At 51.4% G+C, this 142690-nt stretch overlaps 3 protein-coding genes and 1 long non-coding RNA gene across 5 annotated transcripts; 1 reads left to right on the top strand and 3 right to left on the bottom strand.

The window, feature by feature from the left end:
• Positions 1-6947: 6947 nt before the first annotated feature.
• On the bottom strand, positions 6948-20243 carry Tas1r2 (taste 1 receptor member 2). Its single transcript, XM_034503677.2, has 6 exons — positions 20053-20243; positions 17871-18171; positions 14592-15368; positions 13122-13331; positions 10024-10147; positions 6948-8031 (listed from the first exon to the last, which is right to left on the bottom strand). Exons 1-6 carry the CDS (start codon positions 20241-20243, stop codon positions 7103-7105), a joined length of 2532 nt encoding a protein of 843 aa, XP_034359568.1. The 3' UTR covers positions 6948-7102.
• Positions 20244-24435: 4192 nt separating this feature from the next.
• On the bottom strand, positions 24436-49755 carry Aldh4a1 (aldehyde dehydrogenase 4 family member A1). Its single transcript, XM_034502870.2, has 15 exons — positions 49603-49755; positions 38845-38938; positions 38661-38753; positions 37787-37834; positions 36951-37106; positions 35383-35532; positions 35232-35306; positions 33929-34116; positions 31904-31977; positions 30477-30673; positions 30204-30251; positions 29309-29461; positions 28634-28755; positions 27747-27865; positions 24436-25972 (listed from the first exon to the last, which is right to left on the bottom strand). The coding sequence occupies exons 1-15, from the start codon at positions 49659-49661 to the stop codon at positions 25860-25862; spliced, it is 1689 nt and encodes a 562-aa protein (XP_034358761.1). The 5' UTR covers positions 49662-49755; the 3' UTR covers positions 24436-25859.
• Positions 49756-52403: 2648 nt separating this feature from the next.
• On the bottom strand, positions 52404-97180 carry Iffo2 (intermediate filament family orphan 2). Of its 2 annotated transcripts, none has more exons than XM_034502769.2 (9): positions 96213-97180; positions 68879-68939; positions 67074-67169; positions 65685-65825; positions 64517-64656; positions 58698-58818; positions 58499-58591; positions 57583-57713; positions 52404-56493 (listed from the first exon to the last, which is right to left on the bottom strand). In XM_034502769.2, the coding sequence occupies exons 1-9, from the start codon at positions 96860-96862 to the stop codon at positions 56388-56390; spliced, it is 1539 nt and encodes a 512-aa protein (XP_034358660.1). In that variant the 5' UTR covers positions 96863-97180; the 3' UTR covers positions 52404-56387. The 2 variants fall into 2 exon arrangements, with proteins under 2 accessions (XP_034358660.1, XP_076789977.1); XM_076933862.1 differs by lacking the exon at positions 96213-97180 and adding an exon at positions 70415-70548.
• Positions 97181-97452: 272 nt separating this feature from the next.
• On the top strand, positions 97453-101098 carry LOC143442190 (uncharacterized). Its single transcript, XR_013110200.1, has 3 exons — positions 97453-97625; positions 98169-98326; positions 100873-101098. It is a non-coding gene; the product is annotated as an uncharacterized LOC143442190 (long non-coding RNA).
• The last annotated feature ends 41592 nt before the right edge of the window (positions 101099-142690 follow it).

Consider the following 142690-nt stretch of genomic DNA (forward strand, 5'->3'; position numbering starts at 1 on the left):
GGACTTGGCATGGACTTTTAAAACCTCAAAGCCCACCTCCAGTGACACAACTTCCTCCCAAAAGGCCCCAGCTCCTAATCCTTCTAATCCTTTCCAATGATTCCACTCCCAGGACACTAAGTATTCAAATATATAAAGCCTATGGGGGCCACTCCTATTCAAACCACCACCTTCCACTCCCTGCCCCTGATAGGCTTATAAGCCGTCTCATAATGTAAAATCCATTCAGCTCACCACATGGGGGCACTATGACTCTGTGAGGGGGACCCTAAGACTCAGTGAAGTGGACACTGTGAGTCTGAGAAAATAAAAACATTGTGACTATGTTTCTTGACATTGCGACTGGGGGAGGGCACTGTGACTTTGTGAGGGGACACTTTGACTCGATGAGGAGGATATTGTGACTCTCTGCGGGAAGGAACATTGTGACTCTGAGAGGAAACGCTGTAACTCTGTCGGAGGACATTGTTACTCTGTGACAGGATACTATGACTCTGTATGGGGCTACTGCGACTCTCCAGGGGGACACTGTGAATCTGTAATAGGAACCCTGTGACTTTGTGTTGGGAACACTGTGACAGGATACTATGACTCTGTATGGGGCCACTGTTACTCTGAAGGGACTCTGGGACTCTGTGAGATGGATGCTCTGACTCTGAAGAGACTATGTAACTCTGAGGGGATACTGTGACTCTGTTAAGGGATACCACAACTCTCTGCAAGACGCTATGACTCTGTGAGGGGGTAGTGTGACTAACTCTGTGAGAGGAACACTGACTGTCAAGAGTCAGTGTGACTCTGGGAGGGGGACACTGTGACTCTCTGTGGGAACAATATGACTCTGAGGGGAGACACTGTGGCTCTGTGAGTAGACACTGTTACTCTGTGAGGGGACACTGTGGCTCTGTGAGTAGACACTGTCACTCTGTGAGGGGATACTGTGGCTCTGTGAGTAGACACTGTCACTCTGTGAGGGGACACTGTCACTCTGTGAGTAGACACTGTCACTCTGTGAGGGGACACTGTCACTCTGTGAGGAGACACTGTCACTCTGTGAGGGGACACTGTCACTCTGTGAGGGGACACTGTGAATCTACAATTGGGACCCTATAATAATTTCTTGTTGGGGACACTGTGACTCTGTTATAGGATACTGTGACTGCCTGAGGGGGAGACTATGACTCTAAGGGGGAACACCATGTCTCTGGGAGGGGGACACTGTGACTCTGAGGGGACACTGTGACTCTATACTGAAGCTTCTGTGACAGTGACTTCAGAGGTAACTCCTGGCAGATAAGAACCATGCCCAGGCCCACTGTGTCTCAGACACAGAGGGACCTGAGACAATTTGTCCCCTCCAGTGTAGCAGGATTGTTTTCTGGTTTCCCAGACGATGAAGCTATGGCCACGTAGACAGAGCCCTATAAGTCACAGACACTCCAGGAACCAAGGTCCCTTTCTTTGCTTCTAATCTGTAGCAACGCCTTTCATGGTTCCATGGGGACAGGATCCAGGGGTTCCTTGGAGTCCTCAGCTGCCACTGGAGACTGTATCCTCTCTGAGAGCTCCCGTCGCCTCTGTGTTCAAGTCCACTGTTAAGTCTCAGTGACTCTCAGGCAGCAACGGCTGCATCTGCCTAGGCCCTTCAAAGTTGTTCACAGTCCTCTCACTTCTGCACCCAGGGCCTGGTTCGTATTAGCACCCGGCTCCTGTGGTGGTCGGATGGGGCTTGGAATGCATCCAAAAACTGTCAGTGTCCAGAGTATGCGTTAACAACTTATCTAACGTGGAACATCAGATCGTTTGATCTGCCAATTAGGCGCCTGGAGCTGCTAACTGGAAGCAGATGGCCCATACATCATCACTGGAAGGAGGATGGCCAGCCATTTCCCCAATCGCAGAAGCAGGTCTGCCTTTGCTTCGCCATCCTAGACATTCCACCTGGGTGCCCTCATCCTAGGATTGAAGACCTGAGGCAAGAGAGGCTCCAGCCCTATTGCTTATACCCCCAAGAACTAGGCAGCACAAGAGTTGGGTTGATCTTGGATGGCTGTTGGCCTGTGGGGTCCCAAGTTCTCTGTAGGATGCTGGCATCTGCTAGACCTCTCTATGTGGCATCGGTACACTGCATTGGAAGGCCAGCAGAAATTCTGGAGCCTCCAGCATCCTAGACTGGGTGTCAAGCATGCCTCAAGGCTTGGGATGGCCCAAACCGCACAAAAAACCATCCTAGATAGTCGGAAGCCAGGATCCCTTCCCTAGTTCACCACCCACCCCCCGGCAGCTCTCCGCTCCACAGAACTGATGTAGCCCCAACCCCATGATCATCACTGGTTCCATCAGACCTAGTAACCCACTCCTCAAGGGTCTTCTAGCCTCATTCAGCCCTTGAGCTCCACCCCCACACGTCTGCTCCTTTCTCTCAAAGCCCCCTAGGCCCTGTCTCAGGACAAAGTCTGAATCACACTTTGTCAGGGACTCCCTGGGGGTAGTTATGCTGCTGAAGACCTCAGCTGTCCTGTGGCATGCACAGTGATGTCACCCCACTGTCCACGTGGCTGCCCACCTCTGTCTTGCTTCTCCATGTTTTTCCCTCCTACCCGTTTTTCTCTCCTCTCCCCCCCACCCCCACACCTGTCTCATGTTTCTGTCTCTTCCCCCTTGCCTCTCCTCCCTCACCTCTGGCTCTCTCAGGTCCAGCTCCCTAACTTTCTGCTATCTGTATCACTAGGTCTTCCTACCACAGGGCCTTTGCTCAGGCTGGCTCTCTTCCTAGAACACGCCCCCCTTTGGCCACAGACCTGTTCATTCTTCTTTAGAAACACGTCTGTCTATCTTGCGTATGCATGTGTGTAGAGGGGGCACTCTTCTGCCACCAGGCTCAGAGCCACTGCTCATTCTTCTGCCCTCTGCCTGATACGAGCTGTCAACATATCAAGAGCCTTCCTTGGCTTGCAGAAGGGTCCTCTCTGGCTTCCATGACTCCCTGAATCCCCATCCCTCTCTGAATCCTAGAGCAAGGAAGAATGGCTGTGTGGGCTGTGTGCTATGTGCTGGGAGCAGGGATTGTCTTCTAAGGTGATAGTTGTTCTTGATGCTGTGCTGGGCCTGAATCTTGGGTAGTTCTCATTTGGCACTTGTTCACTGAATGAATGGATGAATTAATTAATTAATTAATTAATGCTTACAATCCCCTCTCATAGGTGATATACACATGTGTGTGTGTGTGTGTGTGTGTGTATATATATATATATATAAAGAGTACACTGTCACTGTCTTCAGACACATCAGAAGAGGACATCAGATCCCATTACAGATGGTTGTGAGCCACCATGTGGTTGCTGGGAATTGAACTCAGGACCTCTGGAAGAGCAGTCAGTGCTCTTACCACCGAACTGGTGAACTCTTCTTTCTGGCCATTTCTTCCAGACTTCCAGAGCAGCTATTGGGTTGACAGTACTTGATCCCACAGCCCAGTCCCACCTGTTGTCACTTCTGACAACACTCACAAGGATTTGTTCTGGCCAGGGTGCTCTCCTAGGTGCCTGACAGTCAGGAGACAAAAGTCAGAGCCCCCATGTGCATGTGTTTATTGTATCCTGGGCCAGGTGAACACAGCAAGGTAGTAAAATATTCATTCATCCTGTGATGGGTGAAGGACAGCTGCCAATCAGGAGGCAGAGAATAAACAAGGCACCAAGCCACAGGGCTACCAAAGAGGGGCATTCTGGGAGAAGAAAGCAGTCAGTGCCAAGGCCTCAAGATGGTGGCAGAATGGAAGCTTGAGAGGAGTCAGTGTGGCCATAGAGAGCAGTGGGAGGTGAGTCCACCGTGAGGACATAGGGAGAGCGGGAGTTTGGAAGTCTGACCCACCCAGAAAACTGCCCCAGCATTCCTGTGGCCTTTCTACTTTATGACTCTGTCCCAGCACAAATCCTGAGAGTCCCTCTGATTAGACCAACCCAGGTCATGTGCCCATCCCTGAACCAACAGCGAGACGAGGAAAATATCACCTTTCCCCCACCGACACCCCAGAATACAGTGCCACTCACAGAGCTCTGGCTCTGAGAGCAGGGGCTATTGGGTGTTTGAGGAGATAAAGGGGTGATGGGGAATCAGTGGAAGTCACAGAAGGTCCTAGAGTGGGCACATCTTCAAAGAAGAATCCATCTGCTATCACAGAGGAAGGGCCATCATGAGAAAGCTTATGCATGTCCCAAAGGACATAGCTAGTGGTCTAGCCTGGGGGGGGGGGGGGGAAGCAGCTGGTAACAGGGTTACCTTGCAAGCACAAGGACCTGAGCATGTGGGAAAAAAAAAAGACTCAAAAAGATTCACGTGTTATCCCAATGAGGAAGCAGAGACAGGAGGATCCCTAGAGTTTGTGGGCCAGCCTGGTCTACTGGGTGAGTTCCAGCCAATGAAAAGCCATGGCTCAAGAAAACACAATGGAAAAACATGGGGGGTGGTCCTCTGGCTTCCCCATGCTTGTGGACAAACATATATGTGTATGTACCTGCATACAGCATACATCCACACACCACACACCACACACCACACACCACACATACACACACTCCACACCATACACACCACACACACCTACACACATATACCACACACATGCTTACAAGCTACCACATACATCACACACACACACCACATATATATGCAACACACACAGACAATACACACACACACATACATATAATAGTTGTGTAAAAGTGGAGGGTGTCCTCAATAACCTCTGGAGGGGAAGAAAGGACTCCTCCATTGAGGCAGCTGTACAGGTGGGCAGTAGGTATCCTCTGAGCTCAGGGAGGTTCTGGGATTTTTCTCCACTAATGGTGGTCCTCCAACAGAACCCAGAAATGAGGCCATTAGCTCTTTAAAAAGAATATTAAGCCAAGGCATAGACAGATGTAAAGAGAAAGAATTAAGAGATTAAAACTCCCTGTGCTCCCAAAATCTGCTCCCTCAGGCAAGGAGGACAGACAGGACACAGCCATGGCCAGAACCAGGCCCTACAAAAGCTAAGGGCTCAGCCAGGCCTCCGTGTGTTGGCTCTGGACTCCCCTGGGAATTCTGGAGGGGATGGAGAAGGAGCATCCACAAAGACCTTCCTTCTAGAAAACCCCTCATCCTTAGTGGCTGCTGAAAGCTTCTGTTGGTCGGTCTGATTGCATCCTGTCACTTGGGAGGCAGAGGCAGGTGGGTCTCCGAGAGTTTGAGGTTCACCTGGTCTACAAAGTAAGTTCCAGGACAGCCAAGGATCCACAAAGAAACCCTGTCTCACAAAACCACAAAAAAGAAAAGAAGAGGGAGGGACGGAGGAAAGGAAGGAGGGAGGGAGGGAGGAAGGGAAGGAAGAAGGGAGAGAGGGAGGAAGGAAGGGAAGAAGAACCTCCTAGAAAGTTGGTAAAGCACAGCTCTGGGCGTTTCCTGAGATGATTGGCAGGCGGGCCAGCATACTGAACAGGAAGACCCTCCCAGTGGGCCTGGCAAGAATAAAGCATGGAAGAACGAAGCTAGCGTGCATTTAGCTATCCTTGAGTGAGTGCTTCTGTTACAACAGACATCCTCCAACTCTAATTCCCTTAGCCTTTGACCTTGGATGTGGGTGCCCTGGCCCTTGGCCTCAGACTGGGGCTGCAGCGCTGGTCCATCTTGGTCTGAGCAGCTTCAGGCCCTCAGCTCTCCTGTCTGTAGATCTCTGTAGTGGAGCTATTCAGCCTGTTGTTTTCCTCTGACTTTCACATGCATGCACACACATGTATAGGTATACCTGCACACGCACGCATGCGCACACACACATACACACAGAGCACAACTTTACATTGCCCTGATGGTTTCAGAGGCATGTGAATTTATAAGTGATTGACATTTATTGAGCACCCACTGTGTACAAATTTAACCTTATTGAGTTATATCATAGATTCTTGTTGTGTTATAGTCTCCTCTCTCTCTCTCTCTCTCTCTCTCTCTCTCTCTCTCTCTCTCTCTCTCTCTCTCTCTCTCTCAGGAATCAGACTCTCTCTGCCTTTCCACAGCTCACTCTGGACAGAGCTGGTCAGTAAACCTGCTATGACCTGGAAGACTCCCTCCTCCCTGCACACGTGAGCACAGCTCCCTGATACCCAGGCCTAAAACTTTTATTATAACTTCACTTTTGTCTCGTGCCTTTCTGATCTGGGACTCCTAGCGAGTAGCCAAGTTAACACAGTGGAGAGTGTATTTCCCCGGAGAGTGTATACACACACCCCAGAACAAGAAATGAAGACTAAGTCTCTTGCAGCCCCCTGCCAAGCTATCTATGGTGGCTTTTTCTCTTAAGGAAGCTCCTCTTAAGACCCACAAGCTCCCTCTCCCTGTCCAGAGCCTATAGCAGCCATACTGTGACTCTCCCCATATCTCTTCCAGAAGAGTGACTTATCCCAGCTTCCATTTCTTCAGCCTCCAAACGTCAACACCTGCAACTATGACTCCCATTTCAGAGATGGGAAAGTGTAGCATCAAAGACAAGTTGGCCCGAGGTCACCCAGACACAATGAATACCCAGACTGAGTCCATGCCCTTCCTCAGGAAACCTCTGAAGTCAAGAAGGGACATTGATTTCACCAGAGGGAAGTTTATTCATAAGCAACAATAAAGGGCCCATGATGTCCATCTGACCATTAGAACGCAGGAGCCCCAGTCTGTGCTTCCCAAGAACTGGACTAGAACATAGATACACAGACATCTGGGGGACATGGTGGACACCACGGTTGGCCTCAGCCACTAGCCATGAGCAGGTTGGAAGGCATGGGCCATGGCCCGCAGGTGCTCACTGTGACCACTAGATGGCAGTGGTAGGCCATCCTTGGAGCCCCATAGGTCACCTTGGTGGTTTCTTCCATAAGTGGGTGGTAGGTCCTGGCCAGTGAAACGGCTCGTGGGCGGGTGTGTGTGTGTGTGTGTGTGCGTGAGTGTGTGTGTGTGCGTGCGCGCGCGCATTATGGGTATTTTCAAGCGCTAGGTGGGTAAAAATAGCTACGCTGCAAAGAATGGCAGAGGAACACCGGTAGCGTGGCTGGGGGTCTGTTGCTGAGGCCAGTGGGCGGGGCTAGCTCTTCCTCATCGTGTAGCCCTGGATCATGCTATTGAAATAAGCTGAAGTGTTGCGCTCCGGGTAGAAGAGGATCATGTAACACTTGGGGCCAAAGTATCCCAAGCCGATGGCCAGAAAGTTGAGCACAGTGACCAGGAGGTCCATGATGGTGACCAGCACGCCATCGTGGACAGACATGAAGGTGCAGAGGGAGATGGAGGAGGTAAAGGAGAAGGTCATGCTGAGAGTGATGAACTTGGCTTCGTTGTAGTTGGTGGGCAGTTCCTTGCCCATGTAGGCGAAGCTGAAACCCAGCACGGACAGCAGCAAGTCCATGCTGGTGTTGAAAAGTAGCCCGGTGCGGTAGTTAGGGTGACAAGAGAGGATCATGATGTTGGGGTCATCGGGGTCGGTCCGGCCAATGGGGTTGATGGTGTTGGCCAGCATGTTGGCCGCCACCAGGGCCACCTTGATAGCCGTGATGAGGGCCACGAAGACATAGGGCCCGTGGTAACGCATCCATAAACCGTAAGCACTTGGCAGACGTCTGGCCATCTTGAAAACGCACACGATCTGGAAGGAGCGCACAGTGATGCAGGATAGGCAGATGGAGAAGCAGACCGTGAAGAAGGCCTGGCGGCAGAAACACGAGAAGACCGTGGGGGGCCCCACATACACAGGCACCATCCCAAACGCCAGCAGCAGCGGCACCAGCATCAGGAAGCACATGGGGCCACCGGCCGAGCGCACCATGGGTGTCTGGAAATGTCTCCAGAAGATGAACAGAATGGCCAAAGTACTGAGAAAGCCCAGGCCAGCCAGTATGGCCACCACGATGGTAGGCACTTCGTACCACTCCAGGAAGGCCAGCCGCCGCTTGAAGCAAGTCACGTCGTTCTTATAGGACCACATGGAACCCGGGCAGGACAGGCAGTTAAACTCATCTGTAAGAGCCCACGGCAAGGCTTGTCAGTGGGACCCCACATGCGAGCCCCCCTCCCCACTCCCACCCCCACCCCCGCCACCATGTTCTCTGGGCCTGAGGCAGAGAAAAGCTGAAGGAAGTCCTACTGCTGTGACTGAGCAAAGTTCCCTGCCACCTCATCTCACAGACAAACGGGGCCCAGCTACGTTAAGTCACTTTTTCAAAGTCACAAAGCCGGTAAGTTGCCAAATCAGGATTCAAACCCAGGTCTCCTTGCTCAGAACCCACCAACTTCAAGGCCTCTCTGCCAAGATATCATTCTCAAGGGAAAGAGACCTTGTGATGGTTTGTGTATGCTTGGCCCAGGGAGTGGCACTATTAGGAGGTGTGGCCTTGTTGGAGTAGGTGTGTCACTGTGGGTGTGGGTTTTAAAACCATCATCCTAGCTGCCTGGAAGCCAGTATTCCACTAGCAGCCTTCAGATGAAGATGTAGAACTCTCAGCTCCTCCTGCACCATGCCTGCCTGGATGCTGCCATGTTCCTGCCTTGATGATAATGGACTGAACCTCTGAGCCTGTAAGCCAGCCCCAACTAAATGTTGTCCTTATAAGAGTTGCCTTGGTCATGGTGCCTGTTCACAGCAGTAAAACCCTAATAAAGACAGACCTATAACCACATCTTCAGTGGGATGGGGGTTTGGTTTTGTTGTTGTTTGGTTGGTTGGGGGTTTTTTTTGTTTGTTTGTTTCTGTTTGTTTGTTTGTTTTCGAGACAGGGTTTCTCTGTGTAGCCCTTGCTGTCCTGGAACTCACTCTGTAGACCAGGCTGGCCTCGAACTCAGAAATCCGCCTGCCTCTGCCTCCCAAGTGCTGGGATTAAAGGCGTGCGCCACCACTGCCCGGCTGGGATGGGGGTTTGAATGTGTGTGTTTACATGTTGTGTGTGCACATGTGTGTGCATGTGTGTGTTTACATGTTGTGTGTGCACATGTGTGTGTACATAAGTGTACACCCCAGAGGACAATATCAATATTGTTCCTCAAATGCCTGCCTGCTATCTTTCCTTCCTTCCTTCCTTCCTTCCTTCCTTCCTTCCTTCCTTCCTTTTCCTTCCTTTCTTCCTTCCTTCCTTCCTTCCTTCCTTCCTTCCTTCCTTCCTTCTGGAGACTAGCTCTCTTGCTTGTCTGGAACTCATAAGTTAGCTAAACAGGCAGACCTGTGAGCCCCAGGGAGTCCCATGATTCAACCTCCCCAACGCTGGTCCCAAGTACATGCCACCATGCTTGGCTCTGTTTCACATGAATTCTGGGGTTCAATCCCATGTCCTCATGTTTGCAAGACAAGCTCTTCACCAACCGTGTCTCCCCAACCCCACAGAGAGCATGGAGAGTCAGATACTGTGGTCGGTACCAGAGATGAAGAGCCCCAGAGACCAGTAAAGGCCGGCCCTATCTTCAGGCCACTGACAGCTGCGACAGACAGGCCAGCAGAAGCCTTCCACACACTTGATCAGCACTTAGCTGGGGCCCTGCTTGCTGCTGGGCACACAGCAAGTGTTTTTACTCAGAGGTGAAATCACCAATTAATTTTTGATCAACAGGGTCATGCAAAAGCTTTTCACTCAACAATGAACTGTGTTACACACCAATGTGAGTTTAAACACTGGAGTCAGTGATCTAGAAAAAGTGTGGCTTTCAAAAGAATTCAGTCAATGGGGACCAGGGTGACGGCTCAGTGGATGACGTGCTGGGCACACAGCGTGGGGACTGATCCTGAAGTATCACAGAGAAACCTGCACTGAGGATTTCGCTTTATGAGAAGCCACAAGAGGGACCAGGCCTGGGCAAAGGCAAGTAGCCTTTGGATACTTGCATCCCCTGGGAAGACTGCCAGAGACCCTGGCGAAGTGAAGGGACCTCTGAAAACTCCAGGACGGGGTGGGGACATGGAGCCTTGAACAGAGGGCCTGGGGTCTGCTAATGAAGGGTGAGGTGGGGTGGTGGGAGGCATACCTACTGAGCGGTTGAGGTAGGTGCCTGGCGGACAGTCCAGGCACTCAAAGCAGCAGGGGTGGAGGCCCACAGGTTTTTTCATTTGCCCAGGCTGGCAGCTCTTGGAACACATGGATACAGGGACCTGGAGGGAGGAAGATGAGAGACTCTGAGCCCTCTCTTCCCGCCCTCTGGGAGGCCCCTGATCTCTCCCACACCCATCAGGACACTCGTAGGAGAGGATAGCCTGACCCTGTCTGAAATGCTGTTAAAACTGAATCTCTGCAAGACTCTCTCGGTTTTGCCTGTCTATGACCTAACCCAATCCACCATCCTCTGGTAAAGGCACCCAAGAGTGAAGACAGACACTTACTGAGGATGCTGACAAGATAAAGTGCAACCCTCAGGGTCCTGGCAGCCATCTTATCACAAAGAGGACATCTCGGTCAAAGAAAAACCTGATCTTGGTAGGGAAGGGTTGCTACCAAGAGAGCTATCAAGAGATCCTGGATCCACCCTTACCTGAACTGTCACCATGTTTCCCTATTATTACAGCTAAGACTTTCGGTTGGCATGTCCTTCTGAAGAGTGGAGGTCTCGGGTGAGCTAGAACCCAAAGGCAGTTCCTGAGCCTATGTCTCTATCCCAGAGGAGCCCAGCGCACAAAGGCCGCCAAGCATAGGATGAAAAGATGAGCTCTCTACGGAGGAGACATTAGGACTGAGGACGAGGAGGATGTAGCATCTGAGCCTGGTGAGGGAACCACGTGTGGGTAAGAGCATGGTAGAGACAGGAGACAGGGAAGGCCTCGGACAGCCACAGCTCTGGGCTGGGTGAGCAGATGCTAGATTCTGTGGACATCATTTTTGTGACCAAGGAGAATGGTCTCTTATAGGCACACATAAGGAGGGCTTAAGGCTCAGACCCCGGAGCCACAAAAGGCCCTCTCAGCGCCAGCGCCTAGCTCTTTTTGCCTCTCTCAAGTCATCAAGTCAGGTCTCTGCTTTCATGATCCTCTCTCCCTACACACACACACACACACACACACACACACACACACACACACACACACAGGTCTTTCTTGTACTTGGCCATCAGATGATATATGTAGATAGCTTGTCACCTCCCTAGCACTTCATGGAGAAACGTGAGTGACTCACACAAGTCAAAAGTAAACATCCATGGGCTAAGATATACCTCAGCTGGTAAAGGTGTCTGCAGCCAAGCCTGAGGACCTGGGTTCAATTCCCAGAGCCCATGTAAAGGTGGGAGGAGAGAAATGACTTCACAAAGTTGTTCTTTAACCTCTATGCGTGCCCCACGGCGTGCATGCTCACACTCACACATGCACACACACACACACACATCATCATCATCATCATCAATTTGAAATAATTAAACATCTAAACCACTACGGGCCTCCCTGTACCTTATGGGGACTTCTCTGTCAAGAATATGAGCATGCACTGTGTAGGTGCACGGCCCTCAGCACAGACACACATATGTCCTTTATCCAGAGCCATGGCCCACCACACATTGCCAGGTCTCTCCCCCCTGTGAACTCAAGATCTCTTACCAGCTCCTGAGTAACCAGATCAGGCCTGCCTTGCACCCCTAAGACCTCACAGTGGCTCTCATTCACTCATACATGGATGGTGGCTCTGGAGAAATAACGCCATTGGTAGTGTGTTTCACACAAAAGCTTGAGGCCCCAAGTTCCATCTCCAGAACTCATGTCAAAAGCCAGGATTGGTTCATGCTTGTTAATGCCAGTGCTGGGTCGTTGGAGACCAGAGGATTCATGAGGCCTGCTGTCCAGCCAGCCTTACCTCAGGCTCTGCATTTCAATGGGAACGAAGACCGAGTGAGACCTTGTGGCCTTTTGTTTAGTTTTTGTTTTTTCAAGACAGGGTTTCTCTGTGTAAGCCTGGCTATCTTGGAACTCACTCTGTAGACCAGGCTGGTCTCGAACTCAGAAATCCGCCTGCCTCTGCCTCCCAAGTGCTGGGATTAAAGGTGTGGGCCACCACCTTGCAGATCTTAATGCTTATGTCCTAAGTATACGACCTGACTCCATTGTAGGGCCACCGCATATATAACTAAAGAAAAGAATGGTCCCTCATCTGAGAGAACTGGTGTTCTTACACAGAAGGGATACAAGACCACAGAGAGACTATCAGATAACGAAGGCAAAGACCAGAGTGGAGCGTCCACAAGCCAAGGAGAGCCAGGGAGTGCCAGCAAGCTGCCAAACAGCAGGAGAGAGGCTAAGCAGTCTCCTGGCCTCTGCAGGGACCAGCCTCACCTCTCCCTCGGCTTCTGCCTCCAGAACCTGAGACAAAGAACATCTGTGGTCCGGGCTCAAGAAAACAGAGAGACATGAACCTGACTCACTCCACAGACTCAACTGTGGTGATTGGCGACAGCTGGAAGGCTGGGTAGAGAAAGCCTCTACCATAGGCAAGCTGTGTGGAGTTAAGGAGATTACGCAACCTCTCTGTGCCTTTGGTGTTCCGGCCTATACAATGGGGCAGTAGCCTTGGTCGCTGTGATGGATAATCCTATCAACTTGATGAAATTTAGGATCTGTGAAGATGCACCTCTGCGTATGTCTGAGAGGGTGTCTCTAGAAAATTTTAGCAGAGGGAAGATCCACCTTGGATGTGAGTGGCCTCATCCCATGGGCTGGGGCCCTGGCCTGAATAACAGGGAGGAAGGGAGCTGAGTGCCAGCATCTGTCTCTCTCTGCTTCCAGTCTGTGGATACGATGGGGTCAGCCACCATGACAGACTGTATCCTCAAACCCTGAGCGGAAATGCATCCTGCGTTCGTTAAGCTGCTTCTTGTCAGTTGTTTGGTGGTAGCATCAAGGAATGGGCCTAACCCATCACCTCAGGCTGAGAGGGGAGCCACATGCACTTCAGTGCAAGGCTGTGAGCCGAAGCCCCTGGTTCCCCATCTCCTGGAGCTAAAGCACCTTCAACTCTGTAGCTCTCAGTTGACAAAGAAGGACATGGCCCTAGACCCTACACCCCAAGTGGAGACCCTGCCGGCTATTTCTGATGCATCTCCGGATCCCCTTCTCAGCAAGCCCCCAAGGGGCTACCCTCCAAGCTGACCGTGTTGTTAGGGGTGTGCCAGGACACATTGCTAACGTAGGTCAACCTCTTCTTGGTGGGGGAGTAGGCGGCAATGCTTTGGAAGGGGTTCTGGCTCAGGTCCCACTGCCACTGGATGATGTCCAGGACCATCGGCATGTCCCCTTGCTGGTCGAAGAAGAGCTGGTTGCCAAGGAGTGTGAAGTTGACATGCCAGATCTTGTTGAGAAGCTGGAGGGGTCAGGAAGAAAGATTAGCAGTGTTGGGACCAGATGGGACCAGACATTTGAGAGTCTACCGCGCGCCCACCCCCCACACCAGCCTCAATGTGACCTGTCTAATGGGAGCGCTGGAGACATGGAACTGTCAGGTGGTGACTCTGGAACCTAGCCTGGAGCTAGGTCTCAGCCCTGCCACTTTAGCCCTGTGCAACTTTAGCCCTGTTGCTCAACCTCTCTGGACTTCCAGCTTCTTGACAGAAGAAACTTCCTGTTTTCTCTTCTGCAAAATGAAAGCAACAGGATTCTTCTGGGCTCTGGAGCCATATCAGAAACTTAGTACGGGAGTTGTAAAGATGGCTCAGCGGTTAAGAGCACTGGCTGCTCTTCCAGAGGTCCTGAGTTTGATTCCCAGCAATCCCAATTCCAGGAAATCCAATGCCTCTTCGGATCACGGGCACTGAACGCATGGCGCACAGACATAACACATGGGCAAACACTCATATAAATAAAACATTAAGAAAACAGGAAAAAGCTTAGAAGAGCAGATGAGAATAATGCTTTCTTCTCCTCCTTTCTCCTAGGAGTCACCTGGGGCATCCCTCCAGAGGCTGGACCTTCCCCCATTCCTGCTCCCCTAAATCGTAAGGTCAGCTCCCCACACTGGTGCTAACTAAAAACGTGCTCCTAACAGAGCAGCCTCCCTAAGTGTGCACAATCAACCGTGAGGATGCATCCTAGTGAGCACATGACAAGTGCCATAGCACCGCCCTGAGCAATGACACAGGCTACCAGCGTCTCAGCACTCAAGAGCTGGCACTCGGCTGGCAGCCAAGCGCCTTTCAAGGAACTGCACCTTTCAAAATGTAGGTACTTAGAACTGGGGGGGGGGGGGGGTGATACGTGACTGAAATAGATCAGAGTTAGGCTGGTGTGTGTGTGTGTGTGTGTGTGTGTGTGTGTGTAGAGTGTATGTACAGGGTGGGAGGGAGAACATCAAGTGTCCTCTCTCACTTCCCATCTGATTCCCTGGAGCTCCGCTGGCAGCCATCAATGCCAACAAATCTCCCATCTCTACCTGCCCCAGCACTGGGTTTATAGGCAAGTCCACAGCCAAGTCTAGCTTCTTACATGGCTGCTGAGGATTCGAACTCAGACCCTGTGCTTGCTGGGCATCTGGAGTTAGGGGATCCCCTGTGGCTTCCTGTACCCCTTTGCCCAGACCCTGAGCACAGCAATGGTGGAGTCAGTCCCTGCGTGTCTAGGCCCTCACCTGCCATGGGTAGACCCTTGTCTCGAGGCAGCGGACCTGGTTGCAGCGGAGCAGTCTGTGGAGGGCGTGGGCCACAGCGTAGACCGCCGAGTACACGCTATAGACCACGCGCTCCCCCGAAAGCATGAGGATGTTGTTGAAGGATTCGGTGATGTTTAAGCAGGCGTCACAGTCCTGGTTGCAGGTAGTTCGCAGGTTGGTCTTGTTAGGCATGGGATACCCCGGTTTGCCTTGGCGCACTCGGAACTGGCTGAAGCCAGGGATGGACACCCTCTGGATGGTGACACCCAGAAAAGTACCTGTGTGGCGCAGCTCTGTGAGATTGTGTAGAACCGGGTCGATAGCCCAGGACTCAGAGGCAATCCACACGTAGCCCGTGAAGTTCCAGCGCAGAACCTCGAGGAAGAAGTTGTGCAGGCTCAGCTCCGGCGAGAACACCACCACCACGCGCGCCGTGGTCCGCCGCAGCTTGTCCAGGATGTTGTCCAGTTGCCTCTGCTCCTGGGACGTCATGACCTGGCTGGGTTGGGGTAAGGGCAGAACCTCTTGGAAAGCAATGCAGATGTCGCTAGCGCTGGTCAGACGCTGGCTCAACAGGTGGCTGTTCTCCCGGCCGTAATCGTCATCACTCACCAACACCACGATCCAGTTCCACTGAAAGTGAGTCATTAGTTGCACCATAGCCTCGATGTGGTGCGTGGCGCTGGGCACTGTGCGTAGCATGCCAGGGAAGCGCCGCTTGTCCCGCAGCTTGTCGGAGATGGCGCTGTAAGTGACCTGCCGGAGGGAGGTGTTAGAAGACATCATTACCCTGACATCATTACCCTGGTGACACGTAGGGACACATACATGCCCAGGGCTGTGTCTATGCTGTCATCATCATGGCCACCTTAGTACACGTGAGGTCCTACTATGCGCTGTGCCCTGGCTGGGTGACCCACATCAGTCCCTTCTTCACCTAGTGCCCCCGACAGGGCACCTGTTACGTGTGACACCCTGGCTAGGTGGTAACTGTCTCTCCCCATGGGTTAGCAAGCCTGTCTCTTCCCACAGCTTAGCAACCTCCTCCTGAGCGGCTCTCGTCCTACCCCCAGCATCCCAGCCTCGTCGTCAGCCACGCACCCTCTGCTGTGACCTCATAGCCTCAGGGTACCCCCAAATGAGGCTCCCAGCCTTGTTTCTCTCCCACCACACCATCTTCCTTACAAGTCTCATGTAGCCTCTTGTACAAACATCATTGCCTGCACCCCCGTCATCCAACCCTGGCTCCATCATCCCTCCTGAACCTCAGGCTTGGATTTGGGACTATCCACCTCCCTTCTCAAACTTGATGTTTCCAACCCCACACTCCGGTTCTTCTCTGAGTCTACCCACCATCTTCCCACCTGTTTATAGGTGTTAGAGGCATAAAAGTCTTTTTGACCAAAGGTCAGTAGGGAAACCAGGAATGGTAATCATGCTGGGGTGTCTCCCCAGTGGGGAAGATAAAAATGAAATACCTGCCTTCCATCCAGAAAGCTGAGAGTGGATATTGTTAATGCCCTTGGTGATCTTTTTGGTACCTGCAGGGGCAGACCTCACTCACCTTTTGCTATAGAAGCAGACTTCACCCATATCCCCCCAGAATGTCTATCCCAGACTCTCTCTCCCTAACTTCAAGTTCATACAGCCCATCTTTGGTGGTTTGAATAGGTATGGCCCTCATAGACTCATGTATTTAAATGCTTGACCCATAGGGAATAGCACTATCAGGAAGTGTGGCCTTGTTAAAAGAAGTGTGTCTTCCCATAGAAGCAGGTTGCAAGGGTTTATGCTTAGTTCCCAGCACCTATAACCATCCCTGGCACACAGCAGGTGTTCAAGAAATATCTGTTACACGGATAAATGGACGAACTCAACCTGGACCAGACATTGCACGTCAAAATGCTGGCACACATTTACCACCTACTATGTGTCTGACTCCACTCTGGGTACTTCACAAGGCAAGAGCTGCAGCAGCAATTCCTATAGTTGTGCCGGCCTACTGTGTGGCAATCTGATTTATAATTAATATTCTACACCTGTGCTGGACTGGGTACTTTCACCCATGTGGCTGGGGACAGTTAGGCCGACAGCTGTCCCAGCCTCACAGGATGGCTGAGGAGGTACAGGCACTGCTGTCAAACCAGAAGATGAGCTCAGCCTTCCAAGATCCACTGGTGGAAGGAGAGGATCGAGTCCCACACACCAGAGAATGCTCTGACCTTCATACATGTGCCATGATGCACGCATGTACTCTCTCCCAATAAGTGGAAATGAAATCCAAAAATATTTAAAAGATACCAGGAGTGGTTGTCTATTCCTTTAATCCCAGCACTCAGGAGGCAGAGGCAGGAAGATCTCTGTGAGTTCAAAGTGTTAGCCTGATCTACAGAGTGAGTTCCAGGACAGCCAGGGCTATATAGAGAGACCCTGTCTCTTGCCCCATTCCCTTACCCCCCCCCCCCCAAATTTAAAAGATAATAGATAATCAGCACTTTTGGGATATGTGTGTATATGTACATATGTGTATATGTGTGCATGTGTGGGTATGCACACACACACACACACACGTGTGTACTTGTGAACATATGTGTATAGCTTCACATGTCTATACACACATGGAAGCCAGAAGTTGACATTAGGCATCTTACTCAATCACTCTCTGCCGTATTTCTGGAGATAAGGTTTGGGAAGTCACTAGTTTGGTAAGACTGGCTGACCCACAGGTCAGGGAATCCCCGTCTCCACACCCTCTCCCCCACTGCTGCTCCTGGTTTTTTTTATGTGGGTGCTGGAGATCCAAACTCAGGTCCCCATGCCTGCACACTTTACCATCTGAACCATCTCCCCAGACCCTAGTGGCACTCCTTAAAGGCCTACTATGAGTCAGAACCTGTGCTAGGCGACTAAGCAAGCTAATACTGCCTGCCTGTTCCTTAGTCCTCATTCTGGAGAAAGATGCATTTTGTGGTAATGATGGCATTGCAGACTACCTACTGTGTGCTGAAAACTCTTCTGGGTTGACTGCTTTCAGCCCACAGATAGTCCTGGGATGGAGTTTCATCAGCCCACTTTACAAATGGGGAAACTGAGGCTGAGAAGGGTGAAGAGATTTGTCACAGGCTTCCCAGTAAGTCTGAGCTGCTGTCTGCTCCTGCACATGTCCCCATCATGCCTGACAGGGAGGAAGAGTTTCCCTCCCTCAGGGCACGCGCCCCTCTGACTCTCCCGGGTTGGGTCGTATCTCCCAGGCATCACCTGTGGGATGAGGAAGTAGGAGAGAAGATTAGACACGGTGATGGCGGATTCAGAGTTGTCTGGGCCAATGATGGCCACCACGTGGGGCCTGTACTGGCTGTAGTCTTTGAGGATGGGCAGGAAGTCATCATCCTGTGCCAGGAAGTAGAGCGCAGGCTGGATGTTGTTGGAGAGGTAGCAGACATCCACCATCTCGTAGCCGAGCAGCACGCCGGGAAGCAGAGAGCTACAGTTGTTGATCTCCTCCACGGCGAAGCGCATGGCTTGCATGAGGTTGTAGCCCAACACCTTCATGCTGAACCTGTAGAGCCACACACGGTGAGGAGCGTGTCCACAGGGAGCAGGGGGAACGGGGGGCAGGGAATAGAATGAACCTCTGCTCTGTTCCTCACATGAGAAAATCTGACAAGGAACACCCTAGATGGTTCTGGCACTTAACAGCATTCCTGTCACCACTGTCCCTGTGACTGCACTGTCATCCCCGTGATCCCTACCATTGTCCTCTCACACCCACAGTGACCTCCTCCAACACTGCCATCCATCCCCACTGTTACCGTCATCTCCCGCTATCCCAGCGCTACCACCACCATCGCTGTTACCGTATGTTTGTGATCATCAGCGACAACAATGACATCACCACTGCCATCACCATCACCACCGACATCACCACTGCCATCACCATCACCGCCACCACCGACATCACCACTGCCATCACCATCACCACCATCATTGCTGCTCAAACTGCTATTGTCACTGATATTATCACCAGCACCACTACCATACCATCACAACTACCATCACCACCACCAAAACACCATTGTTATAACTATTAGCACGGTCACTATCACCATCACCATCAACATCAGTACCACCATCTTTAAAAATCATTAGAACGACTAACACAATAACATCATCATCACCACCATCACCATGACTACCGCCATCACTCCCAACCATCCTCATCACCACCGTCACCATCATCCCTACACCCATGTTAACCACCGCTGTTATTGCTGCAGTCAGCATTGCTAGTGACATCACCGCGTCTCTGCCACTGGCACTGTCAATCATTACAGACCCCATCATCATCATCACAGGCATCAGAGCACTTAGCACCAGCCTCCCCAGCCTCCCCAGCCTCATCATCATCATCACAGGCATCAGAGCACTTAGCACCAGCCTCCCCAGCCTCCCCAGCCTCATCATCATCATCACAGGCATCAGAGCACTTAGCACCAGCCTCCCCAGCCTCCCCAGCCTCATCATCATCATCACAGGCATCAGAGCACTTAGCACCAGCCTCCCCAGCCTCCCCAGCCTCCCCAGCCTCCCCAGCCTCCCCAGCCTCCCCAGCCTCCCCAGCCTCCCCAGCCTCCCCAGCCTCCCCAGCCTCCCCAGCCTCCCCAGCCTCCCCAGCCTCCCCAGCCTCAGGTCCACTTGGCATCATCCTCATTATCTAAGTGGTGAAATCCCATAGTCAACCCTTAGTTAGCCCTCTCTGTCTGTCTCTCTTTCTCTCTGTCTCTCTGTGTGTATCTCTGTCTCTCCATCTCGGTCTCTGTCTCTCTCTCTCTCCCTTCCTCCCTCCTTCTCCCTCTTCCCCATCACCCAGAATGTTCCTCCTCCTGAGCAAGACCAGAGTGACTCAGTCTCTAAGTGGAGCTGTCACCCCAGATGGCACACAGAAGGGAAAGAGGACTCCCCAAGCCCAGAAGCACTCCCTGTCTCCCCAGCCACAACCTTGGGAACTGCAACCCCCCCCCAGTGTCCAGTGTCAGAGCTCACTACTCAAACACCACTTCCTGCCTGACAAGGCAGAGCCTGATGTCTAGACTAGGCTTTGACATGGTCTTTTTGGGGGTGAGGGCTCCCCCATTTGCCAAAGTGACTGAGGACGTCTTTGATGGTGACCCCATGTATGAGTTTAAACACCCTGTCTTTCCAGGCTGTAACATCGGGACAAACCAGGTTTCTGGATTGCAAATAACCACCTAAAATCTCAACAGATTGTGCGGGGAGAGGGGCACTGGGGGCTAGCAGGCTGGATCTAGGATTGAGGGTTTGGCAGCGAATAAGGAGAAACATTCAGGGCCCTGGCCTGGCCTCCAAAGGGCTGCACTTTCCAGGGTCCTGACTCTGCTCCACCCCTCTACCACCCCTTGCCACTTCCCTGGAAACTCACTCATTGCACTTGGGCACCTGCAGGTAGCTGAGGTGGGAGATGCTCTTCACGTTGGCATGGAGGGAAAAGAGGCCACCCAGGAGGTAGTCCCCAGCCAGGTGGAAGTCAGAGTTCTCTATCAGCTTGACTGGCTTGGGCAGAACATGCAGCAGGAGAAACAGCAGGTGGAGTGTCCTTGCCTGGGGCCCCATGCCAGCGAAGTAACAGCCTTAGAAGATGCCTGGCCTCACTCTGGAGTTGGTCACCCCACACTGAGGCATTTGCACAAACATTTACATAGTGACAATCCTTCCCCGGGGACAAGCGGACATGCTTAAGGGCTTGGGACTGGAACAGAGACTGGAGCAGGATATATTCGTGGGGCCCAGTGGGGCCTTCATGGCATGGGAGAACACGGCGTCTTTATGACGTGTCTGCACCCAGCCTTCTGCCTGAGCTCATGCCTGTGTGGCCACGGGCTGTAAAGGTGACAGTGAGCCGTGGTGGGCATGCAAAACGCATAAGGAAAGCAGAGATCACCATGGGTACAGTGAGCCCAGCCTTGTCCATTGGTTTGGTGTCTCCCTTGGCATACAAGAACTAGGCATACGAGCTGGCATGCAGCCCAGAGCTGCCCCCACCCACCCAATGGGTAGAGGAGACTGGGGTATCCCAAGTTCCTTTCCCAACCATCTTCTTCACTGTGCCCTGGTGACCCCTATACTCTCATGTATCTCTTCAGTCTGGTCTTCTCGCCTACCCTCCTCCTGCACACACTGGGCTCTGTGCTGGTGTAGGATGCAGAGGGGTGTGACCTCCTCACAGCAGACTCTGTAAGCTAGTCTACTGTTGTTCAGACACAGTACTGGGGAGGTCCGCCCTGGTTCCTCACAGCTCAGTCTCCACTTCAGCCTCGTGGGATGTTAGGACATCCCAAGACTGGGTAGGTACAGTGATGTAGGGCTGGCATCCCAGCACGCAGGAGGTGGAGCCTTGGCTATCCAGGGTGCTGGTTAATTTTTGTCAACTTGACATAGTCATCTGGGAAGAGGGGCCTCAGATGTAGAACTGCCTCCGTCACACTGGCCTATGAGGAGATCTCTAGGACATTTTTCTTGATTGATACGGGAGGCCTTGGCTCACTGTAGGAGGTGCTGGCCCTGAGCAGATAGTTCTGGATGGTCAGAGCAAACTAAGCAAGCCGAGGACGGCAAGCCAATACGCAGCACTCCTCCAGAGCCTCCAGGTCGCTGCCCCAACTCCCCTCCAAGATGCACAATAACCTACAAGCTGGAAAAAAAAAAAAAATCATTACTGCTTTGGGTGCTAGAGAGATGGCTCAGTGGTTTAAGAGAACTGATTGCTCTTCCAGAGGTCCTGAGTTCAATTCCCAGCAACCACATGGTGACTCACAACCATCTGTAAAGGGATCTGATGCTCTCTTCTGGAGTGTCTGAAGACAGCTACAGTGTACTCATATGACAAGTTTTTTGTTTGTTTGTTTGTTTTGGTTTTTCGAGACAGGGTTTCTCTGTGTAGTCCTGGCTGTCCTGGAACTCACTCTGTAGACCAGGCTGGCCTCGAACTCAGAAATCCTCCTGCCTCTGCCTCCCAAGTGCTGGGATTAAAGGCGTGCACCACCACTGCCCGGCAATCAAATAAGTTTTTATTTAAAAAAAAAATCATTGCTTTTGGTCAGCGTTTTATCACAGCAACCAAAAAGAAGCTGGGGAAAGGGCCAGCCTGGGCTACCTGAGACCCTGTCTCAAAAAAAAAATAAAAGAAAAGAAAGGAAGGAAACAGAAAGAAAGAAAGAAAGAAAGAAAGGAAGGAAGGAAGGAAGGAAGGAAGGAAGAAAGAAAGAAAGAAAGAAAGAAAGAAAGAAAGAAAGAAAGAAAGATAGATAGATAGATAGATAGATAGATAGATCTAAGGAGGTAAGGAGCAGGCCATTAGGCTCCTGCGGACTTGAGGTGCTTTCTGGAGGAGAGGGTACTACTCCCCACTTATCAGCAAACTGCTGTGTCCCAAGAGCCTCGGTGTCTCTCATCTGTGAAAGGCAGATACGACAGCCCTGCTGCTATTACTGGCTGCCGAGGAACTGAGATCATACTGTGGCTGGGGGATCACGGGCCCACAAACAGGTCCCCATCCCCATGATGTGCAGCTTCCAAGAGTGATTTTTATTGAGGCTGGATGATTCTCAGTCACCAAGTGTTCCGCTCCGAGGCTCACACCCAAGAACTCAGCCACTTCATGTTTCATCTGGTCCCCAACCACTGAGAAGTGTCAGGCTTGAGGCTGGAGGCTCGGGGATCCAGACCCCACCACCGATCAGCCTGGACAAGACGCTGTAGTTGTGTCCCTTGGCTCAGCATCCAGGGATGTAAACTGAAGCTCAGGCTATCGTCTCCAGCTACACTGGTATCCTGGACCCACCTGTCCCTCAGAGTCCTCATCAGGGAAATGGGTGGATATACTTTACGAGCTGCTAGAAGGGTGAAATCAGATTTTACTACATTGATTGTGTGTGCACATACGCACTCGCATTTACGTGTGCCGGGGGAGTGGATGAAGGTCATAGCTTCAGGAGCGGCTTCTGGCCATCTACCATGTGTGTCCCAGGAATCAAACTCTGGTCACTAGGCTTGGTGGCAAACGCCTTTACCCTCTGGGTCATCTTGCCAACCAAGTTAATTCTCTAAAGCCTTTAGATCAGTGCTGGACACACAGCCTGTGCTCTAGGCCAGCCCGGCCTGGAAACTAAACATGCTGGGCTGATGCCTGAACTAAGGAGATGAAGACAGGGCTGAGTAGAAGCAGGTGTGTACCCTGCCACTTCCTCTGCCCCATCCTGCTGAGGCCCCCGGGTCGCCCCAGCCTCCAGGAGGCAGCAGATGGCCCCTCATTTCCTTAGCTCCTATGCTTGAGTGACAGTGTGCACAGCAGCGGCCGCGGGGACATCCGGCCACAGTCAAATGGTTCTGTTCAGGCTGAGGGCTGCGGCCGGGGCCCCTAGCCACAGCAGGGAAATGAGGGGGCTCTGTGGGTGACGCAGACACAGGGACTGACACTGGGACCATCCAAAGCAGCCTCGGGAACCCAACCAGGGAGCGTGTCCTTGAGAGCTGGCAGCCTCAAGCCCGAGGGAACAAGGTGGTGGCTTTGAGTCCCCTCCTCCCACAGTTAAAGAGGAGACCTCATGGGAGGATCCTATAGTGGCAGTGATATAGGACCCCAGAAGCCAGTGATCTTATGGAGCAGACTGCCAGGAATCCAGGCTACAAGGACCCAGACTTGGGTTCAAATCTGCCTCCCCCTATGCCCACCACCACCCCCAACCTCCACCTGGCCCTGCCGCAGAAACCAAACAATGCCCTGATATGATCAGCTATAGAGAGGAGCTTCCAGAGGGCTGGGGTGTGGCTCAGTGGTCCAGCACACCTGTCACGGGCAAGAGTTGAGGGTCCATCTTCAGTCCTGTAAAAGCTACTCGATATGCCTATGACTGATTGGTACCATCCATTCAAAAACAGAGCTATAAACGCCGACCTTCCCTTTTGTGAGACACAGCCAGGATACCTGTGTTACCACTGTCTAGAAGGGAGGTACTGTGGCCAATGAGTGTGAGCCCAGGGCTTTGTGGATGGACACGGCCCCTCACCGCCTCCTTCTGCAGGAATCCAAGAGCCATGTGAACGTCTCCCCGAGGTGGACACAGGAGTACAGCAGAGAGATCTGGGTTCGCATCCCAGCAACCCCACTCTCCTGGGAGGTGCCGTGTCAGCTCTGCCTCGGGTTCCTCATGTGTACAAGGGAGGGAGGCTGTACCTGCTAGTGGGTCTGAGAGTAAGGAGACACAGAGTCCTTGACGTGTGTATTAGCCAAGGTTCTCCAGGGGACATGGACTCCATGGAGGCGAGAAGGTGGGTTTGAAGAGAGGGACGGTGGGAAGATGAATGGGGCAGGCCAGAAAACCAGGAAGAACCATCTCCAGGGGGATGCCTGCTGGCAAATTCCCCACCTTCGTGAGCTCATCGCTGTTCTATTTAAACATTCAATAGATAAGGGCCCACTCACAGTACCAAGAAAAGTCTGCTGTGCTTCTTAAAGTCAGGCCTGGAGACACAGGCCGGTAAACCCAGCACTCTGATAGCTGAGGCACCGGATTCAAGGCTAGCCTGGGCTACCTAGCAAGACCATGTCTCCAATCAAGCTAGAAAGATGGCCCGTCAGATAGAGCACTCACTGCTCTATTCAGCAACTAGAATTTAGATGCAAGCTCACAAAGGCCTGTAACGCCAGCCCCAACTATTCTGGTCCACCCATTCTGGCCTCTGTGGGCACCTGTACAAACATGCACATACATGCAAAAAAAACCCAAAAAAACCCACACACAAAATGTAAGAGCCCACTGATTTAAGCTTTACTACATCCAAGTTGTCTTCATAGAAACTTCCACAATGGCTGACCAGGTCTCTGGGGACCATGGCCCAGCAAAGCTGACACATGAGGTCAGCCACCACAGCACATAGTGTTGGGGAACAAATGGGTGATATTTCTGATCGCTTGTCTGAAATCCACATGGGTTAGCTCATTGATTCTCCGTGTACATGAGGGAATCATCACCATTTTAGACATGGGAGGTTGGAGAATTTACGTGATTTTTTTGTGTGTGTGTGTGTGACCACCTTGCAGGGGCAGGGGGGTAAGACACAAAGCCATCTCTAAACCCAGCCACAGGCTCCGCACTGACTACTCCCTCCCGTGGCATCACACAGAACCACGTGACAAGACACTGGCAGTTCGTTAGATTAGGAATGAGAAGCCAGTCCGCCCCTCACCTCCCTCCCCCACGCTGCTTTGAGTAGGTATCTGGCATTTTCTCAGGTGGCAGTAAATGTGCCCTACGCCCTCACAGTATAGAACCAGCAGAACTGGGACATTTGCAGTCCAGTCCTGCCCCCTGGGAAGCAACATGGATCCTGAATGGAAGCAGAATAGAGCTGGCCTGGTACTGGGACCCGTCCCTGATGTGGCGGGGTAGCCCTTGGTGACAGCTATACCAGCTCCTTGTGGACCCCTGGCAAATGTCCTTGAAAGGGAACTCTGCATGCTTCTGAACCATTAGAAACATTTGATTATCCAGGACCCAAGATGGAGCTCACCCTGACTGCCACTGGGCTGGCTGCATTCCACAGGGTATGCAATGGAGGCCCACTTCGAGGTTTCCCTGTATGGGATGGCCACCACTGGTCACTCCCAGCAGGTGGCCAGGAGGGATGAAGGCTCAGGGACAGGCAGGCACCCTGGAGGAGGCACATGGGTCTAAGGCATATGGCTGGATACAAGTACCTGTAGGAGGAGCTAGCACAGACCACGGGGGAAGGCCAGCTGGTGCCCCTGCCGCATCTGGCTGAGGTCCTATCTCACTGGATATGTGAAAGGGACAAGGCCTAGGTCAGGAGTCTTTGAGTGGTGAGGCAACAAGACACCAGAGCTGTCTCCTTCCCCGACAGGGTCATGAGAATCTCTCTCTCTGTTCTGAGGGCCTCTGAGTCACCAGGCCCAGAATGAGGTGAGAAAAACAGACAGGTAGACAACCTGCCAGGTACCAAGGTGTTCTGCAGAGGATGAGACTTCTGAGTGGACTGGCTGATTCTCCCCAATATGACCTAAAGCCAAATCCTGGACACCCAATAGCCAGGACTGGGTCCAGCTCAGCTTTAGATAGTCCAGGATGAGCTGGTGGGGAGCAGGGGGTCAGTGCAGAGATATCAGTCATCTGGATGGACAGATGGGTTGACAACAGAGGTGATGGGCGGGGCTCACTGCATGTAGGAGTATCGCCAGTCCCCCAGGGGCTTATGAGTCTCCTTGATGACCTGGGGTGATGTCCAGCGTAAGATGTAGTGGGGGCCTCCTGGTTTGTCATTGGTTCCTGTGGGAAAGAGAGTACACAATGGTTCTTGGCAGAGGGGGTGGGGGGGAGAGAGAGAGAGAGAGAGAGAAAGAGAAAGAAAGAGAGAAAGAGAGGGGGGAGAGGCGACAAGTAGGGGAGATAGCATGGTAAATGGGGTAGCACAGGGCTAGCGGTTAGAGGGGTGAATGGTGGCTCTGTCCACAATGCACCCTTCACAGCCTTGGGGCTTGCTGAGCATGTCAGGGCAAAGTATACATGGCCAGAGGGCAGGTGAGAGGCTGAGGCTCCCAGTAGCAAAGTAATAAAAACACTAACCAGCCAAAACCAACACTGCCCAGCTAAGCTGTTCTTTAGAAATGAAGGAAAGACAGACAGTCCAAGAATTTGAGTGTATCACTTGACCACAGGAACTAGGTAAGAGAGGAAGAACTATATAGTAAAACTAAGAACTAAGCCTTAGCTAACAATAATCAGCATAAACATAAATGGGTTAAATTCTGCAATTAAAAGTCTAGTGAGTGAGTGCCGGGCGGTGGTGGCGCACGCCTTTAATCCCAGCACTTAGGAGGCAGAGGCAGGAGGATTTCTGAGTTTGAGGCCAGCCTGGTCTACAGAGTGAGTTCCAGGACAGCCAGGGCTACACAGAGAAACCCTGTCAAAAAAAAAAAAAAAGTCTAGTGAGTGAATGAATTTTAAAAAACAAAACCCAGGCTGGAGAGGCAGCTCTATAGTTAACAGCTCCTCCTGGTCTCCCAGAGGAGCAGAGTTTGGTTCCCAGCACCTACAGAAGGTAGCTTACAACCTTCAGCAGCTCCAGCTCCAGGGGATCTGACGCCATCTTCTGGATTCTTCATGTAACTACATACACATGGCCTGTCACTTATATACATACATATATATATACACATACATACATACATATATATATATATACTTTTTTAATTACCTAAAACCATGTGAATGCCTTTAATCCCATCACTTGGGAGACTGAGGCAAGTGGATCTCTGTGAGTTCAAGGCCAGACTGGTCTACAGAGCAGTTCCAGGCCAGCCAGGGCTATATAGTGAGACCCTGTCTCAAAAAACAAAACAAAACAAAACAAAAAACCAAGACCCTAGGCTGTTAAGACGATTTAACAGGTAAAGTCGCTCTCATCAAGACTGATGAGCTGAGTTTGGTCCCCATGACCCACACACTGGAAGGAGAGACCTAACTCTGACAACTTGATCCGTGGCTCCATATGTGGCACCGTGGCACACACATGCTCATTAACTAAATCAAAGGTTTTTTTTTGAGAAAGGGTCTGGCTATATGCAGCCTTGGCTGGCCTGAAACTCTCTGTGTAGACCAGGATGGCCTTGAATTCACAGAGACCTACCTGCTTCTGCCCTCCAAGAGCTGGCATTAAAGGCACGTGCCATCATACCCAATTCGCCCCAAAATACTTATTTTTAAGTGAATAAATAAACAAGACCCAATTATACGTTGTTTAATAGACACTCACTTTACCCCCTAAAGACCCAGGAAGAGATAGAAACAGAATCTCAAAGACACAAGAGTCTCACACAACAGATAAAATAGAGTCTAAACTAAAACTAACCTAACATCCACAGCCCTCCCCCGTGCCTCAGTTTTTTCCTCTGAACCACAGGAAAATGGCCTCCTGGCTTCTAAAGCTCCTGAAAAGACTGTGTTTGCACATTCATACACCCCACAGTGAGCTGTTCTGTTCCAACTCACACCCCCAAAGTAATGACCTATGGCCTCTGACCAGGACTCGCTTCCCACTCACCTGAGGCCCGGGCGCCCCCGAAGGGCTGCTGGCCCACCACGGACCCAGTAGACTTATCGTTGATATAGAAGTTACCAGCAGCGTTCCTCAGCATCCTCGTGGCTTCCTGGACAATCGCTCTAGGAGACAGGACAGTAATCACAGGGGCCGCCAGTCCCGTCTGGCCTCCAACCCCTGAGAACCCACACTAACTCCCACTAAGCAACCAGCCATGTTAGGAGCAGGATACTGGCCAGCTGCTAGGCTCAGCTTTTCCCCTGAGAAGGGGTTCAGCTCTCTAGCCTTCTGGAGCCACGGGGAGGCCTGGGTGGAGAGCACGGAGGGTGAGGCCACAACTGGCGGGATGGAGATGATGGGCGGGTCCCCAAGTCTAACTCATCCATTTCACTGAAGGAGAGCAAACACCCAGAGCCTATGCTTCCGCCTGGGCTCCCACTTCCACCTGAGGCAGACAGAGTAGCTACAGGGCCAAGGACGAAGGAAAAGATAAAAATTCAAGGACCCACATCAGATGTGTTAGATCCTGTTAGGATGGCAGGACCCACATCAGATCCGTCTCCACTGCAGCAAGTCTCTGCAGCACGGGACAGGGTGGTCACCTAGCTCAGTGGGGCCCCCAACAGGTCGATCATGAGCTCCCCAGGCCTGTCCCTGGAGATTCAGACACGGTGGTCACCAGGGGCTCCTGACAGCTCCATATCTAACAGGCCGGACTGCTGTATGCCCGTTTGAGGCCATCTGCCTTTAGGTCTAAGCTGAGAGGACTAAGGGGACGCTCTGAGGGAAAGCAGAAGAGGGATTAGCAGACGCTGCGTCCAGGAGGTGAAGTCTGCGCTGAACTGGCAAGGATGTACACCTGTTCTGCTCCCAGGGCTGAGGCCACTCACTTATCCTGGGCGAACACTGCCCCCGTGAGGCCATAGCTGGTAGTGCTGTCAACCAGCTGCAGCGTCTCTCTGTATTTATCATCTGGGTACACATACACTGTCAGGACAGGACCAAAGATCTCCTGGGAGAGGAGAGGAGAGGGGTTAGTTCCTACAATGTCCCCATCTGGCCACCCTCTTCACCATCCCAGGCCTCGACCCACACAATAGCCCAGACCAGGGACAAAGAGGGGCCAGTTCCTCCAGGTTCCCTCTGGCCTCTGTGTGCCCGGCTTTCTCTTTGGCAGAAGATCCAGAACCTTCTGGCTTCCCTGCCATATCCTCATGTAAAGCAGTCAGGCTCTGGGGGGTGCAGGAGGCTCACTCAACAGCAAGTGCTAAGGCATCCTCCCTCCTCGGGGCCACTCCCCCACTAAGGGTGTGCTTTCTCTGGTCCTGCACCCCCATTCCATCTCAGGCATCAGCCATGGCCCACAGCTGCCATATCATACAGGGGCTTCGGCAGCTATGGCAATAGCTTGCCAGCACCGACAGTAACAGGGACAGAGTCTTGGACAGGTCTGAGCTCACTCCAGCTGTGAGCCATTCCTGCCAGCTATCCCTGGTCAGCCATGAAACCAGACAGCATCAGGAAGTAGCATGATACCGTGCCCAAGGACAGCCCCTTGCAGTTACCTCTTTCATGATGGGCTCCTGTGGGTCCTTGCTCTCAATGATACATGGCTCCACGTAGTAACCCACCGACTCGTTACACTGGCCCCCGGCCAGGATGCTGAGGCTGGGCGAGGACCGCGCATGGTCCAGCCACTTCTTAATGCGGGCAAAGGCCTAGGGCAGTGAGTGGGAGCTTCAGAGAGAGCCCCACCCCACCTGATACTCACCCCAAAATACCTCTGCCTAAAGGTGAGGGGGACAGGGTTGGAGACACCGAAGGCCTGGCTAAACCATGGTAGGAACACCGAGAGGAATCCATATGAGTATGTGTATGTATGTATATAGTATGTGTCTTGATGCATGTGTGGCACGTGCCTGTGTCGATGTAGTATGTGTGTGGTATTCACACAAGTGCATGTATGCTATGTGTATGTAGGTGTATGTTGTGTATGTCTATGTGTATGTATGAGTGAGCATGCTGTGTTTTTGGAATTTGGATATATGTATGTAAGCATGTGTTATGTATGTAGAGTGTGGCATGCACATGGCAGGTCAAACCACAGTGGTCCTTACATACCCACATATTCTGAGATAAACACACAGAAAGGTGCACACACAGCTATGCGTTTACATCTAAGCACACAGTTAGCTATGATGACAGGCATGTGGCCACAGAGACGTGTTTTCAAGGCCCTCTAGCTACACAATGATCCCAGAGCGGGGCTCTCAAGTGCACATGTGTGGGCCTGCCGCTTTAGGGGCTTGCTGAGCCTGGTTTGAGGGTGTGCAGGCAAGAGCAACTTCCCTCCCGCCATGGGTGATCCGGCCCTCTTCCAAGTCAGGGAGGCATACGTCTAGTTACAAGCAGTGCTGACCAGCCTGTCACCCCCCTCCCCCAGAATGCACTGCACCTCACCTTGGCGTCAATCACTGCGGAGAAGAAGGTCCCAAAGTCCTCTGAAGGCTGAGGATGAGAGACAGACAGACAGACAGACAGACAGACAGAGATGAGACACTGTAGGGCACAGAAGAAGGGATCCCTTTCCCTACGTGTACCCCACCCCACATGCAGAGCCCCTAGGGAAGGACCCAGCCTCAGAGAGCCAGAGAGAGCCGCAGGGAGACACTCAAAGAGCTGGAGCCTCCAATCCCATCAGCCACCTGCTGTGTGAGCCGAGGCCCTACTCACATCCCCCACTTTGATCCTGCTGTGTTCCTCCAGCAGTCGCCCTTTGATCTGTGGCCACAGCGACTGTGGCACGTAGAGGCGCGAGCAGGCTGAACACTTCTGACCACCGTATTCGAAGGCCGAGCGCAGGGTCCCGCTCACCACGCTGTCCACGTCGGCCGAGCTGTGCACAAAATGGAAGTTCTTCCCGCCACACTCTGCAGAGCAGGGGGTGTGTGCGGACATGAGTGGGTGCAGCCCAGACCACCACCCACACCAAGCCACAGCCCCACATCAGAGAACATCCTGGGGAGCCAGAAGCCAGGCCTGCTCCACTCCCCAGAGGGTGTTGGTACCAACTCCCTGTCACAGAGAAAACCAAATGGTGACTGGAGGGGGCAAGCACAGCAAACCAAGTTCCCAAGGGCCCACCCATCCCTAAAGATGGACCAGGCTTTCCTGAAACCTCCCAGGGAAGCCCACCTGCTCCTTTACAGAAGACCTTCAGACAGGTCACGGCACTCCTCTGCCTCAGTTTACCTGCTCAGAAACAGCAGGTAACACCAGCCAGCCAAAAGCATACACCTCCTGACAGGGGCCTGCTCAGCACCTGAGCTGTCTCCTCAAATCTCAAGGACCACTTCCATTGCCCTGTCCCCATCTCAAAGATGAATAAACTGAGGCGCCTTGATGCAGCCACTGGCTCCAGGTTGGGCCATGGCCCTGGGAAGGAGAGGCTATCCCCTCTCCTGCAGGGTCCACGAGATGGGCTGGGAAGCTCAGTTGCTACGGGCAACCCAGGCACACATCAGAGGCCAGCTAACTCAGGAAGGGCCTTCTCATGGGCCCCACCTCACACTAAGGGTTAGACGGCTTGACGGCTTAACCATCAGTCCCGGCTTCTACTCTCAAGTGCATCCCAGGCAGAAGTTCTTTGAGGTCTCAGCAAAGTGTGTGCTACAACTTCTAGCCCATGGGGACTGTGCAAATTGGGGTTCTGTACAAAATAGGGTTCCATGGCCCAGGGAGTTTGGGAAACACTAACCTAGCCAGTTACGCTCTCTGAGTATATACATGGAATACTAAAAGCTCTAGGAAGCCTTGTAGGAGAAGACTCCGTGGCTTTGCCACACACAGCGTGGACCAACTTTATGTGATCAGAGAGAGAATGGTTTCTCAGGAGAGTTACCACTGTCAATGAGAGGTCACTCTGCTATCCTCTCAGCCAGCTGCCTTCTCTCCGGTCCCCCTCCACACCACACCCACAAACGGGCTGCCTCCTCCCCCAACTCAGACCGGTGCCATCCACATAGCAGCCCCCAGCCACGGGTGCTACCAACCCAAGTCTAAAGGACCCCAGCTTTCAGTCCCCGTCACAGGTGTGGTTAGGTGTTCTGTGCTCACACACGGCTCCTGGGTGGGGGGTTCAGGGTAGGAGCGGGGCTTACCTCCAGCCAGGCGTGGGAAGGTACGGAACCGGTCCAGGTTCTGGGCCACCTGCTTCCACAGGTGTTTGAAGGTGCTACAATCAAGGAGCAGAGTGTCAAAAAGCCTTGAGAGGAAGGGACTGAATGACCTGAGGAAATGCCTGAGAGGCTGGACAGGGGTCAAGGTAATGCCAGGAGGAGAGGTGACACCCAGAAGACCTAGATGTGAAAACAGATGATGCTGGTCCGAGGCTCTGACACAGGGCTGTGTGACCTCCGGTTCATGACTTAATGTCACCAAAGCCTTCAATTCTGCACCTCACCTACTAACATGAATGAGCTCCGCCTGCGGGGACTCCAGTGTGAGCCCGAACTTTGGCTCACAAGCAAGACACACCCCTGTGGCTATTGGGGGACATCCTGGCCCAGGACCTGGCCTGACAGACCTAACCAACAGCTCAGGCTGCCCCGACCTGCCGCCCCTGAGACACAGCCTCCTCTCCCAGGGCTTCACTGTGACCAACCTCAACACCACAAAACAATAAAAATGCTAATCACCCGGCCCAGTAGCTAACGGTAATTTATGACTTTGCTACCTTCGGTGTAGCAGCTTGCCAGAGCGTGGCAAACAGGGGGCCAGGCCCACTCTGCCTACTAACAGGCAGAGACCGGAGCACTGGCAGAGCAGGCCTCTGGGGAAAAGGCCCCGTCAGCACTCCGTAAGCTCCCACCCACACCGGCCATCCAGGCACGGAAGGTGCAGAGAAGCCACTGCGGGTGCCACACAGTAAGGGCTGCAGATGCTAAGTGGGACACCGGGCTGTCCCAGTCAACGCCACCCACATGCCCAGAAGGTTCCTCAGTCAATGACCTATACGACTCAACTGCCCCCAAGCCTGTACGCCCTGACAGTATCAATCCCCCCGAATAATAATTCTGGCCCTTTCTGCCAAGGCCAGAATGTCCTGGACCCAGACCCCCGCTGCAGACCGCCATTGGCTCACTATACTCTGCCCTAGGTTCTGAGATCGCTACAGGATTCATGGCTATTATCCCAATCCCTGGAGCTCACAACTTCCTGACCTTCTGGAGCATCTCCAGCCAGATCCTAGGACAGAGTACAGACAGGGGAGGAGGGCCAGCAGTGGGCAGACCTGGGATACACAGACCCAGGTATGGATAGGGACTGGGGGACCCACATAGTGTTGTTCACCTCCAGCTAATGGTACCATGAGACATGCAGGCCCAGGGGGACCGGAACATACACCACATAAGTTAGACATGTCCAGGCCATGGCTGTTAGGAATCCAAGAAAACTAAAGCCAGTCTTTCCTAGACCCAACGGGCAACCTCAGCCTGAAACAGAACAGTGCTTACACCGTTCCCTAGAACCTTCCATGTCTCCCACCTCCTTCAGGATGCTGCCCAGACACCTCTGCAGATTCAGAAGGCTCCTAGGAGCCACAGGGCTAAATCTGAAAGGTGGGACCAAGGGAAGCAGATTCAGGGATGGTGGACAAGACCTTGACCTCATGGCTTATTTCCTGCATTGACACAGAACCCTGTGCTTCAGGGGTTGGAAGACACGTGCTGAGTCCCTGGGCAAACTGTCCAACCCTCTGACTCCAGGCCCAGGGGACATGCTCTACAATACATCACAGGCTTAGCCTGCAGGCCCCTTAGTGTCCTCCTCCTTCCTATAACCCCGCTCCCACCTCCTCCCTTCTGCCTCGCCAACCTTGCACTGAGGTGCCTTCTGCAAGAAGCAGGCCCAGTATCTCCTGTTTCCAGCTCACTCGTTCAGGCCCTCTGTGATGGAAGGCTGCCCTCAGCCACGGGCTGTGTTTCCAGTCCATACAATATTCTCCTTCTCCATCCTTTCAAATATTCACCAAGAAAGGGACCCTCCACTCTCATTTGTCACCATGGCTCCCCCATGCTCACACAGAGGAAGGTCAACACACATGACCACTTGGGTTTACAGCCCGAAACACCAGCTCATATCCCTACATATCCCATGCCCTACCCCACCTCTCAGGGACTTACGGCACACTGCCTGTAAAGTTGATGCCACAGAGGTGCTCTGAGCTGGTGACCGTGTCCCCAAATGTTGGCCCATCGGCCGGCACAAACTGGATTATGTTGGGGGGCAAGCCAGCCTCCCGGAGGATGCGGTAGACGGCGTAGCTAGCCAGCATGGCAGTGTCACTGGGCTTCCACAGAACCACGTTGCCCTGTCATAAAGGATGTCGGACGTGATTCACAAGGCGGCGGGAGAGTAACCATGCCAAGCATGTTCCCCAATACACAGCATGATCACCCCATCGGAATCCACTTCAGGTTCCATCTAAGCTCACCGATACAATGTCTGAACTGTTTCCCAGAGACCTCTGCCATGGAGGACCCAGTCTTCAATTCCAGCCCTGGCCTGGGCACTCTTTTCCTGCAAGCCCAGGCCAAGTCTTGCCTTCACTCCAGGCTATGACTGTTCCCAGTGTCCTGAACCATTCCAGGGTGTGGCTGAGCAAGTACTCACAGACTATATGCACGTGTGCTGAGTCAGAGGACGTGTACTATGTCAGAGCACTGGCAGCATCACAGGCACCAGGAGGGCCCATTCCATGATGCACAAGGCTGTCCCTGTGCATGCACAGAGAACGCACACACCATGCCTAAGGTCCAGGCTGCTGGATCAACACCAGCTCTCTTCCTGGCTGATGTTAGATTCCCCCACATCAGCCTGGGAGCTCCCTCAGGTAGAGGGGCCCTCACTCGACAATGTGGCTTTCATTTCAGAGCTTCCAAGACATCCAGCCTCCAAATTCCTATCTGTTCCTCCACAAGTCCCTGCTGTGTATCTCAGGTGTCACCTGGCAAAGAGGCACAGGGGCAGCCACCTCTCTCATTGCTTTTTTAAATTAACAGACATCGTCAGCACACAGTGTCAATGGCTGCCACACCTGTGAGCCCTCTGGGTCACCAGCAGCAGCAGCCATCAGAGCCATGGCTCACTCTTGGCTGGACCTGCCTGGTATCTAGCACATCTCAATCTTTGCGAGCTGATGGCATGAGCGTGCGCGCACACATGTGTGCGCGCGCACACACACACACACACACACACCCTGCTCAACAGAGGAAGCAACTGTGCCTCTGAACTTGGGCTCTGCCCTGGTCTCCCACAAATGGACAAGGCTGTAAGATAAACCAAGAGTTGGAATCCAGAATGTATCCACAGTCCCAGCTGCTGCCCTCTGTACTTCTCCCGTGACTATGGGCAGACGCTCTGGGCTTGTTTGAGATCCGGGGCGTGACTAACTGGCCCTTGTCCCTCCCCAACCCCTCTCCTCACCATTAAGGCCGGTGCGCCTGCCAGGTTGCCTCCGATCGCGGTGAAGTTGAAGGGAGAGATGGCCGCCACAAAGCCCTGAGGAAGAGGAAGATGTGAGGTGGAGCTCAATGTTCCCAGGAGGCCCCGTGGCTCACTGCCTGCCCTGCAGTACCTCCAGCCCCCGGTACACCACGTGGTTGGTACTGGGTGGCACGCTGATGGGCTGTTCCCCCTCCAGTTCCACGGCGAACTTGGCATTGAACCTGAAGAAGTCGATGAGCTCGGCTGCAGCATCAATCTCTGCTTGGATCACGGTCTTGCCCTGTTAGGACAGTGGCCCAGCTTCAGTGACACCAGACAGGCTATATAGCCAGTCCCAAGAAAGGAACAAAAACCTCCAGTGGGATGACCATGCTTGGCCCCAGGACTGAGGAGGGAAAGGACCTGATTCTCAGGCATCCCAAACTCTCATCAGACAGACTGGACCAGAAAGCACCTACTGACCATCTTGCAGAGGTACACGGCTCATAATTCTTTGGCATATTGTTAGAGTGTGTAGCCTGGGAGGCTAAGACCTTCAGAGTGATTCCTAGGATCCCTTCAATCTCAAGCCAAATAAAAAGGGACCCCAGTGTGACAGCCCACACATCCAGCTTCCTGACACAAGCGCAATACTGAAAGGAAGGCGAGGAGCTGTCATCCCACCTCCACCCAGCAGAGGGCGCTCTCACCATGGAGCCGGGTGAGCAGGTGGGCAGCCTGGGGTTTTGGTGGCTGTTACTTATTAGGAACTCAGGTGAGCGGTTCCTTAAGCGGACTGAACCTCTCTCTCCGTGGCTCCTTCCTCAGTGCAGTGCACTGCTCACTCGACAAAACCGTTTCTCAAATCCCATTTCTCATTTGTCAATTTAAAGATGAAGATCAAGAAAGGCACCTCTCCCACAGGCAGTAAATGGACACTTAACAAGCCCGCTGCAGCCTGAGCTTTAACTGTAACCGACAGCAAACACAGGGCTCCAGACGGGAGCAGAATAGCCCTTCTGGGCATGGAATGCCAGGAAGCCCCTTAGAGAACAGAATAGAGCCAGGCCAGATGGCTAGAGTCCCTTCTAAGCAGGGGACACTGGGCAGAGCCAGAGGAGGCCTGAGCTCCCCACAGACTCCTGCTAAGTCCAAACTCACTCCATCATGGACAGAACAGCCTGGCCGAAAACAGAACCATGCTGGGAAGCATGACAGAGGAAGGCTAGAAGGGCCCAGGGTAATGGGGTGAGGCCCTTGGGAGAGGCCCTGGCGGCCCTGAGTCAGGAGCAACCCACTGAGGGCTGCAGAGGCCTGGCTGAGCTGAAGGCAGAGACTGGCACCAGTTCCAACCTACAGCATGTAAGCCCCATGTGTGCCAGGCTGGCTGTGCATGCAGCCCGACACCTTTGTAGACGGCAGTGCCATACCAGCGATGTCAGAAGGCTGGCCACTAGTAGGGACCGAAGTGACAAAGGCGTGGCCCAGAGTAGGACGGCAGGAATGAAGGGGAGGTGACATGACTGGCCATGGCAGGACACATGGGCTCACCATAACCAGCCGAGTCTGGTAACTAAGTTATATCCCGACTCCTCGGCCTTGTTCCTCGGGGGAGGCATCTCCAAGTCTCCAACAGCTCCTGGCACACAGACGCTGTGCAGCTAATGTCTGGTGACAGGAATGGAGTGTGACAGCCCGACTGGGCCTATCAATCCTCACCTGTCCCACCATGGTTTTGGCAAGGACTTCAGCCCTTCGGGGCCCACTCAGCATATCTGCCGCCCTCAGGAAGACCTGGGCCCGGTCTGCCACGGGCTTCAGGTCCCACTCTTTCCTGGCAGCCAAGGCAGCTTCGATGGCTTTGTTGAGCAAGGCCTGGACAGAGAAGTAAAGGGTTGCCTTCTGCTTTACACAGAAGAACACAGAGGGGGGACCAGAAGGACACTAGCTACTGACAGAACACCCCCCAGTCCTGTCCACACTGTTACAGACAGCCTGTCCTGTTGTCACTGTGAGGTCTGAGGCTCCTGTCAGGTTAGTCTCAAAACTAACTGATACAAAAGAAAGTTCCTGCCCCACTGTATCCCTAACTAAGAAGGTACCACACCCTCGGGATCTCTGACACTCCAACCTTGGGGTCAGAGCCACAGCTTGGCACACATACTAGCTACAGGTGACCCAGACCACACTGGTCCTCATGAGCATGTGGTACCAGCCCCTCCCTTGGGCTCCCCCTCCCTCACTCTTGGCCTGCCTTTCCATCTACCTATCTAACTGTTCTGACTGTCTTACAGACTCTACCCCACCCCTGAAAGGCCCGCTCCCCAGGTCAGCTCCAAGTAGTGGGTACTTTGATGACAATATTTGGTGCTATTGCCGCCCTGATCAATACGGCTAGGATTTGGCTCGGGTTAACCTGTACATGTCTGGTTCTGCTGCAGACTCAGCCCAAAGACTCCAGGGTCAGGGAGAGCGGTGACACCACCGCTCCACTCCCACATGGTCCACTCCCACCTGGTGGACCAGCCATCGTCATTGGGTACGCAGGGACTCACCTTGTCGGCGTAACAGAACTTGGCCACCTTGTGTCCATGGTTAAAAGGCTGGAAGAAGAGGGGAAGGGTGTCACAGTTCATAAGTAAGGCCGAGACCACAGAGCACTAGGCTCTGTTCATTCGTTATCAGCCTCTGTGGTCACTCGGACCTGCCTGAATCCCACCCAGCTCATCCACCTTCGGCACCAGGCCACGGCAGCTCTATCCTCCCCCTCCCTGGCTCTCCGTGCCTAGAAGCTGTGCACCCAGTCGCATTTAAAAATTCTTCCAACAGGCCGGTGAGACAGCTCAGTGGGTAAAGGCGCTTGCCACTCAAGCTTAGCGATGTGACTCCAATCTCCCAGAACCCCATAAAGGTGAACGGACAGAACCAACCCCACAAAGTTGTCCTCTGGCCTCCACAGATGCCCTGTGCTCAGAGTCACAAAGCTAGTGGGAACATGCAGAGAAAAATACGCTAGTTCTTCCAAGCTGGGTCCAGTACACAGTGCTCTTAGAGTTCTGTCTGAGCAGACTCTCTGGCACAAAGGCTAGCCCTTCACTCTCCCCGCCTCTGACTGTGAGACCCGTGAGCTCCCTGGTCTGCTGACAGCCATGATGCTTTCTAGAGGGCTGAACCCAGCTGGCAACTGACCTATGGGAAGAAGCCACCAGGGACACGCACACCCTTCCCAGGCTCCTTGCTGTGGACATGACTCAGGAATGGACCGGGCATGGCACCCTCTGATTCTAGAAGTTTTAGGCATCCACAGAATTCAAACTCTGGGAAGGGACAATGACCTTTACAGGCAGAGATCACAACTCCAAACCTGTGAGCTTCCAGGGAGAGGCCCAGGTACGAGGTGAGGATGAGCCCTGCCCTTGTCAGACCTACCGACAGCTGGTACTGCACATTGGATGTCCACACCTCTTCGTCCCCGACAATGCAGGGGATGGCTTCCGTCTGGCCCTTCAGGTCCTTCAGAGCCTACGGAACAGGACAGAAATGTGGACAGGAACTTCCTGCTTCTTTTTGTTCCATGTCCCTCACACCCTAGGACACCCCCCCTCCCTGTTACCTTCTGCAGTGCGTCCCGCTCGGGGCTGCCCTGAGTGAACGCTAAGACAGGTTCATTGGCCACCTTCAGAGAGGAGGCATGCCTCCACTGCAGCCTGGGAACGGAACAAGCACGGGGGGGGGGGGGGGGGGGAACAGACTGGTTAGCAGCCACTAAGTCAGTCCCTGCATCAACACGAGTGGTCCCCAGCTGGCCCAAAGCAAGTCCAGGGTTTGGGGAGACAACTGGCATTGGGTCTAAGACTTAGAAATCATAACTGTACCCCTGGGTGTCTTCAGGCACATAACTCACCTGCTCTGAGCCTGTTTCTACAGCCACTGAATGAGAAGAAGCCACCAACCCCCTGAAGTCATTTTATATGTGTTGGAGGCCACTGTCTCTTCTTTTCCTGAAATTCACTCCACAGAGTCAGGCTTTCTCTACACTGAACAGTTAGCCCGTGAGAGCCAGGGAGATGCCCTCAGCAGAGAGCTGGCATTCAAGTGGGCAAGGGCATCAAATATAGACCAGGAATTTGGGAGGACTGGCCTGGGTGCTGGCTGAAGCAACAGGCAAGGCTGGTTCGGAGAACCAACGTCCTGTTCCTGAGGCCTGGTTGGTGAGTGACCTCCATCTCCTTCCTTGGCTAGTACAAAGAGGGGAAGATACAAGGAACAGCACCAGCAGCCGGGTCCTGTTCATCATTCCAGAGCTAAAGCCCGCCCCTTCCGCTTCCAAGATGTGGCATGTTCCTGCAGGCCTCAGTTTGTTCTGTAAATGAGGACAGCTCAGAGGACATCTTAATGTTGGCAACAGTAAGTAACAGAGCATAGCCCCAGGGCAGGCCTCACCAGCTGTCCAGATAGCCAAGGAGTAAGTCAGCTGCTCATTTTATAATGAAAATGACTAGCTGGAGGCTGAAATGAAAAGAAACCTGAATTTGAGTCTAGACCCGCAGTTCTCAGCGTGTAGGTCATGACCACTTTGGGGGTCACATATCAGCTACCCTGCATATCAGCTATTTTACTATTTATAACAGTAGCAAAATTAGTTATGAAGTAGCAATAAAATTATGGTCGGGGGTCACCACAGCACAAGGAACCGTCGTATTAAAGGGTTAGGAAGGTTGCATTAGGAAGGTTGGGATCCACTGGTGTAGACAAAGCCAGGCACCATGTGTGAGATGCTGGGAAAGGTTACCACGTGCCCGGGACTCGGGCTGTGTGCTCTGAGGGGACACTCCAGAAAACCAGGAGTGCTCTCTCGGGACTGGGGTTTTGTGATGCTACTGTTGGGCAGAGAAGCGATTCCTCTCCAAGTGCCTGGACTGCACTTAGACAAAATGAAGAGATCTCTCAGAGAAAAACTGTAGGCTGGTCCTCCACCAGCGTAACCACGTTTCAGCGTAACCACGCTCACCAGGACAGAGCGGCCACGCTGAGGGAGAGGGACCATGCGTGTTTCTCCTTTCTCCATGAGAAGGAGTACAAAGGCCCTGTAGGTTTAGTCAGGGAGGCCTGGAGGGAGAAGAAAACAAACCCATGTGTGGTGGGTGTGGCCAGGGGGGCACACTCCAGGAGGAGGGCAGAACAGAGAGGTGTGGTAAAAGCCCAAAGAGGGTTATAGGGTTGAGGACAAGGAAGAGGGACATTTGCTGACAAAATCTATAAGAGGAGGGAAACTAAGCACCTACCTCGAGGTAGTGAGGGGAGGTGTCCATTCTCCCTCCACTGTCACATCCACAGGCCACGTCACATTCCTTGGCCCCACCCTTGTCTGGCCAAAGACCCAGTCCTCCCTCCCGGCAGCCTCATGCACCAGAACAGAATAGTGAGACCCATTAGGTTACTATGAAGACCAGACAGCTAAAAGAAGGCAAAGCTAGAGAAACCCACCATGTCCCTTCCTCCTATAATCCTGGAAACAGGGAGAGAGGCGTTTGAAGTTTCTAGGGGCTGACGGTGGGAAAGTAAAAATCTACCACATGGTCCAGCAGGCCTCTAGGCCTCCCCCTACCACCCACCATGTTGGACGCTGTCATTTCTGGAAGCAGATAAATCAAAGCCAACACTCCCAGCCAGTCAAGATCCCTCTCTACCAGTCTGACCAGCATGGCCCATCTACTCCTCTGGGAAGCCTGGAGCCTGCTTCCTCAGCCCAAGAACACCACAGGGTACCTTCAAAGGTCACCTCCAGTTGTGTGTGAACATGCCAGGCATTCCTCGCCCACTGGCCCCAAAGAGACTTACCAAGGCCCAGGAGTTTCCAAAGATACCCCCACCCCCACCCCCACCCCCACCCGCTTCTCCAACCAGGACTATATTCAGGACAGACCCAACTCTGGTGGGAAAAAGTCAGCACATACCCTACCCACACAGGGTCTCTTCCCTGATATCCCCCCCCGGCCCCCAACCCCCAAAGCAATACCAGAAACAGAAGTCCCACAGACCTCCCTCCACGTTTCCCAGGGCAGAGGTCCACTGTGACCTCAGGCTCACAGGGGCTTTTCCAGGGTCCTGGAAAATGTCCAGGCCCTGAAGAGGCTAATTCAAAAATCAAGTTGAACCTGAGTCAAGTAGTTCCAAAAATAACAAGCCTTTCTCCCAGCAGGCTTTTTTTCTTTTTTGGGTAGTGATCTGTCCTGATTTAACAGGCACCCCTCCCGTGGCTTGGACAAAGATGGAGGCAGATCATTCCACAAGACTTAAGGCTTCCAGGACAGTGAGTCTCAACCTTCCGAATGCTGTGATTCCTTAATACAGCTCCTCACGGTGTGGTGACCCCCCCCCACCAGAAAATCATTTTCGTTGTTACTTTTGTAACTATAATTTTGCTACTGCTGTGAATTGTAAGTGTATTTGGAGACAGGTCTGCCAAGGGGGTAGCGGACCTGCAGACTGAGAACCACTGCTCTAGGAGGATTCCCAAAGGCCTTTCTAGGCAGGATGGGCTTCCTCATTCATTCATTCATTCATTCATTCATACAATTAGCCCACAGCAACAACACAGATTTAATCCACGCACCAGGTGGTTTACGTTCCACACATTTCCGAGCTCGACCTGGACCTCAATCCTCCCGCTGTGGAGAGGAAACACAGGACAAGGTCTGTACCCAATGAATGTTTCCTGACATCCTGGGATAACCCCGTAAGGACCCTAGGGCCAGGGCCTGAGTCAGAAAGCTGTTCATTGTTCCCTGCAAGCTTCAAAGACCACATTCCCCTTCCCCACCTAGTGGCAGGAGATGTCCTGATTTCCAGGAAGAGTCGGAGCCAGCAAACTCAGCATTCATGGGAGGAGGTGGGTGGAAGAGGGCTTGGCTCCACCCTGTTCAAGGTTCAAAGTGCCATCAGCTCTCAGGAGAGTAACAGTCACTTCTCTCCACTGTCTCCAGGCTGCTTATGCCATAACCAAAGTGACACAATCATTCTGCCTCTCCAGTACCGGGACCAGCTCTGAGGGATACACACCTAAACAACTTAGTCATTATAAGTGCACCAGAGAACACCCACAGAGAAACCTCATGGATGCAAGCCGATCCAAGGGGACCTCTTTCAACCAGGAGATGCTGCAAAAGGGGAAGGCACGACACTGCCACACTAGGATATGATGCACCGTTTTGCAGGCAGCAAAGTTTCTTATTTTTGAGACGGTCTCAGGGCACATAGCCCAAACCAGCTCCAAAGTCACTCTGTAGAGGAAGATGACCTTGAACCTCCTCAAGTGCTGGCTGGGATTTCAGGTCTGCTTCTCCAGACCCAGTTTATACAACGATATGGATGGAACTCAGGGCTCCAGGCGTGTTAGTCATCGAATGAGCACATCCCCGGCGCTCTGTTACCACTGCACAGGACCACCACCGGATGAGTGGGGTTCATGATTGTCTATAGGGCAAGGTGGACTCTGACTGATTTACTTCTAATGTGTCACAGCGTACACATGAAGATCAAAACACAACTTGGAAGAGTTGGGTCTCTGCTTCTACCACATGGATCCTGAGAACCAGTCAGGTGGTCAGGCTTGGCAGCCAGCACCTTCACCTGGTGAACCAGCTTAAAGGCCCAAGACCTGGATGTTAGCATGAAAACCGGATCAAGGGAGACTCAACTTAAAACCACTTCAGGAGTCCTCAGGTGCATTCCCCATCACACATCCTCTGCAGAAGTGCAGCCGCCCCAGCCTTTCCTCAGACTTCTCACCACACTTGGATATCCCTCACAGGTGGCTCCCCCGACCCCTATGTCTGAGGGGGGCTCCTTTCCATCATCTCAAAGCCAAGCAGGAAAATTCGTGTTGGAGCCTGAGCATCTGATCCTGAAGCAATCGGCAAGGCAAGTTCCCGGAAGCAGCCCGTGACCCCTCCCCTCCCAGCTACCCAGCACATAAGGACCAGCTGAGAGAAAGCTTAGGAGGGAGCAGCAAACGCACATGGGGTGTGAGGGTGTGAGAGCCAGACAGCAGACCTCCAGGACTGAGCTGGTGGCACGGACCTCCTGCTAGCTAAGTACCAGGTCAACAAGAAAGTAGAGGCTATCTTGCTTTGTTTAGCCTCTGGTTTCCCCAGCTGTAATCTGGAGCCTGATAAGGCAAATCTCCCTTATCACTCAATTAGGTGTAATTAAGGTAGCAGTGGAGGCTCCTGGGGAGGGGAAACTGCAGGCCCAGGGCGGGGCAGCCTTACATGAACCACTTCACCTGGATGCCCTGGAAGACAGTGCAGATCATCCCCTGAGCTCTTAGGGTGCCGAGCACTGAGCGGAGTGAGGTACGGATACTGTCCTTGTGTTGTTTCTAATGCTGTGGTAAAATACTCAGACAAAAAGCAACTTGGGGACAGAAAGATTTCTGTTAGCTCACAATCCAGGTCTGTCACTGTGAGGAGCTCAGGGGCAGGAGCTCGAGACAGCTGGTCACAGCCACAGTCAAGAAGAGCAGAGAAAAGAGAACACATACATGTTCAAGTGCTTGTGCTTAGCTCAGAGGCTCCCGCCTAGGGAATGACGCCACCCACAGTGGGCTGGGTCTTTTCAGAATTAACTCAATTAAGACACCCCCCTACATCTGCCCATGACCAACCCAAAGTAGACAGTCTCTCACTGGGACTCTCTTCCCAGGTGTTAAAGCTAGTTAAAGCTGAGCATCTGGGGCACAGGCACTCTCCCAATGCACTAGGTTGCATTGTGATCCCATTTTATGGATAAGTAAACCGACGCTCAGAGATAGCATTGCAGCTCATGGTCACAGCTCATCTGTAATAGTGCAAACTTATAGAGTCAGGAGACATAGTCTGAAGTCAAAGGATATCTCAGAGATCTTGGGCCAGCCTGGATGATGGGATCAGTCAATCCCCTGACCACACACTGCAAGGGAACCACTCACTTCTCATGTGGAGGAGGAGAGCACCTCAGATGGACAGTCTGCAGCACTGCAGCTCAGCCTTCACTGTGCACTATGTAGACCAGGCTAGCCTCAAACTCAGAGATCTGCCTGCTTCTGCCTCCAAAGCGCTAGAATTAGAGGTATATGTCACCATACCCAACCTGGAGGACTTTCTTGCTATCCCAGCTACCCTTGGTATTTCTGTCAGAGCTGGCCATACCAGGCAGCCAACTGTAGGAGAGAGATGGGTCACCAGGTTACAGCAAGCCTCAGTTTTCTGGGTGCTGAGCATGTGTCAAACAACTTAGCATCCATGAACTCAGGCAAACCCCTAGATAAACAAGGTGTAGTGATGAAAGCTTGTAATTCCAGTTACTCCAGGCTGGGGCAGAGAGATTGCAAGAAGGGTGGGGGGGCGCTAGACATTCAGCCCCACAGTAAGTACCTGACTTACACACACAGGCTCCCAGCACTGCAAGAAAAAAATCCCGAAGTGACGACAACCGTGTGAGAGTTGCTACTGATACTTTCCACGTGACAACTTGAGGTTGCGTGCGTTGAGAAGCCAAGCCACCTGCACAGAGCCACAGAGCTGCTTGGAGGTGGAGCCACGATCCAAGCTGCACTCCGTTCTGGGCGGTTTTGACAGCAGCAACAGTTCAACACCTACTGTGTGCCGGGTGCAGAGTGTTTCCGGGTGCCATTGCCAGCTGATAAGCGTGGACTTGAACAGTGGTCAGAAACATTACGAGGACCTCAAGCTCCACCTGGTCCTTCACGGTATTCACAGAGTGCAGGGCAAGCACCACACCCTCGCATCTGACCCTTGTCACTGCCTGTGACACGGCTGCTAGGATTATCCCTATTATACAGATGACAACACCGAGGCAGGGTGCTGGGTGCGGTCGGGAACAGTCCACCTGCAGGACTCTGAGATTTCCCTAGACAATGGAAGGTCCAGAGCTTGGCAACACAGCCTGTGCCCATGCATGACAAAAACCAAACATGGGACTGAGCCAAGAATGCCCCGCAACCACGGCAGGGCATGGGGGGCGTCCTGGAAACAACCCCAAGATACACAGGAAGACTCACCAACGGGTCTGGAGCAAAGGTAAGTAAGGGACAGAAATGAGCATCCGTTGTAAGCCGACGACAGAGCTGGCGAGCTCTGCTGTTTACTGAGTTTTTGTGTAAGGGCAGGGAAGGCGGCTCAGTGGTACAATGCTCGCCCAGGATCCCAGCCCCATCTTCAGCACCGCATTGTGCGCCTGTGTTCACACCCACAAATGTAAGTTTGCATATAAATATGTACCATGCTTGTTTCAAAGGATCTAGTATTGCATCACTAAGGGCATGGATGAGGAAGTTAACACAGAAAATGGCAGAGGTCAAGGTGAAAACAAACCAGGCAGATGGGGGGGCCTGGTGATCAGCAGCTTGAAACCCTCAGCCAGTTTTCCTTCATTTCCACCGGCCTCAGTTGTTTAATCTGGGAAATGGGGAGAACAAACTTCTATATTGCAGGCTGCTGAGGGACTGAGGAAGGTAATCCATGTGAAAGGCAGGACAAGGTGGGGCCTGGGGAAGTGGCTCAGTTAGCAGAGTACCTGCCCAGCATGAAGGAGGCCCATAAAGCCCAGGGTTCCATCCTCAACACTGCATACCCTGACATAGCGCTACTGTACACTGGCAATCCTAGCATCTGAGATGTGAAGGCCTTCTGAAGATCAGAAGTTCAGTGTCACCCTAGGCAACATAGCAAGTTCAAAGCCAGCCTGGACTGCATAAGAGACCATCTCAAATAAAAGAAAAGATAAGTGGAGGCCATTGTGGCCAGTCCCTCCTCCAAGGCCAAATGGTAATTTTTTTTTTTCTTTTAAGATTTATTTAAAGTGTATGAGTACACTGTCACTGTCTTCAGACACACCAGAAGAAAGCATCAGATCCCATTACAGATGGTTGTGAGCCACCATGTGGTTGCTGGGAATTGAACTCAGGACCTCTGGAAGAGCAGTCAGTGCTCTTAACCACTGAGCCATCTCTCCAGCCCCCACTAAATGGTACTTCGATGATAAAATGTCTCCTAGCAAGGAAGGGCTTGCTGGCAAGTTCACACTCATTTACTCAGTTTGTACAGCGTTAGCAGGTGTCAGTCACAGCTCTGTGTCCTGGGGACATTCAGTAAGGTGTGACAGCCTATGAGAAGAAATTTAAGGCCAGGCAGTGGTGGTACATGCCTTTAATCCCAGCACTTGGGAGGCAGAGGCAGGTGGATTTCTGAGTTCGAGGCCAGCCTGGTCTACAGAGTGAGTTCCAGGACAGCCAGAACTACACAGAGAAACCCTGTCTCGAAAAACCAAAAAAAAAAAAAAAAAAAAGAAACTTAAGCTGTGAAGCTTTTTACCTACAAGCTTGAGACCTAAAAGCGTGGGTCTTTTTGGATTTCATATCTTTTCAGATTTTAAAATAGTTGCATTCACATAACCTTGGGCATGGCACCCCAGGCAAGAGAGAAAATGCAGGTATTATTTCATGTATAGTTTATATGAAGTCAGGTGTGGGTTGTTTTGATGCCAAACGCTCAACCACTGGGCTGTATTCTCAACGCACAATTTATTTATTTATTTATTTATTTATTTATTTATTTAGGGTTTTTTGAGATAGGGTCTTATTATGTAACAACGCTCAACCACTGGGCTGTATTCTCAACGCACTATTTATTTATTTATTTATTTAGGGTTTTTTGAGATAGGGTCTTATTATGTAACTCTGGGTGTCCTGGAACTCATTCTGTAGATCAGGCTGGCTTTGAACTCATGGAGATCCTCCCACTTCTGCCTTCTGAGTGCTGGGATTAAAGGCCTGTGCCACTTCTATCCAAAAAAAAATCAATTAAAAAAAAGTTTATTTTTAATTATGTGTGGTGTATGTGCATGTGTTTTTTGAGACAGAGTTTCTCTGTGTAAGCCTGGCTGTCCTGGAACTCACTCTGTAAACCAGGCTGGCCTCGAACTCAGAAATCTGCCTGCCTCTGCCTCCCAAGTGCTGGGATTCAAGGCATCCACGACAGCCAGGGCTACACAGGGAAACCCTGTGTAGAAAACAAACAAACAAACAAACAAACAAAACAGGGCCTGTGAAGATGGCGCATATCTTTAATCCCAGAGGCAGGGAGATGAGGGCAGGACAGCCTGAGCTGAATAGAGAAACCCTATCTCTAAAAATAAATAAATAAGTCTTCAAAAGAATGAGGGACCAAATGACTCCAGCAGCCCTAGGGTTGTGCCTCTCAGCCAGTGAGGAGAAGACATCTATCCAGAGACACTGTTCGAGTCGTGACTGAAGAAGCCACGGGGACCAGAGGCACAGGCTGGAAGCTTTCCTAAGCATCTTGCAGACCTGCCCCAAAGGTGAATGAAGCCGCTGATGTTGAGAAACCTCTCTGGGCACCCTGCCAGGTCAGCCGTACAAAAACCAGTTAGCCAGAGCCTGGAGAACTGGTTGCAAAATCCTCTTCTCACCAGTTTAGGGGGCCCGCACACTGAAGGGTGGGGATCTGGACCAGACCAACTGCAACTGCAGTTACATCTGCCTCAATAGGCAGAGGGTTCCCCAGAACAAGCTCCTAGTATCAGCATGGGGTACCTCATACTTGTTAGCTAGCTACAGGATACTGCTATTTGAAACTATTTCATAACTCAGACCGATTTCCAAAAGAGAAGACCGGGTGCTTGGGTCTATGCCTTTCTCCCCAGTTAAGTTGAAAACTCCCTGGAGTTCCACTCACGGATCATGCCCCACCCCTACCCAGATCCCCTTGACTGCAGTACACCTTGTACCACACTGACACCCAGAGAGGTAGGCACAAGGTAAACTTGAGAATCTATTAGAAGGCTCTGCCTATCTGAGCTCTCCATCCGGGGTCTGCAGTGGGTGGTCTCAGAGCAGGAAGAAACTGAAGAGCTGCAGGCTCAGTCTGCAAGAGGAGCACACACACACCCCCCACCCCAATCCTAATAGCTTCACACAACATTCGGAAGGGTTGAAACTCGCCCATGCCACCCCATGGGGGCAGGGAAAGGGTCACTGATTAACTCAAAAAGGTCATAACTCAGTGGAGGTAGACACGGTGGGTGGCAGGCCACAGAGCAGACAAATAGTAACCGAAGTAGGGGTGCAGGGGGCTGTGTAAACTGTACAAGGAAGGCAAACAGAAACGGGGAATAATACCCATGCCAAACAGGCTGTGCACCCCACTGGGGCAAGATATTGGAACACATCACTGAGGGGGCCAGGGTTCTGGCTGAACAGCAAGCAGCTCTCTGCCCTAAAGCTTGCCAGTCTCTTCATTACTTGTAAGGACTGTTATCTACACCTCAGTGAGATGTCTGAACCAAAGTGGCATTCCATACAGTGGAAACCAGACACTTCTTTGGAGACAGAGTCTCTCATGTAACCCTGGCCGGTCTTGAACCCACTACACAGAACAAGCTGGCCTGGCCTTGAACCCTCAGAACCCAGCCTGCCTCTTGCTTTCCAGGTGCTGCCACTTGTTTGTTTGTTTGTTTGTTTGTTTGTTTTTGAGACAAGGTTTCTTGGTGTATCCCTGACCCTCCTAGAACTTGCTCTGTAGACCAAGCTGGCTTTGAACTCAGTGATCTGCCTGCCTCTGCCTCTGGGGTGCTTTATTAAGGAATTTGTCTGAATGAACTTATGTAAATCTCAAAATAAGTCCCATGCCACCACGCAGAGCCGCATCACAAGTTATAAAAGTCATTATAGCACCCGCCGTAAAACAAAAGCCCAATATTGAACACAAAGAGAGTGGGAATAGAGAGGTCCCTGGGAGTGTCGGGAGGCTCCAGAATGAGAACACAGGAATGTCCAAGGACTGGGAGAGTCAGCAAATTTGGAATATCCAGCATTTGGAGGAAGAGAAGTGAAGGAAGGGGGCGTGGCCACAAGTCTGGGCGCCACACCCTACCCAGGGGGTCCTTGGCTAAGGAAAACTGACCATCTAGGACAGTGGTTCTCAACCTGTAGGTCGCCACCCCGAGCGACCCTTTCACAGGAGTCGCATATCAGTTATTCTGAATATTAAATATTTACATCACGATTCATAACAGTAGCAAAACACGGTTATGGAGTGGCATAATTTTACGGTTCGGAGGTCACCATACCATGAGGAACTGTGTTAAAGGGTCGCAACACTAGGAAGGTTGTGAATCACTGCTCTAGAGAGACGCGGTAAGGGGCAACAGGGTTTCCATGGGAAAGTGGCTCTTCAGGACGCGACTCCGCGCTTAGGGGAGCCATGGGGACGCTGGAAAGAGGGTGGTTGCAACAGAGTGGGATTTGCCCACGGCTCTCAGGGCTCCAGCAGCAGAGGGGTTCACTCACCCAGCGCCCCTCCAGGCGTGGGACAGCAAGGATCGGCGCAGGGACGGCAGCAGCAACATCGCGGAGAATCTAAGAGTCTTGCGCGGCTGTGGGAAGCTTGGAGTCAGCCCGGCAGGGCTGGACTAGGCAAGCCCGGAGCGCACCACCTATGCGGGAGGCGCAGCATCGTCCGGTCCACTTGCTTCGGGGTCCCTGTGCGGGTACCCCATCCTGTCAATAAATATCAGCTTTATTTAACATTAAAAAGGCCACCGTGGACTCCAGGTCAAAAGAGCGCAGCAGAAAAGCCCCGAAATGATGCTATTTTCTCTTTGCATCCTCTCCTTATGGTATGACCCAAGGAAAGAGGGCGTGAGCCTCACTGACCAATCAGAATCACGCATGAACGCCTCCGGGACAATCAGCTTGACCCGCAAGTTGCAGCCTTCTTAGGCAGGCTGGAGAGTTGCAGGAGCCAATGACAGATCCTGCACAGAGCACGTGCTCAGTGGTAGAAGGGGCCGGGGACCAGGTCGACGCGACAGGTGCTGCCAGGGTCCCCGGCCCTTGGCGGCTGGAAGGCTGACATCTGCGGGTCTCCATTCCCCCGGGTCCGCAGGGCCACACTAAGGCCAGCTCCCCGCGCCACCCCGGGGGCTGCCACCCTGGATGGAGCCTGATCTGCACTCTGCCTCCCAGCCTGGCTCAGGGCCGAGCCAAGCTGCCTGGGCCTGCTTCCTTCCAGATTGGAATCTGCGAGATAAACCCCTAGCGGACCTGAACTTAGCGTTCTCCGTTTTAATTTTCTTTCTTCCTTTTCTTAAAAGCCTCTGGCCACAAAAACCAGTTGTTCCTATCTCTGTCCCTCTGTCCTTCTGCCCCCAGATAAAATTTTCAGTTGTCTGCATGAGACGTTGTTTGATGAATACTCGAACCTATTAAAACAGCTTCTGAAGCCTGCTCTTAGGATGATACCTGAAGAAACCGCTGTAGTCAGTCCTAAGATGCTGGTGTGGGGTTTCTTACTTTATTCTTTTGAGTTTGTTTTTTTGTTGTATTTTTTTTTTTTTTTTTGTATTTTTGTATTTTTGGTTTTGGTTTTGTTTGTTGTTGTTTTGGTTTTTCGAGACAGGTTTCTCTGTGTAGCCCTGGCTGTCCTAGAACTCACTCTGTAGACCAGGCTGGCCTTGAACTCAGAAATCCGCCAGCCTCTACCAACCAAGTGCTGGGATTAAAGGCGTGCACCACCACTGCCCAGCTCTTTTGGGGTTTTATTATTAATATATATATATATATATATATATATATATATATATATATATATTTGGTTTGGTTTGGTTTTACTTTTCCAGAGGGATTTTCTCTGTGTAGCCTTGGCTGTCCTGGAATTCCCTCTATAGACCAGGCCCGTCTCGAATTTACAGAGATCTAACAGCCCATCTGCCTCCAGAGTACTGGAATTAAAGGCCTGTGCCACCACAGTCCCACTTCAATGTGTTTCTATGTCTCTGACAACGTAACCAGGGCATTCACTTTGGGGTCCCTTCTGTCCATTCTAGTTTGATAGCACACTGGGCAAATTTGCCTCAAAACACCATGACCAAAAAGCATGTGGGGAGCTAAGGGTTTACATGTGCAAATTCCCAGCTCATCATGGAGGTGGGAACCTGGAGGCAGGAGCTGATGCAGAAGCCATGGAGGGATGTTGCTTTACTGGCTTGCTCAGCCTTGCTGGTGGACTGCCAGTCCAGGGGTTGGACCACCTAGAATGGGCTGGGCCCTCACATCAATCACTAATTAAGAAAATGCCTAAGTAGCTAGGCAGTGGTGGTGCACGCCTTTACATCCAGTACTTGGGAGGTAGCTGCAGGCAGATCTCTGAGTTTGAGGCTAGCCTGGTCTACAGAGTAAGTTCCAGTCTATTCAGAGAAGCTTTGTTTCAAATAAACTAAAATAATGACAACAAGACTAAAAATAACAACACTAATAATAATAATAAATACAATAGAAAAAGGAAGAAAAGGAAAGGCCCTGCAGGCTTGCCCACAGCCTGATCCTTTGGAGGCATTTTCTCAATTTTTGGTTCCCTCCTTTCAGATGCCACTAGCTTATGTCAAGCTGACATAAAAACTATCTAGTCAGGCTCTATGGACCTCAGTTTCCTCTTCCGTGAAACAGGACGATAATGTCCACTTTGAACACCCGTCACCCTGGTCTTCTCCCTTTCCTGCCGATTATGCCATTTAACACACTCTGGGAGACCTGACTAGGAAAGAGGTGCTACGTAAATCTGACCAAGTGGCAGTTTCTCTCCAGCCTTGGAAAAGGCAGTTCACCGTGGAGGGATGGCACCTTTGAATGTGGCCCTTCGTTAAGAGTAACTGTAACAGTGGACAGTATCAAATCCAGAGGCCAGCAGGTGCTTCTTGTAGACATTCTGAAGAGGTCTGTGAAATGGGGGCTTTGGAGCTGGTGTGACCTCAACTTCAGACCAGGCAGTGCCAGTTAGCCTGGGGTCTCTCTGGGCCTCTTCTGTCTAATCCCCCTGCCTTATTTCCTTCTGGGAGGTTTTTTGTGCTTGTTTGTTGTTACTTGGTTTCTCAAGACAGGGTTTCTAGCTGTCCTGGGACTCACTTAGTAGACCAGGCTGTCCTTGAACTTACAGAGTTCTTACCTTCTGAGTGCTGGGATTAAAGATGTGAGCCACCTGGAAGATGCAAATCGGTAGGTTCCCTATCTTATCACTGATTGGTTAATACATTTGCTTTAGTCTTCTTGTCCCTCCCACAAGCACCAGGACACAAAGAAGCGTACAGCACGTGTTCGAAGATATTTTACTTTATTCCAAAGAAGCCAATATACAGGATATAAAGGGTACAGTATTTACAACAGTACAGTAAACAGGTTGGTTTTCTGGTAGGGTCAGTAGTCTTTGATGAGTACAAACCCCTCCCGGTGATTTTCAGACCCAGCTGACAGACACAGCAACGGTGGGTAGGGTGGGACTAAAAACCAGGTAGATGCTACAGTGTGTGGAAAGGGGTCATGTCATGGTGGGGAATTCACCACATCTCTTCGAGAGCTTGGGAAGGAACTGGAAAGGTGAGGAGTTTGCCTGAGACTCACACAGCCCACACTGAGCCTGGAAATCCCCTCCCAGAGAGAGTGGATGGCTTTGCCCAGACCCCTCCCCACTCCTCCCGCTAGGTCAGTCCCAGAGGGAGGACCCAGGTCTGAGGAAACTTTCCCTCCAGTGTCCTGGTCCTTCATCCAAAACCAAGCTCGACCTTGGCCTGGAGTAGCCACAGACAGGGCTGAGCCCTGAGCATCCTGGGTCCCTTCTGTGCCTGCTCCAGCTACCTGACCTCAGACATAATAAGTCCCTAAGCTCCTAAGAAGTCCTGTGTTCCCCAACCCCACAACTTCCCTCCTACTCTCCCCACAGCTGAATGGGAGCCAGTCTTGCCAGAGGGAGATGGAGTGACTGATGAGAACCGACTTCTGAAGCACCTCTCCCCTACCTCAGTTTTCTGTGGTCCACCCGCCCTCCGCACCCCACTTCCCTTCCAAGACTTCCAAGGAGCTGAGGGACGGGGAAGAGGAAACCACACTCCCACCCCAGCTATGTGCGGACGTTCAGTGATGCTAAAGGGTGAGCTGAGGAGAGAGATCACTGATGATTGTACACCGGAGTCAACGAGCATGGTGGTATCTCAGCCACAGCCAAACAAATGCTGGGCCACCATGACTGCCTACCCTAGATTAAAAACCTTTTCCTTTCATAAAAATACAGTCTCTTGGTTTATAAATAGAATACATTTAGCTTAAGTTACACCCTATCTTATCCCTTAACCCATCCCCTCTCCTCCCACCCTAAAGTCAAAGTGGTTCGACTCTCCATAGGACATCTGAGTTCTACCCCCAGAACAGAGTCCAAAGTGGATATGCCTTCCAGATATACTGCCACAGGGAGACAAAACCTCTTCCCTATCTTTCTCCTTTGGAGTCTTAGTAGAGTGTGTGTGTGCGTGTGTGTGTTTCATGACCAACCAGGGACCTGAACGGATGCTGTCTCCCTGCTCTGCCTCTGTATGTGACCCTCCCCAAACTAGGAGCATGACCAGGGGCAACACAGGGAGCCCATCTGAGAAGCCCTGAGCCACCAGTGTCAATATGACACTGGGCTCAGAAATAGAAAAGTCAAGAGGAAGTATACACATGTTTATTACAAGGACGGACAAGTTCGTCCAGACTGGGCAGGTGCTCCCCCAGTGAGCGGTGGGGTCTTTCTGGGCAAGCTGTGGGCTCACAATGAGGGCACAGAGAGGACCCACTGGCAACAAACTAAGAAACGAACAAACCAACCAAACAAACACAAAGAGGAGGCCAGGCCCAGAGCCCAGACCTAGCCAGGACACATGCCTACCACACCTTTGCTCCTCTCCACTCATCCTCCTGCCACAGAGCCTCACCCCCCAGGGGAAAGCAGACTTTGAAAGTCAGCAGGAGGGAGCCCACAGGAGCCTGCCTTTCTCATACACACCAGACAAACGGCCTATGTATACAGTTGGGAAAGTAAAATAACAACACAGAACAGCGACTTACACAGTAACACCCATCACCCCAAATGTTTATACTGTTGCTTACTGTCTTAACTCTAGAGATATGTGTCAGCCCACCACCACCTTGACGAACGACACAGGGCCGGCTTCTATTCTGCCTGCCCGACTCCGAGGCTCTAACGCTTTACCACTGGATGGACATCTTCCCCAGCCTCAGCTGAGGAAACCCATGAAGGCAACCATCTGTCTGCCCTCATAGAAACGGAAATCTTTACAGCAGCTAAGGTCCAGGCCCATCTGGCTCTGATACCCTTTGGTTAAAATAAAAAACAAAACAATATTATCAATAACACACAATAATAATATCCAGAAGCGTGTGAACCCTGTAACCTTTAAAAGAAGAGTTGGTGAGAAAGGGGAGGGGGTGGTGAGAACAGGGGCTGTGTCTCTTCACAAACCATTGTCCCTCCAAGTACCTGCCAGAAGGGACTATTTGCCCATCAAGAGATGATACATGAATTCTTGCAGACAGGGACAAACTGGTCCTCACGGGGACCAGTAGGAAACCCCTCCCCACACCATGGAAAACAGACTTGAGAAAGGCCACCAAATTCTGATAAATTAGTCACCAACAAACACATTCTCTCTCCTCTCTGTGCACACATAAGCCTACTATGTACACTGGTTCTAGATGCAAAACAGATGATAGGACCACTGAGAGAGAAGCAGAAGGATGCAGAGGAGGATCAGGTACCACTACCTGCTCCAGAGTCCTCTGCCCTTTACCACACAGGCCTCAGCAGGCCATGGGTTCTGAGCCCTGGGGACATGTTGTTCCTTTGACCTCCAGGGGGAGACGCTGGGTCAATAAAAACAACATAGGATATCAAAACCACTAGAGTGGACACAGAAATAAGGAAAGAAATAAAAACAAAACCTGATCGTTGCTAGGCGAGTCCCCAGCTGAGACTAGACGGATGCTCTATCTCATGGCCCCTTAACTCAGGCCCCGTGGAGCCTTGGGGAGTCACTGGCTCAGCGTCCAGCCAAATGGGTACGGAAAGCACGTAGGAATGAGGACGGACCTCACTTGAGGTTTCTCTCCGCCAGCCTGCCAGCAGCCTCGCCACCTGCCCCCCTTCCCTCACAAGGCTTTTCTTTCCCCAGCCAGAGGGACCAGAGGGACAAGAGGACCAAGACGGTGCCGTGGAGGACAGAGTAGGTACCAGGCCTGGCCCGTTCATACTTTCTCACAGAGAAATTACAACCGTGGAACCTGGCAGGTGACTGGAGGAGCGGGAAAGAACATCAAGTCATCAGGAGAATAAAAGACCACCACCCCTCCCACCCCACCCCACAGAGGTCCCCAAGAAAGCCAACAGTCCAGTGGGCCCACTTGCAGAATGCAGGCCAGCCTCACTAGCGATCTGACTGGGATCACCCCCAGATCCACCGCTCACCCTCAGAGGCTGTGAGGGTCTCTTGCTAACCTTGGCCTCCCTCCCGGTTCCCAGAAGTCTGAGAGAGGGCCTGCCTTCCCTAATGATATAAGGCAAGCTGCTTTTAGTTTTTGTTTTTTTGTTTTTTGCATAGTTTAAACACAGTGAGGCTCTTCCTTCCCCCACAGTGCCTTTCCCCGATACATCGCCACTAGATCCAAAAGAAAGGGGAAAAAATTGGTCTTCCCTCCCTCCGCTTCCATCCACCACTCTATTACTGGGTGAGAACGTATCGAGGACGACGCCTCACTCAGATCTGGAAGTAAAATAGTCTCCTTCCTCGGGAAGGCAGACCCCCGCAAGTCATCTTGGGACAGAGGGAGGGAGCAAAGCTCTTGTCCAATCAGAGGAGCAGGTGGGAGGGAGAAAACCAAAAGATACCACGCCCCAGGCCCCACCCTCACCTTAGAGTTTTGTATAAAAAACACCTGCTAGGAAGAATTCTTTGGAGCTCAAAGTGGCTCAGCTTAAGGGAGAAGGCACAGTTGCACTGCATCGACGCACAGAAGTCTGCGTTTGTGGTGTGTGTGTGGGACAATAGAAAAATCGACAGCACCATTCCGTGGGTGGGTGGTGGAGGAAGGAAGGAAGCAGCGGTCCCGCTGGGCCTCCGGAAAAGGGAGGACAGAAGTCTGTGTGTCGAGGACTGGAGCCCAAGTCGAGGAGCCCTCATGGCTCAGTGGGGAGAAGAGGCTGGGCCCTCATCACCAAGACCACCAGGAGCGTCGGGCCTCGGCCTCCGTCATCAGCTGACCATGGGCTCCACATCCGCCTCCCGCTCCAGGTCGTCCTGGATCTCGTCTGTACTTGCTGAGTCACTGCTGGCCACAGAACTGGGGGATGGTGAATTCCTGCATAGGGTGGAAGAAACCAGAGACTTTCAGAGAGCAGCCTGGGGGCCTTAACAGCCCAGGGCCTGGAGCTCTGGGCAGTCACACCTGTTAAAAACCTACCCTAAGGGTCTGGGGTGAGCAAAACATTTGTCTAAGTCTGCACAAGGAGCTGGGTCCCACTCTCAGCAACAACAAAGCAAGAACCTAGTAGAATCTACCCGGAGGAACTCCTGCCGTGAGATCCCGGCAAAGGGACCCTCTCCCCCAGTCCCTGTAGGTTCCATGAGCTGCCTACGGCTCTTGGTGTTCCTTGGGACCTTTGCCCTGGCCAAAGCTTACTGTAGCATATGGCTTATCAAAGAGAGAGAGAGAGAGAGAGAGAGAGAGAGAGAGAGAGAGAGAGAGAGAGAGAGAGAGAGAGAGAGAAAGGGGAAGGTTCATTCTGTAACCTTCCGTCATCCCTGGTCTGAACACAAAGCGGTACCCACTAAAAACCCCAGGTAACTGGGAAGAAGGAGCCTCAGTTAAGAAAACGCCTCCATCAGACTGGCCTGTAGTCTTAATGACTGCCGTGAGAGAGGGCTCAGTCCACTGCAGGTAACGCCACCCCTGGACGGGTGGTGCTGGACGGTCTACAAAAGCAGGTTGCGCAAGCCATGGAAAGTAAACTAGTAAACAGCAGCCCTCCGTGGCCTCGGCACTATTTCCTGGTTCCAGGTTCCTTCCCTGACTTCCCTCAACAACGGACTATGATGTGAACGCGTAAGCCAAGTAAACCCTTTCCTCCCCAACTTGGTTTCGGCCATAGTGTTCATCGCAGCAATAGAACACTAACTCAAACGGTCTTGCACACTGCCGGCTTTTGACAACTCTCTGTTGAACCGGTCAGTGGTGGTGGTATTGTCTGTTTGGTGTGGTTTCAGAAGCTCTGTGAGATTACCCACACTAGCCACCTAGCACATAGCAGGTATGCTCATGTTGGGGGCTTGGAGGGATGGGTGGACGGATGGGTGGGAGGACAGAGGGTCAGAAAAAAATGAAGCTGCACGAGGCAGCCCCGGAATGTCTGTGGAAGCCCCAGGCGTATGCGCATGCGCACAGCCGCACCTGTCTGCAGAGCCTTTGATGAGCCGGCGGCAGGTCTCCATCTGCACATCCAGGCCTCGCTTCATACTGCACATCTCCATATACTCATGAAGGTGTCGGTTCATGTCGCTCTTGGCTGTGGCCAGCTCCAGCTGGAAGGAGTCAATGACGAATAAAGGTGACGAGGGGGACCTTTCACCTCAGGTTACCGCCTGCAGCAACCGCCCTCCTCTATCCCTTGGTGGCGGCGCCATCCAGGCCCTGCCTTGTGGTATCAACCTTCCTTATTCTCTGCACACCAGTCAATATTCTTTAGACGTGCTTCTGGTCAAAGGGGGAGTGGTTGCTTAGCAACCCCAGAGAGGTCTGTCCAGCTAAGCCCTATCTGATTCCGGGGACTTCCAAGTACTCAGCATCTCTGGGGAGCTTGCTATGGACTGGAAAAGGAAACTGTTCATGTCTCTAAGCCTGTACTGTGACACCTGGAGGGAGGAGGGAGGACTCTGAACTTCTCCGACAGGAAGAGCACTAACTCTTGTATAGCTGTGGCCAAGCACACTGGCATGAATGACTGTGGGCAAGCGGCCTGTCCTCTTTGGACATGCTTTCCTTCTCTGTATGGGTACCTGGTCCTTATAGCAGAGGAGGAAGTAAGGATGACCACAGCTGACTTCCGAGGGATGCCAAAAGATGCTAGGCATCGGGTAAGCCTGTCATTGGCACTCTCCTGCCTCAGCCTCTTTAGGGGAGGCAGGAATCACTGCCTGACTTTACAAATTAGGAAAACAATACCCTAATAAAAACAGGTTTGGAAAGCCAGGCTTCTGACTCCTGGCCCTGACTTGCCCCATTTTGCAAGCCTGCGTTTCCATGAGCACCCGGGATCTACGCGGGCCCTGGGAGACTCCGCAGCAGGCTTCTTGTCTTGAGCGCTTACCTCGATCTGGCCAATCGTCTCCTGGTACTCCTTGTCTCTCGTCTTGAAGAAGGACTCGGTCTCATGGATCAAGTTGCCCAAGTTTTCTTCTTGCTGGGGAGACAGAAGGGATAGTTTAGCTGGGGGTCAGAGGCTGTGTGGGAAGGCATGAGGGATCCTGTGAGAGAGGCACCCCTGGGGAAGGCGGGCTAGGGCTCACCTCGCCCTGCAGGTCAATGGTTGGGTTACAGTTGGTAAAGTCCTCCCATAGCAGCAGTGTGTCTTCATTCTCTTCCCATGTCAGGCTGTCACAGTCGTCATCAAAGTCAAAGGTCTCCCGCCTATGGGTGACATCAGAGGGCATGACTGAACAGAAGCCAGGCCCCTGGGGTAAGAGGAGAGAAAGGGGCATCCTCCCCAGTGAGTGTGCAGCCATGGGAGATCTCAGAAAAGATGGGTGGTAGGCAAAGGGTCAGTGCTTTAGTCTTTCAGAACAAAGTGTCTAGTTTTAGATTAAGAGGGGTGTGGTGTATGGTTACAACCCCAGAATTCAGGGACATGAGACAGAAGGATCAAGTTCTAGGCCAGCCTGGGCTATATGGTGAGTTCCAATCAGCTTGAGCTATGGTATAAAACCTTGTCTCAAAATCTCCGGAGGGCTGGAGAGATGGCCATGAAGAACACTCACTGCTCTTGCAGAGAACTAGAGAACCGTTCCCAGCACCCACACAGCAGCTTAACACTGTTAACACTGGTTCCAGGGCCCCACAGCCTCCCCTGGACTCCACAGGCACTCCATGCACTCGTGCACAGACATATACACCCATTCGCATCAATAAAGTCTTTTTCTTCTAATCCCCTCAAAGGGGCTGGAGAGATGGCTTATTGGTTAAGAGCACTGACTGCTTTTCCAGAGGTCCCGAGTTCAATTCTCAGCAACCACATGGTGGCTCACAACCATCTGTAATGGAATCTGATGCCCTCTTCTGGCATGTCTGAAGACAGTGACAGTGTATTCATATATATAAAATAAATGAATAACTCTTAAAAACAACCTCAAAATCTCTCTCTCTTTCATGTGTGTGTGTTCGCTCGTGTACACGTGGGAGCGCTCGTGAGTGTGCATGTCCTTTAGACATGTTTCTAGTTAAAAAAAAAAGGTCTCCCCCCATGTTGAGCAAGGCAAATGCAGCCACACTCCTGACACCTTGCAGATGAGGAGAGCACAGCTCAGGAGGAAACATGCTTGCCCAAAGCCACCACTGCTGTGTAGCAGAGGCAGGACTGCGACCCAGACCTGCTGGCTCCCTACAGCTTTGGAAGCCACTTAGGACCAGCCTCCAACCTGGAGGGTAGTATGTTTACTAGTTTCTTTTCACGGGTCAGCAAACTGAAACTCGGGGAAGGCTGGGTGTCCTTCTGAATGGATATATGCTATCACTGGATTTAAATTAAAAATCTAAGTAACTTTGAGTCTTTTTCCTGTTGGCTAGAATGGGAGAAACGAGAGTAGTTATGTGATTTTTTTGCACACGACTGGTTGTCAAGATGCACAGATTACTCCAACTGGGGGCCTCTTAAAAACTATTCCATTTGCTGGATGTGGCAGTGCAGGCCTTGAATCCCAGCACTCAGGAAGCAGAGGCAGGTGGATCTCTGGAGAGTTCCAGGCCAGCCTGGCCTACATAGCAAGTTCTAGGCCAGCCAGGGCAATAAAGGAACCATGTCTCAAAACAAACAAAAACCACAACAAAAATCACACACAAAAAATCCTGGGATTACAGGCTTGTGCCACCATGCCAGGCTCTGAGAGTTCCTTTCTTTCTTTAATTTTTTTTTACGATTGACTTATTTTTATTTTATACGTATTAGTGTTCTGTCTACTTGTATTCTGTATGAGAGGGTATCAGATCCCCTGGAACTAGAGTTATAGACAGTTGTGACCAGCCATGTGTGTGCTATGAATTGAACCCAGGTCCTTTGGAAGAACAGCCAGTGCTCTTAACCACTCTTAACGGTTGAGCCATCTCTCCAGCCCTCGGGCTCTGAGTTGACATCAGTGGCACAGTACCGCAGATTTCCATTCAGGTATTCTCCCATTGTTTATGCCTCCCCATTCTACATTCTTTCCTGGCTCTTTTACAGCTCTGTTCTACCTCATTCAACAAAGGTATGAGTTGGGGGCCAAAAGACAGCGACACAGAGGGAACTTCTGATTTAAAAAAAAAAAAAAAAAAGGCTTCCTAGAGCGCCCCCTAGAGATAGGCCAGGCTTGTTCCCTTGCCTAATAGCAATTCTTGAAGTAGCCTATAGGTGGCGCCCGTGAGTCAGGAAATAAGCTTGGAGGGGTTTCTTGGAGAAGGAGGCAATTCTGAGCCTCTGGGGTCCATCCATCAGCACATCGCATAGTCCACTACTAACTGCACTTCCTTTCCAGCGTCTGAGATCTGAAGAAAAGCCCTACTGAGGGATGGCTAGCTAGAGCAGACAGGAAGATGGATGAGAGCAGAAACGGAAAGAGCTCCCACCCTCACCCGGGGACTTTGGAAGGAAGTCGAAAATCCTCCTCTCAGCCTGGGTTAGAAGCCCAAGCTACTGATTCGGATCAAAACCAAACAGAGTTCTGACACGGGTGTGTCATTCAAAGGCCTCACTAAAGCTGGCTGAGGGTGGGGGTGGGGTGGGGGTGGGAGTAACCGCCAGGCTGGGAATACCAGTTGGGAACTAAAAAAAAAAAATCACTGAAACAGTTACTAACACTTGCTAGAGCAACAGGATAGGGGTAGGGGATAATCAAAGACTTTCTTTCTTTCTTTCTTTCTTTCTTTCTTTCTTTCTTTCTTTCTCTCTTTCTTTCACTTAGGCAACTTTAAAGCCAGACAAATCTAATTAGACACTGAACCCTGTCAACGCTCCGGTGCCACCACATGAGGGATCACTTCTCCATTGCTCATAACTGAACGCTTTCTGCACACCCAAGAGGGAGCCCTCGCCAAAGGCGCCCCCGACTCAGCTCTCTGGATGGGTGCCTGTGCTCTGCGCCTCCTTTCTGACCAGATTAACGATTCCCTGGGGACTTCATGAACACACAGATAATTGATTTCTTCTGAGGAGCCCTTTTACTCAACAAAATGAAGGAGATTTGGGGTGTCTGCACATCAAAGAATGATTCAGACTCAGGAATTCCCAGTGCGACACTGGGAAGTCCTGGACCCGAGCCACATTTCTTTTTAAAAGCTGAGGGATGCAGCTCAGCTGAGAGTGCTTGCCTACCATGAATGGGGGGAGGGGCGGGGGTGGGAGGCTAGGTTTGATTCCCCAGCACTGCACAAACCAGGCATGGGCCCTAGTACTCAAGGGGTGGAGGCAGGCAGATCACAAGTTCAAGGTCGTTCTAGACTACATAGCAAGCTTGAGGCTAGCCTGGGCTATATGAGCCCCTCTCTCAAAAATAAAACCAAAAGAGGTGGGGGTTGGGAGGATGCCCTCTTGTCAGCAGAAATGAGAACATGAGACCTGGAGCTGAAAGATGAACCAAGAGACAAGGCACGTCCTTGGCATGATCGATAGCAAGTGTCCAGCCTGGTCTCCGGTCTGTCTGAAGGGAGGTCTGAGGGGAGGACCTCCCAAGTCCACCCTGCTTGTTCCTGAGCACCTAACTAAAGATAAGACCCAGCAGACAGGAGCAGTGAGTGGGGCAGCAGACAGAAGATGGACATCTCTTCCAAGCAGGAAGGTGGCTAATTTTTTTTTTTTTTTTTTGGTGGGCCTGGCTCTGCCCTTCTGTGGGCCCTTCTGTGTTTCCCTTGTCTAGAGCTCAAGGAGCTGGTGGTCTGATCATTAGATGCTGCCAGCGGTGACTGAGCTGAACTTTCAGAGTCCAGGTGCCTGAGAGTATAGGGCTCCCAGCCCTGCCCTTGACTCACCCAGTGTCCCCACCCCATCCCACCTTGGGGTACCGTATGTATTCAAGTTAAAAGTGGATCAGGGTTCAGAACAAAGCACCGAGCAGGCAAAGGCCACTGTGCCACCAGGGCGACAGACTCAATGGGTTTTGGTGCACCAGTTCTCTCTATGGTTCGCTAAGGTGTCCTGAAGGATGGCATATGTTGATTTCTTTCAATGACAAAGTCTAAGCTACCAATGTGACATCACTGAGCCTGCACACAGACAGCATACACACACACACACAGACACACACACACACAGACAACAAACATACACGGGCACACAGTACACGCTGGAGCACATACACATAGACACACAGATAGCACACACACACACACACACAACACAGCTGCCTCTGGCCATCACCTATACACTCAGGCCAGACTCTGCCCCTCAGCCAGAACCTCCTGGTGAGGGAGTGCTAGTGAGTGACAGGTTGTGGTCTGAGTCCCAACTGTCACATATGGCTGAACTTCCTCAGAACCTTCAAAAGGTTAACAACAACCCTGTCTGCTCGGCAAAGGTCTAGAGTCAGCCAAGTGTCATTTTGTGGAGGACACTTGGTGACGATCAAGAGTCTTCCCATAAGCCATGTGTGGGTCAGCTCACCAGCCCAAGAGAGACTGGAAGATGGGGGGGAGGGGTGCTGCACGGCTGGGAACAGCCCACCAAGGTGACACCATGCCACTGGTCCTTCCTGCACACATAAAGTCACCAGGCTGACTCTACATACAAAGAGGGGGGAGATAGCCCAGCCTTTTCATCTCTTGGGCAAGGAATAAAGAATCATGGGTACACGTCCAAATCCAGGAGGCACCAGATACCCAGCCATGGATGATGCCATGAAATCTCCGGTCTCGATCCTCCAAAGAGAGGTTTAAAACAGGAAGCTTCCCAAACTCTCTGTTTACAATGAATCCAGCCCTGTGGTGGGGACGGCAGCTGATAGTGCAGGCCTTTAATCCCAGCACTCAGGAGGCAGAGGCAGGCGTTTCTCTGAGTTTGAAATCAGCCTGGTCTACATAGTGAGTTCCAGGACAGCCAGAGCTACACAGAGAAAGCATGCTGGGGGTGGGGGGGGGAAACAAAAACAAAACTCCAGTGGCTGGAGAGATGACTCAGTGGTTAACAGCACTGGCTGCTCTCTCAGAGGAACCACGTTCGACTGGGAACATGCACGGTGGCTCCTAACTCTAACTGCAGTCCTTGGGGACCGAACGCCCTCTTCTACCTTCCATAGGCACCAGGAACACACATGGTCCACAGACATACATGCAGGCAAAACACCCACACACATAAAATTAAAAAAATAATAATAATAAAATAGGGGCTGGAGAGGTGGCTCAGCAGTTAAGAGCACTGGCTGCTCTTGCAGCAGACCTAGGTTTGAGTCCCAGCACCCACACAGTGGCTCATAGTCTTCTGTAACTCCTGTTTCAGGGGATCTGATGTCTTCTTTTGACCTCCACTGAAAGCAGAGACACACATGGCAAGTGGACATACATCCAGGCAAAACATTCATACAACAACAACAGAATACATATAAAATTTTAAAATAAGCAAATACATTAAAAAAAATAATAATAATCTAGGGGCTGGAAATACAGCTTAGTGAGCAAAACGCTTGCCTTGCAAGGATGAGGACCTGAGTTCAATCCCCAGCACACACACTAAAAAGCCAGGCATGGAGCCAGGCAGTGGTGGCACACACCTTTAATTCCAGCACTCGGGAGGCAGAGGCAGGTGGATCCGTGAGTTCAAGGACAGCCTAGTCTGATTACACTTGTAATCCCAGCACTGGGGAGGAATACAGGCAGAGCCCTGGGGCTGGATGGTCAGCCGACCTAACCTAACCAGCAAGCCCTAAGCCTGATATCCAAGAAACAAGGTGAATAGTGCCTGAGAAATGACATGCATGGCTGATCGCTGGTGCGCCCCCCCCCACACACACACAGACACACAGACACACACACACACAGACACACACAGACACACACACACACACACACACACACACATTCTTTCAGGACACATGACTCATGTCAGCCCAGCCACCGATGTGTCCCCGGGTTGGGCAAGCTGGGTACTCACAGCTGGTTAAACATGCGCTTCATCTCATCAGTGATGTTCATGGAGCCAACCTCCTCATCTGAGAACCGGTTCACCTCCCCGTCCTGCTCGGAGATGTCGTCATCCGAAGCCACCTTACGATCTTTCTTCTTAGGGACCACCTGGATGGGGAAGGAAGAGACCAAGGTAACAGGGGTGCTTGGCCAGGGTGAAGGGTGGGGGTCAGTCTGGGAGGGAACCACTGTCCTGAGGAGTGGATGGAGTATGGCTGGGACCAGCCACCACCGCAGGGAGTTGCATAGGTCCTCTACGAAGCAGGCAGCGTTAGCAGGAAGCGTGAGGTGTGAGGCATGCAGGGTGGAGAACACAGACACAGGGGCCAAGTCCAGTTTGGTGACTGGGCCAGCCCAGCTCTCCCATCACCAGAAAAGCAGCCCCATGATTTGAAACAAGTATAGGTCAGGTGTGGGCACCATCACCTGGAATGTCTCAAAGCCAGCCCGAGAGACCAAGAAACAAAGGTCACAAGAGCTGCATGCTTCCAGAACCTTCCTCTCACGTGCAGAGGCATAGAGGGGTTCACCAAGCTCTGCTCCAAGCAGAAAAGACCCGTGCAAATGAGGGCTGTGTAGCTCCCTCAACGGATCAGTCCCCAGCAGGAGAGCATGAGATGGGGAAAGCCCTGGGGAGGCCCCAACCTCCCCCAACTATGTCCAGAGTCACACACAGAAAGCAACAACACACTGCACTGCCCTGGGCTAAAGCACAAGCCAAACTATGACCCAAGACTTCTGAGATGACACGCACCCTCCGTTAACAGGACCACACCCCACCCCTCTCCAGAACTGCCCATTGGTGCCCAACTGTCAGGGCTCTCGCCATGGGAACGATGTGGAATCTCAGAGAAAGAGGCTGTATGAGAAGCAAGGGCTCAGAATGGGCCTGAGAACACGTCCTGGGGGGCCAGGAGATCTACCATGTTCTTCCTCGGCCTGTCCTCCCAGGCCTCAGTCTCCTCAGCTATAACTACAAATCCCCAAGTCATGTTTCCCTAGGGGAGGTCAGGTGACTCTCAGGTTCGGGGTGATGGACATGTGGAGGGAAAGGGGAGCTGACAGGGTGTGGTGGAGCTCAGGGTGCTCTAAGAGCGTTGGGGTGGAGACAGGTGAGCGGGGCCGGCCCTGGTCACCTGGAAGATCTTGGACACGTCTTCCGAGTTCCGCTGCTGCGCGACATCGCACAGCTTAGCCGTGATATCGATTCGGCGGCAGATGTCCATGTCCACCTTCATAGCCTTTTCTTGGATCTTTGTGTCCAGGTCTGTCATGGGCTGCAGGGAGGACAGCAGGGTTACATGAGCGAGGGGCGGAGCAAGCGTGAGGGGGCCATCAGGAGTAGGGAGAACCCTAGAAGACAGGTAGACCCTGGAGTTGGTTGGGGAGCGTGTTGAGCCTTTCCTGAGGGTTGGAAGGGGTTGGTGGACACTGCTCAGGGTGGGAAGGGACATGGGGACTTCAGGAGGGAAGAAGATGTGAGGCCATGTGTGCTGGTCCCACTCAGAGCTGCAGGGCACAGCAGTGTCGGTTTAGTTTTCTCGAAGGACAAGCAAGACTACTGTGACTGTTGAAATCCTTCCAAGGCTGTGGTGCCGCTCGTTAGGCAGAGGCCTTGAGTTTAGTTCCTTAGTGAGAGCTCGCACACGCACTCTCGCACACACACACACACACACACACACACACACACACACACACACACGACTCCCCTTCTCTTCCCATCTTCATGCCCCACTCTTCCTCATAGTGTCTCTCTTTCTCTCTCTCTCTCTCTCTCTCTCTCTCTCTCTCTCTCTCTCTCTCTCTCTCTGCCACGGATGACAGACAGCAGGGGTCACCACACAGAAAGAGCAAGGGCTCCCTCTGCATCCAAGTGTAGGGAAGCCAGGTGGCCTCCAACCACACTCAACTGGGTGTCCCAGAAAGCCGGGTGCTGAGCCAGGCTGAGTCACCAAGTTCAGGCTCCTTCTCCTTTCGGTGGGCTCTCCTGGCAGACAGCCCGCCACTTTAAGATAGCAAGAAACTCAGGTCTCTGAGTAGAGAAAGCCTACACTGCTAACAGACATTTCCACCCATGGTTGATCACTCAGAGGGGCCCCCAGATGGCCAAGAAGACGCAAGTACCAGCCCTTCCCGACTTAACAAGGACACCCTAAAGGCAGATGCCCTGAGCCTGAAGTCTCTTGGGTTGGCACAGCCAAGACCATTCGGTCACCTATGTTCTGCAGACACCAAGATCGCCACATGGCGAGCTAGGGAGAGTCGAGCAACACATACAGATGTCAGGGCCCCAAGGATGGCAATGGGTTAAGCAGCAGGTTAAAGCGACTCTATTCAGACACAGGGAAGCAATTTTGGGAGGGTGGGGAGGCTTCTGGTTCCCGATGCACCCCTCATCAGAACAAACCAGCCAGCCACGACTGTAACTATAAGCCGAGCTCGAGCCTCGGAGTGAATGAAGCGTTTGGCATGATGGGTAAAGAAAGGGAGGTCATGATGCCTAGGGTGACAGCCACACCACTTACGTCACTCATAAGCCCTTTGAACACCACCAGCTCGGCCTTGAGCCGTTCAATCTTCTCGTTCATCTCCTCCTGGATGGCCTCGGCTTCTTGCGCTGCCTGCGGATGGATGGAGATAGGCGGGCTTTAAAGGGACGAGAGGATGGACACCTGGGCTCAGAGCCATGGAAAGCAGATGCCGAACTAAAGCCAACAGTGTGCCTCAGCCGCCCTGGTGACACTTAAGGGGGCCGCTTATGACAAAGAAAAATGGGCAGCAGTATAAGCTTAAGGCCAGCCTTTAAATAAAAATACAAGGTCAACCCTAACCCACCAATGTCTGACCAGCCTTGTCCTTGACACTTTTTGTCAGTCAGTCTAACACAACATCTCAAGGTGTGCGTCAGGATGTGGGTGTGTCTGTGCAGAGAAGTCTGGGAAGTCACACATTAAACTGATACACCAGAAGGCAGAACTACAGATAATTTTGATCCTTTGTAATTTCAGGGGGTGGGGGGCAAGACCAAACTCCTTATGTAGCCGATCATGACTTTAAACTTCTTTTGCTGCTGCTGCTGCTGTTTGGTTTTCAAGAAAGGGTTTCTCTGTGTAGTCCTGGCTGTCCTGGAACTCACTCTGTAGACCAGGCTGGCCTCGAACTCAGAGATCTGCCTGCCTCTGCCTCCCAAGCACTGGGATTAAAGACCTGTACCACTATGCCTGGCTCAACCTTGAACTGACCTTCCTGTCTCCTCAAATGTCTTCCTGTATATCTCAAATGCTGGAGTTACTGGTGCGCACCAAATCCCATTTACTCTGGGAACCCAGGACTTTGTACGCTGGGAAAACATTCTACTGACTGAGCTTTGTCTCTCCCTTTCCTAGAAAATGAAAAATAAACTAATTTTATTTATTTACTTATTTATTTGTTTTTTCAAGACAGGGATTCTCTGTGTAGCCTTGACTGTCCTGGAACTTGCTCTGTAGAACAGGCTGGCCTCGAACTCAGAAAGATTCACCTGTCTCTGCCTCCCTAGATCTAGGACTACAGGCATGCATCACCACCGCCTAGCTAGTCATTTTAATTTTTAATTATTAATTCTAAAATGAATTAATTCTAATTTTTAAAATTTTTCTCAGTGCTAGAGATCAAACTTGGAGCTGCGCACAAGACAGGAAAAGTGCTCTGCCACCGAGACACACCTCCGGCAACTTTAAAAACAGTTTTGTTTTGTTGAATTAGGGTCTCATGAAACCCAAGGTGCCTGCAACTCACTATGCATCCCAGGCTGGCCTTGAATCCCTCATCCTCCTGCCTCCACCTCTCAAGTAATTGTAGGTGTGAGTTGTCACACCACTTGTAAAAAAAATAAATAAATAAACTATGTCTGCTTTGCCTTTTCTTCGTGTGGCTGGCTTTGACCACATGACAGAGAAAAGAAAGAGCACAGTCTGAGGAAAAACATGCTGCTCTGGTTCCCTGTCAATACACGCGTTGGGAGGCCCCAGTGCAGAGTAGCTAGGAGCAACAACAGGAGAGCCCTCAGGTCTTGGGCTGGGGGAATCCCATTGTCCTCAGCTCTCTCGACAAGACAGGGACTTGCAGTTGGAAAGTCAAAGGAACCTGAGGGCCACCTATCCCAAAGTAGCTGGCCCTGGTCATCCAGTAAGACCCAGACTTGCCACGTCCTTAGCTCTTCTGCCCTGCAATGCTTGGCTGAGGGAGAGGAGAGTGATCAGGGCCGAGGCTATGCTGGGCCTCTCTGTTCAGCTTTTCCCATCAGGGCCCCACAGCTAACCCGCAACGCTCTCCGGCGGCAAAATCTTACCTCCTGCAGCGTGTCCACCATGGTCTGAAGGTTCATACTCTTGGCCAGTTCTTCCTCCCATCTGCAACAGCCAAGAAGAGCAAATGGTCAGAGGACCTCCTGCCAGTCAGTCCCCAGTTCCCACCCTCATCATTCACGCAGGGCAGAGAGATGCCGGGAAACCTTGTCTGTCCTCAAACAGCTCCCAGCTTAGAAGGAGGAGGAGCAACATGACAGCGGACCGTTGCTAATCACAAGGTCAGATGGCGGCAAATGCTACCTTTGAGGCACAAGCATGGTACTGTGAGGGGCACGTGCCACCTCCATAAAAACTGCTAGTCCAGCTGTTGCTGCAAGGGAGAATATTAAAGCTGGGCTCTAGGACTCTTCTCTGCACCCCAAGAAGCAAGCTTTCCATGCTAAACTTGGTATTACACGGTATTACAAAAGCTGTGTGTTCTACAGCACACCCTACAGGCTTGTACAGGTATTACAGTCTTACGATGTGGGGTCTGAGCTCAGTGGTTAAATATCCTGCCCAAAGGCACACACCTAATCCATAGGCAAGAAACACTGCTGCAGTGTTTCTCGTATACCAGACCCTAAGTAGAGAACTTTAACCCCCACCTCCCCACACCCCCCCCCCACATACACATCGGTTGAAGCTGAAGAGGAAAGGACAGGAACTAAGCACACAGGATTGGAAGTGTACTCCAACATGAGCCGTGCAATATAGGGAGAGGAGGAGGGGCAGCTCCGGGAAGCTGTGTCAATCCGGGGGATACTAACAAAGGTAAAGCACCAGCTTCTCCCTAGAGAGGTTTACATTAACCAACTCAGGCCTCCAGCACTGTGGGGGATTCATAAGGCCATTCCCCCATGCCTCAGCAGATAAACAAAGCGTGGCTGAGAGACCCTTACCCTGTGTGGTAGGGACAAGGGTAGCCAGGACTCAGCCTCCAAGGTTGAGCACCCCACTAAGGTCTGCTCCCTGCCCAGGAGAGCTGGCAGCCTATGCCTGCCCTCCTCCAGCGTAGGACAAACAGACAAGCTTCTGTCTTTCCTCACTCCATGCTACCCTCCCTACATGGTCGGCCGCTGAGCAAGGAAGTCTGAAGTCTCTTAAGATGCTGTGGGGCCGGGCTAAAAATAGGCCAGAGGGGAGGACTGGATGAAGGGCTGGTTACATCATCAGCTTTTGGAAACAAGAGAAAATGGATACTGTTTGCACACATGGAGGAAAATTCTTCCTCTCCAGACGAGCCTTCCCTGCCAGGCTCCCAGATGACATGAGCTCACTTCTGTCCGAACCAACTGCATCACAGGGCCCATATCTGCCCTGAGCTCCAGTCTGGAACTACAGAGGACACAGAGGGGACCTCAGGGCCTCACATGGATAGGCCACATCCCTAGATGACCTCCCCTCCAGCCCCAAACAGAGAGGCACACTGAGAGGCTACGTTTGCTCAAGGTTGTCAGGGTTGATACTGACCCCAGAGCCAAGCCAGCTTTCATTGAGGACCATTGTGAAGGGAAGGGGTGCCAGGTTACACTCACCCCTAGTTGCAGCCCAGGACATTTGGGGCTTCCTCAGGGAAGAAGGCCCAGGACACAGGGTCCAAGCTGAATCATCACTCCTGGCCACACTCCTCTGGTGGAGGACGACAGAGCAGGCGCAAAGGAGAGTGTGTGGTACTGGCTGCACCCTGGCATCTGGGGCCAGGCCCTCTCATGCCAACCACAAGAGCAAACAAGCAAAGGTTGGAGAGAGAACAGTTCACCACTGGTGCCCCCAGGCACCCCTGGAGTGCAGCAAACCCTAACCTTTCCACCGATTATCCATCTAGTGAGAAGTCAGGCGCACCTATCAACCCAGGCATGTCTCCGGATCTCTCGGCAGATGTTGCCCAGGTCTCACATACAAGACGCATTCCCTCACATACACGTCGGCTTTCACGCAAATTACGAAGCCTTTCAGGTTTTTTTATCCAGAACTACTTGCCGAAGACGGAGCTCCGATTCAGAGAAATAATTTAACTTTTCTAAAGTCACACAGCAGGTAATAGGGGACTGGGACCCGAATCTCACTCAGCCTAGATCCTGCAGGTGAACATTGCCCCCACATAAAACCCAGTACAGCAAGTCTGCACAGGGCAGACAGCTCCCAGGTGGTGGCAGCCTACGAGAACACTTTGTGTGTCTACACCATCTAGTGTCTTGACCTCCTAGCTCCCTTCCCTCTCAGCCTAGACCCTGTACCCATTTCCATCACGTTTCCCAGGCTGCACCCCAAGGATGAGTTTGCACAGATGATTTCCTGGGCCTCTTACTTCCAAAACTGGAGTAGGTGTGCAGCTGGTTTTCTGTCCTGCAGGAGACGAAACACGGACCCTGAATGTGGGCAGCAGCTGGCTGCACAGCCTGAACCAACTGCCCTGAAGAGATGTCCCTCCCAGGGGTGGCAGCAGGAAAACCTGGCACAGCTGGCAGCCACATTGACAGTGCAGAAAATCTCTGCCCTTCAGCCACTGGCTGCCTGGATTATCAGGGGACAGGCAGGTGGTATATCTTCCGGGGGACCCAGCTTCACCGAAATCTTGTCAGCAGAATGACTGAGGTTTCAGCACCAATTCCCCAGAAACCATCCAGGCCCTGTCCAAGGCTGCCTACAGAGGGTGGCTTAGCTGGAGAGGGGACCTGCAAACACTAGGAACTGAGCAGCAGGAAGCACAGGACCACCTTTCACCAGGAGGGGACACTCACTTTAAAGCTTTGGGCCAGGGCTTGGTGGATTTCCTGAAACCCTTTGTTTTCTAGACTCCTGTCAGGGTGTGGCTCTGAGCTAGACAAGGTGGCTGGAGTCACCTTTAAGAGACCACCTGTGGGGTAGGAGGGTGGCTGGCATTCCTTTGTCCTGACACTCAGTCCATCCAACTTCTAAGTGTGGTGTGAGGGGTGGAAGAACTGGAGGGAAGCGGGTATTCCAGGGTCAGGTGCGTTCAATCCCCCAAGGACTGCTCCCATGTTGAAGATGCAGAAGCATGCTTAGCCTCCAGGCAAGGGTTAGCCTGTTCCTCTCCTCCTCCCCGTCCCCTTCCTCTGCCTTCTGGAACCTTCTTCCTTCTCCCAGGCCTACCGGGGTGTCATTTTAGCTCCACTGCATCTGCCTCAATCTCCACAATGGTTTTTCTCTCTCAGAACGCCACAGATTTAAGGCAGACTGAGGGACCAGGATATGTCCTCCCAGGAGGCCTGGACACCTTGTACGCCACTCAGAGCTCTTTCCTAAGGGTGACAGGCCCATGAAGCCAGGGACAGCAATGGGCCTCGAAGTGAGGGCACCTCCAACCTCTTCACCATGTCAGCGTCTGAGGGCAGCCTCACCTTGCTCTGAGCACCCTGGGCCCTGGCTAAATGAAGCAAGGAGGGACTAGAAAGGAAAGGAGATTTCTACAAAGGGAGAGCTGAGTCTACAGCTGGAGGCCAGCCTCACTCCCGCTTCTTGGTAGGAGTGGGATACTCAGTGAATGGGAGTCAGTGCTCTCCTTCCACCATGTGGGGTGCTGGGATTGAACTCAGGCTTGGTGGCAACCACCTTTCCCTGAGCCATCTTGCCGACTCTTATTGAATGGAAGGGGATGGGTTAGATGGGTGGATGGAAAGATGAATAGGTGAATGGATAGGTGGGAAGGAAGGTGAATGGGGAGTGGATGAATGGGGGATGTATGAATGAGAGTGGGGATGAATGGGGTAGGTGGATGAAATGATCCACACTCCTTTCACATAAGCCCTGCCCCAGCATCTTATCTTTGTTTCCCAGCCGGGGGAATCCACAACTAAATTCCCAGCACAACCAGGCTCCCTCAGTGTCCACCAGGCTCAAGCATCCCTCCTGGGGGAGGGGCGAAAGCATACAGGACAGGAAGTTTGCAGGAGAGAGAGAAACCTTCCCCTCCCACTACTTACAACCCTTCAAGGCCAGGAGGGGAGGCGGGAACGTTAGACAATCAATGCAGTGAGAGGAAATGACTCCACAAAGGAGCCCCGCCAGCCCCGAGAGCCAGGCCCCACCACCACCTCGCCGGAAGAGGCACAAGTGGGAGACTGGCAGCTGGAGGGGGAGGTGGCAGCCTCGTCACAGCCAGATGTGGCCTCTCAGCATTCCAGAGGAGCCAGCGCTAGGACCACGTGACAGATGAGAAATCTCGGCTGACCACTGGGGGGAGGGGACGGCTTTAAAGCCAGCCCAGTCCTAGCTGCCTGAACCAAACCAGTGGCTCTGCCTCTTGCATGAGCTCAAAATGACACACGGAGGCAGGAAGAAGCCCACGACATCTAGCTACAGAGAAACGGAAACCCAATCTGAAGCCGCTGACAGAGGGGCTGACTCATGGGTCTTTCATATCCTGTACAGTCAGAGAAAGGCTCAGAAGCCCGAGAAGAAAGTGGGTGCAGCCCCTGCAAATAATCAGGGCAACATAGACATCCCAGGGGCCCATGGGGAGTCTGTCCTGGAGATCCCAGACGGTACAGACAGAAGCAGCATCGGCAGAAATGAGAACGTTCAGATAGGAGACACTTTTATGCCACCTCAGTTTGCCGATCAGACTACAGAAACAAGGGATCTCAAGAAATGGAATTTCTCCAGGAATCTCATAATGGGGCAAGGAAGAAGGCCAGAGCCAGAAGGGAACCTTGTCTCCTGGAAAAAAAAAAAAATTCCACACAGTGTTAACCAATGAGAGTGAAGAGTGAAGCCAGATAGGTCAGTGGGGGCAGAACCACACTCTGTCCAAGGCTGGATGGAGCCTCAACCCCATGGCTATTTAAACACTTCGCCTCACGTGGAGTCCCCAAGAGTGACCCGAGGGTCAGTGGATCTCTTTGTCCCTCTTCCCCACGTGGCCACACTGATTACACCTTCCTTCTTCACACTATTAATTTGGCTGTTTTACTTAGCTTCTCAAGAATGGGTGGATGAGCTTGGCTTCTTCGGGTATAAACTGCGACTCCAAGTTTGGTAACATTCCAACGCCTGTTCCCACATCCCCCAGCTGTGAGATCCCGGGCAAGTTCATCGCCCTTTGTGAGCGTTGGTTTTTGTTTTTTTTTTGTTTTTTGTTTTTTTTTTACAGAGAAGTGGAAAACATCTCCCCATTTCTGAGAATAGCTGTGGGAACCACTTTGCAAGTAGAGGAAAGGGGGGGTGAAGACCCCAAGACCAGCCCCAGACATGGCAGAGCATCGTATCCAGCGTTCCAGCTCGGTGTGGCTCCAAGAGCAGGCCAGGCAGGCAAGGGCGCTGGGCGGGAGCCTCAGGGTGGGGGGGGGGGGACAACAAGAATGGTCCTGCCTGGCAGCAGGCACACCCAGGCCGACTCACTCAGGTGATAGGAAACAGGGGCAGGTGAGGCTGGACTGGAGCCCTCAATGGAAAACTTCATTCTGTGCCAAGCGTGGGCCTGGGCCTGGCCCTGGGTGGGGGTGGACAGCAGCTTCCTTCCCTGTGGTCTGCGCCACCCTACTCACAAAGGGAAATTCATCTCGCTACCCTGTGGCAGGACCCCTGATTTCCTGTGGCAGGGCCAGGTACAGGCAGACAAGAGGCTTCCAGCAGAGTGGAGGCCCAGACAGATATCTATCCTTCTGTGCTAGACAGAGCTTCAGCAGAGACCAACCAGGGAACCTTGGGCTGCACAACCCAGGGCTGCTTCTTCTGGGAGGACCCAGGTCCTCACTGGCTTCTCTGCACCCTCCAAAGGGGCTCAGGAACCTTGACTGAGTCTAGATCCTCACTCTATACTACACCCTGTTCAGTGTTACAGCCCCTCTGGGTTTGCAACAGAATACAGAAATGATGAGGGAGCGGTGTGGTGTGGTTAGGGCACCTTGACAACCCGGCACCACCAGCCGGTGCCTCAGGAAGCTAAAGCCTGAGCCACAAACCCATGAGACACTTCCCTCTTCCTTTCCTGGTTTCTTCCTCCCCAGACTGTAAGCACATGGGCAGTGGAGGTGACAGCCAGGAACCTAGATTGACCAGCCAGAAGGGAGCCCTGCACTTCATGCCCCCACCCACCTGTACCTGCCTTGGCCTTCCGGGTCCCACCCCACCTTGCCACTTCTTTGGGACGCTGCCACACAGATATGCCCACTAGGGCTGCCCAGCTGTACTCCGCCGCTCCGAAGGAAACACAAATTAAATGCCAGCTGATTGTCTCCACGGAGGAGGTATTAATTTAATGTGAACACTTAACCCAGGCAGCCGATCCCATTACAGGCAGTAATAGCTGAAGCAGGCCGGAGCCCAGACTGCAGGCTGGTAATGGGGCTGGACTTTAAGGAACCCTCCACACCCAGAACAGTTCAGCACCAGCACACTGCTGGGCCACCACACACAGAGAGGCCTATTCATAATCTGACCCATCTTGCAAAGCTCCTGGGCAGAGGGTAGGCTGGGTTGCAAGCCACCAGGGTTGGGGGAGGGGTACAGAGCGAGAGTCAGGAGACTTGCATACTGACTGCGGCGAATTCACTGCATAATCTGGGCAAGTCTCTTCTCGATGCTGGGCCTCGGCACACTTATCTGTGATGGCATCATCAAGAATCCTTCTCGGGTCTGGGGATACAGCTCCGTCAGCAGCATGCTTACTGACCTAGCAGTTGTGAGAAGCTGCTTCTCTCTCTAACCCCACGTAAACCAGGCATGGTGGTGCACACCTGTAATTCCAGCACTCCAGGGTGGAGAGGGGAATCAGAAGTTCAAAGCAGCCTCAGCTGCGTAAGGAAGGGAAAGCCAGTCTAGGCTACTCGGGACCCTGTGCTAGGTGCAGGGGGAGAGGAGAATCTCTGGATATTGCAACCACAGTGTATACACAGTGCACACTCTAGCTATGGCCCTACATGATGGGCCATACTGTCCTGGTTAGTGCCTGGCTCAGCTGCCAACCGTCATCAAAGAGTGCTCCTGAACTTCCTCTGTCTAGTTGCAAGCAAGGGATGGAAAGGGAGGATGCAGAGGCTCACTCCAATGTCTCCTCCTTTCTCAAACAGTTCCTACGCCAACAGGCACATGCCGCTACAGAGCCAACAACTGTGGCCATCACCTGTCTGCCAGTGACGGAGAACAGCCTCCAAGGGCAGCTCTGGGCTGTGTGTGTGGAGCCACCGGGTCTCAGGAGGGGCAGAGACAAAGCATGACAACCCTAGCTGTCCCCCACTCCTTTGAGCCCCGAGGTGGCCAGCAATGTGCTGGAAGAAATCCGCCTGCCTCTGCCTCCCAAGTGCTGGGATTAAAGGCGTGCGCCACCACTGCCCAGCCGTCACCAGATTGTTTTAAAAGCCACTGTCCTGTTGTCCAGTGTCCCTGTCTATCTTGCTTCCTAGTGTCAGGGACTGCTACAGGATACTCACTATCCCACAATCCTGAGTGGCATGTTGGGCAGCCAGTGCTGACCAGCCAATGCCGGGAAATGATGCCTCTGTGAACATCTCTGACCAGAGCCCATGCCTGAGTGCAGGCTGCCCCATTCCATAAAGGAAAAGGACTCCAGGGGTGCTCCCTTGCAAGGAATCTGGGTCCCAAGTTGCAGGCCACTGTGAGGCTTCTAGGGTACCACTTCCAACCCCTTCCTGGGCTAGGACACTTCCATTGTCTTCTCTTCCCCTGTGTATGCTGCTGCTATGTCCATCCTGAAGTTTTCAGTCCTGAGCCCTGACTTGCCTACGGCATCCAGAGCCTCATAAATCGCTACCCCCTGTGGTCAGACACCGCACTCCCACGAGGTGGGAGAGACTTGCTTTGTCCGCACAATACTTAACATCGAGTCTTTTACCAACTCATGTCCTCCTCACACTACTGAGCCAGGCATTATCACCCCACTTTACAGATGAGAATACTGAAGGTCGGGACAAAGCACTGGCTAACATTAAGCCCAGGACTGGGCGGACCATGCAACTCCTTAGCCTCAGCGATAGCACTGATGCTTCAGGCTCCACAAACTCTGACCCCTGTGCCCTAGCACACTGCTCAGAAAATGTTTGGGGTTACAGCGCTGGGGTGGGGGTTGGGGAAGGGAACTCAGGTGTGCACACAGAGTCAAGGTCACTGACTTGAAGAAGCGCTCTTCGGTCAGGGAGTGTTCTTTGCCCATGAACTCACATCTCAGGGCCCAGAACCTTCCTGAAGCAATGCTCCTTCCACTATCTAAAGTGACCAGGAGGGGACAGTGAGGGGACAGAACACAGCAGCCTTCAAGGATTCACACTTCAATAATCCAGGTTGCCTGGTTCCCAGGCTACGGACTTCCTTCCTATTCCCAGGCCTCCTTCAAAAGGGATTAAGGTTCTCAGGGGCCTGGGTTGGCTCTCTCTAGAGGTTGTTACAGATGGGTGAGCCTGTATCCTCCCTGCTCCCTGGCTTCCTGTCTCACCAGGCAATTGTACAACTCCCTCCAAGACGTCATCCACCACGGTGACATAACCTGGAGGCATGCTGCTTGGCTTTTCAGTCTCCAAAACTGCAGGCTAAACCAAACTTTGTAAGTTGCCTAGCCTCGAGTGTTTTGTTTTAGCAATGGAAAATGGACGATACACCCTCCCTCCTTCTGAATCTCTTTACTTTTGAATGTACTTCAACTGTAAGAAAACAAAACAGAACAGAACCTTCTCACCACCCCCACCCCCACACACACTGTCTGACACTGCGGGAGCCTTTTACAGTGACCTAGAGAGGACAGGAGAAAAACAAAACAAAAAGCCAGTGGAGCCAAATGGAAAACAAGAATTCAACAACCTCACCCAAATTCTCCTTCCTAAAGTTGTAGGGTACCCACGACTTCACCAGCCCAAGGCTGGTGGGTGTGGCAACCGCCACTTCCGGGTGCCCAGAAAGCAGAGAAAAAGCAAGATCCCCATTCCTGTCCCCAGCTCCAGCTGCTGCATCACCCCTGACCCCACTCACCTCTGACCTTTGCATGTGAGTTTGTCTCTGTCTAGAACAGTGGTTCTCAACCTTCCTAAGGCTGCAACCCTTTAATAATACATACAGATCCTCATGCTGTGGCGACCCCCAACCACAAAATTATTTCGTGGCTACTTTGTATTTGCAATTTTACTAGTGTTACGAATCGTAATATAAATATCTGATATGCAGGATATCTGATACGCAACCCCCATGAAAGGGTCGCTCAAGGCCCAAAGGGGTCATGACCCAAAAATTGAGAACCGCCGGTCTAGAAGACACACACACACACACACCTTTGTTATTTTCTGTTTTTTTTTTTTTTCTCTAATACTCAGGACTCAGCTTATACACCGCCTTCTCTGGAAACTTCTTCTGCCTCCTAGGTCAGGGTCAAGCTCCTTCTCAGGTACAAGGTTCTGAGTCACTGGGTTCATGGGGTTTGTTACCTGCACATCTACTTAGCTCCGAGTTTAAACTATCAGGCCTGTCTGAAGGTCTCACCCGCAACTCAGTGTCCAGCCCAGCGCCTGGCTCACAGCCGTCACACAAGTGTTCCCTGGATAGAAAAGAGCCTATGAACTATCACCTCTGGGCCCATTCCTGAGAGGTTTGATCCCTGGGTCTGATTCCCTGTGGCCTTGGGCGTGGCCTCCCATCAGTTACCCCAGTTTCCACAGTCCAGGACAGCTCTGCCACTCTCTCCTGTCCACCTTGAAGCCTGGGCCCACCAGCTCCAGAAATGCTGGGGCCACAGCAGTCTGTCAGCAGGATGTGACCTCAGTGTCTTTGCCCGGCCAAGCCCTCAGTGACTTTCCACTTCCCTGTCCCCAGTGTCAGGGGACAGCAGAGGGTCTGGGCACCATGTCTCTGGATCCCCAGGCTCAGAAGCAGGAGGCTCCAAGGGCCTGTGCCCAGCAGGGTGTGGGCCCCACCCAGGGATATGTTTACAGCCTTGAGAAAAGCAACCCCCAAGGCTATTCTAGAAAGTTAATGTGCACCTTGGGTCTCTCAATGTTTATTGCCAGTGGCTGAGTGGCAGCAGGTTGAGTGTGAGACAGAAGTTCAGGTGGTGTCCCATCAGAGCCATGCCACTGCCTCAGAACCCGGGTTTATCATCATCTGAGGCCCGGACAAATGACAGGTCTGCAGCCAGGCAAGGACAGGTTCCCACAAGGCTTTGCAGCTTGGAGTCCAGTCCCTTGCCCAGGCCTCAGTCTCCTGATCTGTAAAGTAAAGTGGGAGAGACTCTGCCTGGATTAAATGAGAATGGCTAAGCACAGAGGGGTTCTCCAGACAGGTCAGAAAAAAAGGTGGGAACACAGGATGCCATCGTGTCAGAGTGGACATGCAGTGTCAGGGCCATTCTTCAAGGGGAAGCTCGGAAGATGGCAGGACACTTCAGGCCATGGGGAAGAAGACACTTCAGAGGCTTCTCCAGGCGGAAGGCAGAAGACAGAGAGAACCTACCAACTACAGTGGGTTGACACAGCCACAGAGGGGTTGCAGCAGGGAGCGCCTGCACGCATTCCCGACATCACTCTAATTGGCCGGGAAGAGGCGGGCTGCAGGCTGTGTTGGGACTGGTAATTAGACTGAGTTAGCCCAAACTGGGAGGAGTTGAGTGACTCAATACCTCTTGTTTCTCATTAGCAAACTTGGGTTGCTATGGTAATCTTGGCACTTGGAGTGAACCAGAGGGGAGGACCCAGGTGGGTAACGGGAACCTCGCCTCAACACACAGCGTCTTCGCTGCCCCCTCTCTCTGAGACCCAGGTCTCCTTTACACGGTCAGGTCCCTCAGGACAGCGGGGATGAAGTGGAGCAAGGAGTCTCAGAGACTCTTCTGTGACATCACGGTCCCTGGCACAGTATCTTTTTGGAGTCTCACAAGTCCTTATCCGCATCGGGCTGGTGGGGAAACTGAGTCTCACAGGTACTTTATGTGGCAGGAATTATTACTGTGCTTGCTCGAAAGGCAAGAAGATGAAGGCCAAGAAGTAAAGCAGCTGCCAGGTCCCAGCGCTGGAAGTGGAAGTGACTGGGTCTCAGGCACACGTCCTCAGCCAGTGGACCCCCTGCTTCTGTGTCCTCTGACAGAGCTGAGGCTGGATCTGAACCGAGGTCTCTCTGGTCCCAAGGCCCGGACTAGTTTTCTTGGGCCAGGGGATTTACCAGAAGGGAGAAGAATGAGGAGTGGATGCCTCAGTTTCCCCAAGATCAGAAATGGCATCAGGTGGCTCACTAACTAACATTTCAAATACCGAGTGCTAAGGGCCCCACTCTGGACTGCCAGGCCTGTGTGGCTCCTCCACAGCCTAAAGAGTCTCCCGTGTACTGTGTATGGCAAGCCTGCAAGGGCGCCAAACCCACTGTGGGGCACCCAATTTACACATACGTGTGTGTACATGCACATATGTATGTGTGCGTGAGTATGTACGTGTGTGTGTGTGTGTGTGTGTGTGTGTGTGTGTGTCCATCTGTAGGGAATACATGCACATGTGTGCATCTGTGTGTGGAAGCCTCAGGTCATTCTTCCCTGCCCACCTCTTCCTTTTCTCTCTTTTGTCTTTCTCTTTGGAGACAGCATCTCTCACTGAACCTGGAGCTGGGCATTTAAGGCAGGCTGGCCAGCCAGCAAAGTCTAAGGACGCCTCGTCTGCTGCTGTCCAGCTCTGTGATCAGGGGCGCGCTCCTCTGTGCTCCCCTTTTTCATGTGGGTTCCAGGCTTGAACTCAAGCCCCTGTACTCGTGAGGCACACCATTGACTGAGTGGTCTCCATCCGAGCGAGACTCGCTCTGAGGCTGGCCCCTCCAGCCTCATGACCCCCAGCATGGATTCAGCGGGATGTCCAAAGATGCTCCAATACCAAAAAATAAGGGATCCATGTCACAGTGGGGGTGAGACCATGTCTATTTGTCCTCTACCTCTATCCCAAATGCTTTGTCATCAGACAAACCAGCAAGGATGACGAAACTCAGTCACCCCTCAGCCAGGGATCTAGCAAAACTGAATTCATTTCTTTGAGCCTCAGTTGACTTATCTGTAAACTGGGGTAACAACCCTAGCTTGTGATGATGTGCCCAGGGCAGGTTGCTAGCTGCTGGAAGAGCTGTCACAGTATCCAGGCCCTGGGTGTGTGTCAGGGTACAGTGTGCCCTTCCTCCCTTGAAAACTTTGTTCTCATAGTTCCTACTCCCAGGCACACAGTAGGCCCTCAAGTGATGTTTGCTAGGTGAATAAACTTATGATCAAGAGCCTAGCAGGAGCGCCTGTCCCGCCTTGCTCACACTGACCCACTATGTGCCCCTGGGCCTGCCCCTGCACCTCTCTCAGCCTACCTTTACTGAAAGCTCGGACTGTCTCACCATACAACAGAGACCCCAGGCATCAGGGAGAGCGGCCGGAGGCCAAGCGGTCTAGACTCGCAGGGACAGACTTGCCCACAGGTTCACAAAGGCAGCAGGCGGGTCTCCTCCTGGTGACTTTGCCTTGGGACAGATGGGACACAGGAAGGCATCTGTCAGCCAGATGGCCTGGCTGACCTGAGGGGCCAAGACAGCAGCTGGGAACCTAAGCCTGGTGAGCAGAACTGCTTAACCCCTTCCTGCCCACCACAGGAGCACATCCCCTGACCACTTACCAGTGCACTCTCAGGCCTTAGGGCCACTCACCTGGGGTGAGAAACTGAGGGGCCTCCCTGGGCCCCAGTGAGGGTCTGGAGTGGAATCTTAGGCCTCCTGACACACAGAGAAGGTGATCTATAGAGGCACAAGGCACTGGTTCCCTCCTTCCTGGGATACCAGTTCAAGACCAGCCCTCTACCACCACCACCTCCCAGGCACCACCTCAAGCTGGGAGTTTCCAGGCTCTGTCCAAACAGAAACATGGTCACTGGTGAATGCTGGCACCCAATCTGCTGTGTTGGCTGAGCAGACATAGCCACAGGGTTCACCTCTCTGGGCCTCAGTTTCCCCAGCAAGAAAGGTGGGCCTGGGCCAGGGAGACATACCAGTTCTATTTCAGAGGGATTCGTGAGTCCAGAGGAAGGCGTATGCCTCCCTTCGAGGACTCACCGGATCCTGGAGCCCAGGCAGACCCTCCTACAGAACATGCCCTAGCTTGAGTCTGGGGTCAAGGCAAGCCCTCGAGACAACAGCAAAGGAGAGCAGGGCATGGAGCTGCCTTGTTCCCCAAGGCAAGGATGCTCAAACGACCTCTCTCCTTGTTCTGTAGAAAACCACACAGAGGGGAAGGAAGCTTTCAGGGCGATATCTAGAGACCAGGACGCTTGTCCTGATGGAAAAGGCTACTGGAAGGCACCGGCAGGGGCAGGCCTAGAGGAGCAAGCAGTATGAACTGAGAGCAGGATTTTCAATGGTTCTAGCTTGGGGCATAGGGGGTTGGATTCCCAAACTGGTCCAGCCAGGAAAAGATGGCCCTCAGGAGTTCCACTAACTGCTGCTCAGGTTGAGGAAGGCAGCTCAAAGCAGGTAAATCTAATATGGGGCCAGCCCAGGGCTGTATTCTGGTATCTGTAGCTGTGTCTCAAAACAGAGACCAAGCATCAAAGGAGTGGAGGGGGGAAGGGGGTAAGTTATGGCAGCTGCCAGCTAAGGGTGACAGCTGTCTGTCACCCCAGCACAAAGGGGAGACACGGGGCTGGCTTGAATGCTGGCTTTGCCATGAGTTTACTGTGCAATTGGACAGTCACTGGCCCCTCTTCGGGAAAAGGGGTGGGGGCGGGGATCCAATAACTTGTAAGGCTTCTCCTTGCTCTGCTTTGACAGGCAGTGGGAAAGCCCCCATCTACATAGAGTTGTTCCCAAAGCTCAAGCTGAAGAACTAGCACTGGAGTCCAGAAGAAGGAAGGGAGGATGGGTGGATGCTGGGTGGATGGATGGATGGATGGATGGATGGATGGATGCTGGGTGAATGGATGGATGCTGGGTGAATGGATGGATGCTGGGTGGATGAATGGATGGATGGATGCTGGGTGGATGCTGGGTGGATGGGTGGATGGATGGATGGATGGATGGATGCTGTGTGGATGGGTGGATGCTGGGTGGATGGGTGGATGCTGGGTGGATGGATAGATGGATGGATGGATAGATGGGTGAGTGGGTGGATGCTGGGTGGATGGATGGATGGATGGATGGATGATGGGTGGGTGGAAAGTGGATGTTAGATAGATAGATGGAAAGATAAATGGACAGATAGATGGATAGATAGAAAATGGAAAACGGGTGGATGCGATGGATCTTGAAAAGCAGGACAAGCAAGTCCAAGGTGTCCCCTGGGATGGCTACTTATACCTGCCCACAGGCCTCCCTGGAATCATTTACTGTGACTACAGCCCCTCCAGGGACCCTCTCTAATATGTACACACGTGTGAGTACACCTACGCACACAGACAAACACACGTCACACACGTTCCAATCCAGAATCTCAGAAAGGGAAGTCAGACCTGTCCCTGCTGAAAGCTGAGTTCTGCCTGCACTGCTCTTCTCCAGGAGTCCCCAACTTTTTTGAGAAGGGGCTTAATGGGAGATGAATCTTTGAAGCTCAACACACTCAAGCCCACGAGCCCACTGCCAGCTCTGCTATTCTCTGGCTAAGACAAGTACTCAGTTGTTACATTTCCAAGACTCCGTTTTTCCATCTGTGCAATGGGTTGAGAGACCAGCTCTCTCTTTCCTAGTAGAATGATGGTGGTGAAGAGACTTAGTCTGAAGGGGTTCATGGTGGCTCTCAGGAAGCAAAGTTGTCTGAGGACTCCTGTGCCCAGCCCTGCTTCTCCTCCACCTAGCTTTCCACCTGCAGTGAGATTCCTGGGCTCAGCTCACCCAAAGCTACAAAGCACCCTTTGTCTGGGAAGAAACTCTAAACCACAGCCCTGACGTCAGCGCTGGAAAACAACACCGAGCCAACCTTCAATGTCACCCCTCTGCCAAGGCCTGGGACAGGCCTTCCATGAGGTCCCAGGAGGCCACTTGTCTGTCCCCTGGGGCCTAGATGGAACCCTGTAATTGGACTCCTGACTCTCAATCTCAAGGAGAGGGCAAGGAACATGAGCCCATTTCTCAGCCTGGTAGAATGAGCTGAGTCCTCCAGGTAAATAGCTCACCTCCCCGCCCAGAGCCAGCCCCTCGGTGCCAACAGGCAGCTTCCACAATACACACAGAAGGGACTGAGACATTCCAAGATCCCAGGGGAGGCAGGGACAGAGACACTCCCCCATTCCTACCACCTGGCAGCCACAGCCTGTGCCCTGAATGAAAAGCCGTGCCCTCTCTCCTGGTCATCCTGCGGACAGAGTGCTGGAGAGCAGAGAGGACATGACCTCCTCTTCCCTGGCCATGCTAAGGAGAGGAAATGTCAGAACACAAAAGGCTGCTCTGCCTTAGGAGCAGAAGGAAGTAGGCCAGTTCCCACTCTGTGGGGGCTGGGGAGGGCCAAGGACAGAGTCTTGCTAAGGGCCAGCACCGCTTAGCATCTGTCCCACATTCTGTCACAGAACCCTGTGACAACCTATGTCTAAGGGGACATCCCCACTTCCCAGACAGAAAGATAGAGTCTGCCAGGGTGAGGGATCAGTGAGGTGAGCCCCAGTGGCCTAAGTCTAAGTCACAGGACCATGTGACCCCAAATAAGACAGATAAGAGCGGTGTCTCTAAGTCCCCACAGTTTAATTGTGCCCTAAGGCTCAGGAAGAAGCCACCTGCAAGTTGGAGGGCCTTGAACATGGAACCCAGTGAACATGGGCTCTGCCGGTCACAGCCTGAAGAGCTCAGACCTCCGCTGCCCCCGGCTGGGTAAGACCTGGCACTTTCAGTACGTTGTCCTTAAAGACACTTATAGCCCAACTGCCAAGAATAGTAAAATATTTGGAGGGAGGTGTGTACAAAAGCACCCCAGGCAGACCCCAGGCAGAAAGAGGGGGAATGATTTTGTAGGGTCAGAAAGTTTGACCAGCATCCCAAGCTACCACTCTGTTGTCTACCCTGGCCGGGGGCCTGTTGGTCTCTCCACCTGACTTCATTTGAGAGGAAACTGAGGAACAGAATAGCAATGTCACTATGCATGCCATCGACAGATCAGGACAGGGGATCAGTCAATAGCCCAAGACCCCAAAGTGAGGCTGAGTCTGGTTTGGTGCCCTTAGGTATAAGCGGATGAGCCATGTGGGTGACCTTCAACGTCTCCTCTGTGGACAGAGAGAGCAGGTCCCACCAGCAATACCTTCAACCTGGACGTCTGCTCAAAAGCCCAGGGAGGTCACGTCACCCCTCTTCATCCCAGCCTTGATCCCCAACCCTCACACCCCATCAATGCCTCCACCTGCCTGATAGTTTTCAAACTCCACCTTCAAGCTTACATTAGCTCCTGGAGCCTTAACTCACAGATTTCATGGGAGCCGAGGGGCCAGCTCCTACCTGTGTGACCTCGAGGTAGCTGTTCTTCCATAGGGACGAAGTGGAAAGTGGGGCAAAGAGAAACACTGAAAAACAACTCTCTGGTCTTTCTTAAAAGACAACAGGCACCAAGGCCCACTAGGGATGTGTCTCAGTTGGTAGAGTTTGTGCCCAACAGGCATGAGGTCCTGGGTTCGATCCCCAGTAATGCATGAACCAGCTATGGTGGTACATACCTGCAACCTCAGCACCAGAGAGGTGAGCGCAGGAGGATCAATAGTTCAAGGTCATCGGTCATTGTCAGCTAACAGAGTTCATCGCCACCTAAGACGCTAACTTAAAAGACAGCCCGCACCATCCCTCCGCACTGGGGATGGCAGGAGGGGGTGGTTGGATTGAGGTGAGTAACAAGAGCCTCGTGGACTGTGGAAACAGACACAGGCATCTTGAGAGGTAAAGTTAGAGGTTCCTCCCCACTTCCACTGCCTATCAGCTTAGGCCCCAAAGGCCAGCAACGGCCTCTAAGACCTAGCAGCCAACACCCTCTATTCCACCACTCCTTAAACACCACAGCTCATTGCACAAGAGGGGGGAGGGACGCTGACCTTGAGGGCTCAGGATATACACAGAGGCTCTGACCACAAGCTTGAGCAGGCACACGTGCATACACAAGCACACCGCACCTGCGCGCGCGCACACACACACACACACACATGCACACATATGCATGCATGCACATGCACACACACACAAGTGCACACACATATGCATGCATGCACATGCACACACTCACACACACACACAAGTGCACACACATATGCATGCATACACATGCACACACTCACACACAAGGGCACACACACACGTGCACACACATGTATGCATGCATGCACATGCACACACTCTCTCACACACACATGCGCATACACACAGGCACATGCGCACACGCACGCATGTCCACACACTTCTCAGCCGCAGGAGCTGCCCATCAGGCCTGGCATCCAGTTAGAGGGTGCAGAACAAAAGGCTTGTCCTCACTCTGAGTGATGCCACAGACAGGGGAGGGGCAGGACCACAAGCCATGAAGACGGGAGACAGGCTCCTGGAACCGGAAAGAACAGATGACGAAAATGAGAAGAGAGACTTGGAAAAAAGTGCACAGAAGACCACAAGTGGGACTGAAACCTAGAAGAGCCTGGAAAAATAAAAGACCAAGAAGCAGCTCTGCCTGTGGCACGCCTAGAGCCCCCTTTCTCTGCAGCTTCTCCCACTGCCCCTTCAAACTGTAACCGGAGGCTGCCTCCTTTGGGAGGCTTCCTTGTGTGACCCTACATTGTACTGGGGTAATTCCTGGGGTCCTGGGCCTGGGGACATTCCACAGCCTCACCAGTGCCCAGGGCAGAGTTCCAGGACCTTCTGCTCCCGACTTTGCAAAACTTCCACTTTGCCCCAACTCTGGCAAGATGGCCTTTAGCCCAGGATTGCAGTGAGCCAGAGCAGAAAGGGGGTTCCCAGTGGGCTCTGGGAAGCCGTGTTGTCCCTGCTCAGAGAGAAGCCGGATTGTCAGGGGATTTCACAAGGTCCACTAAGACCAGCAGACCGTTCCTCTCCCCCAAGAGAGCCAAGAGGTGGCGGGAAGCCAGGAACTGCCTCGAATAAGCTGAAAAATAAAAGCGACCCATTGAGAGGGCAGAAGGCAGCGCGTACACTACAGGAACCTCTTCCCACCAAGCGACTGGTGGGCAGGGCAGAGACTGGGCAAACCTAAAGTCAGAGCCCACGCGGTGAGCGCGCAGAGCACACACTCTCTCTGGCATTTCAGAGCCACCCGTTCATCCCGGCTGAGGGTCCGGAGCAGCTCTGAAGGGGATGGTGGTGCTCAGGCCCTGAGCTCCTCACAGAGTCCACCCCATGTGCATGACCAGCCACAGGTAAAGAAACACAGACTCTGAGAGGCAAAGACTCTGCAAGCACCCGCAGGCTCCCCTTCCCCAGATTGCTAACGCCCTGCTCCAAGCATCCTGCTTCAGCCACTTCTAGTTGGCTGCTCTCAGGGTCCAGGGAAGGTGTGGTGGCAAAGGCAAGGACAAGGGCAAGAGGTGTGTCACGGAGCTTGGAGTCCCAGGGGACACTGAAGTCAGGAGGCCCCGTGTAGAATCCAGCATTTGGAGTGATTCAAACACACAGGCATGCCCCCCAAGCATCACTGCGGCTACCTACACACACACACCTCCTGAGGTCAGATTGCTCACCCCTTGCCCAGAAGGGAAAGCTGAGGTTTGGAACAGGAGAGCTGTTTGCTGTAGGATCCCTTCTCTGAGCACAGTGTAAAAGTTGGATCTGAGGGCTGACTCACTGGGTTAACTCTCCCCTAGCCTGGTTGCCTCAATGGCTCAGTTTTGACATCTCTAAAATGGGCTGAGGACCATGCTCACACACACATACACACACACACACACACACACACACACCCCATGGTTGGTGTGAGGTTTTGTGAGTTAGATATGTGTGCCCTCTCTGAAAGCAGCCGGGTAGCAGGTGAATGCCATATAAATATTTGTTTATGAAATAAACTAGAAATGTTTACCAAGTTCCGACGCATGGGCATTGTTTGACAGGTGCTTGGCACACGGCAGTGTCATATGACACATCTGTCAGCCCCAGACACTGAGCTCCAGGAGCAGAGGCAGTCTGCTCCCTGGTTCTCAGGTATGTGGTGTGTGGTACATGCTGCCACGGGGATGACAGAACTCTAACGTTACTCTCAGATAATCATGGTCCCCAGCAAGAGACAAGAGAAGACAGTGACCAGTTCTTGATGCCCCGGCAAAGTTCACAGTGTGACCAGAAGCAAAAAGTTGGAGGGTCTCCAACCCCCATGTTGCCCTCAAATGTCCCGGCTCCTTCCTGCTTTTTGTGAATACATAAAACGTTTTCAAGGCGCTATCAGGTCCCCTTGTTGCCTAGGGGACACCAGGGGACTAGAGACAACAGGAGTATTTACTGAGAGCCTGGGCTACACAGTCTGCCTGCCTTCAGTGTGCCCTGAGGAGCCCCTGGGCCTTCCCACTAGACCACTCACGGGGCCAAGACTATTCAGGGAGCCGTGAGCAGGTCTGTGTGCCCGTGCGGTAAGAGCACCGAGCAAGCGTCTCACGGGCAACGCAGAGACAGCCCCGCTCACTCAGCCATGAGCCCTTCATCTGGAGTTCTTCCTCTCCCCCAAACGAGGGTCCTCTCTGAAGAGCAGGGGAGGCTGGGTGGGTGGACTGTAGGACAGCTCAAAGTCTCAGCTGCCTGATGCTGCCAGTGACTAATTTGCTACCTAAGAAGCCATTGCTGCAAAATGACAGTAGGGCATCTTCCCAGGCCAGTCTTCGGCTATTCAGCCACCCATCAGGACAATATTGTGGCAGGCACATAAAGAAGACCCTGCCCCTCCCTCCTCACCTCAGCCTCCAGGTGGATTGGACTGAGTTCACAGCAGGGGAGAGGCAAAGGCCCAAGGTCTGGAGGGCTTAGTGGAGCTCCCAGGAGACTGGAGACCAGGAGGAAGTTACTACACCTAGCTAAGCCATCTTGCCAGCCCCTTTTTTTTTTGAGGCAGAGTTTCACCATGAATCCCAGGCTGGCCATGAACTCACTATTAAATTCGCTTTGTAGCCCAAACTGGCCTCAAACTCTCCACAATCCCCTTGTCTCAGCCTCCCAAGTGCTGACTGACAGACAGACTGAGGTGTAAGAGGAAAAAAAATGAACCTCATCAAATCCAGACCCTCCGGGACAGCCACAAGGAGCACAGGAAGTCAACAGCATGGGCAAGCCCACCCCCATCTTCCAAGTGGCCAACCTGGAAAGGCCTACCACCCTTAGGCAGATCTGTGCAAGGACTGAACTCCACAGGCTCAAGTGGCCCACACCACCATGGAGGGGACTCAGCCAGGTGCTTTTGCTGGCTTTTTGTTTGTTTGTTTTGTTTTTGTTTTTCGAGACAGGGTTTCTCTGTGTAGCCCTGGCTGTCCTGGAACTCACTCTGTAGACCAGGCTGGCCTCGAACTCAGAAATCTGCCTGCCTCTGCCTCCCAAGTGCTGGGATTAAAGGCATGCGCCACCACTGCCTGGCGCTTTTGCTGGCTTTATGCTGGGTAACAGTTCCTCTCTTGTACCAGGGACTGTAAAAGAAACCATGCCCTGCCTAGGAAGCAAGCATCAGTCCCTGACATGGCTAACCAAATGCTCACCAGCCGAGGCTCCCACCTGGCCCCAGACCTTCCCTAAACCTCCCAGGATGGTGTACCCAGAAGTATGCACAACCCCTAAACTACTGCACAGTTCCCAAGCAGGTACCCAGTGCTCAGCCTACACAGAGCCAGTCCAGGCCCCACACCACCCTGCAAACTCTCAGTTTTGATCCAACTGATTGATTCTGGCTTTTTGAAACAAGCTTACACTGTAGTCCTGGCTGTTCTGGAACCCACTATATAGCCCATGCTGTCTTCAAACACTTGGAGATCCTCCTGCCTCAGCCTTCCTAGCACTGAGATGACAGATGTGTGGCACCACAATGGGCAGCCTTCCCATTCTACTGATGGGGAAACTGAGACTGGGAGAGGCTCAGCAACTTGCCCAGACTTGCACAGCTTCTCACTATTGTGCTAGGCCTGGGCATTGTGCCAACTTAGAGAGAGTTGCTGTGTCGGGACTGAAGCCGGGCCTTCTGACTCCAGATGCTGACCCTTCCTCCCAGTATGCCAGACCCCTAGATGCCCAGTCTGCGTCACCTGACCTCTCTGTCTCCTGGGTGCCTAGTAGCATACAGCAGCCAGATTGCAGTCCTCCCAGGCTGCACAAATATTTACTCAGTGTGGACTCTAGTCAGTCTGACTGAGCACTGACTGAGAACACTGAAGGAAGCTGGGAGCAGCGGAGCTCCAGAGCATTGGGGAACAGACAGACGCATCCTGGCCTGTTAAGGTTCAGAGTGTGGGGTGACAGGGTGGGGGAAGTGCAATCTCAGGAATACTATGGGCTCACACATTTTACTACTGAGCGCAGAGAGAACCAAGGGTAGGTAGTCCTGTCTCAGGACCAGCCATCTGTGACACAAAACTACACAGGATGCCGGTCTGGCTTCATGTCCCCAGTGCCAACAAAAGACAGGACCACAAAGTCCCACCCTCCAGGATCTGATACCCAGTGGGCTGCGATCAGTTCTCCTGGAGGCCATGGAGTCCAGTTACAGCAAAGGATGTGGTGTAAGAGAGCCAGTTAGATTCTGCTCTACCCTTCTGTGTCCTTCGACAGCGACGTGACAGGACGTGTGTGGAGATTCAAGCTGCAGACCCAAAACCAGAGACCAGGTGCTTGCAAACATGTATGCGTGTGTTTTGTGCACATGTACTTGTGGCTGAGCACAGGGGTGGGGGTGGGTAGGCATGCATCCGGTGGGGCCGGCGGAAAGCCTCGCCTGCATTCCTCTGGGAAGGAAGGAATCTTCAGAGTCAGCTGTCCCCTGGTTTCCCTTCTTTTCTGGGACCTTCCTCCCTCCCCTCCCTCTGGCTCTGAGAGGCCTTCCCAAATCTGTCCCCAGGGAGATGCCTAGCTGGCCAAAAGACTCAGTAACCCCGTTCTCCAGTGAACTGAGGTCCTAGAAGGAGGGGGGGGGTATGGGTGTGGATTCCTTTAAGACAAAGGGCTGGTGTGGGTATCGAGAGTTCCGGAGGCACAAATCACTCCCAGAATGGCCAAACTGCCCTTCGGCAGGACAAAGAGGAGGCCAGGCTTCCCTCCGCCCCCAGCACCATCTCTGGCGCCTTCCATGGGACACAGACAGAGGCAATGTGTCCTGAAATGGATTTGTTGGGCAGCCCAGGGCTGCGCCCAGAGGGCCCTATAAATTAAGGGAACAGACTTTGTGGGCTACAATAAAGAACACCCTCGGACCTTCCCAGACTGTGGCGGCCTTCACCGAAGAACGAAATTCTTCTTTCCCAGCACCCCTTTGTACAGAGGGGCAAGCTCAGAGAGGCCAAGAGATTTACCCATGGTCGGACAGAACAGCAGAGTCAGGATTCTAACACGTTCTCATCATCCTAGGGCACCTCACTGAGAAATTAAAACCCCTGTTATTAAAGGACCCTATTATTAGGAGCTTCAGAAATGTAAAAAGTGTCAGAGGCTTAAGGGCAATCTTCTGAGACAGCCTTTGGGGCTTGGGGTACTAAATGGCCAGTACCCACCTGCTGGAGGGCCTCCCTGGGGCATGCTGGGAAAGGCAGGGACGCTCCAGCTGCCCACTTAACATCCCTTTTTGGAGCCCTCCGTTTTAGCTAAGAGCCCAGCCCCTTCCGTCTCACAGTCAGAAATAGCTGTGACAGAAGCCCCTCCTATCCTAGGAACGAGCTTTTTAAAAAGACTCTGCCAGCAGCAGCAGGAGAAGGTGGAAGCCTTTGAGAAGGCCCTGCTGGAGGCTGATGTGGGCATCACATCAGAGTTAGGATGAGAACAGTGTCAGTTAAAAGGGTTTCCCAACGCTAGCTGTGGATGGCCGCTCCCCCGCCCCTCCCCCAGCCCCAATCCCTCAGGCCTCAGTTTCTCCACCTCTGACATGAAAGTACACAGCTGAATTGGTGATTTCTTTTATCAATAGCAAACCTGTTTCTATACAGACTACCCTTTAGAATCATGGGAAAAAGAGCCTGTGGTTGGCATAGATCAGATATCTGGGGCTCAGCCTCCCACTGTCCCCAGACTCACCCATGAGGCACCTTACCGTGGGTTCTCGGGATCTGAGAGGCCCACTTGAAATCCACCAAGATAAAAGACCACAGAGGTCCCTCAGAGGCTCTGACAACCCACCACTCACCCCTAACACCGAGGACTAAGCCAGCCCGTAACCAGAGGGCCTAGAGGGCTCGGGGCTTTGAACCTGGGACACTAGGAAGTCACCCTGCATAGCAGGCAGCTGGGCTGCCTGTGCCAGTTAATTGTTACTTCCTGGAATATCGGTGACAACTTCCCCGTGACAGCCAGTTGGCCCTACATAAAGCTTTTGCTTGACGACCATAAAGTGACCCATCCTCCTCCAATAAATGAAAGAGGCTCTCGTGGGAACACGTCATGGTATAGACTCTGATCATCCAAAGCGGAGGCAGGAGACAGGATGCCCAGAACCTATAGAAAGCACAATAAATACAAGGTCATCTGAAAAGGTAAAAAGCTCGGCCGCAACACAAAGCCAGGGAACCCCCCCCCCCCCAAGGGAGCCCAGGTCCCTCAGAGGCCAATTCAGAAAAGGCATGTATTTAAAGTTCAGATATTTTGACAGGATTCTCCCCGGGGAAAGCCCTGACTTGCGAACTCAGAACAAGAGATCACGGTGGACTGGGTGGTGACAGAAAGCAATGTTTGTTTTGGTTTCCAGATCAACGCTTCACAACTTCACCCTCCGTACAGTCTCGGTGACCACACTTCCCACCCCGTAAAGAGCAGGTTGGGTCAAAGAGAAACCAAAGGAGCAGTGAGCAGAGCCAGGGCGGGGACATTCTGGGGCCAGAAGCTCTGCTCTGGGTGGTGTGCACCAAGAACCAGCCGGGTGTAGCTGATGGTAGACCATGTCAGACGGCACTTGGGTGTCTGAAAACTTGGAACCCAAGACTATGTAAGGTGAAAGAACAGACAAACCCATGCTCATCCGTATGAGTGATTTAGCAATAAGGAGGGAAATTCTACAGATATACACAGGCACAACATACCCCCCAAAACACTGCCTGTGTAAAAGAAGTCAGGTACGAAAGACCACATATCATGGAATCCAGCTTCTGAGTCATCCAGAAAAATCAAATGGGCAGAGACACCGGCCGGGACTGCTCCAGAGGGGAGCTGTTTGCAAATGAATGGGAAGAAGTTTTAGGGGGATGTGGGTGTTCTAAAACCAGACCCTGGAGATGGGAACATCGCTCTACATCTCTAAAAATAATTGTCATACTTAAACTGGGTGGCTTGAAGATGGACCGATTCTACCTCGGCGAAACCAGGAAACTACAGGTACACATGGCTAGGAACCAGTCATGAGAGAGAACCACAGACACCTGCAGCTTCTAGACCTGGCCATCCAGCCAGCTTACCATTTAGTGAAGCAAGCAAGCAGGAGCCTCTGAGGTCCTCTGAATTGATGAGAACCCTGGAGCCCTTCCCTCTCCAGCCAAGTCCTCTCTGGTACTCAACACAGGGTTCCACACTAGACACCCCAGGAAGCCATGTTGCCTTTGGTAGTCTAGAGACCAGGCAGCCAAACACCTTGGTCTCATCTCTTGACCTGTGACATCTTAGTAGTCAAAGAACCAGAGGTGGGCTGGCAGCTCAGATATAGTTACTTCTTGCAATCTAATAGCCCCACCCTACCCACGCACACTAGGTAAATGATCTATCGTGGAGTGTCATATACTGACAAGCCTCGGCAGCCCCTCTCACATCACGCAGCCCAGAGATTTTCTCTTTAACCTTTTTTTTTTTTTTTTTTTTTTTAGTTAACTGTCCTCCTACTTTCTTTCAGAAAGAAAACTCACGGGGGAAACTCCATACCACGGCCAGTGAGAACAGAATGCTCTTCTGTATGTATCTATATCGTAGACCCAAGTACATAAATTAACTTGTTCTAGGTTCGATGAATGCAATTGATGAGGCCATTAGCAGAAAGTCAAAAGTCTCTTGTCACATTCAGGTAGGCGGGCAACTGCGTAAGCAGCCTGCTTCGTCAGCTGGCAATACTCTCCAAAGAGAGAGGCTTTAACTGGAAGCCAAGTTCTTAAAAGTTAGCGTGCTGGCGAGACCAGGTACATCAGCATCAATGTAAAAAGCGAGAGCACGTTCAAGACTAGACTAACATTTTGATGTATTGGGTTTTTTTTTTTTTTTATTACATTTACGTATGTGTGTGCATGTGTGTTGCGTGTGCATTCATGCCACTGCAAATGTGTGGAAGGCAGAGAACAACTTGTAAGAGCAGGCTCTCCCTGTCTACCATGTGGGTCCCAGGGATAGAACTCTGGTCCTTAGGCTTGGCGGCAAGCACCTTTACCTGCTGAGCCCTCTCATAGGCCCTCGTTGTGTTTTTTTATTCATTACCCAAGGAGCTTTTTCGTAAAGTATCACCAAGAAAGCCCAGGGCTTCAAGGAACACGGCTGTTGTCACAGGGAGGGAAACCGAGGCCCGAGCAAAGCAGAATACTGACTTTGGAAAAATCCAAAGCAGCTTCAGAGAAGGAAGGAAGGTGTCCAGGAACACTCCCAGAAAGGCGGGAAGAGAGATGCTCGCACCCCACCTGTCTCAGCAAGGCCGGCTCATTCCAGGGCAGTGCCAGAAGCTGACATCACAGCCCACACCCTGGGTGCAACCTGAGCGGCCCATTGCTCAATGACAATCCATCCCTCTCAAAGCCTGGGCCCAGGTTTTCTAGCACCTTAGTAGCCGGGGACGAAACGCACACACACACAATTAAACAAACGCAGCACAAGCCTGTGTCATGACTACACAGTCAAGGGTGGCAGACAGGAGGGCCAGCCCAACCCTCCTCCTCGAGTTTCACCATCCAAAGCAAGTGTCTGCCCTGATGGGGATGCCCACCAAGGGCAGAAGGTGGCCTTCCTAGAAACGGCACGGACAGTCTCAAAACCAGAAGAAAAAAGAAGCATTCCCCTCCCCCGCAGCAATCCAGGCCCTGCACTGGAGCCTCCAGGCATTTCCACTCCTTGCTATCACAGGTAACGACATCTACTTGATGACCGTCACCGTCATCCCACTCTCCCCTGGAGCACTGACTGCTCCTTGCAGTCCAGATTTCCCTGAGGAGCAAATAGGTTTCCAAGGGGCTAACACTCTCTGCTGCAGGTGATGGAGCTAGCACCTGATTTCTTCCCCGGCGGTAGCCCTCGGTAGAGGGTAAGAGAGAAGACCCAGGCCCAGCTTCCAGGGAGAGTTTAGGATGGAAAGGAATGGCCCCACTCCCTCATGAGTAAAGACAACAAAACCAGAATTACACTCCTCTGAGACTGGAATCTGAGATTAAGAGGGCCCCTCCCCCCACCACAGACCTGAGCCCTAGAGGCAGACCCTTCCCCTCCTTGTGTCAGAGAGCAGAGCAGAGTAGTACTGTCAAGCGGGCTGAGGGCAGAAAACATGTCAGTACAGCAGCCAGGAGATCTGGACTGCAAGGAACACACTGGCCATCTGCCCCTGACCTCCAGTGGGACCCCATGATCTGGGTCCATCCAATATTCTAACCCATGAGTATCTCTCCCTTGGCGGGGTCGGGATTCCCTAGGCTGAGTTCATGGGACCTATTCAATAAACCCTGAGACTTGGGAGAGTATGAAGATGATGAATTTCTAAAAGGCCGGTGTCTGGTTCTGATTCTGCAGCCTAGATATCTGGGCCTTGTAGACCTGGAACAAGATAGCCAACCCCGGGGCCCTAGGGACAGATCCATCCATCTTAACACGTGAGCTTGTTAAATTCAAGGACAAAAAAATGACAATGAGCTAGTTGAGATTTTTTTTTTTCTTTATACCTGCTATGGGAAAGGAAATCTAGCACCAACAACTCCGGGAATACCTAGGCCAGGAGACACACCAGCCATGACACCCATCATTGGATCAAGACTTGACTTTCACCGCGGCTTACCCAAGCCGCCTTGGGCAATCACTTGGTACCTCTTCGCCTCAGTTTCCTCATCTGCAGTATGGGGATGAGGCTGCCTCACACCGCATTGTCATGTGAACAGAATGAGATCACCACAAGTCCGCTGGTTATTACGTCCCTGGGAAACAATGTGCCTGGCCCCAGGGGTCGGCACCCAGGTATCCCGCGCGCCCTGCGCTCGTGGATTTAGATGACCTAGTCCTCCCGCAGTTCGCAGCCCACATGCCAGGCCCTGCTGCGGGTCCTGAGAGCGGCGGAGGAGGGGCGCGTCCACTCACCTCCGTTTGTACTCGTCACGCTCGCGCTTCACCTTGGCCAGCACGTTGTAGAGAGCGCGGATCTCTGGCGTGATGGTGTCAATCTGCACGCCTACGCCGTCCGGGTGCACCCACGACACGCCGGGGCCCTGCACCGTCTCCACGCCGCCGCCTCCCGTGCGCCGCACCTGCGTGTAGCTCCAGATGGTCCCGGGCAGGCGACCGTAGTGCTGCGGGTGCGAGCCGCCGCCGGGAGGCAGGCCGCCTAGGGCCACCGCGTTGGCATTGACGCCGGTGGCCGCGGCGAGGGCCTGCCCGCCGCCCGCAGCCGGCGGCCGCATCAGGTCCGGCCCGGTCTGCACGGCCTGCTCCCGGGAGAAGGTCTTGTAGCGCAGCCGCCGATCGCGCTCGCTCTGCTGCTGCTCCAGCTGTTTCTCCAGGAGCCGGTTGCGCCGCTCCAGCTCGTGCACCTTGGCCAAGAAGCAGCGGAAACGCACGTTGAGCCCCTTGAGGAGGTGGATGTTGGAACCCAGATCGTCCCGCAGCGCCGCCGTTACTGGCGAGGGCCCCGGCCCGGCTCCGCCACCACCGCCGCCGCCTGCGCAGCCGCCGCCCCCCGGCGGGCAGCCGAAGGCCAAGGCCATCTCCCCGAACAGCAGCGAGTTGACCATGCGCCGGCTGCGTGGCTCAGGGCCCCGGGCCCGCGGCTCCAGATGCGGCTCCAGCTCGGGGCCGGGCTCCCGGCGCGGCCGGGCCAGGGCGGGAGCGGGCTCCAGCGCGGCCGGGGTGGTGTTAGGTGCCAGATGCGGCTCCGCAGCGTCGGGAGAGATGGTGGGACGAGCTGGAGGTCGCGGTGGCTGCGTGGGGCTGGTGAGGGGTCCGGTGCCTGCGCCGCGACTGTCAGAGCTGCTGTGGACCGGCCGCAGCAGCCGCTCGCAGAGGACTCTCCGCCGGCGCTGCCCCCTCTGCGGCGAGCCCCGCCCTCTGCAGGCACAGACCACGCCTCCAGAGCCCGCCCTCTGCAGACACAGACCACACCCCCTGCCAGGCCGCTCTCTGCAGGCTAAGGCCACGCCCCTGCCCGACCCGCCCTCTATAGGCAAAGGCCTAGCCCCCTTGTCTGGACCGCCCTCTGCGGACATAGGCCACGCCCCTCCGCCCATTGCAGCGATTTCACCCGCTGAGACTCGGCTCTTAGGCCTCCAGCCCCGGCCACGCCCATCGGCCCTTGGACTCCGCCCACTTACGAGCGGCGCCACTCGTCTGCGAGGCGCCTTTCGGCTACAGCTCAGGCTCCGCCCGGCAACGGCCCAGAAAACCCTCGCCGGCGTGCGGCGCTGCAGGACTAGCGGGGTTCAGACAATCTAACGCAGTCTGCATGCGAAACTGCACCCAGGAACGTGGCAGAGCCGGGCCCTGCAGCCTCTTGAAAAGGTGGACGGCCTGGGTCTGCTCACTTCCCTTCCTGGGGAGCCCTCCACCACCAAGTCTGCCAGGCGGGCTTGACTACCTGCCTGCTCTCCCTCCGCGCCCCAAATTTCTCTGCCCCAGATTCTCAGGCATGCGGACGACTGTAGCCTGCAAAGTCTGGCAACCATACATAGTGTGTGAAAATGCATGCAAACCAACTCCCCTACTCCAGCCTCTGGAGGCCTTGGTTGCTTTCCTGTCCCTTACCAGGCCAGTCCAGGGCTTCTCACAGCCTTTGAGCCCACTAGTCCATAGCAAACCCAGAAGCGGGGATATGAAATAGGCTGGGGAAGAGAAAGCAATGAGCTCCCAACATGCTTGTCCTCACAAGCCTCTATCTGGAGGATGCATCCATCCATCCATCCATCCATTCATCCATCCATCATGTGATCTTCACACCTACCACCCTAAAGCCAGTGTTTCCTGACATCTCCAGCTGTCTCCTGAACCCACTGTAAGCATTAGCACACAGTAGGCAGCTACCTAAGTATTATTCTCATTTTACAGAGAGTGTCACTGAGACCTGAGCAGTACCACCATCTCAAAGCATGCTCTACCCAGCCTTCCAAGATGCTGGCCTTCGGTCCTTAGCACAAACTTCCTAAGGGAAGGACCCCGCCTTGAATGCCTGTGGCTTATACCGTCAGCTCTTAACCAGATATGTGGTATGTTCTAGATTCTTCCAGCTACATTTTTTTTTTAATCTCACTGCCATTGTCTTGTCACTAACTTCTGTATCTGTCTTGTCTGCTTGTGTGTAAGCTTGTGGGCAGGTACCTTGTCTCACAGGACAATGCCTTGGTGTTCTTTGTGACAGAGGAGAAAGAGTGCGGTGCTCTGGGGTGGTGTTCTGGGGTGGTGCTGTGTTTTGATGTTACTGCTGTGTTTCGGGTTTGGTCATGTTGCCTTCCCTCGCTCCCTGCCAAATGGACTTAGCTCTGTGCTCCGACATTCCCTTCTGGTAATCTTTCTCCTCTGGACCCAAGCCTACCTGGTCACTGCTCTTTTAGATCACATAGTTTTTTCGATGCTGTCATCATCCGCCCTAAAGAATCAAGAACCTTTTTCCTTGAAGTTGTGACTCTTGGGCTCCCACACGGACTGAGAATAGAGTTTGGAGAGGGCTGTGACACTGGGGTGGACACACTTTCCACCCTTGTGGTCGCTGGTCTTTGAATGTTAGTCAACATTTCCTTTGAAGTCTTTGTGATTCTGTCACCCCTAGAAATCAGATATTCTCATCTCACGATAGTTGCTGTAACTATCTTGAGACCTAAGCTATCAACATTCTGAAGTTCATATTGGGCTTACTTGCTATATCTGTTTGTTTGTTTTTAGAGTTTGTGATGGAACTCAGGACATCCCGATTGCTAGGCAAGCCCTCTACTGCTTAAGCCTAAGTCTCATTTAAAAAAAATGTGTGTGTCTGTGTGTGTCTGTGTATGTGTGTGTGTATTGTGTGCAAGCACACACATGCCACAACCTTCCACCTTACTTGGGACAGGACCTCTTGTTAGACACTCTGTATGCCAGGCTAGCTGGCCCTGGAGGTTCTGGTGATTCTCCTCCTATGTTATCATAGGAACACTGAATTACAGCTGCTTGCCACTGAATTCAGTCTTATGTTGGTCCTAGGGATTTGAACTCAGGACCTCACAAGCATCAAGGGCTTTACCCACTGAGCCATCTCCCGAGCCCCATTATTTAATGTGCTAGTAAAGAAATGTATACATCATGTTGCTGCAAACTTGCTTTTTGAATACTTTGATGACTTGCATTTTAAACTTTTCGTTGCATGAATTTTGTCAGAATGAAAAAAAAGATATACTTTTTGTTTGTTCATTTTCAAGACAACCCAGGCTAGCCTTGAACGTGTGGTCTTCTAGCCTCTGCCTCCCAAGTGCTGAGATAACAGGCTTAGGGCATCAGGCATTGCTTATGCATCAGTGCCCAGTTCAGGCCAGCACTCTCCTAACAGCTACATTGAAATGCATTCTTCTGTTTGTTTGTTGACCCAATAGGGTCTCTCTATGCAGACCTGGCTGTCTTGGATCTCTAGGGCTAGACCAGGCTGGCCTTGAACTCCCAGAGACCTATCTGTTCCGCATCTGGAATGCTGGAATTAAAGACGTGCACCACCATATGCAGCCCTCGTGATGCAGTCCCATAAATCATTCCAAGCATGCACTATAGTGTGTTCATTAGATGTCTGAGAAGCCCATGGCACAGAAGAGGTTAAGGAGCCACACCTCTAAAGTAACTCCCTACAGGCTTTTCCAGAAAAGCGCTGTCCTGCCAAGTTGCCCTAGTGGGGTAGGAAACCCTCTTGGGAAAGGGCAGCTCTGTCCTGAGCCCAGACATCCCATGAACCTGATGAATTCCTGCTTGGGCACAGTCCTGGAGCGGAAGCCGAGGACGGTGCTGGGGGGGGGGTTCCTGAGTGTGAAGGAGGAGATGGCTGAGCAAAGGCCAGATCTGAAGAGGACCACGGAAATAGTGCTTGAGACCGAAGGGCTCCAACAGAGCCATACAAATGCCTATAAACCACAGAGCTGCCCATTCACCACAGAGTGGTACCGAGCAATGAGCCATGTGTCGCCTGCTCTTTGTACCTAAGGCGAGAGAGAGAAATGCCAAATAGCTCACCAGGCAGGGGACCAACAGCCTTCTAGTTCGCCTAGAACTTAGGGTTTTCCTTGATGAAGATAGTCAGTGGCCAAACCCAAGATCAGCTCCCACATAGAGCTGGATGTTTCTGAAGCCACAGTTCCTGGGATCCTGACAGCAGTAGCTACTGGTATTACCATCACTCTGCTGTCCTGTCTAGTTGATTGGGGTTGTTTTGCTTAAGCAATCAGGGAAAGCCCACCATGCACTAAGTAGCATCTCCTACAACTCTACCCAGCACCCCCTCTGGTGGCTAAATTCAGCCGGCTGCCTCTCATCCCTCCAGGCTTCAGTGTCTAGAACATTCTATGATTAGAATGTTCTTCTCCAGTGGAATGAAAGAGTGTAGCAAACCCTCATGGCACCAAGGGGAAGGAGTGACCATGAATTTTCACAGTGCCAAATGAAAACGTATCCCTAACTTGCACAGGCTCCTTTCTTCAGATGCCCCCATGGCTCCTCCTCCCCTGCCCCCCAGCAAAGAAACAATACCGACAACAGCAACCAAAACAATCAAAAGAATTTTTTTTTTTTTTTTTGGCAGAAAAGGTGAGCTGAGCTCATCTGGGCTCACCGGCACGTTGCATGAACCTCATCTTTCCGGGACCTCCAGGCTAAACATGGCTTCAGCTGGCTGCTCATTCCACAATTATTTTGGGTGAGTTCGCCTTCCTAGAAAAGGGTGTGGATCTCACTAAAGTCAGGGTGCTGCTGGCTGCCCTGACAGGGTTGATCTTGGTCAGCAGTCTTGAGGGAGCCCCTGGTGGCTTCAGGTACCTTCTCAATGGAATATGCTAACCTGGGTGCCACTGTCTGCTCTACAGTGTAGTCTCAAACAGGCACCACAGACGATTAATGATGTGATCTTTGTTAAAACACCCCTATGCCTCAGCTTTCGCTTCTGTAAAGTGGGGTGGTGACAACTTACAGAGTTGCTGTGATGTGCTAATTGTCATGTACCAGCATTCTTCCTATCTTGTCCTGGGTGGTGGTGAACTCTGTGGCTGGCTCACAGCAGGTCACCATGGGTCACTCCATGGAGAGCCATAGGACTTGAGAACCCTGCAATCAGCCTTTATTCCTGACTCCCACAAGACTGACCTCACTCAGACAATGGGGAATGGAGAAAGTGCAGACACACAGACACACAGACACACAGACACACATACAGGAAAGCTAGGATCGGGTGGGCCGTGGGCTCAGATGGGAGTTGCAACATCTGAAACTCACTGTGCTTATCATATACAGATGGCAGAAAGGGGTGGAGAGCTGTTAGCTAATGTCAGTGGGGGTCTCTGTAGACAGCATCCTCTGGATGCAGTCGTTTCTGAGGTGGAAGTGGTCGATAGCAGTACTGAGGGGATACTAGTACTGAGGGGATACTTCCGCTGTGAACCAGGGGAAGGCCTTGCCATTCCTGTGGGCCTGGAGCATTGATGCCCTTAACATGCCCACTTCATGTCATGAAAGCTCATTCATACAGGGGTACACTCGCTCCCCAAACAGGACAGGCATCATGTTGAATGTGCCTTTTCCCTACCCCCACCTCTCACAAAAACATCATCTATCAAAGACCATTCCCTCAGATGGAGAACCAAGACCCACAGGAGGAACTGACTTAGCCAAGGACACGGTGCCCAGAACAGCTCAGCTCTGAACCCAGTCCCAACTTCCCAGCCAGGCCCTCCTGTTCTGATTGCACCCCCTCCTACAACACCTTTCTTTTCTTGTCTACATTTTTTATTTAAGGGCAGGAAGCGTGAGTTCGTGCACCACTGCATGCCTGTGGCAGTCAGAGGACAGCTGTAGGAGTCAATTCTCTCCTTCTACGATGTAGGTCCCAGTGACGGAACCCAGGACCTGAGGCTTAGTGGCAGGCACCTTTCCTGGCTAAGCCATCTCAATAGCCCTTCCCATAATATCACTAAGGGGTAAAGGAATGAGTTGTGTTCTCAACATCCTTCAAATGAGTAAGAAGAGGCACAGAGAAGCGAGGGGTGAGCTAGGCAGCGATGGCGCACACCTTTAGTCTCAGCGCTTGGGAAGCAGAGGCAGGCAGATCTCTAAGTTCTCCTGATGCTGTACCCTCGTGCATGTGACCCCGCCTGCGGAACTCAGTTCCCAGCCTTTCTGGATGGCTCCTGCTTTTCATAACTTGTGTTCTTTGGGAGTCTGTCTGCCTCCTATTTTGACTCTGCCCAGAAGCATAACTTACACTTGGTAAATGTACAGATTCTAAGTGTACAGCTCAATGGATTTATGCATGTGCATTTATTCACCAAACCACGTCCCACGCATCGGCGAGCGCCTTCTTGTTCCCTGTCAGTCTCCGGCTCCCAAGGTGTGAGGACGTTTCTCACCGTTGATTCCTTTCCAGTCCATTCTAGAATTTCACGTGCATGATGTCCTCAGCATATTCCTCTCAGCCTGTACGTGAGATTTGCCCACACAGTGTGTACAGGCAGTGTTTCGTGCCTCAGCTGTGTGGTGTCACGTGGTGTAGACACGCCAGGGTGGAATCAGGCATCCTGCCGCAGGTGGGCACGTGGGTTGTTCTTTAGATTGGGGATGCTGGGGGCTGCTACAGACCCTCTCAAAGATGCCTTTGGTGAACTTAGGTACTTGTCCATCTTGGATACAGCCCCAGAAGTAGATCACTGCGTTAGTGGACTCAAGCAAGGTTAATGCTAACAGACACTGGCAGACAGATTTCTAACCGGCCATCAGATCCTACAGTGTACGAGCATGCTGACAGAAGACCGCTCCTCTCCCTACTCCTCTGGGCTCAGCCAAATCTCTGTCACATGTCTATCAGCACAACGCCTCCCTCATCTTACAAACCTCCATGTGATCCATGGCCTCCTCGGAAGGTGAAGCCAGCTTGCCATCCCACCCTCGGCCATTCTTTTTCCAGATTCTTCCCGGCACCTAGAAGTCCTGTCTGGAGGACACACTTCCTTCTCTTTGCCATGTGCTAACTCACTTGAAGCCCAATGCTTTAATGAAGCGGTTTTCTCCTTAGGGGTGTGTGTGGGGGGGGAATAGCAGGGCTCTTGGAGCCCCAATTTCCCCACCGATGAAATGAGAATTGGGGCTGAGAGTCTGCCTCCGATGACGAAGTGTCTGTCACACAGCATGAGAACCTATCATCATGTAAAAACCAGGCATTATAACAGACATATGCAACCCCTGGACAGCAAGATAGGACACACGGGCCAAACTACCCAAGTTCAGTGAGCATCTGAGTTATTGAGAGACCCTGTATCAGAAACAAAGGTGGAGGAGCCAGAGGGGTGAGCCAGAGGTTAAGAGCACGTGCTGCTCTTCCAGAGGAACAGGGTTCAGTTTCTAGTACCCACATGGAGGCCTACAGCCACCTGTAATGCCAGTCTTAAAGGGATCTGACACCCTCTTCTGGCATCTGGGAGAAGAGGTACACACATGGTACCCAGACATGGACATAGGTAAAACACTCATACAAATAAAATAAAGACAAAATAAAAACATTTACCAAATACTACTAATAATATGAAGAATCAAGGGAGACACCCTACAATGACTTCTAGCCTCTAAACACACATGTACATGTACCCACACATACATGGGCTCACACCCAAAGAAACATGTACACATACACATAACTAAACCAAAGCAGAATAGGAACACAGTGCCACCTCAGGGGTTGAGCTGATACTGTGTACTGTCTCTAAGAGGTGGCACCAGAGTCACAACCAGGTTACTTAGTCCTCTCAGGAGAGGCGACATTTCCTAGCCCAGTATTAATGCCATCCGAAGGCAGCACAGCCCACAGAGATGGACGCCGGCTGGCCCACGGAGAAGGTAGGTGCTGAACTTACATCTGTTACATGCACTGCCTCATCTCTCCTCAGCGCGCCCTGCTCACATCGGTTCCAACATCGGCGAGTTTGGCAACCCCCAGCACCTGCCCGGCATCATTCTCTCCTCATGAGTTTAAGGGCAGGACCCTCGTGCCCATTTTAAAGATGAAGAAATTGATGGTGAGAAAAGAGAGGCTAGGCAACTAGGAGAAGGTCCTTCATCTGGGGACCCAGAGAGCAAAGGTTCAACTGTAGAGACAGGTCCTACAGAATACGGAGAAGTGAGACAGAGGGCTCGGCTGCTCCCTAGAAGAACACAAGGAGTGGGTATCCAGGGACAGCAGGGATGGGAGAGTCCTCACTGTGCTGGGCCCCTCCCTTCTTCTCCACAGGTTGCCTTCCTTTCCCGTAGAAGGCAGCTGGGTGCATGCACAGCTGACCTTCCTCAGGCTCTGGGTTTATAGGTAGTTGTCTCATGCCTCAGGGAAAGCCTTGAGTTCAGAAGAACTCAAGGCAGGCCTTAGTGGCTTTGTGGTGCTAACATTGCTGCAACAATGTCCCTAGCCACAGGGACACCTCGGGGAGGTGACTGGAAAAGGGTGACTCAGAAGCCCTGTTCGTGTGTCCCAGCCCTGCCGGAGCCATGAAGAACAGCCATATGTCCTGAGCTTACCCAGGCCTCAATGACAAGGTCTCCTGCTGTCCTCAGCACAAACTTGGAAATCACTCAGCATCCAGAAGTCCCTGAGTCAGACTGGTGACCTCCCCAATGGCAGTTTTGTAACTGCAGACACTTCAGAGGCTAAGCCAGTCCACACCTGCCCCCACCCACCAGCCAGACTCAAAGCAGATGGGAAGAGCCACAAAAGGGTCCAGCATCAGACTGCAGTGTAAGCCATGGCTTAACCCTACGATGATGCGGGGTTCAGGGCAGTCTGGAGGGGCGGCCTCTCTACACTGCTGGCGTGGAATCAAGCCCCAGAAGAAGCCTTCTGCTGATGGCTTATAGTTATGTCCGTAGGTTGCTGCATGTCTCAACCCTCAACAGAGATGCTTCTTTTTGCAGGGGATGGCGATTAACACAGGGACCCAGCGCTGGTCACGGGGTAGAGAACGAGAGACTAGAGAATGCGGAGCTGTAAACGGAACATTGATGTTATATCCCTTCCCCCTTCCACAACTCAGCCATTTCACTGGAGGTTGTAAGGGCCTGATCAGGATGTAAAGTGAGTAAAAGATAAAGAAATTGGTGGGGGGAAAAGAGCCAGCGTTTCAAAGGAACACGTGTTCTTCTGAACACAGCAGGGCACTTGCACAGGTGGGCCCACAGTGGTTGTTAACAGTATTGTATGCACAGGAGCGGTGTAAGCCCAAGCCAGACAAAGCCCCAGCAATGGGGGGGGGGGGGTAGCCAAAGTCCTACCCCCAAATCCCACAAGCCTTTTTGTAAAATTTTACTGTAATTTTCAATAAAATGCATGTAATGGAGCTGGAGAGATGGCTCAGAAGTTAAAGCATGTAACGTTCTTACAGAGGACCCAGGCTCATTTCCCAGCACGCACGTGGTGGGTCACAACTGTCTGTAACTCCAGTTCCAGAGCCTCCAATGCCCTCCTCTGGTCTCAGCAGACATCTGGCTTGCATGTGATATACATACATATATACATACATACATACACACAATACATACACATACATATACACACACTTACACATATATATACACACAATACATACATAGCATACATACATAATACATACACATATATACACATATATACACATACACACATACATACATACACACACAATAATACATACACATACATACATACAATACATACATACAAACTACATACTATACATACATACATATATACATACATACACACATACATATATATACATACATATACACATACATACATATACACATATATACACACAATACATACATGCACATACATATACACAATACATACATACGATACATACATACAAACAATACATACATACATACGATACATACATACAAACAATACATGCATACATACACACATACATACATACATATACAATACACACATACATATATACATACACATATACATGCATACATACATACATACACACATACATACAAGCAAAATATTCATATACCTAAAATAAAAGTTCTAAATCTGTGTAAGGACCAGATGTTGCCTCTGCAGCCAAACTCTAACCCCCCTTCATCAGGAACTTTCTTGCTGATAGAGAGCAGCTGACATCTGTTACTCTGTCACAGTCAGGTCAAGATCTGAGATACCCTGCAGGTAAGAGGTGAATCACTGGAGCCAGACAAAGGAGCCTTCCGGCTCAGTCCATATTTCTGTGTATAGACTGTCACTGCCCCCGTTTTCAGATGAGGCCACCAAGGCACCGCAAACATTCATAAGCACAGATTGTTCTTCTCCACCAGGCCTACGATACCTTTTTAGGGCCTTGCCTTAACCTCACTATGATTGTAATTATTAGTTTTTTGATGTTGTTAAAGGATGTCTGAAGCTGCAGGGCATTATGGTCTCAGTAGCTCTGTCCATCATTATGACTAGAATCTTATATATGTGCGTGTACATGTATATATGTCTGCATGTGTGTGCATGTGCAGACATGTGTGCACATGTGTGTGCATATGTATGTGTGCATGCAGATGCACGAGCACAGGTGTGAGTGCATGTGGAAAGGTCAGCTTCATGTCCGTTGTCACTCTTCAACTTGTTTGACACAGGAGCTCTCATTTTCTGTTGCGTGTGCCAGGCTAGGTGCCCTATAAGCTGGACCACAAATTTCTTCTTCAACTCTCATCTCATTGCAGGAGTGCTGAGATCACAGAGGTGCCCGGGTAGGTTCTAGGAATCTGAACTCGGGTCCTCGGGCATACACAGTAAGCCTTTAGGCACTGAGCCATCTCCTCTTCCGTGAGCAGGGTCATGTTAGCAACAGCAGTGGTCTGCACTGGCTGTGAACTTCTCAGTGAGTAATCAGGATGACCTCAGCAGAGGCCGATAGGCACCCTGAGGCTGGCCAGACACACTCAGCCATCTTGTTTAGAGCTCAGGATGTCAAATATTCTACTGTTGTCACCTCAGGCTCTGCTGGCATCACCTCTACCCTGGGGCCACTGGGGACTGACCACAACGTGATCTTAGACTTGTGGGTACAGCATGCAATAACTCTGGCTCCCACCTCAGTCACATCTCTGTGTACTTCCCCTGCATTTGACAAGGAGAGTTTCCCTCTGGTTTTTATCTGTGCTCAACACCTTTCTGTCTCTTATCAATAAAGACAATAGGCCCAGCCTCAGTCCCTTTGCTGGAATCTATCCATGGCTGTGTCCTGAGCTCTAAAGAAGATGGCTGAGTATGTTTGATCAGCCTCAGGGTGCCTGTCGGCCTCTGCTGAGCCCATCCTGATTGCTCACCGAGAAGTTCACAGCTCCAGCCTGCTTCTGTCATAGTTGATGTGGGGGCCATGTCTGTGGGGAATTATGTTGATTACATTGATTGACGTGGAAAGACCCAGCCCAACAGTGGGCGACACCATTCCCTACGCTTAGGTCTTGGACTGTATAAGAGAGAGAGAAAGCAAGCTAAGCACAAGCATGTGTGCATTTGTTCTTCCACTGTTCCTGACTGCAGATGTGATGTCATCAGCATTTTCAACTTCTTGCTGCCTTAACCTCCTGCAGTGATAGTCTATGACCTCAGGTTGTGAGTTGAAGTAAACCCTCTTTTCTCTTCAGCTGCCGTTATCAGAGTATTTTTCCACAGTAAAGGGAAATGAAACTAAGAAGCCTAAGATTCCCAGAGAATTCTCACCAAAATGTGCCTCACAGCTTCCTGCATCCCTCTTCCATAAGCCTGTGCCACCCAACAACCACCCCAGCATACAGGCCTGGGTCACAGCACAGAGCCACCCTAGAAGTTACTGGTGGTCTCCATGCATGCAATGTGACCTGATCTAGGTGCACCGTCCTCCATCTCAGCTCCTCCTGGGATCGTGTCCTGCTTTCCCCTGACCTAAATCCTTGGCCAGCTTCCTGGTTACTGTTTGTATCTCTTCCTTCAGGCCAGTGACTCCATGATTAGACCTCTGGGTGACAGCTGCTGGCCTGGCCCAGCTATCTAGAAGTCATTCGTGGGGTCTTCTTGAAGGACCTTGTCTCTGCGCTTGCTTGGTGCATGACTAGGGTAGAGAGAGAACTGGGAACAGATGATGCAGTGATAAGCCCACCCCTGCTGGACGGGGAGGAATGGGAAGTGCCTCTTGACATTCCATGGGCACCATGACAGGTGAGAAGAGTCTTCAGAAGTGAGACAGACAGAACTTGAGGGTAGCTCTGTGTGAGCTGCCGGGTGAGAAGAGCATTCCGGACCCAGGTTGCAGCAACAGCCATGTCAGAGAGATAGAAGGAACCAGAGTATGCTCTGGGCTGTGGGTAGAAGTGCAGAATCGGAGACCCTGAGAGCCGGGATCCTCAAGGACATGAGACGTCTTACAATGGAGTTTGGGACAGGAGGAACAAGCTGGTCTAACCTGTGCTTAGAGAGCTGTAGCCACGCGGGGATTCCTGTCCTGGCTCTCAGCCTCAAAGTCTCCTCTGGGCCTCGCTATAGGCAGGCAAGACCACTGGATTCCCAAACCCTCCACACTCCAAAGTGCTCAGGGAGCACCGCCAATCTCTCACAACTCACAGCCTGTTACTCCTCCTTCGCCTCAACTAAGGCCTTCCCTTCTATTCTCTGAAGTATCAGGAAGAGACAGCTCACACCTGCTCCCGCCTCACCTCATTCCCACCCTGTGTGACCATATACTGCCCTCTCTCTGTTCCGGTGAGTGGACTCCGCCCTTTCCCAAGGCCAGCCCCGCCCCTGGGCATTGGACACAGGCGCCTGCCCAGAAGGATGCTGCTGCTGTCTCTCTTGCTTTCCCTGCAAGATGTTCACCAAAGGGTAGCATGTTTTCTCAAGTTACTGTCCGTTTAAAACATTAAGGAAGCAAATCAAGCCGAACAGACAGCAAGAAACTATAATATGACCATGAACCTAAGGGAATGGAATCTAAGTAGAAAAACAAACAAACAAACAAACAAACAAACAAACAAAAAAAAACAAAGTCTAGGGGCCTAGAGATATAGCTCTAGCAGGTAAAGGTGCTTGAGGCCAGTCTAATAACCTGAGTTCGATCCCCAGGACCAACACGATTGAAAGAGAGGCCTGACCCTTGGAAGATGACCTCTGACCTTCACCCAGGTGTGGTTTCTTTTCTTCTTCTTTCTTTCTTTCTTTCTTTCTTTCTTTCTTCTTCTTTTTTTTTTTTTGTTGTTGTTTTTGTTTTTGGGTTTTGTTGTTGTTGGTGGTGGTGGTGGTGGTGGTGGTGGTGGTTGGTTTTTTTTGTTTGTTTGTTTTGTTTTTTGTTTTTTTTGTTTTTTGTTTTTTGTTTTTTTTTTTCCCGAGATAGGGTTTCTCTGTGTAGCCCTGGCTGTCCTGGAACTCACTCTGTAGACCAGGCTGTCCTCGAACTCAGAAATCCGCCTGCCTCTGCCTCCCAAGTGCTGGACTTAAAGGTGTGTGCCACTACTGCCCGGCTCCAGGTGTGGTTTCTAACAAGCCAACAAACCTTTAGCAAGGGACCTGGTAAGATGCAGCTGTGATGGGGAACCCAACAGATCACATAAGATGCTGAAACAGAGAAATTAGAGAGAAAGATATGCATCGTAGATACATATAAGTAAACGCCGATTCTATCCAGGTAAAGCCTGCAGAGATTTACTTGGTACTCAATGAAGGGGCTCTATGGTCCTCTGAGACTGGATCCAAAGTGTCCCATGATGGGAGCTAGCTCTTACCGGGACAACAAAGGTTTGGTGGGGATGCTGGCAGTGGGTGTTGGGAGAAAGAACATACTTAAAAGATCTCTGCTACCCTGAGAAAGAGATTGACTGTGGGAATGAGAGACACAGTCAAGGTTTAATTACATCACCACCACATTCATTAGCTCCTAGTGTTAGCAGAAAACACAGCAGGCGTCTGGGGAGTTTGCTCAGTCGGTGTAGGGAGTGCCTGTCTGGTACACAAAGCCCTTGGCTCGATCCCTAGCACAGAATAAGCTGGGGATGGTGGTGCAAGCTTGTGATCCCGGGAAGCATAGGCAGGAGCAGGAGGATGGGATGTTCAAGACCATTTTCAATTGCATGGCGAGTTTGAGACCACTGACCTACACAAGACACTGTCTCCAAGAAGGAGAAAGGGGAAGGAGCGAGAAGAGGAGAGGAAGGGAGGGGAGGTAAGGGCAGGAGAAGAAGGAGAGTGAGGAATTCTCTGGAGGTGCAGCCCAGTCCTACCCTTGGGCCTTATGTTCCCTCTGAACTCTGAACTCTAGGGTAGGGCTGATCCAGCACCAAGCAACTCTAGACATGATGTCAGGCTCTGAAGTCTTGTATGTCCTGACTTCATCCTCCTCCCTCAGAAATGTCCAGTATCTTGGAAGTTGTGTCAAATCCACACTGTGGCCACACGGGTCCTCTAGGGAATGTCACTGACTGACTTACTGAGGGCCACGTCTTTAGAGATTTACCCAGAGGTTCTGACATTTACAGACAACACTGAGGATAACCTGGACGCTGGTTTTACGGTTTGCTCTGCTGCTCCTGGAACCTCAAATCCAGTTCTAAAAAGACCTTCAAAAGGTTACTCGGAAGGCTGGGGATGAGGGGCCACCTGGGAAACGCTCTGTCTCTAAAGACCAATGCAGACAAACACCCCTCATCACCTCCTCCCCCCAACCCTGGACACTGTGAGAACTGGACCTAAGGTCTGTCACATGCTAGGGAACTAGTATACAAGTGCACCCCATTCCCATCCCTTAACTTTCATCCCGAGTCAGGGTCTCACTAAATTGCCTGGCTAGTCTAGAATTCACTACATAGCCCGGACAGACTTTGAATTAATGGTCTTCCTGCCTCCAAGGCTGAGAGAACATTCTGGTATCAGTATACCCAACTGCAAACAGAGATCCATGTCTTCTTCCTCTGAGATCCTCCCATGACAGGAAACACCTCCAGTGTTCTTGAGAACAGTTCCTCCCTGTGGGTGGAATGTCTTCCAGAAAAGCCCAAGGCAAACGGGCTTTATGAGAACATCTTGCCCTGTTCAGTCTGCAAGGAGCTTCTTATTGGTGCAATACAACTAGACACGGAGCATCAAAAAAACCTTCTGATTGCTTTAGCCCAGCACAGATTCCTAATAAAACATGCTTGAGCAGAGAGACAAACGTGTAAAGATGCACTTACAAGGTTGTATAATAAGACAAATTAGAAACGAGCTTATGTGTCAGTCTAGGGAGATTTCAATATGCAGTGGTTAAGACGTATAACACAATGGAGCCGTTGAGAGAAATCTTAAAAGGCTGGTGAGATGTCGCAGCAGGTAGATTTCCATCCTCTGGCCGCACGTGGTAGAGAGAACCGACACCTGCAAGTTGTGCTCCACAAGTGCGCACGCGCATGCACGCGTGTGCACACACACAAACACACGTGCACATAAATACATACATGTACTAAAAGTAAAATTAATGATACAGAAAAATAGCCACAAGAAAAAAAAAGTGTGTTTAATTCAGTCACTTTTACATCTTAGGCATAAAAAACTTGGAATAGATGTAGTAAGACTTTCATGGTGGTTATATCTGGGGTGTGGTACCGTGGGTTCTTCTATTCGTTTGTTTGTTTTGTTTTGTTTTGAAACAGATCTCTTGTAGCCCTGGTTAGCCTCCCGCTGCCTGTGTAGCTGTGGATGACCTTGAATTCCTGATCCTCCTGCCTCCACCTCACAGGTGCATCCTGCAGGCCTCGTCTTAAACACAGCCTAAGATGATCCTTTCATCTCTTGTTCTGACTCTCCATTCTTTGCCTTCATAGCGCTCATCAGAAACAATGTTCAGAGTTGTTTCAGGAACATCGTCCCGACCTCCTTGAAGCTCATGAGATCATGAAAGGCAACATTGATATTAATTCTTCTTTGTGCCTCCAGCACCCAAACCCTGTGCCTAGGACATCTTAGATTCTCAATGAGTGTGGCTGGTAGGTGGGTAGACGGATGGATGATAGAAAAATGGACAGATGTATGTATGTATGTATGTATGTATGTATGTATGTATGTATGCATGGATGGGTAAGTGGATGGAAGGTAGATGATGGGTGATAGAAAATGGACAAATGGATGAGTGAGTGGGTAGATGGGTGAATGTCTGACAGATGGATGAATGAACGCTGATGGGTGGATAGATGATACATAAACAGATGGATAGATGGGTGGGTGGAAGGGTAGATGGGTGGGTAGGTGGGTGCTTAGATGGGTAGGTGGATGTATGGGTGATGGATGGATGCTCCTGTTTCTCCATTAATTTTTCCATAGCTCCATTTTCAAAGGATTTATGATAAAGGATTTATGATAGTATTATGATTATGAATGTATTATGATACACTAACACAAGTAAGATACACTAGTTAGGTACGATCATTACATAGTAATTTCAGTCTTTTTTGTTTATTTTTGATTTTGTTTTTCGAGACAGGGTTTCTCTGTGTAGCCCTGGCTGTCCTGGAACTCACTGTGTAAACCAGGCTGGCCTTGAACTCAGAGATCCACCAACCTCTGCCTCCCAAGTGCTGGGATTAAAGCATGTACCACCACCACCTGGAAGTCTTTAATTTTTTAACTGTATAAATAACGCAAAATGGCAGCTGCATGGTGAAACGGTCAAACGGGATTCCTAAAGTCACCAGCATTGGTAACAGCCACTGCCACTGTCAGCCAATGTCCACTTCCCTCCTCCGAGTGAGTGACCGCTGGTAAGAGCTGACACGCTTCCTCCTGAAGCCCTTTCCCTGTGCTTTGCTCATGACTTCAGGTATGCATTTAGAAGTGTGCAGTTTGCTTTTGGGGCTGGAGAGATGGCTCAGCAGGGAAGATCACTGGCTGCTCTTGCAGAAGTCTTGGGCACCCATATGGTGACTCACAACCACCTGTAGCTGTAGATGCAGCCGGGAGCTGGGTACTGCAGGCACGTGGTATTCATACTTGGAGACCAGACACTCTCATACATAAAATAAAAATAAATCTTTTTAAAAAGAAGTCCGTAGCTGTACTTGGGCTGCCTGCTTCTTGCGTCGTGTATGTCATAATGCATGTGCTGGCCGGACGAGTCTTGTGCTTTTTCTTCACCAAAGAACCAGGAGATCTTTACGTGACAGTGTAATGAGATCCCCTTTGGTCCCTGGAAGCCACAGTATGTGCTGCCACAGTTTTCCAAGCAATACCCAACCGTCAGATGCTTAGTCATTAGTTTACTGACTAATCTTCCACAGTCGTGTGCATGATCCACACTCACTTCTCTCAGGGAGAGCCTGGGAAGTTGAGTCCCGGATCACACACATTTTATTGATTTCTCACCAATCGCACTTAAGGCAATAGTTTTCTCAGTTCCTTTGGTATCATATCTTATTAAACGTTTAAGAGGTTTTGCTTTGTGTGTGTGTGTGTGTGTGTGTGTGTGTGTGTGTGTGTGTGTGTATTATAATTCTAAGGAAGAAAACAGAGTTACCAAAGGCCCCCAAATTACTCTTTCACCGGCTGGTGATTGACTGGGTCCTTCATATCCCCCAAGGAGTCCACCAGCCATCTTTGCCCTCCATGGACAAACAAGAAACCAACAATGAACTCAGTGCCCTAGCATTGACACAGCTAAGGCCCAGTGAGGAGCCTGTTGGGGCTGCTGCAGACGCTATCCCCACCCCCACATCACTTAGGTACTCATCAGCTATCCATTCATCCAGAAAAGGCCAGTCTGTCTGTCTATCCTGCTCCTTCCATTGCCTGCGACTCCAGCCCAGGCACCCTAGGTCCCTCTCTACCGCATGCAGATCAGTGCTCCCTCTTGCCCAGGATAGCCCCTCTCGGGAAGACCTTCATTCTGACCCTATGCATCCTGCAGGCCTTGTCCTAAACAGACCTTGAGATGAGCCTCCCCTTCTTGTTTTTGTTTTCCATCCTTTGCCTCTGTAGAGCTTAACAGCCAAGACTGTGTTATTTCCAGTCCATCTTTCCACCATCCTTGAAGTGGACTAGCACAGGACATATCCTAATTGTTTTCTGTATCTCCAGCACCTAACCCCTGATCCTGTTATGTCTTAGACACTCAACAAGTATGGATGGGTGATGGATGGATGGATGATGGATGGAAGGATGGATGGATGCATGGATGGATAAATGGATGGATGGGTGGATGGATGGATAAATGGATGGATGGATGGATGGATGGATGGATGGATGGATGGATGGATGGATAAATTGATGGATGGGTGGATGGATGGATGGATAAATGAATGGGTGGATGGATGGATGGATGGATGGATGGATGGATAAATGGATAGGTAGATGGATGGGTGGATGGATGGATGGATGGATGGATGGATGGATGAATGGATGAATGGATGGATGGATAAATGGATGGGTGGATGGATGGATGGATGGATGGATGGATGGATGGATGGATAAATGGATAGGTAGATGGATGGATGGATGGATGGATGGATGGATGGGTGGATGGGTGATGGATGGATGGGTGATGGATGGATGGATATGGGTGACTAGGTAGATGGATGAATAGACAGAAGGATGGATTAGTGATGGATAGGTAAATAGATGTATAGACAGATGGGTGGGTAGAGAGATTATGGGTGGATGGACAGATAGCTAACTAGATGGGTGGGTGGGTAGACGATGGATAGACATGGATAATAGCAAACAGATGGATACATGAATAGAAAGGTGGATGTATGGATGGTGAATGGAGGATGGGTAGATAATGGACGGACAGACAGATAGATGGACTGATGGATGATGGGTAGATAGGTGTATGATGGGAGATCAGATAAGGAAAGGCAGTCTAGGGAGTGGGAAGAAAAGACAGAGGAGTAGGAAGACATGGAGGAGGCAAGAAAGTCTAGCATGGGAAGAGGGGTCAGGCCAGTGGTGGCCTGGAGACGGCGGGACAGGTCAGCATCGGTATCTCCTTCAGACTCTTGTCTCTTCCCCCGGCGAGCCCATGTCTCAGAAGCCCAACCTCCCCCCCCCCCTCCCCGGGTGAAACCTAGAGAGGAAGCTGAAGGAAAGCCACAGCCAACTCAAGAAACAAACTCAGGTACCCAAGAGCCCTCAGTGGACGTCAGGAGTCCTTGTGATGAGGACTAGCCAAAGGTGAAGTTATACACCACCGATCAGCCCCAATCACCATCAAAAACCGCAGAGAAAAAATATGCTGAGTGGGAAGGAAACAGGGAGCCAGGACACAAAGAACAAGGTGGTTTCTGCTAGGAGGGTGTGGGTGCAAATGCAAAGACTTGGACTCTGACAATGTGAGTTCAAGTCTCAGGTCCTCCTACGCAGCTTCACTCGCTCATATATGCAAAGCAGGCCTGACAGCCGGCCAGTTCCCACATCCGGATGTTGAGACAGTGTGAGATAAGTCTGGAGAGCACTTGGCACGAGCAAGTGAGCGAGCGAGCGAGAACAGCATTTGGCCTTAGCAGAGCGGGGTGGGGGGTGGGGTAAAGATAGTGGGGGTCCAGGATGAGGGATGGCCCAGGGCAAACAGCGCATGCGCAGAGCTGCTTCCCCAGAGCTGCTTCCCCGGCTTTTGACGACAGCAGCCATATGACCTGTGCTCAGGAGGCTCCCGAGCTTGGCATTCTGCAATGTCATCTGGAAGCTGAGCTTGGGAGGTGGTGCATGTGAGGGTGCAGGTGAGCATGCACACATATGCACGTGTACACACACATATGCATGCACACGTATGCATGTGTCTGTACGTGTAGAAGCCATGTTTCAACAACAGGTGGTGTTCCTCAGTCCACACTGGTGTTTGACATGGGGTCGCTCCCTGGCCTGGAACTTGCTGACAAGGCTCGGTGGGCTGAACTGCAAGCCCCAGCGATGTTCCAGGGTTAAATTTAGGACCTCAAGCTCTTTGACTGAGCCATCTCCCTGGCCCTCCAACTGAACTTTTGAGCCAAAGATTCCATGTCTTCGTTTTTTGCGCTGAGTCTGCAAATTGCGATATGTAGATTATTACATGTATTCAAATGTATGTAGGAGACAACCTGCCAGACAGAGACAGACAGAGGTGAGTCTTGCTGCCATGAAGGCATCTTAACAAATGATATTGACACCCCAGCCAGTCCCCACCCCACGGTTCTGAGCCAACTTCACACACCAACAAGCCAAGACTTCGCCCAACAATAGCCCCTCTCTGTTCCAAACATCAACAGCACAAACAACCCTTCCTAGCCTTTGGGCTGTTACCCAAACACCTCCACACCCACAGGGCACAGCCTCACTCCAGTGCCAAGCGTGGGCTCCTCATGAATTTTCCCAAGGTTTTATCCAGCTCTCGGGAGGCTCAGACGGCACGGCACGAGAGGCTGCTGGCTGGTGGTTTCCATTAGCCAGGTGTATGATTGGCTCACCCCCACAGCACTGTCTGACAGCTATATGCTGGGCCTCATGCCACCCAGCGCATAACCCGATAATAATGTTTACTGGCCAGGGTCAGAGGTTAGAAGCTGGGCCACCTTCACTAAGCCCAGATGCTATACCTAGTACTCAGTAGATGCTCAATTAATGAATGCCCCCTAGAACCTTTCAGACACTTAGAAAAAATACCTATCATTGCCTAGTGATGGAGATTGGTCACAGGCAAGATGAACATAAAACAAAGGAATGTTCACTTTTCAGTCTGAAGAAGACTTTGAGTCTAGGCAAGATTGGGATTCTTAACAGATTGGACCTTTTGCAGACTGGGACTTGTGGTTCTGAGAAGTAGGGTGGGCAGGGAAAATCCAGACACACTCCTGGCCTCGGCTTCCCAAACAACCACATCTAAACCGGGCACTCCCTCTGCCGAGGTCCAGCTCAGCATCCAGTCCTCTGAGGAAGGCGGGAGGGTAGTGGCAACAATTGTGGGGGAGGGGCAAAAGTTGCAATTGTGGGGGCAAAAGTTGCCTAGTTTTGGTAATATTTCTCTTTCTTTAAGTCTGCCATTCCGTAGCCAAAAGCTCCTGGCTTCTGGCAATTAACTCAGCAGCAGGGGATTAAGAAAAGAAGTTTAGTTACTTGAGTTCTTTTCTCACTGCCTCAGGGGCCCCTCCTGGTCTGGTGAGAGGCTTGGGGTTCTTTAACTCTTTGTGAGCCAGAGAGAAAAGAAAAGGAAGAAAAGAAGAAAGTCAAGAACACACACACACACACACACACACACACACACACTTTGGCCGGGCCTGACCATCTGTCTCGTCAATGCCACACATGATCATACATCTTACATACATACACATATACCTACACACATATGTATGTATATACATATATACAAACAGACATATACATATGTACTTTTGGTAGATGGGGCTGAGCCCCAAATGCCACACTTTAATTTTTCTTTCTGGCTATTTATACCTTCTTAGACAAAAGTTCAACAAAGTACCTCATAGATAAAATGTTACACAAAAGGGGAGTTACGAAGAATGTCCATAGCAGTTCAAAGCAGTGTTTCATTCTATAAGCTCGTTATAACTTCAAAGCAACAGTTTCACCTGGCCTTGCTTTATCACAGTGCACAGCTGTGGCCTCATCCTTGGACCTGACCTGGAATGAATGGTTTTCCTTGATCACAAATCTGTTCCAAGCCTACTTCTCTTCTTGGTGCAATTTATGAAAGTTCATTGTATTCCTTACTCTGCAGTCTTCACTTACCATTCTGAGGAGGGGGCACATTCTGTTCTTGATTCTAACTTCATTGTATCTTTCCGGCAAAACAACTTAAACCACCACCTCAGACTCTCTTTCTAAAATTATTTTAATCAAATCATGAATGCTATAATTGATTCATCTATCATTAATTCATGAACTCTTATCTTTAGGTTGATCTGTAGGAAATCTGCCCAATAGGGTGGACTGATGCCCGGGAATCCTAAGGCTATGAAATAGTGGCAGGAGAGACATATCAGCAGCGAGAAGCCATCCTGGGAGGAAGTCTCTGAGGACCTTACATCTCAGAGCTCACCCATCGCAGCCATGCAAAATGGTGGGCCATCTCCAAAAACTCGTTTGCTTGCCATAACCTGTCCTAGATGGCTTCTGGCACCCTTTGTCCTGGGAGCAGGGCAGCTAGTGAGGTGGAGGGAGTTATGTGTGCCACCCTTGTACAAGTGCCTGTTGACGCCAGCAGGGGGCGCTGAGCAGCACGGACCTGGAGTTCTAGGGGATTGAGTCACCTGATATGGGTGCTGGCAACCAAACTTGGGTCCTCTGCAAGGAGAGAACATGTTCGTCACCACTGAGGAATCTCTCCAGCCCCAAATGCAGATCTCAGAAACTAAATATGAAAAAGAAGGTATGGCTTTTCATATTAATATTTTTATGTTGGTTACACATTGAGCTGGTGTTTTGAAACTGAGGGGAGTAAATTAAATTCGGCCCCAATTGTTGGGGGCTGACTTTTAGCAGAAAGCGACTATCAGCTTTGCAGCCATCTTGAGCCATATACCCTGACATGAGACTTGGATTACAATAGCCTACAACAGCTGAGAACACTCCGATAATCTTGGTTTAGATACCTTGAGATTAAAGGTGCGTGAGATTAAAGGTGTGTGAGATTAAAGGTGTGTAATTTAAGAGTATAACTTAGAAGTATAGAGATCAGAGTTAGAGACAAGACCTAAGGGCATGATTAAAGGTGTGACCAAAAGGCATGGCTTAGAAGTGAGACATATAAAAGGCAGAGATAGAACAGATCAGAATCAGACTGAGATCAGAGAATCAGACACATCAGACATTAGGTAGAAGACACTTGGCTCTAGAGAGAACCAGACACATCAGACATTAGGGAGACACAGCAGAGAGAAGACAGGTAGCAGGCACTTGGGAGAGAACTCGGAAGAACTAGGTAGTAGGCATTAGGCACTTAGCACTTGGAACTCAAGACTTAGGACTTAGACTGAAGAATAAACGGGATTGAATTACACTCTGTCTGGTCTGCATTCTTTGAGTCCGACCTCACTCTCTCTCTCTCTCTTGCTGAACCCCCGACCCTCGGACGGGAGCGGCAGCTTGGGCCGGGATACAGTGGCCGCCCAAACGTGGGTCGGCCCGGGCCTCAACATTTTGCTTGGGCAGAGACATTTTTGGCACCTGAACGTGGGGCTAGTGTGGACCCCAACATTTTTTTCTGCTTCTGTTTGTAGTCTACTAGAAGCTTTAATTCATAGGGATTTACCATTTTTACTGGGCAGCACTGGATTGGGGGGCATGTCTTATTGAGATTTCTGGTTCTTTTAGTTTGGATTGGTTTGGTTTGGTTTGGTTTGGTTTGGTTTGGTTTGGTTTTTCAAGACAGGGTTTCTCTGTATAGCCTTGCCTCTTTTGGAACTTTCTCTGTAGACCAGGCTGACCTCTACCTCACAGAGATCCTCCTGCCTCTGCTTCCCGAGTGCCGTGACTAGAGGCGTGCACAGCCAAGCCCAGCTCACGGCAATTCTTTTTAAAAATATTCTGGGACAGTGAGATGACTCCATAGGGTGAAGGTGTTGCCATTAACCCTGACAACCTGAATCTGATTCCAGGACCTACATGTAAAAACACACTGATAGTCTACAAATCCCAGGGGTCAAAGGCTTGCCCAGGGGTCAAAGGCTTGCGCCAACACCACCATCCCCCTGCTTCTGTGTCTCATGTCCTATGATTGCAGGTATGCATCAGCACCCCTGACTCTAAGTTATAACTCTTGTCCCAGGGACCTTGACTGATGCTGAGACCCAGTAGGTGACTCCAGTAACTGAGCGGATGCTCTGGAGTGACCATGCTGCTGCCAAGCCTCTCTGTCACTGTGTGACCAGTTCTTCCCCTTCTCTTGCTCTCTGCCTAAAACCTGCTGACCTCCCTGAGCTCAGCCCTTTTTCTGCAACCCCTGCTCTAACCCTCTGTCCTCTGGCACAGCCTGAGTGCTTGGACCAACTTCTCATCTTCTGTCCTTTCCACATGCATTTCCACCGGCCTTCCCACGCCTCCTACTTCATAAACAGGACCCCCACCCCCACCCCCATCCCTCCATCTTTCAAAGCTCAGCTGTTTTTACCAAGGCTGTCATAACCTCTGGGCTTCCAAATCCAGGGTCGCCTCTCTGTCCCTGTCTTGTGTGACTTGTTAGCAACATCCAACATGGCTGACCATCTTGCCTTCTTAGTCCTTTCTTCTTCCTTGGGTTCCGTAAAGCCTCCTTTCTCTTCTCCATGACACCTTATTCCACAACTCCCAGCTCATGGACCAGTTACCCTCATCTTTATTCAAATACTAAGGGCCTACTATGTGCTAAGATACTAACATAGTAGGTGGTCAATCAAATTTCTGCTCCCTGTGGAGTTACATTTAAAACAAATCTTTTTTTAAAACTCTCTCTCTCTCTCTCTCTCTCTCTCTCTCTCTCTCTCTCGTGTGTGTGTGTGTGTGTGTGTGTGTGTGTGTGTGTGTATGTGTCAACTCTCAGGAGTCAATTCTCTACTTCTACCCTCTAGGATCTGGGGACCCAGCTCAGAGAGCAGCAAGCCCCTCTACCTGATGGCACCCTGTTTGGTGACATGTCAAAGACTCAGATATCTAGACTATCCCTGCCTGAACCCTTGAGCTGCCCCCTCTGGCGAGGCATAAGGAATGGATGAGGGTGGCGAAACCCATTGGGAGGCCATCTTGGTGGTCTAAGGAGTCCTAGATCAGGGTGGTTGAAGTGAAGATTCGGATATCTTCTGCCTAGTGCCAACTCACCGTGATGAAAACAGCCCATCTCCTTCCCTCCACTCCCAGCCTGAACCTGTTTCTCTGCCTGTCAGTTTCCATCTCCGCCAATGGCACGGCCAGCCATCCGGTTACTCAGGTGAGAACCCGGAATCATCCTGATGCCTATCTGTCTCCTCACCCACTCCCAATCCATCAGCAATCTCCATGGGTCCACCTCCAACCTGTACCCACAACCATCCTGTTCGCTCTCTCCCCCTCTGGCCACCCTGATCTAGGACTCCTTAGACCACCAAGATGGCCTCCCAATGGGTTTTGCCACCCCATCCATTCCTCATGCCTTGCCAGAGGGACCTGTGACGACGTAATGGGATCTTGTGATCCCTCCTCTCTCATTAGAGCCACGGATAAACAGTGTGGGAGGAGACATTTGTAACATTGTGAAGATAATGAATTAGTAACTCAAATCTATAAACAACTCCCACGGGTCAATTAGAAAAAGGCAGCCTTGTAGGAAAAAAAAAAAGAAAGAAAGAAAATTGGGCAAGGAGTAGGGACAGACAGTACATGAGAGAAACAACGCCCAGCTCCAATAAACATTAAATTAGACAATCTGCTCCCAGGCGATCAGGCAAACGCAAATTAAAACAAGTTGCCGCTTTACACCCAAAACATCGTCAAAACTTTAAAAGGCTGACAAGATCAACTCTTGGCAAAGGTTTAAAGACAGAGAAACTTTCAGATGCGGCCAGTGGGAATAAAAATCAGCCTGGGGACTTCTGGGAGCCAAGTGACAACTTCTCAAGTCCCGCCTTCCCATCTGATAGGTGGCAAGCAGGATGTGGTGGCCTCCTTCTGTGAATGGCACCACAGCACCCCCATTACCCTCATCCACAAGCCAGGCCCCAACAGTGCACTCATAGCCCAGATGAGCTGACTCAAAACTCATAGTATAATTTCTGAGGAACAGATATCGGTTTAACCCACGGTGAAATTGGAAAAAAATAAATTGGGAGCCAGCAACATGGCTCAGTCGATAAAGAGATAAAGGCTCTTGCCAGAGGATTGACTTCCACGTGCGCGATCGTGGCACCTTCAGACGCGTACATACACATCATTATCATTCATAATTATCAAATTAATAATTAATAATTATCAAATATTAAAGTCTTTTTTTTTTACTTTACATTAGGTGGTCACAAGACAGGCACCAGGTAATAATTAAAAACAAATTAATTACCCTGGAGATAAAGCCGGTGGAAGAGCATTCATTTTGCAGTAAGGCCAGATATTCTGTCCCCAGCATTGTTGATAATTGATTGACAGCCTTGCATCTATTACATATTGTCAGGAAAAGGAGTGAACTAAAGACGGTGCTCACACGGCTTCCCTTTGGGCATGCTTAAAATTCTAAACTTGGAGACCCACAGGGGATGTCTGAGGCTCCGTGGGAAGAGCACTTGCCTACCTACCTGCGCTGGGTTTCCTCCTCAGCACTGCATACACTGGGCATGGTGGTACACACCTGTAATTGGGAGTTAGAGGCAGGAGGATGACGAGGAGCTCAGAGTCGTCCTTGGGTACAAGTGGTAAGTTCAGGGCTAGCCTGAGCTATATGGAGAAACTGAGGGAGAGAAGTGGGGAGGAGGAAGAAAGAGGAGAGCGGGAGAATGATAATTTAGAAAAATGGCTTTCTATGACCCTTGGTGAGAAACCACAACTTCTGAATGGCATGGCCTGAGTGACCCAGCCATCGCTCTTGTCTCTTTCTCCAATCTCCGGCCACTCATTAAGCTTTCCGCCATCCCATCAGCCCTAGCGCCCCTGCGTGACACTGGAGTGTGACCTTCCCTGCCACCTCCATACATTTCCACGGCACGGCACATTTATCTCCTGCCAAACATAAACTCCGAAGAGTAAGAATGCTTCCATTCTTATCAGTAACGCCCCAATGGATGGCACGTAGTAGGTGCTCAATGCGTGTTTGCTGAATGAGTAGGTGTGACTTCTTCCAGGAAGCACTTCCTGAATTCCTAGAGCAGAAAATATTTACAAGCCAGTCCTCCTTCAGCTTCTGACACGCTGTCTCAACAGGGGTCTCTGTGGTTCAGGAACTGGGGACATCTGGGGGTCAGTGAACTTCTTGAAGTTTCACAAAATGCCCCATGTGTGGGCTCATTACACTCTCCAGAGCAAAGGTTCTCATTCTCATTAAAGGTGTTTGCCATGACAACACACACACACACACACACATACACAGACACAAACACACATGCAAGCGCACTTACAAACAGAAGCACGCACACTACAACATGGTGTTTGTGACGCTGCCATCTGTCAGCTGGGTTCTAGCTGAACATAAGCTGCAGCCTGTGAATGGCTAAAAGTTGTCAAATCCCCAGCTGGTTCTCAAAACACTAGGTCTGGTTGCAATATGTCAATCTCAGTAAACTCTTGACTGGATGGATGGACACACGGATAGATGGATGGATGGACGGACAGATGAATGACTGAATGGGTAAAAGTATGAATAAATGCTTTGAGAGCCCAAGTGCCAGCGCCTCATGACTATGTAACTAGCAGGCTTCCCAAGAGCCTGACACATTGAGATTCGTAAAACACGGGGAACCAAAGCCTGCTCTCCGAGCAAGCAGCACCTATCATTTAACCCTTAGGTCCACCAGAGTTTTCATTCTCAGTTTAATGACCCCACCCCCTAGAGGACACAAACCTCTCCCTTCTCTGCCTCACCCTAGAAGGCAGGCTGCAGGCTCTCCTGCCTTTGTTTCTCCCTGGATGGCAGGCTGGAGGAACGGCCTCTTCCTGCCTCTGGCCAGCCCTGGAGCAGGGGTGGTACAGCGGAGATCAGATCACCAGGCCCAGCAGCCCCATGGAAACCCAACAACAAGGCGGCAAACAGACCAAGCCCTCCTGGGAAACCCGAGGTGTGGAGGGTGCCTCCTTCAGTATCTCCGGAATCCAGAATTTCTGGTGGATCAACTGAGCCGCAGGTGCAGGACACCAGGTCCATTCCATATAAAGAAATCTCAACCTCCCTAACAAGGTCCCATGGAACACGCCATTAGAGTCTTCGTCCAAGGTCACAGTGTTCCACCTGGCCTCTATGGGGTGGAGCAATCTTCCAGCCAGAGAGGGGTCCCTAACTAATTTACCCACTCGCCAATAAGCAGATTCACAAATCTATAAATCACAGATAGGTCATATTACCACATAAATATTAACAGGCTGGAATAGAAAATTTGAAAGGACAAGATTTTCTTTAAAGATTTATTTATTTATTTTAAGTATACAAATGCTCTATCTGCACATAGACCTGCATGCCAGAAGACAGCATCAGATCCTATTACAGGTGGTTTCGAGCCACCATGTGGTTGCTGGGAATTGAACTTAGGACCTCTGGAAGGGCAGCCAGTGCTCTTAACTGCTGAGCCATTTCTCCAGCCCCAGGACAAGATTTTTTTTTTTTTTTTGATACACACGTATATGAAATAAAAGCTTGTCTTGCTCCCTTCCCTAGGGGCAAACATCTCCAGAGAAGTTTAGAAATGCTACCCAGGCAGGCTGACCCTCAGGCAGCAGAGAAGTATTTTATACTACCGGTGTCCACGTATCTTGCCTACTGTGTGCGGGCCTTGCATTCGATGGTCAATGTTGTTTGTTTGAGGTAAAATCATGCTACTTTGCCCAGGCTAGCCTCAAGCCACTAGGTTCCAATGATCTTATATTTTCAGCCTCCTGAGACACTTGGATTACAGGTGGGTTGACATAACTTCACTGATGGACTACATTTAAACACACACACACACACACACACACACACACACACACACACAAACACTCACACACACACACATAACCCACACCTTTAATCCCAGCACTTGGGAGGCAGAGGCAAGCAGATCTCTGAGTTCGAGGCCAGCCTGGTCTACAGAGTGAGTTCCAGGACAGCCAGGGCTACACAGAGAAACCCTGTCTCAAAACACCAAACCAACCAACCAAACAAACAGTTTATGCGTACGGGTGTTTTGCCTGTATGTATACCTTGTACCACATCTCTTTGGGTCCCCACAAAGGCCAAAAGATGAAGTCAGATTCTCCAGAACTGGAGTCACAGATGGTTGTGAGCCACCATGTGGTTGCTGGGAATTGAACTCAGGACCTCTGGAAGAGCAGCCAGTGCTGTTAATCCCTGAGCCATTTCTCCAGTGGATACATTTCTTTTATTTTTTGTTTTGTTTTGTTTTTCGAGACAGGGTTTCTCTGTGTAGCCCTGGCTGTTCTGGAACTCACTCTGTAGACCAGGCTAGCCTCGAACTCAGAAATCCGCCTGCCTCTGCCTCCCAAGTGCTGGGATTAAAGGCGTGCGCCACCACTGCCTGATTACATTTATTTTCAAGTTTAAAAAATATTTTTTATTCTCCTCTCATATATCATAATCTACATTTTAGACAATTTAATCTTTACAATATTATGAGTCCTGCTAACAGAATAAGAAATCGAGTCAGGAAGGACTCAAGGTCCCCCAACCAACAAGTGTCAGATCCGAGACTCAAAACAGGTCACTCCACACCCATAGCCTCAGCCCCTACCCTAGAAGCACCAGGTCTGGAGAGTGTATTTGGTCGCCCTGGGTTAGCTCACAGTCCTAGGGCATCACATTCCCGTTTTACCCATGAGCAGTATCAGAGAAGCTCAGTCATCTGCCTAAGGTTGCACAGCAGCATTAGCAGTTTCAGAGGCACATCCAACTCCAACGTGTTTGTTGTTGACCCAGATATGAATCTGTTGCCCCCGAAGTGCTAAGGGTAGACCAGCCAGGCCTCCTCCCTCTTCCTGCTCAGAGTCCAGATCCAGTGAAATCCCTCTCAGGGTGAAACATATTAAACTTTTATATTTGTTTTTATTGTGTGTACATCTGTGTGTGTGTATGTGTGTATGTGTGCATGTGTGTTTCTGTGTGTATGTGTGTTTGTGTGTATGTATGTGTACATGTGCATATGAGTGTGTATGTGTGTGTATAAATAAGTGTGTATATGTGCATATGAGTATGTATGTGTGTGTATAAATAAGTATGTATGTATGTATGTAAGAGTGTGTATGTGTGTGTATGAGTGTAGTGTACAGGTTATGAGTATGTGTATGTATGAATGTGTGTGTATGTATGTGTGAGTTTGTGTGAGCATGCATGTGTATGAGTGTGGTGTGTGAATGTGTGTATGAATATCTGTATGTGTGTATGAATGTGTGTATAGTATGTATGTGGTGCGTATATGAGTGTGTATGTGTGTGTATAAACAAGTATGAGTGTGGTGTATGTGTATGAATGTGTGTTATGTGTGTGTATATAAATATATATGAGTGTGGTGTGTGTATGGATGTGTGCATATGTGTGTACGTGTGTGTGTGGTGTGTGTGTGTGTGTGTGTGTACTGGGAATTGAACTCAGCCAGCTGAGTCTGCACCTTTGTGCTGCATCCAAACCTTGCTCCTGAGTACGGATGCTGACAGCCACAGGTCCTCAACAGGACTAGTAAGGGTCTGCCCAAATCCACAAGCTGACTACCAGGATGCAGCCTCTCCAACCCTGGTTTAGAGGGACATGAAAGACATTCCAACGATCGCAATAGATGTCTGGCGTAAGGGACTAGGCAGGATCAGGGCTGTCACCTATAGTTGAAAAAATTAGGGCTCAGGGAGGGCTGGCTCCAGGATCCTGGGGACAGTCAAAGGGCCTCGCCTGCCTTCTTGCTCACCCTTCCTGGTGGCCCATGGCATCTCAGGGAAGCCCGGGAATGAATGGGATGGGAGGACAAAGCTCACACTAGAGTGGGCACAGGGCTGTGGTATCTGGGCCCCACCACAGCCGGGCCCAGCCCAGCCCGCCAGGCCCTGAGCAGACATAATACAAAGGCCTTCTCAGACAGGCGGACAATTCACCCTTTCAGGCAGAGGGCGGCTAGGAAGCCATTCCAGCCCCTGTTTCCCTATGGCTCCTTAAAGTGAATCACTCTGGTTAATGACCCTGGGAACAATGAACTGGGAGCAGGTGTGGGCTCCTCTGGCACAGATGAGGAGCTGGATTGGCAGAACCACCCGTTCCATCCACGCCGATGGAGATCAATGCCACAGACATCTTAGGACCAGAGAACAACATCAATGGTGACCATTAGAGATAGCAGAAGGCTGGGGTCCCTGACTATTGGGCCTGGTCCTGATGCCAAACATCTATTTCCACAAATGACATGATACGTAGACAGAAATAGAGAAATGAACTTATTTTAGTTTGGGTGAAAACTAGCGAGAAAGATGTCCTCAGCCTGTCTATTGTGGTGACATGTATAAATTCAGCTATGCACTGAAACCATTTGGACCAGAAGGAAGACGGTCCCAGGCTGTCATGGGGAACCAGTCCTCATTCTAGTGTGGAATTTCATGGAGAAGTCCTAACCTTTATGGGTCCTAGAACAGACTCTAAGTCCACCATCAGCAGAGCCAGACCCTGCCCCCTTAGAACAGGGAAGAGCTTAGATACCATCCTGATGTCTGAAGCTTCATTTTGCATTCCACTGGATTCCAGTTGGGTAAACCAAGTCCGATGATCAAAGTGACAAAGTTGGGGCTCCTATCCAAGCATCGATACCTTTTATCCTTATTACACTTCTGGGCAAGCCAGGTATGGTGGCCCATGGCTGTAGTCCCATCAGTAAAGAGGATGCTGAGTTTGAGATCGTCATGGACCATAGAGCGAAACCTTGTTAAGGGATGGGGTAAGGGCCGGGAGAAAGAGGAAGGGGAGGAGAGAGACAGAGAGAGAGAGAGAGAGAGAGAGAGAGAGAGAGAGAGAGAGAGACTGAACTCCAGCCCTGGGTGGGGCCAGCCTCTCTGGAGGACCACCTGACACCTGACACACTGGGCACAGCGTTCTAGCCCCGCTGTCGTGCTGAGATAGAGGCCTTCTTGAGCACTTGGTGTCAGGAGAATGCATTTGGCAAGTCTGGACAGGTTGGATTCCTTTAGCCGAACCCCATTCCCTGCCTAATAAGGAAGACAGAGCACTCTCTGGTTCTACCTGGGACTCTGCCGACCAGTGACCACACAGGGGAGAGAAGCCAGTATCCCGGGCTTCTGCCTGAAACACCCATAGCCACACTGGGTGTCACTTTAGGTCACTGCCAGGACACACAGGGAATTCAGTTCCACTTTCCCAGGGCCTGTTATAACCCAAGCTGAGAGATGCCATTAAAACAGAGAGACCTCTGCCTACCTCTAAATTGCACTCTTGAACGTGTGTGTGTGTGTGTGTATGGGTGTGGAGATAGAGTGAGGGTCACACACACGTATGCCTCCAAAGGAGGCTTCACGAAAAGAGGCAGCATTTAAAATGAGCCTTTAAAGTTAGGTTGCTTTATCTCTGGTTTGGTTTTGAGGCAGATTCTCACTGTGTAGCCCTGCTTGGCCGAGAAGTCACAGAGTGCCACCTGCTTCTGACTCCCTACCGCTGGGATTACATGTGTGTGCAACCACACCCAGTTTGCCATTAAGGTTTCATCTCTATAGCAACTTCTGGCCTTTTGCTTTAGTGTGTGATGGAGGAACAACCATCTCTACCCTTAGTCCAGCACTCAAAAAGCTGAGGCAAAGCTAGGTGTGGTTGTACACACCTTTAATCCTAGCACACAGGAGGCAGAGGCAGGCACATCTCTGACAGATCTCTGTGAATTCAAGGCTAGCCTGGTCTATACAGTGAGTGACATGACAGCCAGAGCTACATAGTGAGACCATGCCTTGATAATAAAATAAATAAATAAATAAATAAATAAATAAATAAATAAAAATAAACAAGAAAGCAAGACAGACAGATAGCTGAGGCAGGAGATTGCACGTGTGAAGCCAGAAAAATGAACAAAGTAGGCAAAACATCTGTTGCCAAACACTGAAAATCCAGGCTGATGAGAAGGTTCAGTGGGTAAAGGTGCTTGCCGCCAAGACTGATGATCTGAGTTCTTTCCCCGGGACCCACACTGAGAACAGAGAGAACTGACTCTTGCAAGTTGTTCTTCGACTACATGAGTGTCATGGCATGTGCTCCCACTCACACACTTCCATACACATGCACACTAAATAAATAATAAAGTTTTAAATGTAATACAAGTAAATAGAAAAGAAAAACATGGTCAAAAAAAAAAAATAAAAAAAAAAAATAAAAAAGCCAGTAACGGCCTGGTTTCTCACTGGAGTCATATTCCAAGTCAGGGTTGAGGCATGCATCCTGCACTGCACATGGTGCTATTACTGGATTGAGGGTTTGAAGGTTGGAATTCTGCTAGAAAATGTGTGTAAAGCTCTAGAAAGGAGGGACCTGCAAGTAAGTGCATCACTTTTCAGAGTATAGGATGGGACTCTGTGAGGCTGCGCAAAGAACAGTAAAGCTGTAAACTGAGCACTTCCCAGGTCCCACAGGGAACAGGACCTACTGGAGTCAAAACTATCCAGTGTTGAGGACCTACTATGGGGACTCCATGGATCTTGTGCCTTAGATGCAAACTGAGTTGTCCCCAGAGTGAGGACCAGTCCGGGTAAGGCACAGTAGAATTTGAAGCCAGGCTTCAAATGAGGCAAGCAGGCTGGCTGGTAACCTAGGTACCTATGAAAAGAAAGGCCAGTACTAAAGGAAGATGACACTGTAGAGTCAGCATTGAGAAGTCCATGATGGATCACCCAGTCCAAAGTTCTTTCTACACATGCCAGGAACCAGAAAGCATGACCCTTCGCCAGGAGAAGCACCAGGAAGCAGGGGCCCAGGGAACCGTCCATAGAGATACATGAAGCCAGTACTACAATGTTGAAAGATTTAAAGGAAAAGCTGATCGCCATGATGAAGAAACGGAAGTTGAAATTCATCCTTGCTCTTCATCAGACTCCTCATCAGAAACTATGGAAGCCAGGGGAAGATGGGACCGCTCCAAGACACTGCAAGAAACACTGTGGTTATCGTCTAAGGCCCAACAACAAATGGGAATAGAAGCCTTTTCCAGAAAAAAACAAAAGTTGAGGTCAGATGTGGTATTGAATACCTTTAATTCTGACACAGAGTCAGGCAGCCCTGTGTTTCCAGACAGCCTTGTCTACATAGTAAGTTCAAGTGTAGCTAGAGCTACTACAGAGAACCTGTCTCAAAACAAACAACAACAACAAAAAACAAACAATGAGCATATCTGTCGCCAGCAAACCTGCCTGTCAGAAACAAGAAAGGAAAGGAAATTGTCAATGAAACAAAAATCAAAAGAAAGTCAAAAGAATACAAAAGATTAACTTGGTCAAAGATAGTGAATTTGAGTTAATACTGCCTGAGCTCCGGGGGGTTTTAAGCTCTGTAATGGTATTTCAAGCCAAAATAACAACAGTGCCCAGCAGAGAGTTACAATGTAGCCAAAAGCAAAATGTATTACAACAGTCCGGAAGAACAGTCCGGAAGATTTAGGATGATGCTGGCTTACTACACGTTTCTTTCTTTCTTGTAGAAAGACTTTCATTCTACTCTGAAGCCAGCCTGGAACTCACTATGTAGCTTGAGATGCCCTCAAATTGCTGCAATCCTCCTGCCTCAGGGTGCTGGGATTAGCACTTGTTTTTTGTTTGTTTGTTTGTTTGGTTGGTTGGTTGGTTGGTTGGTTGGTTTTCTTTTATTTATTTATTTTTTTTATTTTTTATTTATTTATTTTTGGTTTTTCAAGACAGGGTTTCTCTGTGTAGCCCTGGCTGTCCTGGAACTCGCTCTGTAGACCAGGCTGGCCTCGAACTCAGAAATCTTCCTGCCTCTGCCTCCCAAGTGCTGGGATTAAAGGCGTGCGCCACCACTGCCCAGCTTGTTTTTGGTTTTGGTTTTGGTTTTTTGGCACTGATTTAACCGTGTTTCTTGTTATTGGCCTACGTTGAGTTTTTAAAACCCCAGTGGTTCAATTTTAGTAAGTTATGTGTCTCCGGAAATGTGTCCACTTTTTAAAAGTTCTCCTTCTCCTACTCCTCATTCTCTTCCCTTCTTCCCCCAGCTCCTCTCCTCCATTCTGAGAAAGTGGTGTGGGAATGCCAAGTGTCATCATTCACCCATGTGTCACTTACCTGCCAGATCACCTCACTGTCACTGTCATGACCAAGCCCTTAAAGCAAGCACCATTTTTTTTTTATTTATTTATTTTTTTTGAGACAGGGTTTCTCTGTGTAGTCCTGGCTGTCTTGGAACTCACTCTGTAGATCAGACTGGCCTTAAACTCAGAGATCCAACTGCCTCTGCCTCCCAAGTGCTGAGAGTCAAGACATTTGTCACCATAATTTATTTTTAAGTCAAAACTAAATGGAATTTGTTTTTTAGACAGTCTCAGGCAGTCCAGGCTGACTTTGAACTTACTACGTAGCTGACGATGATCTTGCAGTCCTTGAGCTTCTTGCTTCTGCATGCCAATTACCAGGGTTACGGGCCTGAATCACCAAACCTGGCATGGTGCTTTTACTAATTAATCCAAAGAAGGCCAGCAAAGAGAAGACAGGGGACAAAGAAGAGGTAACTGGACAGAAAATATCAAGCCAGAGGCCTTAAACGGAGCCAGGCCAGTGACAACGCCAAATGTACACTGTTGTGCTAGGGATGTGGTCCAGTTGGTAGAGAGCGAGCTTTGCCCAGCATGTGTGAAGCTGTGGGTGTGATCCTAGAACCACAGAAAACTAGATGCAGTGGCACATGCTTGCAGTCCCAGCACTGGGGTGGCTGAGGCAGGGGGATCACAAAGAGTTCTAGGCTAGTTAGAGCTGTCTCAAAATGAATCCTAAAGCTGAGAAAATTACCTTAATTTTCTTTAGATTTATTCATTTTATGCGTATGAATGTTTTGCCTGCATGCATGACTCTGTACCATGTGCAGGCCTGGGGCCTGAGGAGGTCAGAAGGTGTTGGATGGCTTCGAACCGCAAGTACAGATGGTTGTGAGCCAGTGCGGACACTGGAGCCTGAACCCAGGTCCTCTACAAGAGCCTCGAGTGCTCTTAACCACTGAGCCATCTCACCAGCCCCAAGAAAACTATTCTAAATAGAAAGACACGAAAAAGTTAGATGGACAAATACCTGATGTAGACAAAATACTCATGAAAAGAAAGCCAGCAAGACTGTATTCATGTCTCCTCGACTTCAGAGCAATTACCAGAGATTAGTAGGGACATTTATCAGAGAGAAGGGGGTCAGTGAATGGAGACACTCCTGAGGCATCTGAGTGTTAAACACAAGCTCCATGAGAGACTAAAGACAACGCGCCCGAAGGGAGACGCTAACGAAGCCATCACGCACTCTGGAAATTTCCAGACTCGTCATTGATGATGCAGGTGGAAGCCAAGGCTTGAACATCGTCACCAGGCTGGACCTCGATGTCACAGGGAACACCCCACCCACCTGCAGAGATGGACACCTCAAGAGTACACGGGACATTCAAGGGCTGTAAAACAAGCTCCCAGCCATTTTGAAGACCAAAATCAGGGCCCTGGTTCTGTAGAGAGATGAGGAGACCCGTCTGTTCTAGTGGGTCAAGGAGTGGAAAGCAGGACCTTGTCCACACTATCCATGAGTTCCAAGGCTGCTGGGGGGTGGCCTACGTGGCTCCTACAGTGACCTGGGGTCCTCACACCTCTTGAGACAGCCATGCATCACAAGGGACTCCAAGCCAGTGCAGTGTGTCACCTGCTCTGGGAGGAGCAGATAGTAATGTCTTGGGTAAGAAGTAGTCTTGTACGTCACCCATCCTTTGGGTGACTCCCATGCCTGCCTGGCCTTCCTTGAAGTGACCCAGAGTGACTCCCTGAGTCAGAGTGTGTTCTCAGCTCACCTTCATCCCCTGCTGGAAAGATCTGCTCTGAGCCGAGAGCTCTGTCCAGTAGCTTTCCGTGTCTCCTTCTGTGTCTCTCCAGAGTGGCTTCTCCCTCAGCTTCCTGAAAGGTCAGGAAATCTCTCAGGGTCAGAGAGATGGCTTCAGCAGGGATAAAGGTAGGTGCCATCAAGTCTGATGACCTGGGTTCAATCCCTAGAACCACATGATAGAATGGGAAGAGAGAACCAACTCCCACAAGTTGCCCTCAGACTACCACAAGTATGCCGTGGTCTACATACACCCACAGGCACATATATAAATAAACCCATTAAAAGTGAGTGAAAAAAAAAAAAGGGAAGCTTCTCTGAGTACAAAGCCAAGCCACCAAAAGGTGAGGCAGTGCAGCAACCCAGGGACACATAGGAAGTGTCAGAGGTGACAAAGGAAAGACAGCAAGGTCTTAGACACCTCCTCTCTCCCTGGCTCTCAGCTTTCTGTCTCGTGTGCCTTATCACGTACACGGAGAATCCGTGTGGTGGTGGGGCTAGTGGCTCAGCGGTGAGCCCATTCCTCTGTGGTGGGAACTTTCTTGTTGATTCAAGTATGTCCTAGACTCCAGTTGACACTGCCACCTCTTTATCAGCCCTGGCATGTCCAGTATGGTCCACGCTCAGCTCGTCCCCTAGTTTGATCCACCGCCTGCCCTGCCTTCAACAAGCCACGCCCAGCCTCTGTATGAGCAGTTAAAGGCTCCTGCTAATCCATCCTCACCCTGCCTCCCAGTTTATGAGGCTCAGATCAAGTGGAGCCTCTGCCAGGAAGCCTCCCCAGATATACCAGCCCATATCTGAGTCCCCGGAGTATCCTGTGCAAGCCTACACCACCATGGTAACCACCGACTTAACTCTTTGTGACCAACTCAAGGCTGGGGTTGCTCTTCAGGTCCCTGCCACTCCATGTGACTGGTTGTCCTAGTTCGCTTTCCGTTGTTGGGATCAAACACTAACCAAAAACAACTCGGAGAGGAAAGGGTTAATTTTAGCTTACAGGGTCCAGTCCATCATCACTGAGGGAAGCCATGGCAGGGGCTGAAGGCAAGACTGAAGCAGGGATTACAGAGGGGTGCTGCTTACTGGCTTACTTCCTACTGGCTTGCTCACCCCACTTTCTTACATAAGCTGGACCCACCTGCCCAGAGATGGCATAGTCCATAGTGGGTTGGGCACTCGTCAACCAAAATGGCCCCACAGACATGCCGTAGGCCAATCTGAAGAAAGCAATTTCTCAGTTGAGGCTCCTCTTCTCGTTGTGATTCCTGTTTGTGTCAACATGGTACAAACTGGCACTAATTAACAAAACTAACCAGTACTCCTGACTCTCTGTGAAGCATACAGTATTGAACACACATATATCACTTTGTATCTGCTGGGCTCTGCCGCAAGCACCTGACAAGGAAGGGCCCACGAGGCAGGTACTTGTTGTAGATCACACAGCACAAAAGGGGCAGAGCCAAGGTTTAAACCCAAGCTAAGTGGCTTCGGGGTTTACTCTCCCAGGCACCACACCTCGGCCGTGAAAGAATGAACACTAAAAGCAGAAACCAAGACACAAATGAATGAACAGACAGGGAAGAATCGGGTGAATGAACGGCCTGCCATCCTGATACCGCAACCAGTCTGCCGTCTTCACAGACACCGGCAGAGACTCTGAGGAACACGCCCTGGCTACTTTCCACCTGGTGCCTCTTTGCGAGTTTTAGGTGGTGCCGAGAGAGCTGCCTTTCACCTGCTTCCTTTACCAGTACCAATGGAATCCTCTCCTCCCCCACATTCCTCCACAGATCCCCTGAGCACTGAGTACCAGGACTGTGGGGTCACTGAGTTTCAGAGCTGGAAGAAATAAAGGCCGTCCAGTTCAACCCTTTGCCACATACACGGGAAAGCAGAGACTCAGAGGGGCCAAGCAACTCGCCCAAGGCTACACAGCAAGTTACTGCCAGGGTCAGGGGTGGGTTTAGCCTCCTGGCATCCACGTTCACACTTCCTCTCCCTTCATAAGCACAGCCTAGGACCTTATCCAGGTCTGCGAAACAGAGCATACATGACAGACCCGCCATGTGATGTCACCCCAGCTATTACTGTAACTTTAGGGAGGGTGTGAAGAATTCTTGAGTTGCTCTTAATTCCCTTCACACATTTCCGAGGCTCCCCCTTATAGACCCTCTCCCCCACAGGAGAGTCTCTGGCAGGCTGGGGTCACAGTGAACCCATCACACCTGCAGATGGCTGTAGGGCTATGGGGGCACAGATTCCTGTCCCCTGAAAACCATCAGAGTCTCCTCTAGCTCTGAACGGGGTGGGTCACGAGTCGGCTGCTGTGAGGAACGATAAGGAAGCAAGACAGTTGCTCAGGGTGCACTGTCAAAATCCGCTGTGGGTCGGGGTTGATGGGCAAGAGTAGCCAGTCCACAGGGGTTGACATTCTCACATTAGTGACTCACAGGTAGGGGTGCTGGAAAAAAAAAGACAGGACAGGACAGACAACAGGCACAGACTGGAAGGTCAGGGCCAGGCAGAGCTTCCCACTAAGCAGACTTGTAAACCCCTTTACAACTTTTACAGGCGACCAAGCAGTACAGAACACGGAGGCCCTCACGTCTGTGTTTCCAGAGAGGACACTGCCAACTGCGGTTAGGCTCCCTCAGCCCTTCAAAGGCAAATGACGCAGAGGAGGAGGGAGAGAAGAAAAAGAGTGGTGTAACTAGGGACTGGTCGTGACTGAGGCTTGGGATGGAGGTCTCGGAACCTGCGTGACAGTCTTGGGCACTAGGGTCTTACAGGGGCTGGGTGTCCCCTGTAGCAGCCGGCAGTCAGGCCCACTGGTGTTCAGGTGGGTGCTGTTGACACAGCCCTGGTACCATACTGGGCCTAGTGACATTGGAGAGGTAGGTTCTGTGCAGGACAGAGCATGTTCCAGGAGGGGCAGGGAGGGGTGGACATGCAACAGGCTAAGCCCAGCATCCGGCCATGGCTTGCCCCACTTGTCCTGTCCCAGGACTAAGCATGGCACACAAGGCGCTCCAGAGGGGGCCAATGAAGTCCTTATAAAGTGAAAACTGCCTGCCGAACCCGTCCCAGCTTGGTGGCTCAGCCCATTCATGGCAAAGGCATCTCTTTCAGTTCTTTTCAGCAAAGCCTTTCTCCACAGGAGAGGTGACATCATCTTTTGGTAAACACCGCCTTGAGGTCAATTTCCTTTGAACTTTCTGCTTCTGTTGAGTTTGGAGGGGGGAGAGGGAGCTGGCAAACCCAGAGAAGAGCAAAGATCCCTGACTGAGTCACAAGCCCAGCCAAGTTCAACTCCTGCTCACTCTGCCCCTCTCTGGCTGCTGAGGCTGTGTCTTTGGGTGTGTTTCTCTTGTGAAGGTCACCGCTGTGGAAAGGGGCCTGGAGAATGCAAAGCCCTGCACCCAAGCACTCAGCAAAAGGCTCAAATGTGTCAGGGATCATGGTGGAACAGTGTGCATGTTCATACTTACACATGTCCGCCATGTATACACACATACATATATACATGGTGGCACATGAACATATGTACACACTACACACACACATACACACACAGAGAGAAACTGATGGACAGGCAGAAAGAAAGACGGGGGAGGGGGAAGAGGGGGAGGGGGGAAGAGGGGGAGGGGGAGGGGGAGGGGGAGGGGGGAGGGGGAGGGGGGAGGGGGAGGGGGAGAGGGTTATTGTCTTACCCTTAAGAAGAGCCCATTCTGAGTCTGGCAAGACGGCTCAGCAGGTAAAGACACTTGCTGTCAAGCCTGACAACCAAGTTTGACCCCTGGAACCCATGCTGTGGAAGGAAAGAACCAACTCTTGCAAGTTTTTTTTTTTTTTAAAGATTTATTTATGTCATGTATGTGAGTACACTGTTGCTATCTTCAGACACACCAGAAGAGGGCATCAGATCCCATTACAGATGGTTGTGAGCCACCATGTGGTTGCTGGGAATTGAACTCAGGACCTCTGGAAGAGCAGTCAGTGCTCTTAACCACTGAGCCATCTCTCCAGCCCTGCAAGTTGTTTTCTGACCTCCATACCAGGGCAGGGGTGGGGCGGGGGGGGGGGGAGAGGGAGAGAGGGAGATGCACATTCTGGTGGATAGGACACTCGCACTCTCCAGTCAAGTGTGTCCATAAACAAAGAGTGTAGTTGTTGGGATTGGTGCTGAGCTCAACGAGAGAGGCCAGAGCTGGGTCTCAGCACTCAGCACTTGCCTAGCATGTGTGAGACGAGTTCGATTCCCAGCACTGAAAACGCAAGTCTGCAATGGGGAAGCAGGCAGAGCAGGTAAGATGTCCCAGCGGAGAGCTGATGGGGTAAGACACGGGAAGGTAGCCAGATGAGAGCTAAGCCCCAGAGCCCCAGGCTTCTCCCTGGTCAGTGAGAAAATCCCTTTGCTCATCACACTTGGCAGGGCTGTGGGCGGCAGGAGGACACAGAGCCAGGAGCTGACCAGCGTGAACCGGTGACTTCAAGGGCAAACATCATGAAATTAGTACCACCTTAACTAATTTGGAGCAGTGACACTGTCATACCCGGTTATGGTGTAGACAAAAGGCCCTGAGTCCCCAAACACATCTGGAGTCAGTCTATCTGACAGCTGTTTGCTGAGATCTGATGAACTCTAGCACGGGTTAGTTTATGTGTCTTTTTTTGGTTTTTTTGAGACAGGGTTTCTCTGTGTAGCCCTGGCTGTCCTGGAACTCACTCTGTAGACCAGGCTAGCCTCAAACTCAGAAATCCGCCTGCCTCTGCCTCTGCCTCCCAAGTGCTGGGATTAAAGGCATGCGCCACCATTGCCTGGCTAGTTTATGTGTTTTAAAAATGCTTCAGCACAAGTCATGGGCCTCCTTACCACAGGAGGCCACCCTGTGTCTGGCTGAACTCAGAACTCACTTCCCCAAGGCATAGCACCCACGGGGCTGCCAGGCGGTACCTCAGGGAGCATCAGCGGGACCCCGGGCAAGTTGCTGGAGAATAAGGAACCCACAGCTGTGACAATCCACATTCTTTCACCTCTGGAGCAGGAGAAAACGCAGGTCCCCAAACCAGGCACCCTTTCTCTCACAAAGAGAAAAGGTGCCTCGTGGGCAGGCCTCAGCCAGCAGTGACCTGTCACTTGACCTTGTATCAAGCACCAAGAATGCTGGCCAATTGATCCTAGAAATATGGATAACAGGACTGACCGCTCTGGGAATACATAAAGCAAAGAGAAGAGGAAGAGAGTGGGGAGAAGGAGGAGAGAGGGAAAGGGAGGGAGAAAGGGGTGAGCGAGGAAGAAGATGAGTGGGGAGGAGGAGTGAATGGGGAGGAAGATGAGTGGGGAAGAGGGCAAGTGGAGAGCAGAGGTGAGTGGTGAGGAGGGGTGAAGGGAAAGGAGGGGTGAGAGGGGAGGAGGGTGAGAGGGGAGGAGGATGAGTGAGGAGGAGGGTGAGTGGGGAGGAGGATGAGTGAGGAGGAGGGTGAGTGAGGAGCAGGGTAAGTGGGGAGGAGGGTGAGTAAGGAGGAGGGTGAGTGGGGAGCACAGTAAGTGGGGAGGAGGATGAGTGAGGAGGAGGGTGAGTGGGGAGCACAGTAAGTGGGGAGGAGGGTGAGTGAGGAGGAGGGTGAGTGGGGAGCACAGTAAGTGGGGAGGAAGATGAGTGAGGAGGAGGGTGAGTGAGGAGCAGGGTAAGTGGGGAGGAGGGTGAGTGAGGAGGAGGGTGAGTGAGGAGCACGGTAAGTGGGGAGGAGGGTGAGTGAGGAGGAGGGTGAGTGGGGAGCACAGTAAGTGGGGAGGAAGAAGAGTGAGGAGGAGGGCAGGTAGTGCTACATCTATGGAAGCTTCCATTGCTATGCTATCTTTCATGAATGCCAAGTTTGAGCTATTTTTACCCTTTTGCTCTCTTTAAGACATAATAGGTTTAGAGGAAGGGTGATTTAGATAACTCAAGTGTCCCTCTACAAAAAGCTGAATTAGGAGGAAGAAGAAACGGTTCCCCGTCCTCTATTTAGTTTCTTGAGTTCAGCATCCCATAGCATCCCCTCAGAGCACAGAAGGGAGGAGACAGGGAGGAAGGGGAAGGGAAAGCAAGGTGGGCGTCTCTGTCTCCTATCTGGTTCCCAGCGGTGCTCAGCCCAGGTTACCAGAGGCATCCGGGATTTCAGATGCTGATGATATAAGATAGCCTGGGCTCTGCACACCTCAGTGCCAATCATAGTACAGTAAAGGCTCTAGACTGGACTTACCCTCCAGTCTGCCCAGGACTGACCAGGACCAGGCTCCAGAAGCAGCAGAGCTGACTTGTCCTGGCACTGTAGATCCCTATCTGGGTTAGCTCCCTTTGCTCACAGCCTCAGTGTTTTGGGCTGTGAAATGGGGCGATGTGAGCACTGAACGAGACAAGACTTATGAAGACCTCCACCCCAGGGCAGCTAGCTCTCAGGGGTGCAGAGGTTCACTGGAGCCCCCAACATCTGTGAGAGCTCCTCTAGTGTCATTAACAGTCTTAGGAGACAGGTGCAAACAGGTTTGTGGGGAAGAGCGGTGGCCTGCAGTGGGAACTTTAGATGCAGGTAAGCCCAGGCTGTCTAGGTTCTGGGTGGTGCAGGCAGCCCCTCCCTTAGAAAGAGAGTCACTTTAAACAAGGGCCAACCACACACTTAGCCACTTCATGCTCTATTACCACCTACCTTAGTTGACTAGAGCGATGTAGCCAAGCCTTGGGTTAAATAAAGGTTACCAGGAAATGCCAGGCTCACACTCCATTAGAAACCCATAGGGCAGTAGAACCATTAGAGACCTGTTAAAGGAAGCCAGAATCAGGCTGTCACCGATCCAAGACACTCCACTGAGAATGCCTTCAGACCAAAGAGACAGAGGTGGGCAGCCCCAGGGAGCAGCTGGGCATCACGTTTACTGCTGTGTAACAAGGTGCAATGAGAACCGAGAATGGAAGATGGAGCTGGTTGGTAGTGGGGTGTGTGCCTGGGGTCGCAGCACCCAGGAAGCTGAGGCAGGAGGATTGTGAGTTCAGAGCCTGGGTGACATAGAAAGGCGTAGTCAGAAAGGGAAGGCAGGGAAGTGGGGGGATGGGAGCAGAGGGGAAAAGGGATGAGAAGAAGGGGAAGGAAGGGAGAAGGGAAGGGAGAAGACTGGAGGGGAAGGGAAAGGAGGGGAGGGGAAGGGACAAGGGGAGGGGAGGGGACAAGGGGAGGGGAGGGGAAGGGACAAGGGGAAGGGGAGAGGAAGGGACAAGGGGAAGGGGAGGGGAAGGGACAAGGGGAAGGGGAGGGGAAGGGGGAAGGGGAGGGGAAGGGACAAGGGGAAGGGGAGGGGAAGGGGGAAGGGGAGGGGAGAGGAAGGGACAAGGAGAGGGGAAGGGACAAGGGGAGGGGAGGGAAAGGGAAAGGGGAGGGGAAGAATATTACAATACACTTGTAACTGGGGTCAGGAGTCCTGTCAGCTTTGCCCGTCACTAAACTCTTCTGGAATGCCACAGATGTCCCATCTGGGGGGTTTTACTAGTGACCTCTTTGTCCTAAGATTGGAAAACCTTGACGAGGCCACCAGGAGACTTTGAAAACTTCATGTCCTTCTGGCCCATTATCTTCTCAGTTTAGTCGTCTTTCCTAAGTTTCGACTTTGGTTCTGACAGTAGTTATGGTACCAGATCCGGACAGGAGAGAGTCATTCGGGTAAGTAATCATCAGAAGAAATTCAGACCAACGAAGAAATGGAAAAGCACAGCTCAGCAGAGACTCCATAAAGATGTGTGAATGATGAGATTAACATGTTTGGTGTGGGACCAGTGGGAATGGCTCTGCTGGCAAAAGCACCCAGCGTGCAAACCTCTGAAGCTGATATTAAGAAACACACACACACACACACACACACACACACACACACACACAGTGGAGATGGTACCCACCTTTAATCCCAGCACTCAGGAGGCAAAGGCAGGCAGATCTCTGAGTTCGAGGCCAGCCTGGTCTACAGAGAGAGTTCTAGGATAACCAGAGCTACACAGAGAAACCCTGTCTTGAAAACAAAACAAACTCCCAAACAAACAAACAAACAAACAAACCAAAACCTAATGCTGTGGTACTTGTCTTAATCCCAGAACTCCTACAAGAAGGCAGGAAGCAGAGACCAGAGACTCACCGAACAGCTCATGGGTCACGGAGCTCGGAGGACTTGGGATGGCGGAAATGTCAAAGTATCATGGGGGAAACGCACACACAGAGGAAAAGGTCATTGCAGAAGCAGGACAGACTAGAGGCTGGGAAGCCTGGCTTCTTTTATAACTAGCCTCTTCAGGGTGCCAGCAGGGGTCCCCAATCCTGTCCTCAGGCACCAACTGCCAACACCCAAGGACTTCCTTCTAGCAGGCTTCTCCCCTCACAGACATCCTAGGGTCCTGAATCACAACCAGCCAAGCAGAGATGAGTGAATGAGTGAGTATGTCCCTGAGTCCTCAACCACCCCTTTGCATGTGGTGGCCAGATCTGGACAGTCTTCACATACCTGACACTCTGTCCTGGCAGCCATAAGGGGTCTGTAAGGTCCTGGAACCTGCAACATAGGTTCTGCCTGGGAATTGGCTGGACTGCAGTTTCTAAGGTTTGACTATGGCAGGCCAGCCTGGGCTCTGCCTACCTCTCTGGCACTCCACTCCCCATACAACGCTAAGTTTTATAAAGCTGATTGTGGGGGTGACTTGGATCCCAGGCTTCTTGAAGGGAGTCTTGAAGTTGAAGCTCGCCTGAGGCCACCACGACAAGCCTGAGATCTGATGGAGTCACATTTGTTGACCTACGGCCATGAGGGAAAAGATATACCAGAGCAAAAGCAGGCAAAGAGAGGTGTTCAAGAATGTTGTAGGTGGAAATTCAGTCCCGCTATCGTCAAGCGGAGCCCTGTGTGAAGGGCTCCATGCAGTCTAGATCACAATGCATCCAAAGTCGGGTTTCCTTCAAAAACCACAGTTAAGATGGTGTCCAAAAAGCCCTTGCTGAACCACTGCCCGGGGTCTAGAAATCAGCAGCAGCTGGGACCCTCAGGGCCTCCCTCATCTTCCGAGACTCCCGAACACAAGCTGCTGGCTGCCAATGAATGAGGAGACATTTCTCAGTGAGTGTGACAGATGTCACCCACAAACATGGGTGGCCATAATATCTCAGGCTAAGACATCTCTCCAAGAGAGATTCTGGCCTCTGGTAACCTAGAGGTTGGTTCTGTTCGAGTCTGTCATTTCAGACTGACCAGTGGCTGGGCAGAGTGGCATCTTCTCCATCCAAAGGGGTTGTGCACCATCTGCATGCCTAGTGCTCACAACAGGTCAGGAGAGGCATTGGATCTCTTGGATCAGGAGTTTGGATGGTTGTAAACCACCACACGAGTGCTGAGAATTGAACTTTGAACTTTGGTCCCGTGCAAGAGCAGCCAGTGTTCTAACCACTGAGCCATTGCTCCAGGCTCACCAGGCCTATCGCCATGGGAAGCTCACCTTGAGTGAGTTTTGACATTCTTGGCTTGAAGGCATCGAATGAGGACCATTCCTAAAGCACGTACACAGAGCTTGGCAAACAGTTCAAGTGAATTATAATTTAACGTAATTTCATGATATATACAATATACATGCATGCAAGCATAACAGAAAACCACGTCCTAATGTGGTTACTGTGTGAGCATTAATGGATGTAATATGTTGTGGCTAATACATGA

The sequence above is a fragment of the Arvicanthis niloticus genome, chromosome 5, assembly GCF_011762505.2.
Source record: "Arvicanthis niloticus isolate mArvNil1 chromosome 5, mArvNil1.pat.X, whole genome shotgun sequence".
Taxonomy (NCBI): Eukaryota; Metazoa; Chordata; class Mammalia; order Rodentia; family Muridae; genus Arvicanthis; species Arvicanthis niloticus.

Coding starts and splice junctions, on each gene's coding strand:
- Iffo2 (XM_034502769.2), bottom strand. CDS start 96,862: ATGGTCAACTCGCTGCTGTTCGGGGAGATGGCCTTGGCCTTCGGCTGC. Junction 58,592..58,697: donor CCATTGACCTGCAGGGCGAG/GTGAGCCCTAGC, acceptor CTGTCTCCCCAG/CAAGAAGAAAACTTGGGCAA. Junction 56,494..57,582: donor ATCAAAGGCTCTGCAGACAG/GTGCGGCTGTGC, acceptor CACCCTATGCAG/GAATTCACCATCCCCCAGTT.
- Aldh4a1 (XM_034502870.2), bottom strand. CDS start 49,661: ATGTTGCTGCTGCCGTCCCTGCGCCGATCCTTGCTGTCCCACGCCTGG. Junction 34,117..35,231: donor CAGGCGCACCGGCCTTAATG/GTGAGGAGAGGG, acceptor CCTTTATGACAG/GGCAACGTGGTTCTGTGGAA. Junction 30,252..30,476: donor GCAGGATCAAAGTGGGGGAT/GTGAGTAGGGCC, acceptor TCTCATCCTCAG/CCTTCAGAGGACTTTGGGAC.
- Tas1r2 (XM_034503677.2), bottom strand. CDS start 20,243: ATGGGGCCCCAGGCAAGGACACTCCACCTGCTGTTTCTCCTGCTGCAT. Junction 18,172..20,052: donor CAGGTGCCCAAGTGCAATGA/GTGAGTTTCCAG, acceptor GTGGCTCTACAG/GTTCAGCATGAAGGTGTTGG. Junction 15,369..17,870: donor CCTACTTCCTCATCCCACAG/GTGATGCCTGGG, acceptor TCCCTCCGGCAG/GTCACTTACAGCGCCATCTC.